General features: G+C 48.6%; 1 pseudogene; it reads left to right on the top strand.

The window, feature by feature from the left end:
* Window positions 1-11,840: 11,840 nt before the first annotated feature.
* LOC144482683 (SWI/SNF-related matrix-associated actin-dependent regulator of chromatin subfamily A member 5-like) lies at window positions 11,841-120,087 on the top strand (annotated as a pseudogene).
* Window positions 120,088-130,248: the final 10,161 nt, after the last annotated feature.

Below are 130,248 nucleotides of genomic sequence, written 5' to 3'. Positions count from 1 at the left end.
CTCCCCTTCCCACCCTCCCCCTTCCCACTCCTCTCCTTCCAACCCTCCCCTTCCCCCCAATCCTCCCTCCCCTTCAACCCCTCGCCCCCTCCCCCCTTCCTCCCCTCCCCCCTTCCTCCCCCTCCCCCCTTCCTCCCCCTCCCCCCTCCCTCTCCATCGCCCCTCCTCCCCCTCTTCCCCCTCCCTCCCCTCCCCCTCACCACCCCCTCCCCTCCCGCTCCCCCCTCCCCCCTCCCATCCCCCCGTTTCCTCCCATTCCCTCTCCCCTTCTCCTCCCTTCTCCTTCCTCCCCCTCCAACCCTCGCCCCTTCCTTCACACCTCCCACCCTTACTGACCCCCTTTTCCCCTTCCCCTCTTCCCCTCCCCCTTCCCCTCCCCTCCCCTTCCCCTCCCCGTTCCCCTTTCCCTCCCTCCTCCCCCTCGCCTCCTCCCCCCTCCTCCCCTACCCCCTCCACCCCTCCCCCTCCTCCCATCCCCCTTCCCCTCCCACTCCCTCTCCCCTTCTCCCCCCTCCTCCCCCCTTCCCCTCCACCCCTCCCCCTTCCTCCACCCCTCCCACCACTTACTGCACCCTTTCCCCTTCCCCTCTTCCCCTCCCCTTCCCCTCCCCCTCCCCTTCCCCCCTCCCTTTCCCCCCTCATCAACACACACCCCTCCCCCCTTCACCCTTCCTCTCCCATGCCCCCATCCATTAACCCCTCCCTCTCCCAACCCATCCCGTCCCGCTCTCCTCCACTTCCCCTCCCCTCCTCCCTCCCCCCCACCCCTTCCACCTCCCAATCCCCCCTTCCACCCCTTCCCCTTCACTCCCTCACCTCCTCCCCTTTCTCCCCGCTCCCCTCCCCACCTCCGCTTCCCTGTCCCCCTCCCCTTCCCTCTCCCCCCTCCCCTTCCCCCTCGCTTTCCCACCTACCCCCTTCCACCGCTGCACCCTTCCCTTCCACTCCCCCTCCCCTTCCAGCCCCTCCAACCCTCCACTTCACCCCCCTGCCCTACCGCCCTCCCGCCTCCCCCTCCCCCTTCACTCTTCCCCCCATTCCTCCCCACTTCGCCCCTTCCTCACCCCCTCCCCCTTCCTCCCCCTTCCCACAACCCCCTCCCCTTCCCTCCCCCTTACCCTGCCCCTTCCAATCCCCCCTCCTGCTCACCTCCTCCCCCCTCCCCCTCCTCCCTCCTCCCCTCCAGCTCTCCCCCCTTCCTCCACTCCTTCCACTGCACCCCTCCCCCCTTCCGTCACTCCTCCCACCCCTTACTCGCCCCCTCACACCCTCCCCCCCTTCCTCCCCCAACCCCTACCCCCTTTCCGCACTCCCTCCCCTCCCCCTACCATCCCTCCCCCTCTCCTTCCTCCTCCCCGCCCTCTTCCCCCCTCCCTCTCTCCTCCTCCCCCTCCTCCCCATGCCCCACTCCCCACCCCTCTCCCTGCCCCTTCCCCCTTCCCCCTCCCGGCCCCTCTCCCCGTTCCCCTCTCCCTCCTCCCATGCCCCCCTCCACAGCCCCCTCCCCTCCCCCTCCCTCCTCCCTGACTTTGCCCCCCTCCCCTTCCCCCTCCACCTTCCCCCCCTTCCCCCCGCTCGGCCCCTCCCCCCGTTCCCTCTCCCTCCTCCCATGCCCCCTCCACTCCCCCCTCCCCTCCCCCACCCTCCTCCCTGACCTTGCCCCCCTCCCCTTCCCCTCCTTCCCCCTTCGCCCCTCCCCATCCCACCTCTCCCCTCCTCTCTCCCCCCTCCACTTCCTCCCTTCCCCCCTCCCTCCCCCCCTACCTCGATCCCTCCCCCGCCCCCTCTCCCCCCTCCCGTTGCCCCCTCCCGCCCCCTCCCCCCTCCCCTTCCTCCCTCCCCCCTCACCCCTCCTCCCCTTCCACCTCCTTCTCCCTCCCCTTCCCCCCGTTCCCCTCCCCTCCTTCCCCCCTCCTCTTCCCCCATTCCTCCCTCCCCCTCGTCCCTCGTCCCCTTCCCCTCCCCACTCCTCCCCCCTCACCCCTCCCTCCCCTTCCCCTCCCCACTCCTCCCCCCTCCCCTCCCTCCCCTCCCCACTCCCCCTCCCCCCTCCCCACTCCCCCTCCCCCTCTCCCCTCCCCCTCCACCTCTCCACTCCCTCTCCCCCTCCCCTCCCCTCCTCCCCCTCCCCTCCCTTCTCCCCTCCCCATTCCCCTCCCCTCTTCCCCTTCCCCCCTCTCCCCTTCCCCCCTGCACCCCCCTCCACCCCTCCCCCCTTCCTCCACCCATCCCACCTCTTCCTCCCCCCCTTCCTCCCCCTTCCCACCTCCCCCTCCTCCTCCCCTGCCCTACCCTTACACACCCCCTTCCCCTCCCCCTCCCCCTTGCATCATCCCCCCTCCTGCCCCTCCCCCCGCCACCACTACCCCCTTCCTCCATTCCTCCCACCCCTTACTCCCCCCACACCCCGTTCGCCCCTTCCTCCCCCCATCCGCCCTCCCCCGTTCCCCTCCCATCCCCCCTCTTTCCTTCCCCCTCCCCATCCCCCCTCTCACCCTCCTCCCTCCCCCTCCCATTCCTCCCTCCCCTTCCCCCCTCCTCTTCCCCTCCCCTTACCCCCTTTCCCCCTCCCCTTACCCCCTCCCAAACCGCCCCTCCCCTCCCCCTCCCCCTCACCTCTTCCCCCCTCCTCCCCCCACCTCTACCCCTCCGGCCTCCTCCCCCTTCCAAGCCCCCCTTCCCCCCCACTTCCTCTCCCCTTCTCCCCCTCCTCCGCCCTCCCCCTCCACCCCTCCCCCCTTTCTCCATCCCTCCCACCCCTCACTGCCCCCCTTTTCCCTTCCCCTCTCCCTTCCCCTTCCCCTCCCCCCTCCCCTTCCCCCTCCCTTTCCCTCATCCCTTCCCCCCTCATCAACCCTCCCCCCTCCCCCCTTCCCCATTCCTCCTCCCATGCCGCCCTCCATTACCCCTTCCCCCTCCCCATCCATCCCGTCCCTCTCTCCTCCCCTTCCCCTCCCCACTCCTCCCCCCTCACCCCTTCCACCTCCCCATCCACCCCTTCCACCCCCTCCCCTTCACTCCCTCCCTCCTCCGCATTCTCCCCCATCCCCTCCCGCGCTCCCCTCCCCCCTCCGCTTCCCTCTCCCCTCGCCTTCCCTCTCCCCCCTCCCCTTCCCCCTCGCCTTCCCCCCTACCCCCTTCCCCCGCTGCCCCTTCCCTTCCACTCCCCTTCCCTTTCCACCCCATACAACCATCCCCTTCACCCCCCCTGCCCTTCCCCCCTCCCCCTTCACCCCTTCCACCCATTCCCCCCCACTTCCCCCCTCCTCACCCCTTCCCCTTCCTCCCCCTTCCCCCCTTCCACATTCCTCCCCACTTCCCCCTTCCTCCTCCCTCCCCCTTCCTCCCCTCTTCCTACTCCCCTCTCCCATCCCCTCCCCCTTACCCTCCCCTTCCCCTCCCCCCTCCTGCTCAGCTCCTCCCCCCTCCCCCTCCTCCCTCCTCCCCCTCCACCTCTCCCCCCTTCCTCCACTCCTTCCCCTGCACCCCTCCCCCCTTCCGTCACTCCTCCCACCCCTTACTCCCCCCTCACACCTCCGCCCTTTCCCCCCTCCCTCCCCTCCCCCCTACCATCCTTCCCCCTCTCCTCCCTCCTCCCCGCCCCCTTGCCTCCTCCCTCCACCCTCCCTCTCTCCTCCACCCCCCTCCTCCCCATGCCCCACTCCCCACCCCTCTCCCTGCCCCTCCCCCCTTCCCCCCTCGCGGCCCTTCCCCCGCTTCCCTCTCCCTCCTCCCATGCCCCCCTCCACTCTCTCCTCCCCTCCCACTCCCTCGTCCCTGACCTTGCCCCCCTCGCCTTACCCCTCCTCCTTCCCCCTTCCCCCGTCCCCCCTCCCCTCCCCCTCCCTCCCCTACCCATCCCCTCCCCACCCCCCGTCCCCTCCACTTCCCCCGTCCACTCTCCCGTCCCGTCCCCTTACCCCCTCCCCCTTCCCCCTCCCCTTCCCCCCCCTCCCTCCCCTTCCCCCTCCCCCTCGCTCCCCTTCCCCCTCCCCCTTCCTCCTCCCATTCCCCATCCCCCTCCCCCTCCCTCCCCTCCCCCTCCCGTACCCCCTCCCTCCCCCACTCCCATTCCCTCCTTCTCCCCCTCCCCTTCCTCCCCACACCACCCTCCCCATCCCCCCTCCCTTCCCCACCCGCCTCCCCCGTTCCTCCCGTTACCCCCTTCATCCCTCCCCTTCGACACCCCCTCCCCCCTTCTCCCCCTCTTCCCTCTTCCCCCTCTTCCCCCCCGCTTCCCCCTTGCTCCTCCTCATGCCCCCCTCCGCTTCCCCCCTCTCCGTCCCCGCTTCCTCCCCCTCCCCCCTCCCCTCCCCCTCCCCCCCTCCCACCCTCCCCTACCCCGGTCCGCTCCTCTCCCCCCATCCCTTCCCCTCCCCCATCCCCTCCACCATGCCCTTCCCTTCCCCCCTCCCCCTTCGCCCCTTCCCACGCCCCCCTCCCCTTCACCCCTCCCATCATCCCTCCCCCCATTCCCCTTCCCCCCTTTCCCCTTCCCCCTCCCTCCCCTTCCACCGCTCCCACCCACCCTCCCCCCATTCCCCTACCGCCCTCCCCCTCCCTCCCCTTCCAACCTCCCCCTCCCTCCACTTCCCCCCTCCCCCACCCCTTCCCCCTCCCTCCCCATTCCCCTTCCCCCCATTCCCCTTCCCCCTCTCCCTTCCTCCCCCTCCCTCCTCCCCTCCCCCCTCCCGTTCCCCACCTGCCTCCCCCCTTCCCCTCCTTCACCCCCGCCACCTCCCACTCCCCTCCCCCCTCCTCCCCCTCCCCCTCCTCCTCCTCCCCCCTCCCACTCCCCATCCCTTCCCGCTCCCACTCCCGTCCCCCTCCCCCCTCCCACTCCCCTCCCTCCCCCTCGTCCTTTCCCTCCCCCCACACCCCCCTCTCCTCCCGCCACACACCCCTCCCCTCCCCTCTCCTGCCCCCACCCCCGGTCCCTCCCCCCCCCACTGTTGCCAGTAACGGCCCAGTGGGCGGGGCTGGCGAGCCCCCCCCAATCCCTCCCCTCCCCAAATCCCCTCCCCTTCCATCCTACCCCTCCCTCCCTCCCCTTACGCCCTCCCCCCACCCCTCCCCCCTGCCCCTTCCCGTCCCCCTAACCCCTCCCCTCCCCCTCTCCCCTCCCCTCACTCCCCCTACCCCCTCTCTCCAACCCAGCCCAATGCATTCTCCTCCTCTCTGCCTCCCCCTACCCCCTCCTCCCTTCCTCCCTCCCCATACCCCCTTCCCCCTCCGCCTCCCCTTCCCTCCTCTCCTCCCCCACTCTCCTCCCCCGACCACCCCCTCTCCGCCCCCCTCCACCACTTCCCCTCCCCCCCTCCCCATCCCCTGCCCACCATCCCCCCTCCACCATCCCCTTCCCCTCCCCCCTCCTTTCCCGCTCCCCCTTCCCCCCTCCTCTCCCCTCCACCCCACCTCCCCCTCCCCTCCCCCTCCCCCCTCCTCTCCCCCTCCCCTTCCCCCTCCCCCTCCCCCCACCACCCCCTCCCCTCCCCCAACGCCTCGCCCTCCCCTCCTCTCCTCCCCCTCTCCTCCCCCTACCGCCCACTCCCCTCCCCCTCCACCACCCTCCACCCGCACCCCTCCCTCCCTCACCCTACCCCTCTCCTCCCTCCCTCACACCCCCTACGCCCTCCCCCCTCCGCCTCCCCTCCCCTCCCCCTCCCCTCCTCTCCCCGTCCCCCCTTCCCCCCTCCTCTCCCCCTCCCCCTCCCCCCAACCCCCCTCCCCTACCCCATCCCCTCCCCTCCCCTCCCTCTCCCTCCCCTCCCCCTCCCCCTCCTCTCCCCCCCCCTCCCACCACCCTCCCCTCCCCATCCCCTCCCCCTCCCCTCCTCTCCTGCCCCCACTCTTCCGCCCCTAATACCCCCTCTCCTCCCCCTCCACCCCCCTCCACCCCCTCCCCCCACCCCCCACCACCACCCTCCACCCCCTCCCCTCCCCCCTCCACCCCTCCACCCACTCCCCTCCACCCCATCCCGTACCCCCTCCCCTCCTCGCCCCCTCACCCCCCTCCCTCTCCCCCTCCGTCCACCCTCCCCTTCCCCCTCCCTCCCCTCCTCCCCCCTCTTCCCCACCCCTCCTCCCCTTCTCCCCTGCTCCCCCCTCCACCCTTCCCCCCTTCCTCCACCCATCCCACCCCTTCCTCCCCCCCTTCCTCCTCCCTTCCCACCTCCCCCCTCCTCCTCCCCTGCCCTCCCCTTACACTGCCCACTTCCCCTCCCCCCCCTCGCATCATCCCCCTCCTGCGCCTCCCCCCCGCCACCACACCCCCTTCCTCCATTCCTCCCACCCCTTACTCCCCCACACCCCGTTCGCCCCTTCCTCCCCCCACCCACCCTCCCCCCTTCCCCCCCCATCCCCCCCTCTCTCCTTCCCCCTCCCCATCCCCCCTCTCCACCTCCTCCCTCCCCCCCTCCCATTCCTCCCTCCCCTTCCCCTTCCCCTTCCCCCTCCCCTTCCCGCCTTTCCCCCTCCCCTTACCCCCTCCCAATCCCCCTCCCCTCCCCATCCCCCTCACCTCCTCCCCCCTCCTCCCCCCCTCCCCTCCTCCACCCCTCCGCCCTCCTCCCCCTTCCCAGCCCCCCTTCCCCCCCACTCCCTCTCCCCTTCTCCCCTCCTCCGCCCTCCCCCTCCAACCCTCCCCCCTTCCTCCACCCCTCCCACCCCTTACTGCCCCCCTTTTCCCTTCCCCTCTCCCGTCCCCTTCCCCTCCCCCCTCACCTTCTCCCCTCCCTTTCCCTCCTCCCTTTCCCCCTCATCAACCCTCCCCACTCCCCCCTTCCCCTTCCTCCTCCCATGCCCCCCTCCATTACCCCTACCCCCTCCCCATCAATCCCGTCCCTCTCTCCTCCCCTTCCCTCCCCCTCCTCCCCCCTCACCCCTTCCACCTCCCCATCCACCCCTTCCAACCCCCACCCCTTCACTCCCTCCCCCCTCCCCTTTCTCCCCCCTCCCCTCCCCCGCTCCCCTCCCCCCTCCGCTTCCCTCTTCCCCCTCCCCTTCCCTCTCCCCCCTCCCCTTCCCCCTCGCCTTCCCCCCTACCCCCTTCCCCCGCTGCCCCTTCCCTTCCACTCCCCTTCCCTTTCCACCCCATACAACCGACCCCTTCACCCCCCCTGCCCTTCCCCCCTCCCCCGTTCACCCCTTCCACCCATTCCCCCCCACTTCCCCCCTTCCTCCTCCCTCCCCTTCCTCCCCTCTTCCTACTCCCCTCTCCCCTCCCCTCCCCCATACCCTCCCCTTCCTCCCCCTTCCCCTTCCCTCCCCCTTCCCCCCTTCCCCATTCCTCCCCACTTCCCCCGTTCCTCCTCCCTCACCCTACCTCCCCTCTTCTTACTCCCCTCTCCCCTCCCCTCCCCCTTACCCTCTCCTTCCCCTCCCCCTCCTGCTCACCTCCTCCCCCCTCCCCCTCCTCCCTCCTCCCCCTCCACCTCTCCCCCCTTCCTCCACTCCTTCCCCTGCACCCCTCCCCCCTTCCGTCACTCCTCCCACCCCTTACTCCCCCCTCACACCCTCCCCCCTTTCCCCCCTCCCTCCCCTCCCCCTACCATCCTTCCCCCTCTCCCCCCTCCTCCCCGCCCCATTGCCCCCTCCCTCCACCCTCCCTCTCTCCTCCGCCCCCCTCCTCCCCATGCCCCACTCCCTACCCCTCTCCCTGCCCCTTCCCCTTCCCCTTCCCCCCTCGCGGCCCCTCCCCCCGCTTCCCTCTCCCTCCTCCCATGCCCCCCTCCACTCTCTCCTCCCCTCCCACTCCCTCCTCCCTGACCTTGCCCCCCTCCCCTTCCCCCCTCCACCTTCCCCCCTTCACCCCTCCCCCCTCGCCTCCCCCCTCCCTCCCCTACCCATCCCCTCCCCACCCCCCGTCCCCTCCCCTTCCCCCGCCCCCTGTCCCGTCCCGTCCCTTAGCCCCTCCCCCCTTCCCCTCCCCTTCCCCCCTCCCACCCCCCCTCCCCCCTTCCCCCTCCCCTTCCCCCCTCCCATCCCCCCTCCCCCATTCCCCTTCCCCCTTCCCCTCCCTCCCCTTCCCCCCTCCCCCACCACCCCTTCCCACTCCCCCTCCCTCCCCTTACCCCCTCCCCCTCCCTCCTCAAATTCCCCTTCCCCCTCCCCCTCCCTCCCCTCCCCCTCCCGTACCCCCCTCCCTCCCCCACTCCCATTCCCTCCTTCTCCCCCTCCCCTTCCTCCCCACACCACCCTCCCCATCCCCCCTCCCCTTCCCCACCCGCCTCCCCCGTTCCTCCCGTTACCCCCTTCCTCCCTCCCCTTCGCCACCCCCTCCCCCCTTCTCCCCCTCTTCCCTCTTCCCCCCTCTTCCCCTCCGCTTCCCCCTCCCTCCTCCTCATGCCCCCCTCCGCTTCCCCCTCTCCGTCCCCGCTTCCTCCCCCTCCCCCCTCCCCCCTCCCCCTCCCCCCTCCCCCCCTCCCCTCCCCCTCCGCCCTCCCACCCTCCCCTCCCCCACTCCCCTCCTCTCCCCCATCCCCTCCCCTCCCCCCATCCCCTCCCCCATCCCCTTCCCTTCCCCCCCCTTCCCCCCCTTCCCACTCCCCCTCCCCTTCCCCCCTCCCATCATCCCTCCCCCCATTCCACTACCCCCCTTCCCCCTTCCCCCTCCCTCCCCTTCCACCCCTCCCACCCACCCTCCCCCCATTCCCCTTCCCCACTCCCCCTCCCTCCCCTTCCACCCTCCCCCTCCCTCCACTTCCCCCCTACCCCCTCCCCTTGCCCCCCTCCTTCCCCCATTCCCCTTCCCCCCCATTCCCCTTCCCCCTCCCCCTTCCTCCCCCTCCCTCCTCCCCTCCCCCCCTCCACTTCCCCACCTGCCTCCCCCCTTCCCGTCCTTCACCCCCACCACCTCCCACTCCCCTCCCCCCTCCTCCCCCTCCCCCCTCCTCCTCCTCCCCCCTCCCACTCCCCTTCCCCTCTCCGCTCCCACTCCCGTTCCCCTCCCCGCTCCCACTCCCCTCCCTCCCCCCTCGTCCTTTCCCTCCCCCCACACCCCCCTCTCCTCCCGCCACACACCCCTCCCCTCCCCTCTCCTGCCCCCACCCCCGGTCTCCCCCCCCCCACTGTTGCCTAGTAACGGCCCAGTGGGCGGGGCTGGCGAGCCCCCCCCACTCCCTCCCCTCCCCAAATCCCCTCCCCTTGCATCCTCCCCCTCCATCCCTCCCCTTACGCCCTCCCCTCACCCCTCCCCCCTGCCCCCTCCCCGTCCCCCTAACCCCTCCCCTCCCCCTCTCCCCTCCCTCCCTCCCCCTACCCCCTCTCTGCAACCCTGCCCAATGCATTCTCCTCCTCGCTGCCTCCCCTACCCCCTCGTCCCTCCCTCCCTCCCCATACCCCCTTCCCCCTCCGCCTCCCCTCCCCTCCTCTCCTCCCCCACTCTCCTCCCCCCGACCACCCCCTCTCCTCCCCCCTCCACCACTTCCCCTCCCCACCCTCCCCCCCCTCCCCCATCCCCTCCCCACCATCCCCCCTCCACCATCCCCTTCCCCCCTCCTTTCCCGCTCCCCCCTTCCCCCCTCCTCCCCCTCCACCCCACCTCCCCCTCCCCTCCCCCATCCCCTCGCCCTCCCCTCCTCTCCTCCCCCCTCTCCTCCCCCCTACCGCCCACTCTCCTCCCCCCTCCAACACCCTCCACCCCCACCCCTCCCTCCCTCTCCCTACCCCCCTCCTCGCTCCCTCACTCCCCCTACGCACTCCCCCCTCCGCCTCCCCTCCCCCTCCCCTCCCCCTCCCCCCTCCTCTACCCCTCCCCCCTTTCCCCCCTCCTCTCCCCCTCCACCCCACCTCCCCCCCTCCCCCTCCCCTCCTCCTACCCCTCCCCCCCAACCCCCCCCCTCCCCTACCCCTCCCCCCCAACCCCACCCTCCCCTACCCCATCCCCTCCCCGTCCCCTCCTCGCCTCCCCTCCCACTGCCCCTCCTCTTCCCCACCCTTCCCACCACCCTCCCCTCCCCATCCCCTCCCCCTCCCCTCCTCTCCTCCCCCCACTCTTCCGCCCCTACCACCCCCTCTCCTTGACTTGCTGTCAAAACCTGTGTGTGAAAAAGCTGCAAGGGTGAGGTACCAAAGGACAGACAGCATCTGTTGGGCAAGTCGCGAGAGAGTCAGTTCATTCACGGGGGAGCAAGATTCTTTTTAACACTAAACACTGACCCATGAACCACAACGGTAAATTTTGGAATACCTCCCAAAGGTAGGGGAGTCAAACTGGAGGGCATAGGTTTAAGCTGAGAGGGAAGAGATAGGAAAGGGTGCAGAGGGACAACTTTTTCACTGAGGGTGGTGTGTGTCTGGAACAAGTTGCCAGAGGTAGTAATAGAGGCGGGTACAATTTTGTTTTTTAAAAAGCATTTAGACAGTTAGATGGGTATGGAGGGATATGGGCCTAACGCGGGCAATTAGGACGAGCGAAGTGGTTTAAAAAAGAGCAGCATGGACAAGTTGGGCTGAAGGGGCTTTTTCAATGCTGTAAACCTCTATGACCTTGTTTAAATTGCTGAGTAAATAACCACGAGCATTGCAGTTGTGTGAACAAGCACTTTGTGTAAGAAAAGTACAATAAGTGAAGGACTCATCAAACCTGGGATACAATTTTAATAAATTTGGACTTACCAAATTGAAATGTTGTATTTGGCCATTATTCAATCTTTAATATTAATCCTGCCTTTCACTGGATTGAATTTACTTTTGTCGACTCTCTCAAAAACATGTTTTCAACATGCATGCGGAGAATGGGTCTGTCGCTAGTGTTAACGGCAGCCCTCAAGGTTCCTTGAGACTGGCTTTGGAGATCAGCTTTTCTTTCCTCAGCGTAACTAAAATCCGAGATTTGCCACGCAGACAACGTTTGAGTGTTAATTTGCAAATATGTTCAATTATATTGTAATTTATTGCTCTCTCCTTGCTTTGCAACACTCTGGGCGGGATTTTCCAGCCCCATCAGTGGCAGGGAAAATCGTGTGCTGGGCTGGAACATCTTGAAGTGGTGGCACAGTGGTTAGCACTGCTGCCTCACAGCAAGAGGTTTAACAACACCAGGTTAAAGTCCAGCAGCTTTATTTGGTAGCAAATGCCTTTCGCTTTCGGAGCGCTGCTCCTTCGTCAGAAGTATCACAGTCCAAAGAAGTGCAGGTTAGGTTGATTGGCCATGCTAAATTAACCCTAGTGTCAGGGCGGGGGGGTTAACAGGATAAATATGTGGAGTTACGGGAATAGGGCCTGGGTGGGATTGTGGTCAGTGCAGACTCGATGGGCCGAATGGCCTCCTTCTGCACTGTCGGGATTCTATTCTATTCTAAGTAATACAGTCCCATAGATCCTGTAGTTAAAATTCTGCATCTGAAAGCCACAAGATTCCGATGGACTGAGTCCGTTCCAGTAATAGGAGATTTCTTCTTCTGGACTACAGAGAGGGAGAGCTGGAGAAAGATCGAGGAGGCCATGAAATAGAATGAAAGGGAGAGAGGGGGTGAGAGACAGACAGAGCGAGCTCCAGACAGAGAGGGATTCTATGGTTTGGAGAATAGGGCCTGGGTGGGATTGTGGTCGGTGCAGACTCAATGGGCCGAATGGCCTCTTCCTGCACTGTAGGGATTCTATGGTTTGGAGAGTTGCCAAGAGCCAATTGCGGTTAGGCCGCTCTCCACCTTTGCTTGTCCTGCCCTTGACGTGCTCACTGCTGGCGGGGCTGGAAAATCCCAACGTCAGTGTTTTATTCAGCTAAATTTGTCTGATTAATGCCTGTGATCAGATCTGTTTCTGCTGAATCCCAATTGTCTTCTAGAAAACTAAATTTCTGGTGTTTGGAAAACTGAAATGTAACCCACTTCTTACTTTATCGGGCAGCTTTCATCAGAGATGTCCTCCTTCCTGGAGAGTTGGATGTCTGTGTGATGTCGTATGAAATGCTCATCAGGGAGAAATCTGTTTTCAAAATATTTAATTGGCGATATCTGGTTATAGATGAAGCCGACAGGATCAAAAATGGGAAACCCAAGGTAAGTGTGTTTTCCCTTCATTTTCTCTGCTCTCTTCCCCATCCCGTCCATTACCACCAGAGTTAATGGCTACCATTGTAGTGAATGCTACATTTTCTGCCTCATCTTCAGGTGAATTGGGGAGAAACGCAGGCTTGATTTGTAGCATGGGGGCATGAGCAGGGGCCGACATGGTAGCTCGGTGGTTAGCACTGCTGCCTCACAGCGCCAGCGACCCAGGTTCGATTCCCAGCTTGGGTCATCGTCTGTGTGGAGTTTACACGTTCTCCCCGTGTTTGCGTGGGTTTCCTCCGGGTGCTCCGGTTTCCTACCATGGTCCAAAAAAATTGCTGATTAGGTGCTTTGGCCGTGCTAAATTCTCGGTGTACCGAAGTGTGGCGACTCGGGGATTTTCAGAGTAACTTCATTGCAGTGTTAATGTAAGACTACTTGTGCCACAAATAAATAAACTTTAAAACTTTGTAAACCATGAGTCACATTCTCGGTTATATATCATGGAGTGAGGTTATTTTTGAGCAAGGTGCAGTTATGTGTGGGACCAGACAGAAAATGAGGCACAGATGTTTGCTGCACACTGTTCCCCTGGAAAGGGGAATGCAAAGACGGGGTAAGACGTAGTGGCAAAGAACAGTAAAAAATAATTCAGTGTGGATGGAAGTGACTGTTCTCTGGTGAATGAGATAACGAAGGACAGGAAGATTGGAACAAAAGTTTGGAGGGAAATCCAGGAATAGAGATTTTGAAATGAAGGAAAATGATACATTTTGAGTACTAATGGTTAATATAATTGTAATTTGCTGCTTTCACTGTTCTTACGCACTTCCATCAAAGCTTTAAGAGCTATATTAAAATGGTTATTTATTGTCACAGATGCAATGCGAATCTTGAGGAAAAGAGCGCTTTATTCTCACAATCCAATGCAGACAAATCATTTTTCAGTTAAAGTTTATTAGAGTCACTAGTAGGCTTACATTAACACTGTAATGGCGCTACTGTGAAAATCCCCTGGTCGCCACACTCTGGCGCCTGTTCGGGTACACTGAGGGAGAATTTAGCACAGCCAATGCACCCAAACCAGCATGTCTTTCGGACTGTGGGAGGAAACCGGAGCACCCGGAGGAAACCCACACAGACATGGGGAGAACATGTAGACTCCACACAGTTACCCAAGCCGGAAATCAAACACTGGTCCCTGTTGCTGTGAGGCAGCAGTGCGAACCGCTGTGCGATCTTCAACCAAATGACTCCAAGGGTTCAGAAACTTCTGGGAAAGTTATTACACCATCAATTATTGAGGCTCGATAGTTAATCTCTGGGTTTTAACACTAGTGGAAGAGTGGAGTGGAAATATTTGAATTGAAAATCAAAGATCAGATCTGCTTATTCAGACCGTAGTGTGCTCTTGTTTTAAAAGCTTTTTAACCAGCTGTCCCTTCCACAACCATTGCTTTTTAACCAGCTGCTCCTTCCACAACCATTGCTTTTTAACCAGCTGCTCCTTCCACGACCATTGCTTTTTAACCAGCTGCTCCTTCCACAACCATTGATTCGATTTGAAGGAAATGCCATTCAATTGTGGACGGCTCTGGAAGTTTCCATATTCCCGTCTTGCAAGTTATCGATAACCGTTTGTAATCTTGATGTACTATTACTACACTTGCTTTTTGCTTCCTAATGCAAAGCATTTGATGCCACTATATCTGAATTCATTGGAGAAATAACAGACACGGATAAACACCTAAAAGATCAGCGAACTTTTAAATGCAGTCTGAATCTACAGTTGGGCCAGTAGTATGATTCAAACTTGTACCCAGTTTGTACAGTCATGTTTTTAAATCTGCTAAATTTACAGCTCTCTGAAATAGTGAGAGAATTCAAAACAACAAATGGATTATTGCTCACGGATTCACCACTTCAGAACAACCTTCACGAACTCTGGGCTCTGCTCAACTTCCTCCTCCTGGATGTCTTCAATTCGTCTGCAGTAAGTAATGAGAAAAGCAGCTTGACAGTGACTGTACCGTTTGTCTAAGGTTCAATTACAGTGTTTCAATCTATTTCTTTTTGGAAGGCATGAGAGAATGCTGCAAAGTTGTGTCTTTTTCATTTTTGAAGCTAGTGTCCGGGGAAGCCGTCCAGCTTGCTGGAGGGTGTTGTGTGACACCATTGTTCCTTGCATTGGGAGCAGCCAGGTAGCTAAATGGCCGCAGTCTGTGTATTAATTTGTCCACCTGCCCACATTTTGTGCGCACTATATTCACCATATGTGTGCCGATGCAGAGTCCAATTGGTGATGTCTGCTCCTCTAACCCTTCAAACTGCTATTGACCATTCCTGATGCTCAGTGTCACATCTGCCTTACACTGCGAAGCGTATTTAACATGCTTGATGTTTCCTTGAGCAAAACTGTCACCTTGTGTCAAAATTCTAAACTTACATTAAAAGCATGTTGGGGTGAGAGCGTACTTTATCCATATCTATCTCAATCCACAAATTAGCTATCAGAAGTATTTTAGTATTCCTTTTTTTGTCAAAGTAAGAAAAGCTATGTTTCTAACTGAATGCTTAACTGACCATTCTTCCTGTGTGGGTGTCCTGTAGCTTGTTACAGAGATGGGAGTAGGTGATCCAAGGGAAAAAATGATTTTTTTCCATGTTAAATTGCTCACCTGCCGACCAGCTGAAACTGATTTGCAATTGTTATGAGCAGCTGTGCATCTGTTTTATGATATCATTTGTGAACAATCTAATTCGGAAGCTACCTTTTTAAATTGCCATTCTTGTTCTTCTCGTGATAAACAATGTAATCATTGAAACCGTTGGATGAGGCGTTGATGGAAGTAACACAATATGCTAAAACGTTTGGGGTTGGCATGACTAGAGCCGCTTGTTGTTCTTTGCAGGACTTTGATTCATGGTTTGACACAAACAACTGCTTCGGGGACCAGAAGCTGGTTGAGCGATTGCACATGGTAAGCTTCTTATCTTATCTGTATTCTGATGCTGGTACGTCATTAAAATGCAAAGTTATTTCGGGCCCATCGCCCTCAGAAATATTATTCAAAAAGTTGTATATTTGTGTGATGAGGTGATGTGCCTTGAGAGTGTTTGGGGCTAATTTGAAGACACAGCAAGGTTTCGTTTCTTCCTTTACTGGGTGTGGATGTCGTTGACTAGACCAGCATTTATTGGCCATCCCAAGTTGCCCTTCAGAAGGTGGTGGTGAGCTGCCTTCTTGAACCACTGCAGTCCCTGAAGTTCTAGGTACATCCACAGTGCTGTTAGGGAAGGAGTTCAAGATTTTTTGACCCAGTGACGGTGAACAAGCAGCGATATGTTTCCAAAGTCAGGATGATGAGAGACTTGGAGGGAACCCTCCAGGTGGTGGTGTCCGCAGGTACCTGCTGCTCTTGTCCTTCTAGGTGGCAGTGGCTGAGAGTTTGGAAGGTGCAACCTCAGGAATCCTGGTTAATTCCTGCAGTGCATCTTGTAGATGGTACACACGGATGTCACTGTTCATCGGTGGTGGAGGGAGTGAATGTTTGTGGAAGGGACAGCAATCAAGTGGGTTGCTTTGTCCTGGATGGTGATGAACTTCATGACTGTTGTTGGAGCTGCACTCACCCAGGCAAATGGAGAGTATCCATCACACCCCTGACTTATGCTTTGTATCTGGTGGAGAAGCTTTGAGGAGTCACCCCGGGTCGGTGGTGACGTTCACGAGGGGTCATAGGTTCAAGGTGAAGGGGGGGAGGTTTAACACAGATATCAGAAGGACATATTTTACACAGAGGGTCGTGGGGGCCTGGAATGGGTTGCCGGGCAAGGTGGTGGAGGCGGACACACTGGGAACGTTTAAGACTTATCTAGACAGCTATATGAACGGAGTGGGAATGGAGGGGTACAAAAGAGTGGTCTAGTTTGGACCAGGGAGCGGCGCGGGCTAATTGTTCTTTGTTTCTCGTTTCAAGGCTTCATTCTATGATCATCTTGCTGGTGCCAGTACAGAGCGAGACTGCGGATAGTTGGGAACCTGTCTCGGGGGCAGGGAATTCATATGGTGTTCGTGGAAGTGGAAATGAATAGGGTTGGGAAGCATTTTCCGATCAGGGCCAGTGTGATCTCCTGGACTCGTTTCGATCGCCTCAGGGGGTCGGAGAGGAATTTCCCAGATTTTTTTTTCCCCATATTGGCCCTGGGGTTTTCACTCTGGGTTTTCGCCTCTCCCTGGAGATCACATGGTCTGGAATGGGGGGGTAGGGGTGAATTAATAGGTTGTGATGAACAAAGCATCATAGCTGTGAGGGACAGCTCGGTGGATAGGATATTAGTATGTAGATAGGCTGGAAAATTGGGCGGGGGTCCTGGATTCAGGATTCAATCCTGGACCGGGGAGCGGCGCGGGGTTGGAGGGCCGAAGGGCCTGCTCCTGTGCTGTATTGTTCTTTGTTCTTTGTTCTTTGAGTAAGGAGGCGAGTTACTCACCGCAGGATTCCTGGCCTTTGACTTGCCCTGGTAGATTTAGAACTGTCAATTTATTGATTAAAAGTGTGATGGCAAACACTGAGGATCTATATTCTACTAAATGTTTATCCTGGCAGTGTTAAATTTTGAGTTACTGCGTGTGAATTACAAATTATGTTGACTTTTATGAAGTGATAAAGAACATAAGAACATAAGAAATAGGAGCAGGAATTGGCCATCTAGCCCCTCGAGCCTGCCCCGCCATTCAATAAGATCATGGCTGATCTGAAGTGGATCATTTCCACTTACCCGCCTGATCCCTCAAACCCCTAATTCCTTTACCGATCAGGAATCCATCTATCCGTGATTTAAACATATTCAACGAGGTAGCCTCCACCACTGCAGTGGGCAGATAATTCCAGAGATTCACCACCCTCTGAGAGAAGAAGTTCCTCCTCAACTCTGCCCTAAACTAACCCCCCTTTATTTTGAGGCTGTGCTATCTAGTTCTTGCTTCCTTTCTAAGTGGAAAGAATCTCTCCACCTCTACCCTATCCAGCCCCTTCATTATCTTATAGGTCTCTATAATATTCCCCCCTCAACCTTCTAAATTCCAACGAGTACAAACCCAATCTGCTCAGTCTCTCCTGATAATCAACACACCTCATCTTTGGTATCAACCTGGTGAACCTTCTCTGCACTCCCTCCAAGGCCAATATATCCTTCCACAATTAAGGGGACCAATACTGCACACAGTATTCCAGTTGCGGCCTCAACAATGCCCTGTACAGATGCAGCAAGACATCTCTGCTTTTATATTCTATCCCCCTTGTGATATAGGCCAACATCCAATTTGCCTTCTTGATCACCTGTTGCACCTGCAGACTGGGTTTTTGCGTCTAATGCACAAGGACCCCCAGGTCCCTTTGCACAGTAGCATGTTGTATTTTTTTTCCATTTAGATAATCATCTAATTTGCTATTATTTCCTCCAAAGTGAATAACCTCGCATTTGTCAACGTTATACTGCATCTGCCAGATCTTCACCCATTCACTCAGCCTGTCCAAATCTCTCTGCAGACCTTCTATGCCCTCCACACGATACACTTTTCCACTTATCTTTGTGTCGTCAGCAAATTTTGTTACCCTACACTCAGTGCCCTCCTCCAGATCGTCTATATAAATGGTAAATAGTTGAGGCTCCAGTACCGATCCTAGCCGCACGCCACTAGCTACCATCCGCCAACCAGAAAAGCACCCATTTATTCCGACTCTCTGCTTCCTGTCGGATAGCCAATCCCCAATCCACGCTCACACCCTACCCCCAACTCGGTGTGACCCAATCTTCTTCAGCAACCTTTTGTGAGGCACCTTATTAGACACCTTTTGGAAATCCAAAAACACCGCATCCACCGGTTCCCCTCCGTCAACCGCACTCTTCACATCTTCATAAAAATCCAACAAGTTCGTCAAGCACGACTTTCCCCTCATGAATCCATGCTGCGTCTGCTTAATCGAACTATTCTTATCCAGATGGCCTGCTATTTCTTCTTTAATGATGGATTCCAGCATTTTCTAGTTGCCACCACTTCATGCAGACATGACTTACCTGCGATCCACTAGAATTAAGTGGTGGCTCTATTCGTGTAACGAAAATGGTTTCTGCCCAGTCCAGCTGCATCCCACTTAGAATGGATTAGAAATGTTAAAGGGCACAAAGCTAAATGAACATTTACCAGTTGTTCTTGCATTCAGTAAATAGTGCTTGAAGGAAACATGGCATTTAAGGTGCTGTAATAGGCAACTTAGAAATTGATGACACGAATAGATAATTATTGCCTTTCACTCGATGTCGACAACTACCACAGGTGTTTTTAATTAGGGTGGACATTTTACCCAGACCTGTATAATTTGAATCACTTCAGATATTACACACTATGGTGAAGGGGGAGAGATTTCTTCAGCTTCATTTACTCTCAATTATTTTTTCTTTCGCCATATATTGAACTCCTCAGTTGACCTTGGTAACAAGGCCCATTCATAATCCCCACGGGCTGTTCCAATTGCTGATCCCGACCTTGATAAGAACATTTCAATTGATGCTGGATCTCTAGTAGAACTGCTTCCTGATCAGGAAGACTTGCTAAATTAAAGTGTTTTTATCACATCTTGGGAGGTGCAGGGTAAGGGAAATAGAATAATTTTTATTTGCGTAAATGTCTATCCCCTATTTGAGAAGCTGAAATGGGTTGGGGGAGAGGAGGAATGGTAGGTTACAATTACTCGGATTTATCTCCTCTTCTGTTCACACTACAAGCTCCATTTCCTAACCATTCACTCCAAACCTCTGTCTGGTTACTGTCTGTCTGAGGCTTCACCAAACTCTTTGCAATTGTGATATCCTAATTGAACCTGAACTACATTTCCAACCCCATATTCTCAATACTACCAATACCAGCACCATAATATCGCCCGCCCTCGTTCAATCCCTTAATTAGCACTAGGTTTTCCTAAACAGCCTCCCAACGTGCACCACGTGGAAGATTCAATTCATCAGAACTGCTGCTGACATGAACCAAGTTCTGTCCACTGCTCCATTTGTGCATCGCTGATGGTCAACCTTCAGCTGTTTAGCCCAAAGCACTGGAATTCTTTCCCTAAATCTCTCTGCCTCTCGAGCTCATCCTTATTGGGCGGCACGGTAGCACAGTGGTTAGCACTGCTGCTTCACAGCTCCAGGGTCCTGGGTTCGATTCCCGGCTCGGGTCACTGTCTGTGTGGAGTTTGCACATTCTCCTCGTGTCTGCGTGGGTTTCCTCTGGGTGCTCCGGTTTCCTCCCACAGTCCAAAGATGTGCGGGTTAGGTTGATTGGCCAGGTTAAAAATTGCCCCTTAGAGTCCTGAGATGCGTGGATTAGTGGGTAAAATATGAGGGGGTAGGGCCTGGGTGGGATTGTGGTCGTTGTAGACTCGATGGGCCGAATGGCCTCCTTCTGCACTGTAGGGTTTCTATGATGATGATTTAAGACACTGCTTTAAAAACTCCTTGGTCACCTCTCAATGGGTTTTTTGGTAGCTCGGTGTCAAATCTGTCTGATAATTGCCCCGTGATGATCCTGTAGACATCTTATTATCATAGAATCCCTACAGTGCAGAAGGAGGCCATTTGGCCCATCAAGTCTGCACCAACCCCACATATTTACCCCGCCAATCCCATTGACACCAAAGGTTTATTTAGCATAGCCAATCAAACTAACCTGCACATCTTTGGAATGTGGGAGGAAACCGGAGCAGACACGGGGAGAATGCACAAACTCCACACAGAGAGTGACCCGAGGCCAGAATTGAACCTCTGTCCCTGGCGCTGTGAGACAGGAGTACCAACCACTGTGCCACCATGCCACCTATGTTAAAGTTGTTGTAGAAATGTACAATTTTGAGGAATGAGGAAAGTGAATTTAAGGTTACTGTATTTGTTTCTCATAAAGGGCTGGATTCCAAGGTCTGATCTGTTATGTTGTTGAATAAAGGTGTTGACAATCTAATCTGAAGTTGTAGGTGTTTACATCAAGTCAACATTCAGCCCACACCTGTAGATGCGCTTCAACCCATGGCTTGTTCAGCTGTTTTTGTTGAACCTGTGCTTCAGTCCACAGAACTGTGCAGTGCAGCTTTTGTAACATTGCATTATATTGCTTGACCTTCTTGGGCATCATCAGTGTGTAAAAAGCATGTATTCTCACCTGAATTAGGTATTGAGACCCTTCCTCCTCCGACATATTAAAGCTGAGGTAGAAAAGAGCCTGCCGCCAAAAAAAGGAATTCAAAATGTATGTCGGCCTGAGCAAAATGCAACGGGAATGGTGAGTGCACAACTTGTGAATCTTAATGTGTTGCATTGTGAAGTATGGCATCATCTTGCAACAACTCATTGAAATTGTCCTGCACTTCAATCAACAATTAGAGCATTTGTAGAACTGAGGGAATAGATTCACCAGTGTAAGCGAGTGTGATTTTACCCAATGCACCAATAATAGGCTGAATCCCAACTGTTGACCATCTTGCTTCCGTCTGATCTGTAAGATTTTTGTGTTTGGAATACTAACTTCCCTCAATCATTCCCATTATTTTGCCCGAAACAGAAGATCATCATTGAATTCAGACTGGACGATTGCCATTCAAGTGTGATTATTACAGTGCTTTCAAACTACTTTGCTCTCATCTTTGGGCTTTCTTCTTTCAAACCCCAATGCAGCCCATTATTGATACCCACCTGATCAGGTACTAGTGAGGTGTCCCCTCCAAACTTATTAACCATGTCTATCTAGTTGGTCAAGGAGAACGCTGCAAAGCCCTTCAAAATGAGACTGCACCCGATGTAACACAATGTCATTGCCTCACGGAGATGCCAGGATCGCTGCCATAAATATAAAATAGTCACTCATGAATCAAACAGGAATTTAGGAGAAGATTAAAAAACGAAAGTGGCAGAGTGGTTAGTGTGGAACTCACTACCACAAGGAGAGTCGTGACATTGATGCATTTTAGGGAAGTTTGTTAAACATAGAATGGAAAAAGAAATCGAAGGTGTGAGGAGACTCTTATCATGAACACTGATCTGGAATTGTTGATCCAGACGGCCTGTTTCTCCGTTACAAATACTTATTCCCAGAGTACTTCATATTGCTCGCATCCAAATGACATGAAAATGAATATTCCCGTCCCTTCAAACCCTGGCCACCTGAATGAATTATACTTTATATCAAAGAACAAAATGTTGAGTGTGTATTAGTCATAAGATGTGGGTTTCTATCTCTGTGAGGCTTAGATGGAGCACCCTGTTCCCTGGTAGGTGAGAGTGGTTGGAATGTGGATCCTAGCCTTTGTCCGAGGCACCTAGAGAACAAAGCATTCATTTTAGTTTCTAATTGCTTTCTGTTGAGCTCCATTAAAAAAATGAATTTATCTCCAAGTTGGTCTGATGAGTTTTAATTCTGGCCTTGCTGACAGGTACACCAGGACATTAATGAAGGATATTGACATCCTGAACTCCTCAGGGAAAATGGACAACATGCATCTATTGAATTGACTGATGCAACTGCGCAAGTGCTGCAACCAACCCTATCTGTTTGACGGAGCTGAACCTGTCCCACCTTACACCACTGACACTCACCTGGTAGTTAACAGTGGCAAAATGGTGGTACTGGACAGCTGCGGAAAGTGAAGGAGCAAGGTCAGCCGCAGGCCTGGTCAAGGCTTTTGTTTCCCTTTCTGTCTTTCAATCTTTCTATAGGAAGGAGACATGGAGTGATTTGATTATTTCGTGGATACTAGAGTAGCTCGGACGGGGTGGGGGGTGGCGAACATAACGCATAAAGCCCAAATTAACGATTGTCAGGCCGTAAAGGGAAATTAATTGAAAATATTCCAAAATGTGTTATAAATTAATATACAACAAACACTGGAATCAGCAATGGTTTTAGTTATAGTAGGACAGGCAAATACGCTTACTGAGATATCCTTGAGGAGATAACCAAACTAAAACACAATGCAAATTAGGTTTTTAGAATATGTTCAACAAATCTGTGATTAGAGAGTAAATATAGTAATAAAGTTCACGCTTTGTGAAATAGATGACATTGTCTCAATGGATTAAGAATTAGCTTAATGTTAAAGTTCCTATTTTGGGAGGATGTAGGTTTGGATTCAGATTCGATTGGAAATTCAAATAGCATGCCAGTCACTCGAACTCGAATCCATGACCAAAGTACATGAGACTCTGGAGACAAGGAGGAATTGAACAAAAACTACTGTGTAGTCCGATCCATATATAAGGAAATCCGGTGGAGTGGAAAATCAAACATCCTGGTGTATAGATTGGCTGTAAACAACCGCCTGCATGGTTATTTGTGCATTTCCGAGTCCGATGTCAGACTTTGTCATGCTCTGTAGCAGTACTGTACCTGTGCTGCAGACTGATCAAAAATAGAACAGGATTTTTAGTAAATGAAAGGGGTTTGTGATGTTTAGCCTTCGTAAGCATGCAAGGATTTCCACGACGATGTCTGCAAAAGAATTTGAAAATGATCACTGATGACACCATGGCAGCATTTGACCTGTGCAGCAAGGTACAGCAGACTGCATGCTGTGATGTTTTGGGTTACAAATCAGCACAGGTTTTAATGAGTTAAAAACTGCTGAAAATACTCAACTAATCTGGTAGCATCAGCGAAGGGTCAACTATGACTCTTCAGAACTCCCCTCTCCACAGATGTTGCCTGACCTGCTGAGTATTTCCAGAACTTTGCTTCCATCTATTTAGCTTTTTTTTCACAAGTTTTAGTGACTGTTTAAAACAATAGTGTGCCTTGCTCTGAAATAGCATCCTGTTTTAGTCATTCTAGCCTGCCACACGCCATCCACTGGGGCTGGGGGCTCCCAAAAACTGGCCGATTTAGCATCAAATATTCTTCATGAGGAGAGTTGGATCACAGGCCTCTGCAATGCTTGATGGGCCCCATCCTCCTTCCGGGGGAATAGTTACAGGAGCCAAATATTCTGAAAATTGGGGGCTAACGTGTTGGGAGAAGGTGAATGGAATAATTACATGATTTTGGATTGCAGCTATTTTATGATTAGGATTTAATTTTTGCTGCCCGAACTGCAGCACCATCTGGAATCCACCTGGAACATAAACCCTTTGAAATCATTCCCATCAATCAAGGCAGCTGGGTCACATGGACAGTTCACATTGTATGAATTATAAAATTGGAGCTGGTTATGTGTGTTCATTTATGCCTCCTGTACTAAAACTAGTTTACGAGATTACTCTACATCCTGCTTGTTCCAACTGAGATTTGGTTTCCATTATCCACATTAGGAGATGTAGGTTTTTGAAGCATTTGTGTATCTGCGCTGTGTTTTTGGCTACCGATCAACCGATCACCTTGATGAATGATCTCCTTTTCCACAGGTTCTCGGGTGTTGATCTTCAGCCAGATGACCAGGGTGCTGGATATTTTGGAAGATTATTGTATGTGGAGAAACTACGAGTATTGTAGACTGGATGGACAGACACCGCATGAGGAGAGACAAGTATGTTTCTTGCCCTGTGCTTTCAAAACTGAGTTTGTTTAAGGAAAGTTCTCACCTCTTAAATTGATCTGAGGCTCTATTATCTAAGTTAGAATTCTAGACTTACGGTTACAAAACTGACTCAAGGTTTTCAAACAAGAAATATGAATATTCAATTTGAATCTAGCATCTATTTGTATTTTTAAATATGAAACTTTCCAACAATTAGTAAAAAGATTGGTCCAATTCTTTGTTCAATCCTGGCTTAACTTTTCTCTCTCATCCCTCCAGGATTCTATTTCTGCTTTCAATAGCCCTGGGAGCTCAAAGTTTATCTTCATGTTAAGCACACGCGCTGGGGGTCTTGGTATAAATCTAGCCACGGCAGATGTAGTAATCCCATACGACTCAGACTGGAACCCTCAGGTAGACCTCCAAGCTATGGTAAGTTACTGAGCGATTAGGTATTTGTGTTCTGAAACCCACGTACTGTTGATTATATAACTAACGTAGCTGGTTTTAACATCCAAGTGCACTGATCAAGTGACACTTGGTATTTTGCTGCCACTGATACCCCGTCAAATCTTCCGTGTGTTGCTCCCATGGTTTCTTTAAAACTCCACTCTACTGAACAGGTGGAAATATTTCAGCAAAGGCCTTCAGTTTGCTTCTCTTTATTTGAATGGAGCGTGCGGTTGTTTTCAGAATTGGCGTGGTATGATTTCAGCTGACTGGGCATCTTGTTTCTCCTCTCCAATTAACTTCCAAATCCAATTGAGAGTTTGGAAATGAAATCCATTTTAAGTTTCAGTCATGCTGAGGTGTCACTGTCAGGAACTGCCTTCCGTGATTCAATTTCACACAAAACAACTGATGCACGGATTTTAATAAGTGCTTCGTGATTGCCTCGTGTACCAAGGGCTTATGAATTCAAATCTCACTCATTTGCGAAGTTTGAATTAAAGTATATAGTGAGCAGCAAAAGGGAGCAGGGCTCCCCAATTGTTCAGCTGGTTCACTAATATGCTTCAGGGAAGAGCATCTGTCAGTACTTGACTCCAATCCACACAAACACAGTGGAGATTCTAATTCCCCTCCAGTGTGAAGTGGCAAGTTTCTCAATTGCTTCATTGATCCACCAGCCAGCTACTGGATTGCAATCAATGCATCTGAGAAATAATTAAATAGGTCCAGGTACTTCCTTTGTTTTCCCCTGCTGCATCAATTGTTGATGTTGACTGAGTGATTAGAGAGGGTTCAAGCATGCAGGAGATAGCCATAGAACCAAAGAAAATTACAGCTGAGAAACAGGCCTTTTGGCCTTTCTTGTCTGTGCCGAACCATTTTTTGCCTAGTCCCACTGACCTGCACTTGGACCATATCCCTCCACACCCCTCTCATCCATGAACCCGTCCAAGTTTTTCTTAAATGTTAAAAGTGACCCCGCATTTACCACTTTATCCGGCAGCTCATTCCACACTCCCACCACTCTCTGCGTGAAGAAGCCCCCCCTAATATACCCTTTAAACTTTTCTCCTTTCACCCTCTGGCTTTTTTCTCCCCGAGCCTCAGCGGAAAAAGTCTGCTTGCATTCATTCGATCGATACCCATCAAAATCTTATACACCTCTATCAAATCTCCCCTCAATCTTCTACGCTCCAGGGAATAAAGTCCCGACATATTCAATCTCACTCTGTAACTCAGCTTCTCAAGTCCCGGCAACATCCTTGTGAACCTTCTCTGCACTCTTTCAAACTTATTTACATCCTTCCTGTAACTAGGTGACCAAAACTGTACACAATACTCCAAATTCGGCCTCACCAATGCCTTATATAACCTTACCATAACACTCCAACTTTTATACTCGATACTCCGATGTAAAAAGGCCAATGGACCAAAGGCACTCTTTACGACCCTATCCACCTATGACGTCACTTTTAGGGAACTCTGTACCTGTATTCCCAGATCCCTCTGTTCAACTGCACTCTTCAGAGTCCTACCATTTACCCTGTACGTTCTTCTTTGGTTTGTCCTTCCAAAGTGCAATATCTCACACTTGTCTGCATTCAATTCCATTTGCCATTTTTCAGCCCATTTTTCTAGTTGGTCCAAATTCCTCTGCAAGCTTTGAAAACCTTCCTCAATGTCCACTACACCTCCAATCTTTGTATCATCAGCAAACTTGCTGATCCAATTTACCACATTATCATACAGATCATTGATATAGATGACAAACAACAATAGACCCAACACCGATCCCTGTGGCACACCATTAGTCACAGTCCTCCACTCATAGAAGCAATCCTCCACAACCACTCTCTGGCTTCTTCCATTGAGCCAGTGTCTAATCCAATTTACTACCTCCTCATGTATACCTAGCGACGGAACCTTCCGAACTAACCTCCCATGAGGGACCTTGTCAAAGGCCTTGCTGAAATCCAGGTAGACAACATCCACCGCCTTCCCTTCATCCACTTTCCTGGTAACCTCCTCGAAAAACTCTAATAGATTGGTCAAACATGATGTACCACGCACAAAGCCATGTTGACTCTCCCTAATAAGTCCCTGTCTATCCAAATATTTGTAGATCCTATCCCTTATCACACCTTCCAATATCTTGCCCACCACCGACGTCAAACTTACTGACCTATAATTGACCGGATTTCTTTTGGAACCTTTTTTAAACAACGGAACCACATGAGCCACCCTCCAATCATCTGGCACCTCCCCCGTGAATACTGACATTTTAAATATGTCTGCCAGGGCCCCTGCAAGTTCAACACTAGCTTCCCTCAAAGTCCGTGGGAATACCCTGTCCGGTTCTGGGGATTTATCAACTCTGATTTGCCTCAAGACAGCGAGCAACTCTTCCCCTTTAATCTGTGAAGGTTCCATGACCGCCCTACCAGTTTGCCCTATTTCCGTAGACTCCATGCCCGTTTCCTCAGTAAATACGGATGCAAAAGAAAAATCCATTTAGTATCTCCTCCATCTCTTTTGGTTCCATCCAGACATCCAGACATCATATCTTTGCTAGCTTATGATCAGTTTGCAGATTTCTAGGAAGTTGATTTATTCCCTATCCCCATGTTCAGGTTTTGATACAGTAAGAAGTTTAACAACACCAGGTTAAAGCGGTCACGGGCATTCGGCCTCTGATATTCGGGTAAGCGTTTTCCAAGATGGCATCACGAGACACGACGGCGCAGAGTCACTGAGCAGAAACTGATAGCCAAGTTCCGCACACATGAGGACGGCCTCAACCGGGATATTGGGTTCATGTCACATTATCTGTAACCCCCACAGCTTGCCTGGACCTGCAGAGTCTCACTGTCTGGAAACAAGACACATCTCTTTAGCCTGTCTTGATGCTCTCTCCACTCACGTTATTTGTATCTTAAAGACTTGATTAGCTGTAAGTATTCGCATTCCAACCATTATTCATGTAGTTTGAGTCTGTGTCTTTATATGCCCTGTTTGTGAACAGAATTCCCACTCACCTGAAGAAGGGGCTTGGAGCTCCGAAAGCTTGTGTGACTTTTGCTACCAAATAAACCTGTTGGACTTCAACCTGGTGTTGTTAAACTTCTTACTGTGTTTACCCCAGTCCAACGCCGGGATGCCCACATCAAGGTTTTGATAATCAGAGTTTTTGTTTGAACTTCTTGGATTTCTTATTATAGAAAGAATGTTTGCTGGAAAATATATGAATGTGCTGTTTTTACAGCTGAATGCAGAGGAATGTTAATTGAAATTGTTTCTTGATTGTGTGGATCAGCCATGTAACTTGAATTGTGTTCTTTTTTAGGATCGCGCCCACAGAATTGGTCAAACAAAAGTAGTCAAGAGTGTTCCGATTTATAACTGACAACGCTGTGGAGGAAACGATAGTGGAACATGCTGAAATGAAACTTAGACTGGACTCTATTGTAATTCAGCAAGGTGGCTGTTGAAGTTGGTTGTTTTTTGGGTGGGAACTGCATGGGGAGAACATTAGAACATAAGAAATAGGAGCAGGAGTAGGCCATCTAGGCCCTCGAGCCTCCCCCGCCATTCAATAAGATCATGGCTGATCTGAAGTGGATCAGTTCCACTTACCCGCCTGATCCCTATAACCGCTAATTCCCTTACCGATCAGGAATCCATCTAACCGTGATTTAAACATATTCAACGAGGTAGCCTCCACCACTTCAGTGGGCAGAGAATTCCAGAAATTCAACACCCTCTGAGAGAAGAAGTTCCTCCTCAACTCTGTCCTAAACTGACCCCCCTTTATTTTGAGGCTGTGCTCTCCAGTTTAGCTTCCTTTCTAAGTGGAAAGAATCTCTCCACCTCTACCCTATCCAGCCCCTTCATTACCTTATAGGTCTCTATAAGATCCCACCTCAGCCTTCTAAATTCCAACGAATACAAACCCAATCTGCTCAGTCTCTCCTCATAATCAACACCCCTCATCTCTGGTATCAAACTGGTGAACCTTCTCTGCACTCCCTCCAAGGCCAATATATCCTTCGGCAAATAAGGGGACCAATACTGCACACAGTATTCTAGCTGCGGCCTCACCAATGCCCTGTACAGATGCAGCAAGACATCTCTGCTTTTATATTCTATCCCCCTTGCGATAAAGGCCAACATCCCAGTTGCCTTCTTGATCACCTGTTGCACCTGCAGACTGGGTTTTTGCGTCTCATGCACAAGGACCCCCAGGTCCCTTTGCACAGTATCATGTTGTAATTTTTTTCCATTTGGATAATAATCCAATTTGCTATTATTTCCTCCAAAGTGAATAACCTTGCATTTGTCCACCTTCAGTCCCGTTCGTCTACCAAGCACTGCCTCCCTGGTAACATTAATTGTATTGAGTACCGCTCCTCCTACCAAGCCTCTATTGTTAATATTCGGTAAACTATTTGTGTCTTCCACCGTGAAGACCGACACAAAAAACTGATTTAAAATTTCAGCCATTTCCTCATTTCCCACTATTAAATCCCCCCTCTCGTCCTCCAAGGGTCCAACGTTCACTCGAGCCACTCTATTCCTTTTTATATATTTGTAAATGCTTTTACTATCATTTGTTATATTTAGAGCTAGACTAGCTTCATAACCTATGTCAAAACTCACAATAAAGGCTTTAAAAAAAAACATTTTGCTGTAAACACAAACAATTCCAAAGCTGAAATTCAGGGTTGAATCCAATTGTTTAATCATCTCCTCTTGGCACAATGACAATGGTGTAGTAAAAGAGACTGAACAAAACCATCACAGTACAATGCATTTAAGGTAAGACAGGAGGAGTCCATTTGGCCTTTCGAGCCTGCTCCGCCATTCATTGTGACCATGGCTGATTGTCCAACTCCATAGCCTGATCCTGCTTTCTCCCCATAACCTTTTTATCCCATTCGTCCCAAGTGCTAGATCGAGTCACCTCTTGAATGCATTCAATGTTTTGGCATCAACTACTTCCCGCGGTAATGAATTCCAAAGGGCTCACCATTCTTTGGGTGAAGAAATGTCTCCTCGTTTCGTCCTAAATGGTCGACCCCGAATGCTCAGACTGTGACCCCTAGTTCTAGACACTCCCACCATCAGGAACATTCTCCTTGCATCCACCCTGTCTAGTCCTGTTAGAATTTTATAAGTCTCTATGAGATCCCCCCTCATTCATCTGACCTCCAGTGAAAACAATCCTAACCTAGTCAATCTCTCCTCATACGTCAGTCCATTTTACCCACTGCACTAAGCTTTGATCTCAGTGAGAAGTCCCACAACACCAGGTTAAAGTCCAACAGGTTTATTTGGTGTCACGAGCTTTCGGAGCGCTGCTCCTTCCTCAGGTGAGTCACCTGATTAAGGAGCATGATAGCCATGATGTGGAGATGCCGGCGTTGGACTGGGGCGGGTCGGGTAAGAAGTCTCACAACGCCAGGTTAATGTTAATCAGGTGATGAAGGAGCAGTGCTCCGAAAGCTGATGATTCCAAATAAAACTGTTGGACTTTAACCTGGTGCTGTGAGACTTCTTACTGGATAGTATAGTGTCATCTCTTAAAGGAATCAGTTGCCGTTTTAGTTGAATTTTGATGTTGCCAAAGTGGCACAAGGTGTGTAGCCCCAGAAAGATCAGTTCTAAAATATAACCTGCCACTGCACGGTGGCACAGTGGTTCGCACTGCTGCCTCACAGCGCCAGAGACCCAGGTTCGATTCCCGGCTTGGGTTACTGTCTGTACAGAGTCTCCCTGTGTCTGTGTGAGTTTCCTCTGGGTGCTCCGGTTTCCTCCCACAGTCTGAAAGATGTGCTGGTTAGGGTGCATTGGCCATGCTAAATTCTCCCTCAGTGTAACTCGAACAAGCGCCGGAGTGTGGCGACCAGGGGATTTTCACAGTAACTTCATTGCAGTGTTAATGTGAGCCTACTGATGATACTAATAAATAAACTTTAAAACTTGACAAAAAGCGAACGCTAACATTTTGCTCAAACTCTGATTAACTATTTTTTAAAACTGCTGATTAATTTTATTTCTTTCGAATGGGAGAACATGGCCAACTCTGAGTAATGCATTTTCTTCCAGTCAGCTGCAACATTCATGCCTCGAGGTTCGATGATTATCATAGAATCTCCACAGTGCAGAAGGAGGCCATTCAGCCCATCGAGTCTGCACTGACAAGAATCCCACCCCAGGCCCTATCCCCACAACCCCATACATTTACCCCGCTAATCCCTCTAACCTACACATCCCTGGACACTTTGGGCAATTTAGCGTGGCCCATCAACCTGACCCCCACATCTTTGGACTGTGGGAGGAAACCGGAGCAGCCGGAGGAAACCCATGCAGACACGGGGAGAACGTGCAAATTTCACACAGACGGCCACCCAAGCCGGGAATCAAACCCGGATCACTGGAGCTGTGAGGCAGCAGTGCTAACCACTGTGTCACCGTGCTGCTCCTATAGATTCAATTCCAAAGTCATACAAAAGGATAATATATAAGCAAGTTTTCTTTTCTTTGAAACTGATATGTACAAGAGGAGGGTTGTTAGTACTTGGGAAATAAGCTGGGCAGTTGTTGCTGTGTCCAGAACTTCCTTTTCAACAGTATAATAAGGCATATGTACAGCAAAGCTCTCTCCAATCTGCCTTCAATTAATATCATCCTTCCATTCTCATCCCATGTTCAGTGGTGTGATTAGTTTCCACTTTCAAAACATCTATTATTGTGGACTTCCGGTGGTGAACCATCGTTGGTTCCCACTGGATAGTGCTGAGCCAGGGGCTGGCCAGGACTACAAGGATGGACATATGTTACTGTTGGATTGTGCTATTGTTGCTGTTGGGTTAGGGTGGGGTTTTTACACCTGTGTATGTTACTGTTGTGGCACATTCCAGTCGGGCTCCGCCTCCTGGGAGAGGTATAAGAATCCCTGCTCTGGCCGGGACCCCTTCAGTCTGGGATAGTGTCCATAAGTTCTGATAGCTTTATTGATAGTAAATAAAAGCCTTCATTTACTGAAGCCTCGAGCCTCATGTCTAAATTGATGGGCATCAATTTTATTTACGATTATTAAACTCTCGACGGGAAAAAAAAATAAAGGAGAGTATGGAGCAAATTCTCAAGCCAGAACGTCTGACGCTAGATCCACGTGCGGTGGGCGCTTCTAACACCTTCGACCACTGGCTGAAGTGTTTCGAAGATTACTTAGCAGCCTCCGCAGCGGTCACTACAGATGATGACAGACTCCGGGTCTTCCAGGTGAGGGTAAGCGACACAGTCTACCTCGCGATCCGTGCGGCCACTAATTACCCTCAAACCCTCAAGCTTCTAAAGAAGCGCTATTCAAAACCATCTAACGAGATACACGCTCGTTACCTCCTAGCCACACGACGACGGCAGTCAGGCGAAACGATGGAGGACTATGCCAATGAGCTCTTACAGCTAGCCAGGGGCTGTGACTGCAAAGCTCTGTCGGCTGAGCAGAGCATTTACGACCTCGCCCGAGATGCGTTTGTGGCTGGGGTCGGATCATCATACATCCGTCTCAAACTGCTGGAAAAGGGTAACCTTAACCTTACCCAGGCCATCGAATTAGCAGAAATGCTCGAGTCGGCTTCAAAGAGCTTAGTCTTATATCCAGAGGACCACGTGGAGACAACGTGGCAGGAGCAGTCGCAAATCCCTCCTCGCCCCTCGGGCTCGAAGTGCTGTGTTATGGCGTGCTCCCATTCGGGCCAGACGACAGCTGCAGCCCCATGCGGCCCGCGGTGCTATTTCTATGGAGGAGCAAAACATCCCCGACAAAAGTGTCCCGCTAAAGCGGTAATCTGCACCGCATGCGGTAAAAAAGGGCATTATGCAAAGGTGTGCCGATCGAAACCCAGGAACGGCAGTGCGGCCTGCGATTCTTCGGAGCTTGAATCATCATCATCATCGTCGAAGTCGTCGCGGGGTTCGTCCACGTGCGAGTCCAGGACGACGCCATTACGGTCGACGGAGTCGGAGGAGTATGACCACCAGGGGTCGCTGAGTTTGGCGCCCTCACCCACGTGCGATTCATGGGGCAGCCATGTTGGTCGACACTGACCACGAACGACCAGCAGGGGTCCTCCGCATCGATTTCAGCTGCCTGCAGTGGCCTTCATGAACCAACGGTGGCGTCAATCATCCTGGACCAGGCCAAGCCTCATAGGCTCGATCGTTCAATGATGGATATCCAGGTAAACAATCATGTGCTTTATTGTCTGTTTGACAGCGGGAGCACTGAGAGCTTTATCCACCCAGACACTGTGAAGAGGTGTGGACTCCAGATTCAAACTGCCAAACAGACAATCTCTGGCATCAAGGTCCCGGTCTGTTGCCGTGCTAGGGAGTTGCGTGGTTACCTTGAAAGTACAAAGCACAGTTTACGAGCGCTTCAAGCTCCTTGTGTTGCCGTATCGTTGCGCGCCAATACTTCGCAGACTAAACTTCATGGTCCACTTGAGGAGTGTAATCCTACAGTACGGTGGGCCACTCCCTTCGCTGGCAGTGGGAGAACAGCAGCAGTCTCCAAATTCCCTGCAACCTCTCGACGTTAAAGATTACCACACCCTCCTTATTTCAGAATCTGGTACCAGGCTGCAAGCCCATCGCTATTAAATGTAGGCGTTACAGCACTGAGGATCGGATCTTCATTAGATCTGAGGTTCAGCGGCTCCTCAAAGAAGGGATCATACAACCTAGTGTTAGTCCGTGGAGAGCACAGGATGTGGTAGTCAAGAGCGGGAACAAACCCCGGATGGTCATTGACTACAGTCAGACCATTAACCGATATACGCAGCTGGATGCGTATCCCCTCCCGCGCATATCTGATATGGTCAATCAGATTGCGCAGGACCGGGTGTTCTCCGCCATAGACCTCAAGTCCGCCTACCATCAACTCCCCATTCGCCCAGAGGACCGACAATACACGTATTTTGAGGCGGATGGTCGCTTGTACCATTTTCTTAGGTGTCACCAATGGGGTCTCGGTCTTCCAGCGTGCTATGGACCGAATGGTGGACCAGAACAGGCTGCGGGCTACCTTCCCGGACCTGGATAATGTCACCGTCTGGGGCCATGATCAGCAGGACCATGACACAAACCTCCAGAACTTCTTACGCACTGCATCTCTCCTGAACTTGACCTACAACAGAGAGAAGTGTGTGTTCCGTACGCGCCGTTTAGCCATCCTGGGATACGTGGTGGAAAACGGGGTCATTGGCCCTGATCCAGACCGTATGCGCCCCCTTGCTGAACTTCCCTTGCCTGCTAGTGCAAAAGCACTGAGAAGATGCCAAGGCTTCTTCTCATATTATGCGCAGTGGGTTCCCAACTACACGGACAAAGCCCGTCCGCTTAGTAAGTCCACGACTTTTCCCCTAACGCCAGAGGCCCAATTGGCCTTCAAGAAATTGAAAGGCGACATCGCGAAAGCTACGATGCACGCGGTAGACGAGTCCATCCCCTTTCAGATGGAAAGCGATGCATCTGATTTCGGCCTGGCCGCCGCACTTAACCAGGCGGGCAAGCCCGTCGCATTTTTTTCCCGCACCATCCAAGGCCCCGAAATTCGGCATTCAGCGGTGGAAAAGGAGGCCCAGGCCATTGTGGAGGCCGTCAGACATGGCGCCATTTCTTGGCGGGAAAACGGTTCACCCTGATCACGCACCAGCGGTCCGTGGCGTTCATGTTTAACAACACGCAGAGGGGCAAGATCAAGAACGACAAGCTCTTGCGGTGGAGAATTGAACTCTCCACCTATAACTACGATATCATGTATCGTCCAGGGAAACTCAATGAGCCCTCAGATGCTCTCTCACATGGAACATGCGCTAGTATTCAGGAGGATCGTTTGAACGCCCTCCATAATGATCTGTGCCATCCTGGGGTCACTCGGCTCTACCACTTTGTAAAAGCGCGCAACCTGCCATACTCGGTGGAGGACGTCAGGTCGGTAACAAGGAGCTGTCGGATTTGCGCGGAATGCAAACCGCACTTTTACCGACCTGACCGGGCACATTTGGTCAAGGCCACTCGTCCCTTCGAGAGACTGAGTGTTGATTTTAAGGGCCCCCTTCCCTCAACAGATCGGAACGTGTACTTTCTAAACATCATCGATGAGTACTCCCGGTTCCCTTTTGTTGTTCCCTGCTCGGATACATCTGCTGCCACGGTGATCAAGGCATTCCGTGATCTTTTTACCATGTTCGGGTACCCCAGCTACATCCATAGCGACAGGGGCTCGTCGTTCATGAGCGATGACTTGAGGCAATTCCTGCTCTCATACGGGATTGCCTCTCGGAGGACCACGAGTTATAACCCTCGGGGTAATGGACAGGTGGAACGAGAGAATGCTACCGTCTGGAAGGCTGTCTTATTGGCGTTGAAATCCAAAGGTCTTCCAGTCTCCCGTTGGCAGGAGGTCCTCCCTGATGCGCTTCACTCTATTCGCTCCCTCTTGTGTACGGCAACCAATGCTACTCCCCACGAGTGGATGTTCTCATTCCCTCGGAAGTCTTCCTCGGGGATATCTTTACCGTCTTGGTTGACGTACCCAGGACCCGTCCTCCTGCGGCGACATGTAAGGGCCCGCAAGCCCGTCCCCTTGGTCGAACAGGTCCATCTCCTCCACGCCAACCATCAGTATGCCTATCTGGCATACCCTGACGGGCGAGAGGACACGGTCTCGATCCGAGATCTGGCGCCAGCAGGGGACGTAGCAACCCCTGTCGCTCCCATACCCCCAGTAACAAACCCATTATCTCTCATTTCTTCCCCGGACACGGGGCGGGCAGCATCGGGACCATTGCTTAACAATTTTACTCCCATGTACAGCTTGCCTGAGCCCAGAAGATGGTCGCCACTGCAGGGCGTGTCAGGATCCCCTGCACCACCGGCACCCCAGGGTCAACCGGCCTCTGAGTCCGTGGAAGAACAGCTGGACGCCGTTTTGGGGAGAACGCCACCGCAAGTGCCTAGTTCGGTGTCACCGCCGGTATTGAGGAGGTCACAACGACGGTGCGGTCCCCCTGACCGTCTGAACTTATAGACTGCTGACATTTTACTCTGGTTTTTGTACCCCGCCGGCCTTTGTTTTCAAAGGAGGGGTGAATGTGGTGAACCATCGTTGGTTCCCACTGGATAGTGCTGAGGACTACAAGGATGTCCATATGTTACTGTTGGATTGTGCTATTGTTGCTGTTAGGGTAGGGTGGGGTTGTTACACCTGTGTATGTTACTGTTGTGGCACATCCCAGTCGGGCTCCGCCTCCTGGGAGAGGTATAAGAGTCCCTGCTCTGGCCGGGACCCCTTCAGTCTGGGATAGTGTACATACGTTCTGAAAGCTTCATTAATAGTAAATAAAAGCCTTCATTTACTGAAGCCTCGAGCCTCGTGTCTAAATTGATGTGCATCACTTCCCTAATAAGATTACAATTTGATGAATGCATTTAGAGACAGTATTCTTGGTGTCATGCCCATTGAAAGTTGATTGGAAACTCAATCAGTTAATTTAGGATTCTCAACGCCCATTAACGGTGATAGATTTTCATCCCATAATCTGGGCTTCAGAAATTAAAGGGCAATGTATTAACAAATGGGACCGCACAATCTCCTTTCCTCTCTAACTCCATCCATTCCCAAACCAGAGCAGTATCTGATGAGATAATGAAACCTTGAGCTGAAATATCAAAGAGCATTTTCAACAACTTACTTCGAGATGATGAAAAATTGAAGGTATAAGTTCAGGACCATGAATATGAGTTCCAGGCTCTCCGATAACAAATTCTATTCCAGGACCATAACTCACAGCGCAGGGAGATGCCATTCGTCCAATTGTATCAATGCTAGCTCTTTGCTAAAGCTAATTCTACTTCCCCTGCATTCTCCATTCAGCCTGCACCTTCCTCTGCTTCACATATTTATCTAATTTTCCTTCAAACAATGCAGCGATCTCTACCTGAACGGTTCTGTGCATCAAAACATTCCAAAAACCTTGAGCATCACGGTGGCGCAGTGGTTAGCGCTGCTGCCTTAAAGCGCAAGGGACCTGGGTTCAATTCCGGCCTCGGGTCACTGTCTGTGTGGAGTTTGCACATTCTCCCCGTGTCTGCATGGGTTTCCTTCGGGCACTTGTCCAAAGATGTGTGGGTTGGGTTGATTGGCTGTGCTAAGTTGTCCCTCAGTGTCAGGGGGATTAGGACTGTAAATACGTGTGGTTACGGGGATGGGCCCTGGGTGGGATTGTTATCGGTGCAGGTTCAATGGGCCAAATGGCCTCCTTCTGCACTGTAGATTCATTGGGCGGAATTTTATCTGCACAGCGTTCGTCCGATCCTGCTCGAGGCCAACAGAGAATGCCGTTCTCCAGTTGCGCCCACCGCCGAATTGGGACGGGCGTGCCGGTGAAACTCCGGCCAATGTATCTGAGTAAAGATATTTTTTCTAACCACCGCCCCCTCTCTCTTTTCACTATAATGCAAACTTTCAATTGAAGACCTCCTTATCAGTCACTCCTCAATCAGAGGAAACAGATCATGCCTACATCAAACATCAGCATAAAAACAATGACTGAAGCAAACATTATTTACCTAACTTCCTTCCTCCTATCACCTGAGCCATTGTCTTTGATCCCAGTTACGCTGAGGCCTAATAAGAGTCACACTGCTGCATCTCTTCCTTGTTTCTATTTTCACTTTCTCTACATCATCATCATGTTCACACCAATTGGAAAATTATCTTCAGTATTATTTGTTATTTATCTCTATACAAAATACAAACAGCCTTCTTTGTCCTCTTTGAAGTGCAAGAGCAAGTCAGTCGCAGAGCTCCCCCGACATTATTCCCAAACAAATTAACTAATAATTGGAACTGAGGAAAGAAAATAACTCAACAAAGATTAGAATCAACTGTTTAAAAGATTAAATTATCAGATAAATAAAGCAAATTGAAGTTAAGAGAAAACTACTGTCAACATCACTTCCATTTTGTGGGATATATTTTAATAGACTTCACATTGGTGATGCCAGCAGAACAAATTGCAACCTTGGATAGATTTGCTTGCCATCAACTTCAGGTAAACAAGTCGGCGAGGTGAAGAATTTAAAGTTCATTAATTAGTGTCACAACTAAGCTGACATTAACACTGCAATGAAGTTACTGTGAAAATCCCCGAGTGGCCACACTCCAGCGCCTGATCGGGTACACTGAGGGAGAATTTAGCATGACCGATGCACCTAACCAGCACGTCTTTCAGACTGTGGAAAGAAACTGTAAGGAAACCCAGGCAGACATTGGGAGAACGCGCAGACTCCGCACAGACAGTCACCCAAGCCGGGAATCAAATCCAAGTCCTTGGCTCTGTGAGGCAGCAGTGCTAACCACTGTGTCGCACCATGCCACCCTAAAGTTATTGGACAGGGTGCATTAATGACGATGTACTGATAACACCTTTTCCTTGCCAGGGATGTGGGTAGCAGTGACAGGGCAGAATTTATGCCCCAGCATTGCGTGTCCCGAGTATTAGGTGTCAACTCCAACGCTTTGGATTCGGGACTGTGTAAGGGCATTGCTTCCTTACTCTGAAGGACATTAGGTTGGGTTTTTACAGCAAAGTGACAACTTTTCATGGTCATTATCTGATGCCAGCACCACACCTGATCGGATAATGCAGAAAATGTCATCGCCACTGACCTCGAGGAGGGCTGCCCGTAGCTCACCGTGGCGTGGATCGGCTCACTGTGGCAGTGCTCCGAAAGCTGGTGATTCCAAATCAACCTGTTGGACTTTAACCTGGTGTTGTGAGACTTCTTACCGAGCAAAGGTATTGGACCTGGATGCAACAGGAGCCATACATACATCAACACTTTGGCCCATATGGGGATCGAACCTGCGGCCTTGGTGTTATTCGTGCCACCCTCTAACCACCTGAGTGAACCGGCCAGAAAGGAGCCAAACGTTTTTAGCTGTTTAGCAGCTAAAGTGTTTGACGACCATTTCACACCTCATTAGACCGTCCTCGGTGGAGTGTCTGCAGTTGTTAATGTCAATGAATAAGCAATTGATGAGGCAATTGAGCAACATTGGATAGAGCTGGGATTTTGACACCTTGTTAAATTTACTGCTCTGTGGAGGAGTTGACTGTTTTCCAGTGTTACACCTGGTTATTGGTACTTCCATTCGACCTTAAAAAGAAATCAATACGAGTATCTGTTTCTGCCCCCACGACATGCCAGGGGTTGCAAAATCTCACAAACTGTCCCGGCTGGAGAAAATTCACACCTCTTTAACCTTTGCTTTACCTTCTCTCCACTCACATTGTCTGCACCTGTAAAGACTTGATTACCTGTTAAGACTCGCATTCCAACCATGATCCTGTAACACAGTTTGTGTCGATATGTGCCCTGTTTGTGAAACAAATCCTGCACTCACCTGATGAAGGGACAGTGCTCCGAAAGCTCGTGCTACAAAATAAACGTGTTGGACTTTAACCTGGTGTTGTTAGACAACTTATGTGCCCACCCCAGTCCAACGCCGGCAACTCCAAATCATCCCTGTCCCTTTTCACATTCAGTGTTACTTTCAGTCCTGTAGCTATTAAGTGCCAGTCCCAATGTGCATGGAGTGCCTGTCAAATGGGAATTCCATTAGGTACCAGTCCCAACATCCATCCCATAGGTGGCACCATATTTCAAATGGGTTTCCAACCTTTTGGCCAAATTTATCTGGCTATTCACGTCCCGCTCCCACTGCCAGTGAGAATGGGGAATTTGACACTCAGCCAAATTCTCCATTCACAGCAGCAGGACTGGAGAATCCGAGCCACGGTGGAGATTGGAGAGTCCAGACCTTTGGCTTTTGCCACATTCTCCGCACAGCCCACCATCAATCCTGCCACAGGCGGCTTGGGAGAATTCCACCCTTGGTTTCAGAAATGGAGAATTCTGCCCCAGGTACTCGCACTGACCCTTGAGGTGCATCACTCAGCATTTCTCCCCACCATGACATATCTCCTCTCACCATTACTCCTTGTTTCCTGGCCTTCAACCAGTTTCTTACCTATTTGCTGGGGGGCCCTTGAATCCTTGCAGTTTTGATTTTAATCATAGAATCCCTAAAGTGCAGAAGAAGGCCATTCGGCCCATCTAATCTGCACCAACTACAATCCCACCCAGGCCCTGTTCCCATAAACCCACATATTTACTGTTAATCCCCTGGCACGAGGAGCAATTTAACACGGCCAATCCACCGAACCCGTACATCTTTGGACTGTGGGAGGCAATCAGAGCACCTGGAGGAAACCCACACAGACACGGGGAGAATGTGCAAACTCCACAGAGACAGTGACCCAAGACTGGAATCAAACCCGAGTCCCTGGCGCTGTGAGGCAGCAGTGGTAACCACTGTGCCACCAAGCCGTCGTAATGACTGGGCTTCTATGTAGAACATTATTCAAAGAAATTCCGCATCATAGGGCCTCCCATATTTTACTGGGGTTGTTCCTTCCTCAGAGGCACTGAGGATCCTGGACCTTACGTTCTGGAATTCCCTCCCTAAGCTATTCCTGGAGAAGCCAGATTTTTTCCCCCTTCAGTCAGATTGAGCCATTGCACACTACATAAGGTGGGTGCACTGGTAAATGCTCTGCATCAGTGACAAATTTGGAGAATGTGAGGCATTGCTTTGCAACTTCTGAAATACAACATTGTTAATGTTTTCCAGGCATTTTCCAGCTTCCATTATCAGCATGAAACCTCGTGAGATACCTGTGCTCTCAAACAAGATCCTCAAAACCCTCCTGTTCCTCTACCTTTACACTCACCTGATGAAGGAACAGCACTCCGAAAGCGCATGATTCCAAATACACCTGTTGGTCTTCAACCTGGTGGTGTGAGACATCTTACTGTATCTTTACACTGACCAAGCACACCCTCCGCTGGCCTTTACTGACATAACAGCTACATAATGCTGTCGCAATCCCAATGCTTGTTACAATGAGCTGCATTTACATAGCATCCATAACATAGTAAAACATATTAAAATGCTTCACAGGAGGGTTACCAAGGAAGATTTGACAGAGTCACCTCGTAGGACAGATGACTATAATCTTGATCAAATAAATATGTTTTTGTGGAGTGACTTGAAGGAGACAGTTGGAGAGGCAGAGAAGTTGAAGGAGAGAATTCCAGGCCTTACACCACTCAGATTTTTTGGTTGGGGATGGGAGTCTCTTTGGAAAGAAAAAGATTTGGACACCATTGTTGCATTTAAAGGGACCATCCTCGTGAAAAAAGAGTCTCTTGCAAATATGGTTTCATGGACTGATCCAAAGGAGACGCATCAGGGCCCAGGATTTCTCTCCCAGATCCTGACCTTACGGCCGAGGTGGCCAAAGGGGATCAGAACGCTGCCCCTTCATCAGCTAAGTCTCACCTGATGAAGGGGCAGCGCTGCCAAAGCTCAGTTACACCAAATCAACCTGTTGGACTTTAACCTGGTGTTGTGAGACTACTGACTGCGCCCAGTCCAGTCCAATGCCGGCATGTCCATATCAGAGCCAAAGGTATGGCAGAGAAATCAAAATCAGGAAAGCATGAAAGATACGGCACAGAAATATCAAAGGGTTGTCGAGAATGAGGAGGTCACACAGATTGTGAGGGCTGAGACAATGGAGGAATTTGAACATTTCAAATTCAGGTCTGGTTGAATGTTGGCCAGTGGTGACAGACTTGGTGTGAACTATGATGATGTGAGAAGGATTGCAGCACTTTCTTTGGAATGTTGTATCAGTGTTTTGGACCTCAGGTTTGCTGCTTCTGGCCTTCCGTATCTGTTGTCATTGGGGATTTTGTTGAAAGGCCTGGGACTGCGATTAAACAGAAACCTCACAGGAATCAAGGACTCCGGAATACTATGGATGGCACTCACCACTTGCCTACAGGAGTGGCTGAACTGTTCCACTGAAGTGGGTGGCACAGTGGTTTACACTGCTGCCCGGGTTTGATTCCGGCCTCGGGTGGCAGTCTGTGTGGAGTTTGCACGTTCTCCCATGGTCTGCCTGAGTTTCCTCCAGGTGCTTTGATTTCCTCCCACAGTCTAAAGATGTGCGGGTTAGATGGATTGGCCGTGCTAGATTGCCCCTTGGTGTCAGGGGGACTAGAAGGGTAAATACATGGGAACAAGGCCTGGCTGGGATTGTTGTTGGTTAAAGCTCAATTGGCCGATTGGCCTCCTTCTGCACTGTAGGGATTCTATGATTGTATCGAGTTAAAGAGGACTAATGTTCAGTTTTATGTGCAAAAAATGAGATGTGTCCCAAGATCTGTAGGTTAGGGGGATTCGCAAGGTAAATGCTTGGGGCAACGGGGATAGGGCAGATTCTGGGTCTGGGTAACATGCTCGTTTGGAGAGTCGGTTCAGACTCGATGGACCAAATGACCTCCTCCTGCACTGTAGGGATTGTATGCTGAGCAAAGTTGCCAATTGATAGCAAAAGGAAGAATCTTCTGGCTTTATCCTTGCCCAGTTCATGAGTGGAAGTATCCCAGTTTGTCATGAATGGCACCAGATGATCTGTCACCCAGATCCACATCAAGGCAGGTGAGAGACCACCTACAGTGGGAAAGGCTGAGGTCGGGAAAAAGTAAGGGAGAAAGGTAAAGAAGGGGAATGACAAAATGGAATGGATAGAGAGAAAGATACATTTGAACAGCAAAGGTGACCAAGGAATTAATAGAGAAAGGGAAACAATAATAGAAGATAGAGATGATGAAAAAAAGACAGATGTGTAGACAACCAGGGACAAGCAGAAAGAGGGAGCAAGTCAGATCCACAGGAAAATACACAAACAGAAGTCGAGAGAAAGAGCGAAGGACCGTGCAAAAGGCAAATGGACCAAATGACATTAAACTTCTTACGAAATGTGAGACAGAGTTCGGAAGAAAGAAAATATAATTAAAATGGAGGGAGTGAATTGTAAAACAAAATATTTGATTTGATTTGATTTATTATTGTCACATGTATTAACATGCAGTGAAAAGTATTGTTTCTTGCGCGCTATAGAGACAAAACATACTGTGATAGAGAAGGAAAGGAGAGAGTGCAGAATGTAGTGTTACAGTCACAGCTAAGGTGTGGCCAAACCTATGAGAAATTGCATTAGGGCGTTGTTAGAGAGTTTTAAAGAGTGAGAATGAAGTTTTAGAAGCATAGAACAAGAGTAAAAGATAAAATTAGAAGCTGGGCACAGCTCGCCTCGCTCCGAAGAGAACAAGCATGGACTTGAGAAAAGAAGGAATTAAACAACAACTGCATTTATATAACATCTTTAATGGAGCTGAAACAGGTGAAACAAAAACAAAGTCACAATTTCCCAATTCATGTGTTTTGGTGAAAATGAGGCAGTCGGCAAGGAGTTTGTGTGAGTCTGAGGGAGACCATGGCTCTGCATCACTGGAATACCAACTGTGTGCAACCTAACCAAGGGACAGAGATGGATATCACGATTGCACCAGGCATTTAGAACAGATATTAATAATAACCTCATCACCTGTGTGCAGAACAGCTTTGAACAACAGAGATAAATATTACCCACATGACAATCTATGGCTGCATTACAAAATCCTGTACAATATGACTTTCGTTGGTATGTTTTTGAATGCAAGAGTGAATATGTCACACCTCCTCCCTACCCCAAAATTTCCCTATCTAATGATGTAGATGATAGCATTGCCCACTTCTGATAAAGTGGCCCACATCATCCATTTCAAAGTGTCCCTTTTTCCAGAGTAGATGAATATGTCTGTGACAAATGCTTTGTGCACTTTTGGCATTCACCTCTGCTTCTCAATGAAGTCATGATGTGGAGATGCCGGCGTTGGATGGGGTAAACACAGTAAGAAGTTTAACAACACCAGGTTAAAGTCCAACAGGTTTATTTGGTAGCAAAAGCCACACAAGCTTTCGGAGCTCCACGCCAGGTGAGTGGGAATTCTGTTCACAAACAATGAGGTTGCATACCAGTCACGCAGCGAGTATTCCAGGGATGGGAAGTGACAATCTCCCTTATACATACACAAGGTCCTTTTGTTGATCATTTTTTGGTGAATAAAACTATACATTTTCCATTCCTTCTTCTGTACACTCCCCATCGCGCGGTGAACCATGCTGCTGGCAAAAGCAATAAGATTTGTAGCACCAACAATCTCCATTAGAAAATTAACTAATAGTGTTAATGTGAGCCTACTTGTGGCACGAACAAATAAACTTTTTTTTAAAGAATTTCACTGCTCTCTGATGAAGTTCTTACAGTCTTTGTTTTTAATTCAGCAGTCAATCAATTATTCTGATTCATCAGCCTTTTAAAGAAGTTTTTCATGATACTTAACAGAGACTTCTGATACTGGAAGTTCATCAAGTTAACAAGCAGAGACGACAGCATGTCATAATATTTGGTGTTCTCCAGACAAGGTCTTTGCTAATCAGCTTTTATTTCAGTTGCGCACATAAATCAAGCTTGTGATGCCTTTGTATTCACTGGAGTTTCGACCTCTTGTGAATTGTAATAATTTCCGCAGCTAAGTTACTCGTTCAGTGCGTGCAAACCGCAAGTTGACCAAAACCAAGCACAAATTTCGTTCCATGTGTTTCATTTTTCAGATCAGGTTAAAAGAAGGCAGAAAGAGAGACTTCTGCTGTTCCCAGTTGATAAAACCATAAGCACAGGCATTATGGAAACCAGGATTGTCCCATTGTATTTGCCACATGTGGAAATTACCAACTGACTCAAGAACAGCTTCTTCCCTGCTGCCATCAGACTTTTGAATGGCCCTCCCTCGCATCACACTGATCTTTCTCAACACCCGAGCTATGACTGTAACACTACATACTTCTCCTTTCCTTTTCTATGTACAGTGTGCTTTGTCTGTATAGCGTGCAAGATGCAATACTTTTCACTGTACACTAATATATGTGACAATAATAAATCAAATCAAAATCAAATCAAATAAATTCCCCCTCCGACAGTTCCTATCAACTCCAAAGTTCCAACAACAAAAGAAACTGGTCATTTGTGATTTCAGAAAAAAGGGCTGCCCACAATTTTACAATGTGGATGTTTTCCTTTAATTTCTTTGATCCTTTTTTTAAAATGAATTTTCCTTTCTTTACATGCCTTCACTAAAATACTGGGTGGAACTTAATGCGTTTTCCCGTGGTAAGTTTGGAGCTGGTGGGGAAGGCATTTAAACAGGTGGGAGAGTGATTGATGCGGACCCTGTCACTTTCCTGTCTCATGAAGGATGTGGAAGCGCTGGAAAGAGTGCAGAGGAGATTTACCAGGATGCTGCCTGGTTTGGAGGGTAGGTCTTATGAGGAAAGGTTGAGGGAGCTAGGGCTGTTTTCTCTGGAGCGGAGGAGGCTGAAGGGAGACTAAATAGAGGTTTATAAAATGATGAGGGGGATAGATAGAGTGAACCTTCAAAGACTATTTCCTCGGGTGGATGGAGCTATTACAAGGGGGCATAATTATAGGGTTCGTGGTGGGAGATACAGGAAGGATATCAGAGGTAGGTTATTTACCCATAGAGTAGTTGGGGTGTGGAATGGACTGCCTGCAGTGATAGTGGAGCATTTAGGAACATTTAAGCGGTTGTTGGATAGGCGCATGGAGCACACCAGGATGATAGGGAGTGGGATAGCTTGATCTTGGTTTCAGATAAAGCTCGGCACAACATCGTGGGCCGAAGGGCCTGTTCTGTGCTGTACTGTTCTATGTTCTATGTTCTATGAATGGCCTTTGAGATTTGTAAATTTTCGCGATTTCACCATTTCACCAATGCCCTCCCTGTACAGATGCAGCAAGACATCTCTGCTTTTATATTCTATCCCCCCTTGCGATATCGGCCAACATCCCATTTGCCTTCTTGATCACCTGTTGCACCTGCAGACTGGGTTTTTGCGTCTCATGCACAAGGACCGCCAGGTCCCTCTGCACAGCAGCATGTTGTAATTTCTTTGCATTTAGATAATAATCCAATTTGCTATTGTTTCCTCCAAAGTGAATAACCTCGCATTTGTTAACGTTATACTCCATCTGCCAGATCCTCGCCCAGTGAAACACAGTGATACACACTGACACACACACACAGTGTACACACTCACCCACATACTCAATGACACAGTGACACACACACACACACACAGTGTATACACTGACCCACATACTCAATAACACACACTGACACACACACAGTGACACACACTGACCCACACACACACAAAGTGGCACACACTGACACACACACACAGTGATACAAACTGACCCACACACACACACACATGGTGACACACTGTGAAACGCAGACACACAGTGATACACACTGACCCACACACACAAAATGATAGACACTGATGCAAAGACACACACAGCGATATGCACTGACACACAGTGATACACACTGGCACCCACACACACAGTGATACACACTGACACACACACACAGTGATACACAGACACACACACACAGTGATACACACTGACACACACACACACAGTGATACACACTGGCCCACACACACATAGTGATACACACTGACCCACACACACACAGTGACACACACGGACACACACACACACACACACACACACACACAGTGATACACACTGACCCTCTCACACTCAGTTATACACACTGTTTCTCACACACACATTGATAAACACTGGCACACACACACAGTGACACACACTGACCCACACGCACAGTGATACACACTGACACACACACACACACACACAGTGATACACACTGGCCCACACACACACAGTGATACACACTGTCTCTCACACACACATTGATAAACACTGGCAAACACACACAGTGACACACACTGGCCCAAACACACACAGTGACACACACTGACACACACACACACAAACACAGTGACACACACTGACACGCACATTGACACTGATACACTCACAAAGTGATACACACTGACCCACACACACACAGTGACACACACTGACCCACACACACACACAGTTACCCAGACTGACACACACACAGTGACACACACAGTGATACACACTGACACACACACAGTGACACACACATGGACACTGACCCTCACACACACTGATATACACACACTGACACACACATGGACACTGACCCTCACACACACACTGACACACACTTGGACACTGACCCTCACACGCACTGATACCCACACACACACGCAGTGACGCACACTGACACACACACAGTGACACACACTGACACGCACATTGACACTGACACACACACAAAGTGATACACACTGACCCACACAGACACAGTGACCCACACTGACACACTCACACTGACACACACAGTGATACACACTGACACACATACAGCGACACACACAGTGACACACACATGGACACAGACCCTAATACACACTGACAAACACACACACAGTGACACACACTGACACACACACACTGACACACACTGATGACCAGAATGGTTGACGCGGGAAGGGCCGTGTATTGCGTCTATATGGACTTTAGTAAAGCGTTTGACAAAGTCCCTCATGGGAGGCTGGTGAAAAATGTTGGCTCTCATGGGATAAAGGGGGAGGTGGCTAGATAGGTGGAGAACTGGCTTGGTCACAGAAGACAGAGGGTGGTAGTGGAAGGGTCTTTTTCCGGCTGGAGGTCTGTGACTAGTGGTGTTCCGCAGGGCTCGGTATTGGGACCTCTGCTGTTTGTGATTTATGTAAACGATCTGGAAGAAGGTGTAACTGGGGTGATCAGTAAGTTTGCGGGCGACACAAAATTGGCAGGACTTGCAGATAGTGAAGAGCATTGTCAGAAGCTACAGAAGGATATAGATAGGCTAGAAGTTTGGGCAAAGTAATGGCAGATGGAGTTCAATCCTGATGAATGCGAAGTGATGCATTTTGGTAGAAATCATGTAGGGAGGATCTGGACGATAAATGGCAGAACCATAAAGGATGTAGATACGCAGAGCGACCTGGGTGTGCAAGTCCACAGATCCTTGAAGGTGACGGCACAGGTGGAGAAGGTGGTGAAGAAGACATATGGCATGCTTGCTATTATAGGACGAGGCATAGAGTATAAAAGTTGGGGTCTGATGTTGCAGATGTATAGAACGTTAGTTGGCCGCATTTGGAATACTGCGTCCAGTTCTGGTCGCCACACTACCAGAAGGACGTGGAGGCTTTGGAGAGAGTACAGAGGAGGTTTACCAGGATGTTGCCTGGTATGGAGAGGCTTAGTCATGAGGAGAGATTGGGTAAACTGGGGTTGTTCTCCCTGGAAAGACGGAGGATGAGGGGAGACTTAATAGAGGTGTATAAAATTATGAAAGGCATAGATAGGGTGAACGGTGGGAAGCTTTACCCCAGGTCGGTGGTGATGTTCACGAGGGGCCATAGGTTCAAGGTGAAGGGGGGAGGCTTAACACAAATATCAGAAGGACATATTTTACACAGAGGGTGGTAGGGGCCTGGAATGCGCTGCCGGGCAAGGTGGTGGAGGCGGACACACGGGGAACGTTTAAGACTTACCTAGATAGCCATATGAACGGAGTGGGAATCGAGGGATACAAAAGAATGGTCTAGTTTGGACCAGGGAGCGGCACGGGCTTCGAGGGCCTAAGGGCCTGTTCCTGTGCTGTATTGTTCTTTGTTCTTTGTTTGTTTTTGTCGACACACACATGGACACCGAACCTCACACACACAGTGAAACACACATGGACACTGACCCTCACACACACAGTGACACACACATGGACAATGACCCTCACACACTGACGCCAGCTTCCTGATTGGTTGAAGTGTCTGTCACTCCCGGATTTTCTCTGGGGGTGGGCCGTTAGCTGCTGGTGTTCTGATTGGCTGACACGGCTGTCAGTCAGAAATCTCAGCCTCTGATTGGCTCATCAACTGTCAGTCAAATTGCGGAGACCAGTCATTGGTGGACTCGGCTCTCAGGAAGTGAGCGGCAATTCTGATTGGCTGATTGGGGCAGTAGTCGATATGGGGTCCGATTGGCTGAGGCGGTCAATTAGCAATCCAATCTCTGATTGGCTGAGGCGGTCAGTTAGCAATCCAGTCTCTGATTGGCTGAGGCGGTCAGTTAGCAATCCAGTCTCTGATTGGCCGAGGCGGTCAAATAGCAATCCAGTCTCTGATTGGCTGAGGCGGTCAGTTAGCAATCCAGTCTCTGATTGGCTGAGGCGGTCAGTTAGCAGTCCAGTCTCTGATTGGCTGAGACGGTGATTTAGTGATCCCGCTCTGTGATTGGCTGTCAGTCAGTTTTGTTTCTTCATTAATTGAAGAATTGATGTGAGCGGATATTTCACCGCGATCCTGATCTGCTCCCTGAACTTGGATTGAGTCACCGCGTAAATAAATGTGTTTGTGCAACAATTTACATTCCGCAGCATCGCTCCGACTTGTTGAAGTGTGTATTCAGGAAGAGTGATGTAAATTAATCCTTTCACTTTCAAATAGATAAAATATATAACAGTCACGGTCCAGAGGAGAATGAAAGCTCCGGAAATGCTGAAGAGTAAAATCATTGACTTCCTTCTGCTCTCCATCTCGGGGTCTCTGCAATTCTCTCCCTGACTCTGAGCCCTCAGTCCCTTCCGGACTCGACTAATCACCAAAATGTGTCTGACTGTCAGAGCGTTAATCACCAGGATTAAACCGAATGGGAGCAATGGGGTTAAAACCTGATCAAACCAGGAAAATCCAACACAGGCAGCATCAGTGAAAAAGCTTGTCTTTGTCTGACAGCCCCACTGGACATTGTCTGTTATACACACAGGTTCCAGTGTAAAGTACCAGGGGATGTTTCTCACAGAGAGCAGGATGCCGGTTGTTCCCAGAACCACAGCCGCAGTTTTCCCGGTGCAATATTTAGTTTTCAGTTTCTGGCAACAAATGGCCACAAATCGATCAAAGGAGAAAGTGATGGTGAACCAGACTGAACAGTCTCTGGCTGCAGTCAGCAGGGCACAGCGAAGACGACACACAGAGGTGAGGGACAGGAAACTCAGCGGGAAATAATAAAATTTTATCCTGCCGAGAATGGGGAGAATGATGATGAAGAGCAGATCCGCCCCTGCCATGGCCACCAGGTAGCGAGTGGTGCAGGTGGAGAGGCCACACTTTCCCCGACTCAGGATCACAATTCCCAGTAAATTAACTGTCAGTGAAAAAGGGACAAGAGGCGGGAAATGAGTGAGTGAAAATTCTCCATGTGTGAACCCACAGTAAGGAGAGGATTTCAGTATCAATCCAATGGGGTTCCCGGGCTGGCGGTGTTGTTGCAGGAGTTGTGTTAGAGATTAACATTGCAGATTGGAAAGTAGCCAATGTAACACCGCTGGGTAAGTAGGGACTGGGGGACAGGAAGCTGTGAATTACACATCTCTCACTTTGATGGAGCAAACCTGCAAATTCTCATCATTCAAATATTTCACAGAGATTGCATTTCTCATCTGATCTGTTTTCCAGGATTAGTTCAGACTGGACGGGTTTCCCAATTAGACCCAAAGTGGACAGAGATAGAATCTGCAATCCCTTCCTGCACCCAATTATCAGAGCCCACCCCGGATTGAACACGTCTCTGGACTGGACAGCTGGTGGAGTTGGAAGTCAATTCAGGATTTTTCTAGTTAACTTCCCCTGTCCAAATTTCCTCTTCATTCTGACTCTCCCCCGCAGCTTTTCTGCTTCTAATTTACAGATTATATCTTCTGTCTGTCTCTTTTTTCCTTTCTTCTCTCCCTTTCTCTTTGCCTTCTCCTTTGCTTCCCTATCTATCTCTTCCTAAATTCTTCTTCTCTACGACCACCTTTATTCCCCTCTATCTGGGTTTCTCTCTTATCCAGTGCGTTTCCATTCTTCATTCACATTACAACTTTACCCCATATCTTCCTATCGCTCTCCAATTGTTCTCTCTCTCCTCCTGTTTCTCCCCATATCTCTCTATCTCACCCCAGTATTGCTCTCTCCATCTCGCTTTCTCCCCATTCCTGTTCACCTCCCTCCAGAATCTCTCCCTCTCCCTTTCCAAATTTCTTTGTGGGGGTTTTAAGCACAGCATGATCCCATGGGCAGCACAGTGACCATATCCAGAGAGGACAAAGTGAGCGGGGCAGTGGGTGGGTGGGAGACATGTCATTCCCCCAGCCTGGTGTTTGGTGTAATCCTCCACCAAGCTCCATGTGAATTCTGAGTTTGGATACATATCCCCCAGGGACAGAAAGAGATAAACTCCCCTCTTTAAACTTGTGTGTGGGGACTTTTGTTGGGTGCAGTGGTGGAAGGGGCTCACAGCAGGTGTGAGGATGGAGGCAGGGGAAGGGCTGTGTCTCATTTGATTAGTTTCACAGTGCAACTGCTTTGGGATCTTGCTGTGCATGCACTGTCCTGGGCCCTTTCCCTGCCTTGAAACAATGGTCAGCCTCTTTTAAAATAGCTCACTGACTGCAAAGAAGGCTCCAAGGCCTTGAATATAAAAAAGCTTAAACTTGAACAATGGGACTGAGGGAGTTCATGAAGACTTTCTGCAGAGGAGTGAGGGGACATTCAGCCAATATCACATTGCTGCCTGTGGGATCTTACTGTGCGACCAATATTGCAGCCTCAGTTTGTACATTAAAACAAGAAGCACACACACACAGAAAACTGTTATCATAAACACTGAACTGAATTTTGAAACTGCCTCTGTGCTTTGGATCTTCCTGTGCACAAGTTGCATCAGAAATCTCGAAATTAACAGCAGTGAGGTCAGATTAACAATTCATCTCATCAGTGTAAATAATTCTTGATGGCCTAGAATTAAAGTTCTTTAACTTGAGGCGGGTGTAATTGTGGAATAAAAAATATGTCTGTGGCGGAGAGATAAATGTGAGGGTGAAATGAAATGCAAAGGGTTCTATTTGAATACAGTTTGCTGTGGTGGCGATTGTCGAACCTCTCGCTCTATGTCTGGTGTTGGGAAGCTGAGTTTGTGAAGTGTATTCCCTTTAAAAGCTGGTTTTGTGTCCCTTTAAAGTTGGACTTGTGTCAATGCTTGGAGGCTTCAAATGAAAGTGCAGACAGGGTACACAGACTGCAACATTTGTAGCCAAGACCAAGCATCAAGGTCGCCATGGTAACAGGCATTGCAGGTTTTTGAATTTTGAGTTCAGCCCATCAGTTCAAAGAAGGCACTCAGCTATTAGGGAGCTATCAAATGTTAATTTATTGTTGTTGACAAGATCAGATCAATCCTGGTGCAGGAAAATCCATTGGTCATCACTGTTATTAAAATAGGAGATCAACTGCCTGCCTGCAGTTCAACTGAAGGGCTGCCACCTCTCAAAGCCTAGAGAGGGAAAGAGCAGCTCTCTCCAGCTTTGAATATCACTTAATAGACCTCTCCCTCTATCGATCTGAATCAGAAATAACTTGCAGGCAGCGGAATAGGATGACATAGAACATAGAACATAGAACAGTACAGCACAGAACAGACCCTTCGGCCCTCGATGTTGTGCCGAGCTTTATCTGAAACCAAAATCAAGCTCTCCCACTCCCGATCATTCTGGTGTGCTCCATGTGCCTATCCAATAATCGCTTGAAAGTTCCAAGTGTCCGACTACACTATCACAGCAGGTAGTCCATTCCACACCCCAACCACTCTCTGAGTAATACATCTACCTCCGACATCCCTCCTATATCTCCCATTATGAACCTTATAGTTAAGCCCCATAGTAACAGTTACATCCAGCCGAGGAAATAGTCTCTGAACGTTCACTCTATCTAACCCGCTCATCATCTTATAAACCTCAATTAAGTCGCCCCTCATCCTCCTCCGCTCCAAAGAGAAAAGCCCCAGCACCATCAACCTCTCCTCATAAGACCTACTCTCCAAACCAGGCAGCATCCTGGTAAATCTCCTCTGCACTCCCTCCAATGCTTCCACACCCTTCCCATAGTGAGGCGACCAGAACTGCACACAATATTCCAAATATGGTCTCACAAAGGTCCTGTATAGTTGCAGCATAACTCCATGGCTCTTAAACCCAAACCCCCTGTTAATAAACGCTAACACACGACAGGCCTTCTTCACGGCTCTAACCACTTGAGTGGCAACCTTTAGAGATCAGTGGATATGAAGTTCAAGATCTCTCTATTCCTCCAGATTCCTCAGAACCCTACCGTTGACCCTGTAATCCGCATTCAAATTTGTCCTACCAAAATGAATCACCTTGCACCTATCCGGGTGAAACTCCATCTGCCATTTTTTGGCCCAGCTTTGTATCCTATCAATGTCTCTTTGCAGCCTACAACAGCCCTCCACATCCTCCACTAATCCAGCAATCTTGGTGTCATCAGCAAATTTACTGACCCACCCTTCAGCCCCCTCCTCCAAGTCATTGATAAAAATCACAAATAGCAGAGGACCCAGCACTGATCTCTGCGGCACTCCGCTAGTAACCTGCCTCCAATCCGAAAATTTTCCATCCACCACCACCCTCTGTCTTCTATGAGATCGCCAGTTACTTATCCATTCGACCAAATTTCCTTCCATCCCACACCTCAACGATCGCCAAAGGTTTTCCAAAGCCACAAAATCTGGTTGGATGCATTTTTGCGAGTGACTAAATATTGTTCTTTTTTTCCTGTTAATGAATGTCCTTGTGTGTATTTGAACAGCATTCCAGTAGAATCTTACTTTAATCACAATTCTACTTAGAAACATAGAAACATAGAACACGACAGCACAAACAGGCCCTTCGGCCCCACAAGTTGTGCCGAACATATCCTGACCTTTTAGGCATTCCCATTACCCTCCATCCTATTAAGTCCCATGTACTCATCCAGGAGTCTCTTGAAAGACCGTATTGAGTTTGCCTCCACCACCACTGACGCAACCGATTCCACTCGCCCACCACCCTCTGTGTGAAAAACTTCCCCCTAACATTTCCCCTGTACCTACCCCCCAGCAGCGTAAAACTGTGTCCTCTCGCAGCAGCCATTTCCACCCTGGGAAAAAGTCTCTGCGAGTCCACCCGATCTATGCCTCTCAACATCTTATATACCTATATTTGGTCCCGTCTCATCCGACGTCTCTCCATGGAGAAAAGACCGAGCTCCCTCAGCCTATTCTCATAAAGCATGCCACTCAATCCAGGCAACATCCTTGTAAATCGCCTCTGCACCCTTTCAATCTTTTCCACATCCTTCCTGTAATGAGGCGACCAGAACTGAGCACAGTACTCCAAGTGGGGTCTGACGAGGGCCTTATACAGCTGCATCATTATCCCCAGACTCCTAAACTCAATCCCTCGATTGATAAAGGCCAGCACACCATACGCCTTCTTAACCACCTCCTCCACCTGCGGGGCCGATTTTAGAGTCCTATGGACCCAGACCCCAAGGTACTTCTGATCCTCCACCGTACCAAGAGTCTTTCCCTTTATATTGTACTCCTTCATCCCATACGACCTGCCAAAATGGACCACTACGCATTTATCTGGGTTGAGGTCAATCTGCCACTTGTCCGCCCATTCTTGCATCCTATCTATGTCCCTCTGTAACTTCTGACATCCCTCCAGACTATCCACAACCCCACCAACCTTCGTGTCTTACCAACCCATCCCTCCATTTCCTCATCCAGGTCATTTATGAAAATGACAAACAGCAAGGGTCCCAGAACAGATCCCTGGGAGATCCCTGGGGCACACCACTGGTGACCGATCTCCAATTAGAAAAAGACCCATCTAGACACACTCGCTGCCTCCTTTGGGCAAGCCAGCTCTGGATCCACAGGGCAGCAGCCCCTTGGATCCCATGCCCTCTCACTTTTTCTAGAAGCCTTGCATGGGGGACCTGATCAAACGCCTTGCTAAAATCCATATAAACCACATCTACCGCTTTCCCTTCGTCATTGTGTTTAGTCACATTTTCAAAGAACTCCACCAGGCTCGTAAGGCACGATTTGCCTTTGACAAAGCCATGCTGAGTATTCTTGAGCATGCTAAACCTCTCGAAATGCTCATAAATCTTGTCCCTCAGCATCTTCTCCATCAGCTTACCTACCACTGAGGTTAAACTCACCGGTCGGTAATTTCCTGGGCTATCCCTATTCCCCTTCTTGAAAATAGGAACCACATCTGCAATCCTCCAATCCTCCGGCACTCCTCCCGTCTCCATCGATGACGCAAAGATCATCGCCAGAGGCTCTGCAATCTCTTCCCTCGCCTCCCACAGTAACCTGGGGTACATCCCATGCGGACCCGGCGACTTATCTATCTTGATGCCATTCAACGATTCCAGCACAAACTCTTTCTTAAAGTCAACATACTCAATCTTTTCAGTCCACCGCACGCCCGCAGTCCTTCCACCCATTTCCTTCTCATCAGTGAAAACCGAGGCAAAATACTCATTCAGCACCTCTGCCATTTTTAATGTTTCCATACTGATTTTCCCGCCTTCACCTTTTATAGGCCCTATTCCTTCACATCTCATCCTTTTACTCTTCACATCTTTATAGAACGCCTTGGGGTTTTCCTTAATTCTACTTGCCAAGGCCTTCTCGTGATCCCTTTTGGCTCTCCTAATTTCCTTCTTTAGTCCCTTCCTACAAGCCGTATACTCATCGAGATCCCTATCTTCGCCAAGCTCTCTGAACCTTTTGTACGCTTTCCTTTTCTTCTCGACCAGGTCTCGCACAGCTTTTGTGCACCACGGTTCCTTTAACCTACTAACTCCTCCCTGTCTGCTCGGAACATTTTCCTGTAGAACCCTGGACAGACATTCCTTGAAAAATTGCCACCTCTCTTCAGGAGTTTTCCCCGAGAACACCTCCTTCCAATTTACTCCTCTAATTTGCTACCTTCTGTCTGCATCTTTCCCCTTACTCAATATAAACGCCTTTCTAGCTTGATTGATCCTCTCTTTTTCCAATGTAAGCATAAAGGAGATAGAGTTATGATCGCTATCCCCAAGATGCTCTCCCACTGAGAGATCTAACACCTCGCCAGCCTCATTGGTCAGTCTCAGATCAAGTACAAAGAACAAAGAACAATAGAGCACAGGAACAGGCCCTTCGGTCCTCCAAGCCCGTGCTGCTCCCTGGTCCAAACTAGACCATTCTTTTGTATCCCTCCATTTCCACTCCGTTCATCTGGCTATCTAGATAAGTCTTAAACGTTCCCAGTGTGTCCGCCTCCACCACCTTGCCTGGCCGCGCATTCCAGGCCCTCACCACCCTCTGTGTAAAATATGTCCTTCTGATATCTGTGTTAAACCTCCACCCCATCACCTTGAACCTATGGCCCCTCGTGAATGTCACCACCGACTTGGGGAAAAGCTTACCACCGTTCACCCAATCTATGGCTTTCATAAATTTATACACCTCTATTAAGTCTCCCCTCATCCTCCGTCTTTCCAGGGAGAACAACCCCAGTTTACCCAATCTCTCCTCATAACTAAGCCCCTCCATACCAGGCAACATCATGGTAAACCTCCTCTGTACTCTCTCCAAAGCCTACACGTCCTTCTGGTAGTGTGGCGACCAGAACTGGACGCAGTATTCCAAATGCGGCCGAACCAAAGTTCTATACATCTGCAACATCAGACCACAACTTTTATACTCCATGCCCCGTCCTATAAAGGCAAGCATGCCATATGCCTCCTTCACCACCTTCTCCACCTGTGACGTCACCTTCAAGGATCTGTGGACTTGCACACCCAGGTCCCTCTGCGTATCTACACCCTTTATGGTTCTGCCATTTATCGTATAGCTCCTCCCTACATTATTTCTGCCAAAATGCATCACTTCGCATTGATCAGGATTGAACTCCTCTGCCATTTCTTTGCCGAAATTTCCAGCCTATCCATATCGTTCTGTAGCCTCTGACAATGCTCCTCACTATCTGCAAGTTCTGCCAATTTTGTGTCGTCCGCAAACTTACTGATCCCCCCAGTTACACCTTCTTCCAGATCGTTTATATAAATCACAAACAGCAGAGGTCCCAATACTGAGCCCTGCGGAACACCACGAGTCACAGGCCTCCAGCCGGAAAAAGACCCTTCCACTACCACCCTCTGTCTTCTGTGACCAAGCCATTTCTCCACCCATCTAGCCACCTCCCCCTTTATCACATGAGATCCAACATTTTGCACCAGCCTCCCATGAGGGAATTTATCAAACGCCTCTCCCCTTGTAGGCTTGTCCACATTCTGTGTCACGAAACCCTCCTGAACATGCCGAACGAACTCCTCCCCATCCAATCCCCTTACCCTAGGGATATTCTAGTCTATGTTTGTGAAATTAAAGTCTCCCATCACAACAACTCTGATATTATTGCAACTCTCCAGGATATGTTTCCCTATCTGCTCCTCCACCTCCCTGTCACTACTGGGCGGCCTATAGAAAACTCCCAGCAAAGTGATCGACCCCTTGACTCTCTGAACTTCTCCCCACAGAGATTCTGTGGACAATGTCTCCACAGCATACACCCTCTCTACAGCTGTGACACTGTCCCTGATCAGCAGTGCCACTCCAACCCCTCTCTTGCCTCCCTCCATGTCCTTCCTGAAACATCTGAATTCCGGCACCTGGCGTATCCAGTCCTGTCCCTGAGACATCCAAGTCTCTGTGATGGCCACCACATTACACTTCCAGGCATCAATCCACGCTCTGAGCTCATCCCCTTTATTCACGATACTCCTGGCATTAAAGTAAACTCATCTCAATCATTTGGTCTGAGCTCTCCCCTTCTCTCCCCTTCTCTATCCCCCGTCCATCCTCCCTCTTGCACCGTCTATAACCCTTCTCTGTTTGCGAGCTAACTTCCTCGCTCCCAGTCACCTCGCCTCGATCCCCTCCCCCCAACCTATCTCGTTTAAACTCTCCCCAGGAGCCTTCGCCTTCTTTAACTAAAGTTCCCTGTTGGTTAAATAATTAAATTGTTCATTGTTCACATAAAGTGAGTGTCAGATATTTCTGTTAGTTAACCACAAAATGTTAATGAAGAACAGTTCACACCTTCCCACACACCTTTCACACATTACAAAGCAAGGTGTTCCTCTTTGGGGAATTCGGCGTGGCTTGTTAAAAGGGCATCAAACTCTATCTCATGACACTGTCTCTCTATCTGTGTCTCTGTATCTCCATTCTGTGGCTTGTGTGGGAGGGAGTGAAAGAGTTGGAGGACAGGCTGAGGAAGGGCTAATGTTACAGAGTGAGAGAGAAACGGGAGGATCAGGTTAAACAGGGGGAGAGATAGCTGAACATTGTGGAGTTCGGATGGAGGGAAAATGGCACAGGATTTGGGGGCAGAGGGTTTCCTGTGTGCAGTAACTGCTGATGTCCCTGTCACATCTTTCCAGAAGGTGTGATGTTCAAACACTCCAATCCTGAGACAGTCTGTTTTGAAATGTATCCTGAGGAAATGAACAGCTTCTTCCCAGTTGAGGTTTTAGCCACTTACTGACTAGGTTGGGTGGTGTGGAAACATTGCTGCCCATGGATCGTGATGTGCATCAATGTCCTGCAGCATATACAGAACTGCAAATGGTAACCACACAACTTAAAAGGCAAATTAGCTCAGTGACGATAAAGCACATGGGAGGGTGGAGGGGATAAAAATCAACCCCCTGGCCTTGATAAAGACTTCTTCTCAATCCCTGTGTCCTGTTTGTGTTTTTAGACAGGGTGGTGGGGTTTGGAGGATTATTAATTTTTGGGCGGAATGGGTAGGGAAGGTGGTTGAATATCTCGGCCTCTGTCATTACAACCTTTCCTCTCTCTGTCCATCCATTCGCTTCAATGTTGCATCTTGTAATTAATGTAAAATCAAATCCCATCGTGATTTGCGGTTGTTTTGTTGTTGTGGGGTGTATGAGGGGAGTGCGGACGGGACAGAGGGTGGGGAACAGTGTTTCTCTTTTCCTCTCGTCCCTTCCATCCGTGTGTGGGGAGCTTTGGGGCTGGAAAGGTCAGTTATGTTTCCCGGGGGTGGGGAGAATCCTGTTTTTTGTCCCCAAGGGTTAATGCATCCTCTGTGACTAGGCCTCAATTCAAGGCCTAATCTCAGGGCCCTCAGGATGCCTTTTCCATTCGCTTCATTCCGAAATGTTTGTGTGTTTAATTGGATGATATCACTGGTTAAATAAACCTGCAGCAGGCAATTTAATTCATTTCACTCAGGATGTAATTCTCGGTTTTCCAACTCTCTCACCCAACGTTCTCATTAGATTTTATTACAGTGAGGGAGAGAGGTGGAAAATAGGGAGGGTGCAAAACAGAGAGAGAGAAAGAAGCCCGAGAGGCAAGGAGAGGTGAGAAGTTAAATTGCCGCTATGGGGGTGTTGGAGGGGAATGTGTTTATGGGGTCCTCTTCTCCACCATTCATTTTAATCGTGGCTAATTATCAAATGTAATTACTTGATTTCCCCCTTCCCCCCCCCCCCAATTCCATGATCACTTTAGCCCCGAGAGCTTTATATAATTTCTCCTTGAAATCACAAAACGCCTGTGAATTCCACACATTCACCACCCTCTGACTGAAGAAATTTCTCCTCACCTCAGTTCTAAAAAGATTTGCCCCTTATCCTCAAAGTATGACAGCCAGTTCAGGGCCCCCCACCATCGGTAAGATTCTTTCTGAATCGACCCTGCCTAATCTTGTTAGAATGTTGGGCGGCATGGGCGGCATGGTAGCACAGTGGTTGCCACTGCTGCTTCACAGCTCCAGGGTCCTGGGTTCGATTCCCGGCTTGGGTCACTGTGTGGAGTTCGCACATTCTCCTCGTGTCTGCGTGGGTTTCCTCCGGGTGCTCCGGTTTCCTCCCACAGTCCAAAGATGTGCGCGTTTCAGCAAGGCATTTGACAAGGTCCCTCAAGAGAGTTTAGTTAGGAAGGTTCAGTCGCTAGGTATACATGGGGAGGTAGTAAATTGGATAAGACACTGGCTCAATGGAAGAAGCCAGAGAGTGGTTGTGGAGGATTGCTTCTCTGAGTGGAGGCCTGTGACTAGTGGTGTGCCGCAGGGATCGGTGTTGGGTCCATTGTTGTTTGTCATCTATATCAATGATGTGGATGATGATGTGGTGAATTGGATCAGTAAGTTTGCTGATGATACAAAGATTGGAGGTGTAGTGGACAGTGAGGAAGGTTTTCAAAGCTTGCAGAGGGATTTGGACCAACTAGAAAAATGGGCTGAAAAATGGCAAATGGAATTTAACGCAGACAAGTGTGAGATATTGCACTTTGGAAGGACAAACCAAAGAAGAACGTACAGGGTAAATGGTAGGACTCTGAAGAGTGCAGTTGAACAGAGGGATCTGGGAATACAGGTACAGAATTCCCTAAAAGTTACGTCACAGGTGGATAGGGTCGTAAAGAGTGCCTTTGGTACATTGGCCTTTATAAATCGTTGTATCGAGTATAAAAGTTGTAGTGTTATGGTAAGCTTTATGAGGCATTGGTGAGGCCGAATTTGGAGTATTGTGTACAGTTTTGGTCACCTAGTTACAGGAAGGAAGTAAATAAGATTGAAAGAGTGCAGAGAAGGTTCACAAGGATGTTGCCGGGACTTGAGAAGCTGAGTTACAGAGAGAGATTGAATAGTTTGGGACTTTATTCCCTGAAGCGGAGAAGATTGAGGGGAGATTTGATAGAGATGTATAAGATTTTGATGGGTATAGATAGAGTGAATGCAAGCAGGCTTTTTCCGCTGAGGCTCGGGGAGAAAAAAGCCAGAGGGCATGGGTTAAGGGTGAAAAGAGAAAAGTTTAAAGGGAATATTAGGGGGGGCTTCTTCATGCAGAGAGTGGTGGGAGTGTGGAATGAGCTGCCGGATAAAGTGGTAAATGCTTTTAACATTGAAGAAACACTTGGACGGGTTCATGGATGAGAGGGGTGTGGATGGATATGGTTCAAGTGCAGGTCAGTGGGACAAGGCATAAAATGGTTCGGCACAGACATGAAGGGCCAAAAGGCCTGTTTCTGAGCGGTAATTTTCTCTGGTTCTATGGTTCTAGTTTGATTGGCCCTGCTAAAATTGCCCCTTAATGAGATGCGTAGGTTAGAGGGATTGGTGGGTAAAATATGTAGGAATATGGGGGTAGGACATGGGTGGGATTGTGGTCGGTGCAGACACGATGGGCCGAATGGCCTATTTCTGTACTGTCGGGCTTCTATGAATTCTATGAATGTTATAAGTTTCTATGAGATCCCCTCATTATTCTGAACTACAGTGAATATAATCCATCCGACTTAGCCTCTCCTCATATGACAGACCTGTTATCCCAGGAATCAGCCTGGAAAACCGTTACTGGACATCTTCTATCGTAAGGACATCCTTCCCCTGGTAAGGACATCAAAACTGTCGAAAGAAAACTCCAGGAGAGGCCTCTCCAATACTTTTTTCAACTGCAGCAAGTAATCCTTATCCCGATAAAGAAAACCTCTCGCTATGAAAACCATCAGTCCATTTGGCTTCATTACTGCCTGCTGGACCTGTGACTGTGAATAGCGTTCGATAAGTTCCCCCATGCAAGGCTTCTCAAAAAAGAGAGAGGGCATAGGATCCAAGGGGCTGCTGCCCGGTGGATCCAGAACTGGCTTGCCAAAGGAGGCAGAGAGAGGGTCCAGATGGGTCTTTTTCTAAATGGAGGTCGGTCACCAGTGGTGTGCGCTCGGGATGTGTTCTGGGACCCTTGCTGTTTGTCATTTTCATAAATGACCTGGATGAGGAAGCGGAGGGATGGGTTGGTAAGTTTGCCGACGACACGAACGTTGGTGTGGTTGTGGATAGTCTGGAGGGATGTCAGAAGTTACAGAGGGACATAGATAGGTTGCAAGACTGGGCGGACAAGTGGCAGATGGACGTCAACCCAGATAAATGCCTTGTGGTCCATTTTGGGAGGACAAATGGGACAACGGAGTACAATATAAAGGGAAAGACTCTTAGTACTGTCGAGGATCAGAAGGACCTTGGGGTCCGGGTCCATAGGACTCTAAAATAAGCCCCGCAGGTGGAGGAGGTGGTTAAGAAGGCGTCTGGTGTGCTGGCCTTTATCAATCGAGGGACTGAGTTTAGGAGTCCGGGGAATAATGATGCAGCGATATAAGACCCTCGTCAGACCCCACTTGGAGTACTGTGCTCAGTTCTGGTCGCCTCACTATAGGAAGGATGTGAAAAAGATTGAAAGGGTGCAGAGGACATTTACAAGGATGTTGCCTGGATTGAGTGGCATGCCTTATGAGGATAGGCTGAGGGAGCTCGGTCTTTTCTCCATGGAGAGACGAAGGATGAGAGGAGACCTATTAGAGGTGTACAAGATGTTGAGAGGCATAGATCGTGTGGGCTCTCAGAGGCTTTTTCCCAGGGTGGAAATGTCTGCTACAAGAGGACACAGGTTTAAGGTGATAGGGGTAGGTACAGGGGATATGTTCGGGGTAAGTTTTTCGCTCAGAGGGTGGTGGGCGAGTGGAATCGACTACCGTCAGTGGTGGTGGAGGCGAACTCAATCGGATCTGTTAAGAGACTCCTGGATGAGTACCTGGAGCTTAATAGGATGGAGGGTTATAGGTAGGTCGAGAAGGTAGGGATGTGTTCGGCACAACTTGTGGGCCGAAGGGCCTGTTTGTGTTGTAGTTTTTCTATGTTTCTATGTTTACCTGCCTAGCTCCGTGCAGTGAATGATGCATGATGACACCAAGGCTTTGATGAGTATCCACCACACAATTTACACCCATTCAAGTGTTAACTTGTGTTCCTAATATTCCAGCCAAAGTGGACATCCTCACAGTGATCCACATTAAACTGGTTCCCCTCGGTCAACTCTACTAGTTCCACCCTCAAACAATTCCAAGATATTCCAATCATGATTTCCCTTGAGTAATTCCATGCTGCCCTTGTCTGATTATGGCACTGCCTTCCAAATGCCGAGTTACCAAATCCTTCAAATTTGACTCTTGCAACTTCCCCAGCACCGACGTGAGGCTCACAGGTCTATAGTTCACTGTTTTCTCTCTCCAGTCCTGTCTGAATACCGGGCTTGCATTCGCTACCCTCCAATCTGTAGGAACCAGCCCAGAGTCCAATAAAATTTGAAAATAACCACCATTGGACCTCTTATTCCCAGGAAGACTTCCTTAAGTACTCTGGGATGAAGATTATCAGGACCTGGAGAGTTATCCACCTTCAATCCCATCATTTTCCCCAAAACCATTTCTATACAAATTCAAATTTCCTTCAGCTTCTCTCTAAAACTTGTTATTTTCTGAAGATCGAAGCAATCTTCAATTTAATTCCTCAGCTATTACTTTGTCCCCGTTAGAGTATCTCCCATTTCTGACTGCAAAGGTCCTAGTTTGTCAAACTGTTTCTCTTTACATACCGATAGATATTTTTTGAAGTCAGTTGTCATGTGCCACGGTAGATTACTTTCATACCCTATTTTTCGTTCCTTAATCAATCCCTTGCTCCTCGCAAAAGGATGGATTTGTAAACAGTGATTGTGTTACTGAGGGTGAATCTGTGATGATGTGTTTTAGCTTTTCACCAAATTACATCTACAATTGTGTTTTAAGTCTGGCTGCTCCCATATTGCATTGTGATTGTGAGGTTAGGGCCGGTCAATGACAGTAGTGGGAACGTATGTATGGAGTCAGTAAAGATAGGCGAGGTGATGAATGAATACTTTTCTTCAGTGTTCAACAAGGAGAGTGGCCATGTTTTTGAGGAAGAGAAGGTGTTACAGGCTAATAAGCTGGAGGAAATAGATGTTCGGAGGGAGGCTGTCTTGGCAGTTTTGAATAAACTGAAGGTCGATAAGTCCTGGGCCTGATGAAATGTATCCTAGGATTCTTTGGGAGGCAAGGGATGAGATTGCAGAGCCTTGGCGTTTGATCTTTGGGTCCTCGCTATCCACGGGGATGGTGCCAGAGGACTGGAGAATGGCGAATGTTGTTCCTCTGTTAAAGAAAGTGAATAGAAACGACCCTGCTATTTATAGACCGGTTAGTCTTACTTCGGTGGTTGGTAAATTGATGGAAAAGGTCCTTAGAGATGTGATTTACGACCATTGAGAAAGATGCGAATTAATCCGGGATAGTCAGCACGGATTCGTGAAGGGCAAGTCGTGCCTCACAAATTTGATAGAATTTTTTGAGGAGGTAACTAAGTGTGTTGATGAAGGTAGGGCAGTTGATGTCATATACATGGATTTTAGTCAGGCATTTGATAAGGTCCCCCATGGTCGGCTTATGCTGAAAGTGAGGAGGTGTGGGATAGAGGGAAAGTTGGCCGATTGGATAGGTAACTGGCTGTCTGATCGACGACAGAGGGTGTTGTTCGATGGAAAATTTTCGGATTGGAGGCAGGTTGCTAGCGGAGTGCCGCACGGATCAGTGCTTGGTCCTCTGCTCTTTGTGATTTTTATTAATGACTTGGAGGAGTGGGCTGAAGGGTGGATCAGTAAATTTGCTGATGACACCAAGATTGGTGGAGTAATGGATGAGGTGGAGGGCTGTTGTAGGCTGCAAAGAGACATAGATAGGATGCAAAGCTGGGCTGAAAAATGGGAAATGGAGTTTAACCCTGATGAATGTGAGGTGATTCATTTTGGTAGGTCTAATTTAAATGTGGATTACAGGGTCAAAAGTAGGGTTCTGAAGACTGTGGAGGAACAGAGATATCTTGGGGTCCATATCCACTGATCTCTAAAGGTTGCCACTCAAGTGGATAGAGCTGTGAAGAAGGCCTATAGTGTCTTAGCTTTTATTAACAGGGGGTTGGAGTTTAAGAGCCGTGGGGTTATGCTGCAACTGTACAGGACATTGGTGAGACCACATTTGGAATATTGTGTGCAGTTCTGGCACCTCACAATAAGAAGGATGTGGAAGCGTTGGAAAGAGTACAGAGGAGATTTACCAGGATGCTGCCTGGTTTGGAGGGTAGGTCTTATGAGGAAAGTTTGAGGGAGCTAGGGCTGTTCTCTCTGGAGCGGAGGAGGCTGACGGGAGACTTAATAGAAGTTTATAAAATGATGAAGGGTCTCGATAGAGTGAACGTTCAAAGACTATTTCCTCGGGTGGATGGACCTATCACAAGAGGGCATAACTATAGGGTTCGTGGTGGGAGATATAGGAAGAATATCAGAGGTAGGTTCTTTACGCAGAGAGTGGTTGGGGTGTACAATGGACTGCCTGCAGTGATAGTGGAGTCAGACACTTTAGGAACATTTAAGCGGTTATTGGAAAAGCACATGGGGGCACACCAGGATGATAGGGAGTGGGATAGTTGATCTTGGTTTCAGATAAAGCTCGGCACAACATCGTGGGCCGAAGGGCCTGTTCTGTGCTGTACTGTCCTATGTTCTATGTTCTATCTTGCTGTGCAGGATGACCAGCAGCATTTCTAAAATGACACAGGAACATTTTATTTTCCTCAGAAACCCTTTAACCCTCCTGCTGCTGACCTTAATCTACACACCTTGGATAGTGACCCCTCTGCTCAGGGGAAGAAGTTTCTTCTCAACTATCCTATCTTTGTCCCTCATAATTTTGAACACCTCAATGATGTCCACGTTCCGCCTTCACTGTTCTGTGGAAAGCAACCCCAGCCTAACCAGCCTGTATTCTCTGCAGAAACACAGCTGCCTAGGTAACATCCTGGTGAATCGCTTTTGCGTTCCTTGCAGAGCAATCACATCCTCCGTCTAGTGAGGCTACCAGAACTCCTCACAGTCCTCGAGCCGAAGACAAATGAGTGTTTCATACATCTCCATCATGACCTCCCTGCTCCTATCTTCGATACATCAGCTAAAAAATAAAATTGTCAGATCTGCCTTCTTAAGCAGCTGATCATCAGAAGTTACCCACTGGAACGGATAACAATAGGTTTATGTTCTTTCTTGAGTTTAAACAGAAATTAAATTTTAAAAAATCCAAAGAGCAGTTGTCCAGTCACAACCTCAACATAAAAAAATAATTGAACTAAATTCAAAAGAGTGAAACAAATATGCAAGTAAAACAGGCTAGATACCTTCAGTAAGTTAACAGACTTCAGTAAACTCAGAGCAAGAGGAGTTAGAGGACCAGCAACAGAATGACTAGAAGCTGGTTACAAAGACACAACACAGGCAGTGGGAGTTAAAGGGATTTACTCTGATTGCTGGATGTTGGGAAGTGGTTTTCCACAAAGATCAGCGCTGGGATCACTTTCCTTCACCACTTACATCAACAAAATAGAATAGGGAAGCAAAATTATAGTTTCAAAATTTACCAACCAATCCCAACTGAGAATGAGAATCAGCAGAGTGGAAGAATACAACTCAGCACAATAACATATTAATAATAAATTATAAACTTACAAATTGGGTATTGGAATTGGAAATTAATTTCACCACAGCTCAGTGTCAGGTTCTTCATTCTGATCAGAACAATATGTTTCCCAATCACTCTGTTGAAATCAAGTATCTGAATGTTTTCGAGGAGTTCAGGGCTTCAGGTGATCAGATTCACAAATCGCTTTCAGAAGCAACACAGTTTAGACAGAACCACAACAACCCAGAAAAAAAACCATTGGAGTTCATTTATGGATCAATGGAAATGTGAACAATTCACAAAATGTTTGACAATCCCTGAATCCTGCACGGTTTGTAATTGGTTTGTTTAAATATCAGGAAGTCGCTGAAACCTCTTTCTTTTCAATACAAAGCCGAGGTATGGAGAAATTTCACATCATACACTGACCACCAAACAAAGCCAAACTCTTCCTGTTTTCAACATATTCCAAAGATAAAAGACTGAGGCAGTTCCACGGAATGGACATCTCACTCACCAAATTAAAATAGGATATATTTAAATCTGAAACAACTTATTTCATTTCAATTATTTTCCTGAACACAATAAAATTCTACATGGGCAGACAGTGCCAGATATTAATGGAGACTTCGATCAGATATTCCACTCAGATGAAAGAACCACAATCAGTACAATTTTACACTGACAATTATACCCTGCAATACTTGTTCATTGTTGTCAGGTATTCCACTCTGGTTAGTGACCAACATACAAATTTCCATTATATTCTTACTCCCACTGAACATTATTTCAGAGAGATCACCTTCACTGAGGTCCAATCTTACAACAGATAAGACTGAGTAGTTCAATCCTCAATACATTAACTTCATTGAGTAGTGAGCCCGTGAATAACATACAGAGGCTCATTGTCAGTTGATGAAAAGGATTAAAACCACAGAGATATTTCAAGCCATTTGATTTAAATAAATTACATCGTTGACCTGGTGTCTTTATAACAGTGACCACGAGATCAGCACGGAGCATTTTCACTCAAAGTTTAAAATCAGAGAGCCGCTCACGCGCAGATTTACACAACTTCAATGGTTAGAGTCACTCACCGGGAACACCAATAATGGCGATGATTGGGTAGAATATTTTCTCAGCTATTCGAATTGGAATATTTTCTGAAAGCTGTCAACTGGATACTGCATCTTCAGTGTGAGGTGATGTGCCTCATCGAGCTGCTGGCAGTCTCCCTGTCTTAAACTCTGAGGTGCTATGTTCCCAAACCCTTAAATTTATACAATGTAAAGGTACCTTAGGGACGTTATGGCAGCAACCTGGTTTGAAGTTTTTTTAAAAAAAAATACATGAACAAATAGATTCCGACATTGAGTTCAGTGATGGAAAATATTTATTTTTAGTCTTGACTTATTTCTTTCCAAACACTGGATTCTGTTGATCGCATTTATCAACTAATAACAAGTGGAAAGATGCTGTCCACTCAAACACCATCAGTCCCACCTCTCGATCTCAGATAGTTTCAGTGATATCTGTTACTGGACTGTGACATTTCAGTAATTCAGTTTCAATTGTTACCGTGTCTCTCCGTGTGATCTTTAACTGTGGACATTCTGCGATGTGATTTAAGTGGGTTTGAGTTGAGCATAATATGCAAAATTCTGTTGATCAATAATTTTAAACTATTTCGTCTGCAAAGAAATTTGTTTTTTTATCCCGAAATCTACTGCAGCTCCACAAAGTGAGAAAATATTCAGAAACAATGGGACATCTCAGAAAGTTGAGGCCCTGCAGCAGATACAATCGCATCACCTCTTAGAGCAGTAAAATAACAGATTTAACTGTGACCAGCAATGCACAGGCTCCAAATGACACTGGACCCACATCTGATACAGTGTTCAGAAACGTGCTCAGATGTGGCAGGAGAGAGATGAGCAGGAGAGAGAGGGACTACTTGTGGGATGGGCTGAATCTAGAAAGGGTGCGAGGCTGGGAAAATGAATGGATAAGAGTAAGAGAGGAAGACTCTGAGCGAGTGAAAGTGATAAAGAGGAATTTAGAATGATAGATGGGGCGGGAGTGAGGGCGTGATGATGGGGAAGCAGTCATTGTGAGAGGAATGGTGTTCATATCAGGAACTTTGCTTAGAGAGAAGTTAGCTCCGCTGGCTATGAGGAGAGGTTGAATAAACCATGATTGTTTTCACTGGAAAAACGAAGGCTGATGGGAGACCGGATAGAGGTCTACAAAATTGTGAGAGGCACAGACAGGGTGGATAGTCACACGTTTTTTTCCAAGGGTGGAAGTTTTAATTACAAGGGGGCAGTGCTTCCAATTGCAGGAGGAAATATTAAAGCAGATGTGCGGGGGATGTTTTGCACACAGACAGTGTCGGTGCCTGGAATGCGTGCCAGAGGAGCTGGTGGAATCAGGCACATTAGCAACTTTTAAGAGGCATCTGGATTGATGCATTAATAGGAGGTAAGAGGGATAGAGACAGGGTAAGCGCAGCAGATGTTATTTTAAAATAGGGCATCATGATCGGCACAGGTTTGGAGGGTCAAATAATCATAAAAACCCTACAGCACAGAAAGAGGCCATTCGGCCCATCGAGTCTGCACTGACCATAAACGCACCCAAGCCCTACCCCCATACCCCTCCATATTTACCCGCTGATCCCTCTCACCTACGCATCTCAGGACAAAAAGGGCAATTTTAGCAGGGCCAATCAACCTAACCCACTCATCATTGGATTATGGGAGGAAACCAGAGCACCCGGATGAAATCCACGCAGAAACTTTGAGAATGTGCAAACTCCACACAGGCAGTGATCCAAGCCAGGAATCGAACCCAGGTCCTTAAAGGTGGCAGCACAGGTGGAGAGGGTGGTGAAAAAGTCGTATGGCATGCTTGCCTTTATTGGACGGGGCATAGAATATAAAAGTTGGCATATGATGTTGCAGCAGTATAGAACATTGGACAACAACTGACCCATCTAAAGTACTCGAACTGTAGCTTTTCCAGTCAATATTTGCAAAGTTAAAGTCCCTATAACAACTTCCCTGTTACTTTCGCTCCGATCTAGAATCATGTTTGCAATCCTTTCCTCTACATGTCTGGAACTTTTCGGTGGCCTATCAAAAACTCCCAACAGGGTGACCTCTCCTTTCCTGTTTCTCACCTCAGCACAAACTACCTCAGTAGACGAGTCCTCATCAAATGTCCTTTCTGCCACTGTAATACTGTCCTTGACTAACAATGCCACACCTCCACCTCTTTTACGACCTACCTGCTCTTACTGAAACAGCTAATCCCCGGAACCTTCAACAACCATTCCTGACTCTGCTCTGTCCATGTCTCGGAGATGGTCACAACATCGAAGTCCCAGGTACCAACCCATGCTGCAAGTTCACCCACCTTATTGCGGATGCTCCTGGCATTGAAGTATAAACACTTCAAACCATCTTTCTGCCTGCCAGTTCACTCTGACGCTGAAACCTTATGCACGACCTTACGACTCTCAAACTCCTGTACATTGGATCTATAATTTAGGTTCCCACCCCCCTGCTGGATTAGTTTGAACCCTCCCAAAGAGCATGAGCAAATCCCCCCCCTCCCCAGGTTATTGGTACCCCTCTGGTTCAAGTGTAGACCATCCCATTTGTAGATGTCCCACCTACCCCAGAATGAGCCCCAATGGTCCAGGTATCTGAATCCCTCCCTCCTGCACCATCCCTGTAGTCACGTGTTCAACTGCTCTCTCTCCCTATTCCTCTCCTCGCTAGCACGTGGCACGGGTAACAAACCAAAGAGAACAACTCTGTTTCTTCTAGGCCTAAGCTTCCATCCTTACTCCCTGAATTTCTGCATTACAGCGCCATCCCTTTTCCTACCTATGTCTTTGGTGTCTGTGTGGACCACGACGTGGGGCTGGTCCCCCTCCCCCTTAAGGAACCCGAAAACACGATCCGAGACATCATGGACCCCGGCACCTGGGAGGCAACTCACCAAAAGCGAATCCCTCTCGTTCCCACATAATCTCCTATCTGTCCCCCTAACTATGGAGTCCCCAATACCTAATACGCTACTCCTCTCCCCCCCTTCCCTTCTGAGCAACACGGACAGCCTCTGTGCCCTTGTGGCTTACCCCTGCTAATTCTTCCCCCCAAACAGGCGGAACATTGCACTGCCTGCACTGACATCCCTGCTACTTCCTTTACGGAGAAACGAGAGAGAGAAAAAAGAAGCTTACCGAGTCTTTTTTGGATAGAGGAGGGGGAGGGTGGGGGACTCTACACGTGTAGAGTCTCGGGTTAACTCCGCGTTCAAATTTATTCCGTCAAAAAAAACCTTCCCAGGCCTCCCCGCGGCCTACTTCCGGTTTCCTGTTTATTCCGCTAAAGTAAGGTAAAAAAAATCACTCTTACCCTCAGCCACTTCTGACATGAATCGCTTGCTCCGGTGGAACAATGATGGGCGATGGAGGGAGAGCAGGGGCAATGGAGAGAGAGCAGGGATGATGGAGGGAGACCAGGGGTGAGGGAGAGAGAGCAGGGGCGAGGGAGAGGGAGCAGGGGCAATGGAGGGAGAGCAGGGTGAGGGAGGGAGAACAGGGGCGAGGGAGGGAGAGCAGGGGCGAGGGAGAGGGAGCAGGGGTGAAGGAGGGAGGGCCGATATGATGGAGGGAGAGATGGTGCTAGGGAGGGAGGAAAGACGGGTTAAAGAAGCGAGAGTAGTGGAGGGAGGGAACGATGGTCTGAGGGATTGATGAACGGTGGGAGGAAACTGTGACATCAGCAGAGATGGGATGAAGGAGGGAGAGACAGAGCGAATGAGGGAGACAAGGTGCGGTTGAGGGTGGTCGAAAAGTTTCAATGAGGGAGAAACGGTAGAGGAAGGGAGACACAAGGTGAGGGAGTCACAAACTGGGTCAGGGATGGACAGACAGTGTGAGGTGGAGAATGAAAGGGTGAGGGATAGAGGCACAGGGGGAGGGACGAGAGACAGGATGAGGGAGGGAAAGACAGGGCGAAGGAGGGAAAGACGAGATGAGGGAGGGGCAGATCGTGAAATGTGGAGTGAAGGATGGAGGGACAGAGTGAAGGAGGGACAGACGGGGTGAGGGAGGGAGAGATAGTGAGATGTGGAGTGAAGGATGGAGGGACGGGGTGAAGGAGGGACAGACGGGGTAAGGGAGGGAGAGATAGTGAGATGTGGAGTGAAGAATGGAGGGACGGGGTGAAGGAGGGACAGACGGGGTGAGGGAGGAGAGATAGTGAGATGTGGAGTGAAGGATGGAGGGACGGGGTGAAGGAGGGACAGACGGGGTGAGGGAGGGAGAGATAGTGAGATGTGGAGTGAAGAATGGAGGGACGGGGTGAAGGAGGGACAGACGGGGTGAGGGAGGGAGAGATAGTGAAATGTGGAGTGAAGGATGGGGATACGGGGGTGAGGGAGGGACAGACGGGGTGAGGGAGGGAGAGATAGTGATATGTGGAGTGAAGGATGGAGGGACGGGGTGCGGGAGGGACAGTCTGGGTGAGGGAGGGAGAGATAGTGAGATATGGAGTGAAGGATGGAGGGACGGGGTGAGGGAGGGACAGACGGGGTGAGGGAGGGAGAGATAGTGAGATGTGGAGTGAAGATGGGGAGCCGGGGTGAGGGAGGAAGAGATAGTGGGATGTGGAGTGATGGAAGGAGGAACGCGGTGAGGGAGGGAGAGACGGGGTGAGGGAGGGAGAGATAGTGAGGTGTGGAGTGAAGAATGGGGAGACGGGTTGAGGGAGGGAGAGATAGTGAGATGTGGAGTGAAGGATGGAGGGACGGGTTGAAGGAGGGAGAGACAGGGTGAGGGAGCGTGAGATAGTGAGATGTGGGGTGAAGGATCGAGGGACGGGGTGAGCGAGGGACAGACGGAGTGAGGGAGGGAGAGATAGTGAGATGTGGAGTGAAGGATGGAGGGACGGGGTGAAATAGGATGTCTGGTGATTACTGAGGATGAAGAGTTGTGAGGAATGGAGAAATACAGCGAGGGAGTGAAAATTGGGGCGTGGGATTGACAGATGCACCGAGTTTATAGAACGCGGCGGAGGGTGTGGAGAGGTTAAAAGAACGCAACCGGGGAGAATATGCTGGTCAGTTTTAGTTGAATAGAAAGTAATTAAGTGTTAAGATACTTGAGGATAGTTTGGAAGACAGACAGATTCAGTATGCAATCCCCAGTGAGATCAGGAACACATTCCCATTCTCTCTCCACTCCCAGTGTTTTGGGGACTTGCTGCAAGTATATTAGCGGCTTGTGTGGTGCTCAGGTTTTATTGAAATGTTTTTCTTTTGAAACATGAGCAACAGGGGAAAGAAGAGTGTGTGAGGGAGAGATTTTGAGAGAGTGGGTGAGATTGTTGCTGCATTTCACCAGACTGCCTGTATCCTCCTGACAGCGGCTAATCTCTTCATTTTCATTTTCTCCGTTCCATGCGGTCGTCATTGAGTAATTTGAGTAAACACTGAGTCAGTTTGGATCATTTATGCTGCAGTGCTTATAGTATTTAATCAGATAACTGTCATCAAACAGGCACAATGTTTTTTCTGTGTCTGACATTGCGGAGTGGACAGAGAATGGGGATTTGAACATGTTAGTGTGTTTACTCCCAAAATTAGGAATTGACACTTGGTCTGTTGTTGTCGGCGGCAAGTCCCAAAAATAAGGGGCAGCAGAGTTAGGAATGAGCTGAGGAGGAACCTCTTCACCCAAAGGTTGTGAATCTCTGGAATTCCCTGCCCAGTGAAGCAGTTTAGGCCCCGTCATTGAATGCTTTTAAGGCAAGGATAGATAGATTTTTCAACAGTAAAGAAATTAAGGGTTATGATGAGCGGGCGGGTCCCAGAGAAGAACAGCCATAATCTGATTGAATGGTGGAGCAGGCTCGAGGAGCCAGATGGCCTACTCCTGCTCCCGGTTCTTATGTCCATACGTTTTTTTGTTTACTCCCGGCATCAATTTTATTCATAACACTGGGCATCGTATTACACAGACCGGCTGTTCACTAAGCGTGCATGTGCGCGTGCATGTGTGTGTGTGTGTGTGTGTGTGTGTGCGTGCGCACGTGCAAAATGTTCTGTGTGTCTGTTAGTGTGTGCATGTGGGTGCATGGTTTTCTGTTTTTCAGTCAGCATATGTGTGAAAGATCATGTGTGTGCGTTTTATGTGTTAGTGTGTGTGTCAGCGAATATGTGAGAATGTATATTCGTGTGAGCATGTACACACGCGCACAAATGTTTTTACATGTGATGAAGGTTGTCAGAAAATACAACAAGATATTGATAAGCTGGAAAATTGGGCGGAGAAATGGCAGATGGAACTTAATCCAGATAAATGCGAGGTGATGCATTTTGGGCGATCAAATTCAGGTGGGAGCTGTACACAAAATGGCAGAACCATCAGGAGCACAGACACACAGAGAGATCTGGGAGTACAGGTAAACAGATTTTTAAAAGGGGCAGCACAGGTGGTAAAGGTTGTGAAGAAAGCACATGGAATGCTTGCTTTCAGCAGACAGGGCAACGAGTATACAATTTGGCAAATTATGTTACAGTTGTATAAAACATTGGTTTGGTCACATATTGAATGGTGTGTCCAATTCTGGTCACCGCACTACCAGAAGGATGTGGAGGCTTTGGAGAGGGCACAGAACAGGTTTTCCAGGATGTTGCCTGGTATTTGCTATGAGGGGAGATTGAGTACACTGGGATTGTTCTCTCTTGAATGGCGCAGGCTGAGGGGCCACCGACTAGAAGTTTATAAAATGATGAGGGGTATAGATAAGGTGAACAGTTGGAAGCTATTTCCCAGGACAGAAATGACAATTTCAAGGGGGCACAAGTTCAAGATAAGGGGGAAAATGTTCATTTAGGGTCTGCAGGGGAAGCTCTTTACACAGAGGATGGTGGAGGCCTTGAACGCACTGCCAAGTGAGGCAGTTACTTCAGCCACATTTAAGACTTATCTTGATAGGCATATGAACAAGCGGGGAATAGAGGGATATCAGTGGTTGGTCTAGATAGGTAAACATGATCGGCGCAGGCTTGGAGGGCCGGCCTGTTCCTGCGTGTAGTGTTCTTTGTTGATAGAACATAGAACATTACAGCGCAGTACAGGCCCTCCGGCCTTCGATGTTGCGCCGACCAGTGAAGCCAATCTAAAACCTCTCTAATCTACACTACTCCAATATCATCCATATGTTTATCCAATAACCATTTCAATGCTCTTCATGTTGACGAGTCCACTACTGCTTCAGGCAGGGCATTCCACGCCCTTACTACTCTCTGAGTAAAGAAACTACCACTGACATCTGTCCTATATCTCGCACCCCTCAATTTAATGGTATGTCCCCTCGTGTAGGCCAAAACCATCCGAGGAATAAGTCTCTCACTATCCACCCTATCTAATCCTCTGATCACCTTGTATGCATCTATTAAGTCACCTCTTAACCTTCTTCTCTCTAACGAAAAGAACTTCCAGTCCCTCAGTCTTTCCTCATACGATTTTCCCACCAAATCAGGCAACATCCTGGTAAATCTCCTCTGCACCCTTTCCAATGCCTCCACATTTTCCTATAATGTGGCGACCAGAACTGTACGCAATACTCCAAGTGCAGCCGCACCAGAGTTTTGTACAGTTGCAGCATGACCTCATGGCTCCGGAACTCAATCCCTCTACCAATAAAAGCTAACACACCGTAAGCCTGGGTGTCAACTTTCCGGGATCTATGTACATGGACACCCAGATCCCTCTGCTCATCCACACTAACAATATCTTACCATTAGGCCAGTAGTCGGTATTCCTGTCACTCCTCCCAAAGTGAATCACCTCACATTTCTCTGCATTAAACTCCATTTGCCACCTCTCAGCCCAGCTCTGCATCTTATCCATGTCCCTCTGTAACCTGCCACTTCCCTACACACTGTTTACAACTCCACCGACTTTAGTGTCATCCGCATATTTACTAATCCATCCTTTTACGCCCTCGTCCAGGTAATGTATAAAAATGACAAACAGCAGTGGTCCCAATACAGATCCTTGCAGTACACCACTAGGTACTGAACTCCAGGATGAACATTTCCCATCAACCACCACCCTCTGTTTTCTTACAGCTAGCCAATTCCTGATCCAAACCACTAAAGCACCCGCAATGCCATGCATCTGTATTTCCTGGAATATCTTACCATGGGGAACCTTATCAAACGCTTTGCTGAAATCCATATACACCACATCAACCGCTTTACCCTCATCCACCTCTTTGGTCACCTTCTCAAAGAACTCAATGAGGCTTCTGAGGCACGACCTACCCTTCACAAAACCGTGCTGACTATCCCTAATCAAATTATTCCTTTCTGGATGATTATAAATCCTATCTCTTATAACCCTTTCCAAAACTTTACCCACAACAGAAGTAAGGCTCAGCGGTCTATAATTACCAGGGTTGTCCCTACTCCCCTTCTTGAACAAGGGGACAACATTTGCTATCCTCCAGTCTTCTGGCACTGTTCCTGTAGACAATGACGACACAAAGATCAACGCCAAAGGCTCTGCAATCTCCTCTCTCGCCTCCCAGAGAATCCTACGATAAATCCTATCCGGCCCAGTGGACTTATCTATTTTTACACTTTCCAGAATTCCTAACACCTCCTCCTTATGAACCTCAATTCCGTCCAGTCCAACAGCCCGCATCTCAGTACTTCCCTCGACAACACTGTCCCTCTTGTGTGTATGTTTGTGTGTTTCCTTTTGTGTGTGTGTATGTGGGTGTGTGTGTGTGTGTGTGTGTGTGTGTGTGTGTCTGTGTGTGTGTGTGTGAGAGAGAGAGAGAGAGGGAGAGAGAGAGAGAGAGAGAGAGAGAGAGATTCTCAGTGAAATTGTGTATGTGACAGTGTGTGAGTGAGCCTGTCCGTGAGGGTATGTATGAGGGAGTTGGTGAGGGTGATTTTAACATAGAAATTTAGAAACTAAAAGCAAGAAGAGGAAATTCTGCCCTTTCGAATGTCCCGCCACACTTTATGATCAAGGCTGATCATCAAATACCATACGCTGACCCCGACTTTCCCACATATCCCTTGATCCCTTTCGCCCCAAGAGCTATATCTACTTTATTGCTGAAATCACACAGTGTTTTGGCCTCAACTACATTCTGTGGGAGTGAATTCCACACATTCATCACCCTCTGGGTGAAGAAATTACTCCTCACCTCAGTTCTAAAAGGTTTACCTCTTATCCTCAAACTATGACCCCTAGTTCTGAACGCCCCCACCATCGGGAACATTCTTTCTGAATCGACCCTGTCTAACCCTGTTAGAAATTGATCATTGATGTGAGATCTACTCTCACCCTTTGAAACTCCAATTGTGTCGAAATGTGTGATTATGTGTCAGAGTTTGTTAATGTGAGACTGCATGCGTGAGTTTGTATGAATGCTTATCTGTCTGTGAGAGTGAGAGTGTAAGATTTACGACTCCGTGTGTGATTGTCTGTGTGAGATAGTGTGAGGGAATGTGTTTGTGAGAGGGTGGGTGTGTGTGTGTGTATGAGTGTCTGTGAGAGAGTGAGAGTGGAAGACTTACTGAATCAGTGTGTGATTGTCTGTATGAGAAAGTGTGAATGTTTTTGAGACGGTGTATGTGTATGAGTATCTGTCTGTGAGTCAGAGTGTAAGTAGGATTTACTGACACAGTGTGTAATTGTCTGTGTGTGATAGTGTGAGAGAATGTGTTTGTGAAACGGTGTGTGCCAGTGTGATTTTTGTCTGTGTGTGGAGAGCGGGAGCTCTGCATGTGAGGGAGTGGCAATGTGATTGAGACAGAGACGGACAAATTGACCAAGTGTCTAATGGAGACAGACACACAGAGAGACGCAGGGAAAGATTCGCCAATTTGAAAATGATTGTGGATTTACAATGGGCCACAGGAAGTTTGAGAATTCATGGCCAATTACATCATGGAGTGACATTGTGGAAAACTGGCACTGCGAACACAGAAGCACACACACATAAACTTGGACACACACACACACACACACACACACACACACATGGTGGCAGAGAAACAGACAGTGACTGCTTAACATTTAGATTTCTAACAATAAACGCCCTTTTTAAACTATCACTGGAAAGTGAGGTTAACCCAGCAAAACACACAGCCGAGGCAGCATTAAGCACAAGATGGAGACTCGAAGATACGGCAGGGCTGACAGCAAATTGCGCACTGCGATCAGAATCCTGAGAGAAAGAGTAATAGATATACGATGTCTTCAACAAGCCTGCAGATGGAGTGCAGTATAGATAAGCATGGTTGCTGCCAGATGGGTCTGTCCACTCCATGCGTTCAAAGTAAGGTCCACCGATGTCCAGCCGGCGTTCTATTCTGACCACTGCCTCCTACTGGACGACTGTCACCGAGAGAAAACACAGAAAGTGGGCAAGGCATACATTGAAGGCGAATGTAAAACTGTTGACCCCGGAGAACCTTGAGGAACTCAAAAGGGATTACAAAGGTTGGAGAATGGTGAAACGATTATTTGATTTGATTTACTATTGACACATGTATTGGGATAAAGTGAAAAGTCTTGTTTCTTGCGCACTATACAGAAAAAGCATACCATTCACAGAGAACATAGAGGAGAAGGAAACGAGATAGTGCAGAATGTAGTGTTACAGTCATAGCGAGGGTGTAGAGAATGATCAACTTAATGCCAAATAGGTCCATTCAAACGTCTGACAGCAACAGGCAAGACGCTGTGCTTGAGTCGGTTGGTACGTGACCTCTGACCTTTGTATCTCTTTCCCGACGGAAGAAAGTGGAAGAGGGAATGTCCGGCGTGCATAGGGTCCTTAATCATGCTGGCTGCTTTTCCCGAGGCAGCGGGAAGCGTAGACGGAGCCAATGAATGGGAGGCTGGTTTGAGTGATGGACTGGGTTTTGTTCATGACCATTTGTAGTTTATTGCGGTCCTGGGCAGAGCAGCAGCCATACCAAGTTGTGATTCAACCAGAAAGAATTCTTTCGACTGTGCATCTGTTGAAGTTGGTCAGATTCGTAGCTAACAGGCCAAATTTCCTTAATTGAGTCTCCATCACTTTGTTGGAAAGCTATTAAGGGGAACACCAGGGGTTTCTTCATCCTGAATGGAGTTCAGAAGGCGAGAGAGAGATGAGGGGAATGTCCCGACTCGGAATAGACATCTGCTCTGACTGCGGTCGATGGGGGTAGGTGCAAAGGAGGATTGCCAGCAGTTGAAGAAACCACGAGATCACCCGGATAACTTTTTACCCGGGCCCGAAGGTAATGGTTCTCTTGCCAACCCTCTGACTTTGTTACTGTGGGGAGAGGTTGGCCCATTGTCCAGATCAGTGACAGGGAACTCAGTGCTCCCTTACAGAAAGAGACAGGAAGAGCACCTCACTTGACTGGAGTTAACACAGGCCTAGATCACATCAACTGCTTCACCAACGGAGTCGAGACACCACTTCCTGTATTGAATGTTCCTGAATACCGGCAAGTTACCTTTTTAATCATTTCCCTGGCGCTGTCTCTTCCCTTGCTGTTCACAGTGTGTTTTGTCTCTGCCTGGCAGTGATACTTCACTGGGAATGTTCCAGTGACCTGAACACTTGAGGCTAACACTGGTGCACTACTGAGGCCGCACTGTCCGAGGTTCAGTGCAGAGGGATTGCTGCACGGTCGGAGGATCAGTCTTGAGGGAGTGCCACACCGTCAGAGGGTCAGAACTGAGAGAGTACTGTACTGTCAGAGGATCAGTACTGAGGGACTCCTGCACTGTCAAAGGGTCAATACTGAGGGAGTGCCACACTGTCAGACGGTCAGGACTGAGAGAGCGCCGCACTGTCAGAAGGATAGTACTGAGGGAGTGCCGCACTGTCAGAGGGTCAGTGCTGAGGAAGTACTGCACAGTCAGAGGGTCAGTACTGAAGGAGTGCTGCAGTGTCAGAGGGTCAGGGCTGACGAAGTTCCGCACTGTCAGAGGGTCAGTACTGAGGGAGTGCCGCACTGTCAGCGGGTCAGTGCTGAGGGAGTGCTGCACTGTCAGAGGGTCAGATTGAGGGAGTGCCGCACTGCAGAGGGTCAGTGCTGAAGGAGTGCTGCACTGTCAGAGGGTCAGTGCTGAGGGAGTGCTGCACTGTCAGAGGGTCAGATTGAGGGAGTGACGCACTGCAGAGGGTCAGTGCTGAGGGAGTGCTGCACTGTCAGAGGGGCAGTACTCAGGGACTGCTGCACTGCCAGAGGATCAGTGCTGAGGGAGTGCCGCACTGTCAGAGTGTCCGTACTGAGGGAGTGCCGTGCTGTCAGAGGGTCAGTGCTGAAGGAGTTCCGCACTGTCAGAGTTTCAGTGCTGAAGGAGTGCTGCACTGTCAGAAAGTCAGTGCTGAGGGAGTGCTGCACTGTCAGAGGGTCAGTGCTGAGGGAGTGCTGCACTGTCAGAGGGTCAGATTGAGGGAGTGCGGCACTGCCAGAGGGTCAGTGCTGAGGGAGTGCTGCACTGTCTGAGGGTCAGTACTGAGGGAGTGCCGCACTGTCAGAGGGTCACTGCTGAGGGAGTGCTGCACTGTCAGAGGGTCAGATTGAGGGAGTGCTGCACTGTCAGAGGGTCAGATTGAGGGAGTGCGGCACTGCCAGAGGGTCAGTGCTGAGGGAGTGCTGCACTGTCAGAGGGTCAGTACTGAGGGAGTGCTGCACTGTCAGAGGGTCAGTGCTGAGGGAGTGCTGTACTGTCAGAGGGTCAGTACTGAGGGAGTGCTGCACTGTCAGAGGGTGAGTACTGAAGTAATTCCGCACTGTCAGAGTGTCAGTACTGAGGGAGTGCCGCACTGTCAGAGGGTCAGTGCTGAGGGAGTTTGGCACTGTCAGAGTGTCAGTACTGAGGGATTGCTGCACTGTCAAAGGGTCAGTGCTGAGGGAGTGCTGCACTGTCAGAGTGTCAGTACTGAGGGAGTGCCGCACTGTTAGAGTGTCAGTGCTGAAGGAAAAGCTTCAGGGTTTTCCTTGATCCTACCTGCCAAAGGCTTCTCATGTTCCCTCCTGGGTCTTCTTAACTCTATCTTTAGGTCCTTCCTGAAAAACTTGTAACCCTCAAGCGCCCTACCTGAGCCTTCACGTCTCATCTTCACTTAAGTCTCCTTCTTCCTCTTCACAAGAGATTCAACTTCTTCAGTAAACCACGGTTCCCTCACTCGACCACTTACTCCCTGCCTGACAGGTACACACATATCAAGGACACCGAGTAGCTGTTCCTTGAACAAGCTCCACATTTCAATTGTGCCCATCCCCTGCAGTTTCCTTCCCCAACCTATGCATCCGAAATCCCGCCTAATCGCATCATAATGTCCTTTCCCTCAGCTATAACTCTTGCCCTTCGGTATAAACCTATTCCTTTCCATCGCTAAAGTAAACGTAACGGAATTGTGGTCACTATCACCAAAGTGCTGCGCTACCTCCAAAACTGTGTCAGGAGGTCTTCCAGCACACATTGGACAAAAACTGACCCCTCTAAAGTACTCGAACTATAGCTTTTCCAGTCAATATTTGCAAAGTTAAAGTCCCCCATAACAACTACCCTGTTACTTTCACTGCTGTCGAGAATCATCCTTGCAATCCTTTCCTCTCCATCTCTGGAACTTTTAGGAGGCCTATAGAAAAATAACAACAGGGTGACCTCTCCTTTCCTGTTTCTAACCTCAGCCCATAGTACCTCAGTAGATGCGTTCTCATCAAATGTCCTTCCCGCCAGCGTGATACTGTCCTTGACTAACAATGCCACACCTCCACTTATTTTGCCACCTTCCCTGCTCTTACTGAAACATCTAAACCCCGGAACCTGCAACAACCATTCCTGTCCCTGCTCTATCCATGTCTCCGAGATGGCCACAACATCGAAGTCCCAGGTACCAACCCATGCTGCAAGCTCACCCACCTTATTCTCTTTTTCTCTTACTGTCTCTCTGCATCTCCCTCATTCACCTTCTCTCTACACTCTTCCTCTGGGTCTCCTCCCCCCTCTCAGTCTCACTCTCCTTCTCCCTCTCCATCTCTGTCCCCTTTTTCTTATTTCTCTTTCTTTCTCTCTCTCTCTCTACCTCGCTCTGTCTTTTGCTCTTGCTGTGTCCATTGTACTCATTCAGTTTCACTGTTTCAAATTCACTGACGCTATCTGTCTCTATATCTGTTTCTCTCTGCCTCCCTTTCTGTCTCCATTTCCGTCTGAGTCTCCCTCTCTCTTTACGTTCTCCCATCTGTCTCCCTCTGTCTCCCTTTCTCATTTCCTGTCCATCTCCCTCCCCATTTCTCCCAAAATCTATCCCTGTTTTTCTCGCTCTGTGAGAGTCCCTATCTGTCTCTGTCCTTTCTCTCTGTCTCTGTCTCTCTCTCTCTCTCGCTCTCTCTTTTTCTTTCACTGTATCTGTTAGAATCTCTTTCAAAATCTGTCACACTCCATGTCTTTCTGCCCTTCCCTCTCTGTGTCAATCTTTGACTCTCTGTCACTCTCACTGTTGCTCTCACTGCCCTCTCTCTCTCTGTCTATCACTCTTTCTGTCTCTGTGAGGCTGTTTGGTGATTTACAGTTTGAATGTCCAATAGGAAGAATCAGGGGTCTTGTAGTTGCAGTTTCCTCCCAGGGTTTAATGAACAAAGAACAAAGAACAGTACAGCACAGGAAACAGGCCCTTCGGCCCTCCAAACCTCTGCTGCTCATTGGTCAAACTCGACCATTCGTTTGTATCCCTCCATTCCCAGACTGCTCATGTGACTATCCAGGTAAGTCTTAAACTATGCCAGCGTGTCTGCCTGCACCACCCTACTTCGCAGCACATTACAGGCCCCCACCACCCTCTGTGTAAAAAAAGTCTCTCTGATATCTGAGTTATAACTCACCCCTCTCACCTTGAGCCCGTGACTCTTCGTGATGATCACCTCCGACCTGGGAAAAAGCTTCCCACTGTTCACCCTATCTATACCCTTCATAATTTGGTACACCTCTATTAGATCTCCCCTCATTCTCCGTCTTTCCAGGGAGAATAGCCCTGTTTCCCCAATCTCCTCATAGCTAAGACCCTCCATACCAGGCAACATACTGGTAAATCTTTTCTGCACTCTCTCTAAAGCCTCCACGTCCTTCCGGCAAAGTGCGGCGACCAGAACTGGTCAAATGTGGTCTAACCAGCGTTCTATACAACTGCAACATCAGACTCCAGCTTTTGTTCTCTATACCCCGTCCTATAAAGGCAAGCATACCATATTCCTTCTTCACCACCTTCTCTGCCTGTGCTGCCACCTTTGTGGACTTGCACACCGAGGTCCCTCTTGGATTGGATTTGTGGACTTGCATTCCTCGGTCCCTCTGTGTTTCTGTACACTTGATGGCTCTGCCATTTATTGTATAACTCCGTCCTCCGTTAGTTCTTCCAAAATGCATCACTTCGCACTTATCTGGATTAAATTCTACCTGCCATTTCTCCGCCCAATTTTCCAGCCGATCTATATCCTGCTGTATTGTCCGACAATGTTCATCGCGATCCGCAAGTCCAGCCATCTTTGTGTCATCCGCAAACTTGCTCATTATACCAGTTACACCTTCTTCCATATCATTTATATGTCTCACAAATAGCAGAGGTCCCAATACAGAGCCCTGCGCAACACCACAGGTCACAGACCTCCAGCCGGAAAAAGACCCTTTGACTGCTACCCTCTGTATCCTGCGGCCAAGCAAGTTCTCTACCCATTGAGCCACCTCCCCTTGAATCCCATGAGACTTACCTTCTTAACCAACCTGCCATGAGGGACTTTGTCAAATGCCTTACTGAAATCCATACAGACGACATCCACGGCCTTTCCTTTGTCAACCGTTTTTGTCACTTCCTCAAAAAACTTCACCAAATTTGTAAGGCACGACCTCCCTCTTACAAAACCATGTTGTCTGTCACTAATGAGATTGTTCCGTTCTAAATGTGCATAGACCCTGAATCTAAGAATCCCCTCCAACAACTTCCCTACCACGGACGTCAAGCTAACTGACCTATAATTACCCGGGTTACCCCGGAACCCTTCTTAAATACCGGTACCACATTCGCTATCCCCCAATCCTCAGGGACCTCACCTGTGTCCAATTAAGAGACAAATATTTCCATCAGAGGCCTAGCAATTACGTCTCTTGTCTCCCTGAACAGTCTCGGATAGATGCCATCAGGCCCTGGGGATTTGTCAGTTTTAATGTTACCTAAAAAACCTAATACTTCGTTCTTTGCAATGGAGAATGTCTCTAACGGGTCAACACCTCCCTCTGAGACACTCCCAGTCGACAAGTCCCTCTCCTTTGTGAATACCGATGCAAAGTATTACTTTAGGATCTCTCCTATTCCCTTGGGTTCGAAGCATAATTACCCTCCTTTGTCCCTGAGTGGTCCGACGTTTTCCCTAACAACTCTTTTGTTCCTAACATATGAATAAAATGCCTTAGGATTCTCCCTAATCCTGTCTGCCAAGAACCTTTCGTGACCTCTTTTTGCCTTTCTAACTCCCCGTTTGAGTTTTTTCCTACTCTCTCTATATCCCTCCCGAGCTCCATCTGATTCAACAATGAGTTGAAGAATTGCAATAAGGGGATATTTCAGCAGATTTTTCAGCTGCTGTCTGAAGTGACTCTGTGTCACAGCATAAATGGCAGTGTTTGTACAGCAACTTGTGAGTTGCAGCAGGAGACCCAATTCCAGAACGAAAATATCTAAATGTTCCGAATAGCCGAAATTAGACATCCAAAGCCATATTGAAAATACCATTAATGTTGACCATAAGAGGATGAAATTGGCTGAGATAACAAACAGTAAAATGATGGATCTCCTGCGACTCTCCATCTCTGGTTCGCTCGGATTCTCCCCATTGCTGTGAGTCCGGCGTCTCCTGCATTGAGTAGCAGAATCAGGACGAATGGGACACACGGGGTTAGAATGTGGTGGAAGAACTCGATTGTCGTCCAGACCGCAGAGAACAGAACATGTATTCACAAATCCAGGGGAAGTTCCACAGTGCATATATATTTGATAACACAAAATACCAGAAAATGTTATTTAAACAGCTCAGCATCGTCACTGTTGCCAGAACCACGGCCGTCGATTTCTCACTGCAATATTTAATTTTCAGCTTGGGGCAGCAAATGGCCAGAAATCATTCAAAGGTGAAAGTGACGGTGAACCAGACAGAATAGTCAGTGGCCGCATAAACCAAGACGGCGTGGATGTTACACACGGGGACCCAGCGCAGGAAATAAATCTGTTTCCAATAAACAATGGGAATGTGTCGCAATATCAGGTCGAGGATAATGACCAGCAAATCCCCAATTGCCATGGCCACCAGGTAACGAGTCACACATTTGGACAGACCACAGTGTCTGCTCGTCAGTGTTACAATTGTGATTATGTTCACTGTCAGGAAGGGAAATAAAGACTAAAATGAAATGTGATTCAAAGGAAGCAATTACCATTTGGACTGAGAATGGGTTAAAAATTTTAACACACACACAGAGAAGAATTAAATCTATTTTTTTAAAAATCTGGCGCATCTTTTGCAGTGTGAGAGGAAAGGGGAGCATCCGGAGGAAACCCACACAGACACGGGAAGAAGGTCCATACTCCACACAGACAGTGACCCAAGCTTGGAATTGAACCCAGGTCCCTGCTACTGTGAGTCAGCAGTGATAACCATTGTGTCACCGTGCTGCTCCATGGTAGCGACACAATGTTTACACTTCAGTGAGCATTTTCCGGGGACTCCACAACATTGACCTTCACTCAGTTACAGGTTAATAGCCCCTCTATCTTGTGGGGGATTTGGAGGGTAAGAAGGAAGAGGGTGTGAACCCTGACAGAAAATGCAGACTGGAGTCCTGTAGGTGGTGATCTGTTGTCCCTCAGACAGCTCACTGACAACCCCTGCAGCAGAGCTGGTACCAAACAGTGCTGGTTTCACCCTTTCTTCTGGCCAATAGTAACAGTTGGCAGAGGGAGATCCTGATGCCACAACAGTTCCGACTCTATTATACTTACACAGGACTGCACCCTGGAGAGGAGACTATAGCATTGTGGCCACCAGTAGCCACCAGTAGCACAGACGTTTGTTTGGACCTGCATCGCATTAAGATGTTCTTTTTCTGCACCCTAGCTATGACTGCAACATTACAGCTCCACTCTCTCCTCCTCTATGTACGGTATGCTTTGTCTGTATCGCATTCAATGAGCAATAGTTTTCACTGTATACTAATACATGTCATGATGTGGAGATGCCGGCGTTGGACTGGGGTAAACACAGTAAGGAGTCTATCAACACCAGGTTAAAGTCCAACGGGTTTATTTGGTAGCAAACGCCACTAGCTTTCGGAGCGCTGCTCCTTCGTCAGGTGAGTGGGAGATCCACAGGGATCGATGCTGGGTCCCTTGCTGATTGAAGTGTACATTGATGGTCCAGACATGAATGTGTGAGGTATGATCAGTAAGTTCACAGATGATACAAAAATTGGTGGTGTGGTAAATATTGAGGAGGAAAGCCTTAGATTACAGGAATCATATAACCTACAGTGCAGAAGGAGGCTATTCGGCCCATCGAGTCGGCACTGACCACAATCCCACCCAGGCCCTTTTCCCAAAACCCCATTAATTTACCCTAGCGAATATCCATGACACTAAGGTCTATATAGCCTGTCCAATCCACCTTACCCATACGTCTTTGAATGTGGGAGGAAACTGGAGCACCCGGAGGAAACCCATGCAGACACGGGGAAAATGTGCAAACTCCACACAGACAGTGACCCAAGCCAGGAATCGAACACGCGTCCTTGACGCTGCAGAGCAGCAGCGCTAACCACTGTGCCACCGTGCCCAGGAAACGGACAGGCTGGTCAAATGGGAAAATGACATTTAAACCTGGAAAATGTGAGGCGATGCATTTGGGACGACGATCAGGGCAAGGAAATGCACAATGTCCGGTCGAGTGTGAGGAAGAGCAGAGGACTAGAATGAAGTTGGGGGTGCATATATGCAGATCCTGAAGCCGGCAAGACAGGTAGATGAGGTGGTGAGGACGACGTGTAGGATACTTGCCTTTAGCAGTTGCAGCATAGAATATAAGAGCTCGGAGATTACGATGGAAGTTTATAAAATGCTGGTCAGACCAGAGCAAGAGAACTGTGTGCAGCTCTGTTCATCACACAACAGGCCGGATGTAATAGCAAAGGAGACGATGGAGAGGAGATTCACCAAGAAGCTGCCTGGGCTGGAGAGTTTCAGCAATGAAGAGAGGCTGTTTTTTTAACTTAGAGGGGTGGAGGGGGAGTGGGTGTAGTGGGTGGTGGTGGGGATTGGTTTCATGTGGGCGGTGGGGGGGGGGGGGGCGGGATCTGAATGATATGTACAAAATTATGCTGCACACAGATAGGAAGAAACATTTTCCCTTCAGTAGAGGTGTCAATAACCAGAGGGGCGAGGATTTAAGGTAAAGGACAGGTTTTTGTGTCGATTTGAGGAAAGATGTTTCCATCCACAGGGTGCTGGGATCTGCAGCTCACGGTCTGAAAGCGTGGTAGCAGCAGGAACAACCACAAGAGGCATTTAGGTCATCAATTCAAACGCCAGAGCAGACAAGGCTGTGGATCGAGTGCTGGAAAATGGGATTTCATTGGATAGGTGTTTGATGACCAGTTCAGACATAAGGAGCCGAAGGGCCTCATATTGTGCTGTTAAATCTCATAGAAACATAGAAAACTACAGCACAAAACAGGCCCTTCGACCCCACAAGTTGTGCCGAACATATCCCTACCTTTTAGGCCTACCTATAACCCTCCATCCTATTAAGTCCAATGTACTCATCCAGGAGTTTCTTAATAGAAAACCTCGATGGCTGTTAGACCACCCTCAGCAATGGCGCCATCACTTGCAGCTCTTACAGCGCTGGCTGGGATACCGACCATGTACCAAACCTATGGGGTTGTAAATGCACAATTGAAGCCAGCAGTGAGCTGCCTGGTCTGAGAGAGACATCTGTCAGCTCTCTGCTGCTGCAGCTCGTTTCAACACAGCAGCTGCCCCCAGATAGTCCGGGGGCCACAGCACTTTGTATGGAGACCCCGACCGGATATAATCCCACACCCGCCACCTGGACCTATCACCCACCCCCCCCCCTTCCCCCACACCACTTGCAAGAAGAGATGCAACGAGGCCCCTTCACTAACCCACTGTGAATGCAGAGAGGCAGCGAAACCCCCTCCCTACACCACTGTGCATGCAGAGAGACAGCGAGAACCCCTCCCTACGCCACTGTGCATGCAGAGAGGGATTGATACCCCCTCCTACCCCACTGTGCATGCAGAGAGGCAGCGAGAACCCCCCCCCCCCCCCTCGCTAACCCGCTGTGAATGCAAAGAGGCAGCGAGACCAGCTTACCTAACCCACTCTGCACGCAGAGAGGCAGCGAGGCACCCCTCCCTACCTTCAGCTCCTGCCCCTTCAGCTCCCGCCCCTGCAGGTCCAGCCCCTGCAGATCGCGCTCCTGCACGCCATGGCCCGTAGGCCCCGCTACCTTCAGGCCCTCCTCCTGTAGACCCTGCCACCTCATGCCCCACTACCTGGCACTGCCCGGTGGGTATTGCCCAAGGGGAACATACCATTGCCCTCGACCTTGCTCAGTGTCCTCAATGGCCTTCAGAAAACCGGCTAGGTCAACACGACTCGTCCTCATACATGTGGGCCAGCTCTTTTCCTCAATGGGCAGGGAGTAGCTTCAGTTCACTGCCTGTATGCAGTCTGCATCTTCTCCCCGTGGCTGCGTGGGTTTCCTCCGCGTGCTCCGGTTACCTTCCACACTGCAAAATGTGCAGGTTAGGCAGATTGGCCATGCTGAATTGCCCCTTAGTGTCAGGGGACTAGTTCGTGTAAATGCATGGGGTTATGGGGATAGGGCCTGGGTGGGATTGTGGTCGGTGCAAACTCAATGGGCCCAATGGTCTCCTTCTGCACTATGGAATGGATGATTCTATGAATGTTGTTCAAATATTTGCTCCCCAAATTAAGATCAAATTCGCAAAACAATCTGCATTTAATTTAATCGACAACTTTGATTCTCCACCTTGCAATTATAACACCTCCGTAAAAATCAATGAATGATGATCTGGTAGCTTAAAGGGATTTGTATTTATAAATGAACAATATTTCATCTCCAAACTCCATGACCTGGGGCTCGGCTCCTCCCTCTGCAACTGGATCGTAGACTTCCTCACCTACTCACAACAATCAGTAATGATAGGCAACAACACCTCCTCCACGATCATCCTCAGCACCGGTGCCCACACGGCTGTGTCCTCAGCCCCTTATACCCCTTCTAACTGACGACTTTGTGGCCAAATTCCCCTCCAACTGGATTTTCAGGTTTGCTGATGACGGGACAGAGACAGGAATGAGACAAGGAATCTGGTGAAATGGTCCGATGACAATAATATTTTCCTCAACGTCAGTCAAATGAAGGAGATAGTCATCGACTTCAGGAAGCGCATTGGAGGACATGCCCCTGTCTACATCAATGGGAATGAAGTGGAAATGGTCAAAAGCTTCACGTTTCCAGTTGTCCAGATCACCAACAACCTACCCTGGTCCCTCCATGCCGACGCTTTAGTTAAGAAAGACCCAACTCCTTCACTTTCTCGGGAGGCTAAGGAAATTTGCCATGTCTGCTACGGCTCTCACTAGACCATTATTTTGTAACCCTCTATTCCCACTCCGTTCATATGGCTATCGAGATAAGTCTTAAACGTTCCCAGTGTGTCTGCCTCCACCACCTTGCCCGGCAGCGCATTCCAGGCCCCCTCCACCCTCTGTGTAAAATACGTCTTTCTGATATCCGTGTTAAACCTCCCCCCCCCCCCGCCCCTCTCACCTTGAACATATGACCCCTCGTGAACGTCACCACTGATCTGGAAAAAAGCTTCCCACCGTTCACCCTATCTATGCCTTTCATAATTTGATACACCTCTATTAGGTCACCCCTCATCCTCCGTCTTTCCAGTGAGAACAACCCCAGTTTACCCAATTTCTCCTCATAACTAAGCCCTTCCATACCAGGAAACATCCTGGTAAATCTCATCTGCACTCTCTCTAAAGCCTCCACGCCCTTTCGGTAGTGTGGCGAACAGAACTGGACGCAATATTCCAAATGCGGCCGAACCAACGTTCTATACATCTGCAACATCAGACCCCAACTTTTATACTCTATGCCCCGTCCTATAAAGGCAAGCATGTCATATGCCTTATTCACTACCTTCTCCACCTGTGACGTCACCTTCAAGTATCTGTGGACTTCCACACCCAGGTCCCTCTGCGTATCTACACCCTTTATGGTTCTGCCATTTATCGCATAGCTCCCGCCTACGTTAGTTCTACCAAAATGCATCACTTCGCATTTATCTGGATTGAACTCCATCTGCCATTTCTTTGCCCAAATTTCCAGCCTATCTATATCCTTCTGTCGCCTGTGACAATGTTCCTCACTATCTGCAAGACCAGCCACTTTCGTGTCGTCCGCAAAATTACTGATCACCCCAGTTACACCTTCTTCCAGATCGTTTATATAAATCAAGAACAGCAGAGGTCCCAATACAGAGCCCTGCAGAACACCACAAGTCACACGCATCCAGCCGGAAAAAGACCCTTCCACTACCACCCTCTGTCTTCTGTGACCAAGCCAGTTCTCCACCCATCCAGCCACCTCCCCCTTTATCCCAATATGAACGATATGCTTTGGTGTACAGTGCGCAAGAAACAATAATTTCCACTTTATACTAATACATGTGACAAAAATAATTCAAATCAAAGTCCGAAAGACTTGCTGTTTAGATGCGTTGGCCATTGCTAAATTCTCCCTCAGTGTCCCCGGACATGTGCCACAGTGTGACGATAAGGGTATTTTCACAGTAACTTCATTGCAGTGTTAATGTAAGCCTACTGTGACACTCATAAATTGACCTTAAACTTTTAATCAAAAAAGGTACAGTAAAGGGATTTGTATTTATACATTAATAATATTTTTGTCTTTATTCCGTTTGGTAAAACGAGCATATACAATGAAGGGAATATAATTCAAAGCTATTACCATATCCATACGCATAACCTGTGAACAAATACACTTGTGTTCATGTTATCTGTCCAGGTGGAATTAAATAACATTCATTGCATTTTACAAAGCTTCTTTAAATTTATGATCCATAAACGGGCGCATCCCTTACAACACATGCAACTTTCTATTCAAAATTGTTTGATTTCAGAATACTTATCATTTTGCTCTAACACTTGGAAAGAAAGAAATGTCAGGACGCGGGAAACCTGAACCCTTTTATTTATGTTCATGTGACATCCTTTGAGTGTGAACGACATTGGAAATGGCAGACAATGCGACCCAATCTATTGATGCTAGTTCTTTGTAATAACTATCTCATTAATCTTCTCCCCCTTTTCTTTCGCAGAACGCTGAATATATTCCCTTTTAAATGTTACTTCCTCTTATATTTTTTTGAATATTGATCTATGATTCGATTTCAGCAACTTCAGCCAAGTCCAGCATTTTACTTTCCTCCCACAGTCCGAAAGACGTGCTGGTTAGGGTGCATTGGCCATGCTAAATTCTCCCTTAGTGGACCCGAACAGGCGTCGGAGTGTGGCGACTGGGGGATTTTCACAGTAACTTCATTGTAATGTTAATTTCAGCCTCCTTGTGACATTAATAAATAAACTTGATCACTTTAAATGTCCTGAATGATTCTATTCATGAGTCGGTTGGTACGTGAACTCAGACTTTTATGTATTTTTCCCGACATAAGAAGGATGAAGAAAGAATGTCCGGGATGTGTGGGGTCCTTGATTTTGCTGGCTGCTTTGTCAAGGAAGCAGGAAGTTTAGAGAAAGTCAATGGATGCAAGACTGGTTTGTGTGATTGACTGGACTTCATTCATGACCCTTTGTAGTTTCTTGCGGTCTGTGGCAGAGCAGGAGCCATACCAAGTACTGGAGTTTTAATTTTAATGCTGAATTAATCAGATAATCATAGAATCACTGCAGTGCATGAGGAGGTCATTCAGCCCATTGAACCTGTACCGACAACAATCCCATCCAGGCTCCAACTCCAAATTCCCCCGTATTTGTCCTGCTGGATCCTTGACACTGAGGGTTCATTTAGCATGGCCAGTTCTTCGAACCTGGACGTCCCTGGACACTAAGGCGCAATTTAACAGGGCTAATCCTTCTAACCCGCACATCTTTGGACACTAAGGGGCACTTTAACAGGGCTAATTCTGCTAACGTGCACATCTTTGGACACTAAGGGGCAATTTGGCACAGGCCGTCCACCAAACCTGCACATCTTTGGACACTAAGGGACAATTTAACGGGGCTAATCCTTCTAACCTGCACATCCCTGGACACTAAGGGGATATTTAACATAGGCAATCCACCTAACCTGCATATCTTTGGACACTAAGGGACAATTTAGCATGGCCAACCCACCGAACACGCACATCTTTGGAGTGTGGGAGGAAATCAGAGCACCCAGAGAAAACCCACACAGGCGCAGTGAGAACAGACAGACTCCACACAGAGAGTTGCCCGAGGCTGTTATCGAACCTCGGTCCCTGGAACTGTGAGGCAGAAGTGCTAACCACTGTGTTCCCGTTCCGCACACGCTACTTGTGTTACTAATAAATAAACTTTAAACTGATGTGTAATTGAACCTTTCCTGGATATTTCTCGGATTCATTCACAAGCAGTGAATCAGGGTCGGATTACAAAGATTTTCAAACATTAATTTCGAACTGCACGCCACTGGATCTGAAGCCTCGATCTAAAAGAATCAACAAGTTGTTCTGCGTCTATCGATGATTATGACAAGAAAATAAATATTTGCCACCATTCAATTGTGTGCCTTCTGCTGTGAATGACACAGATTTGTTTTAAAATTATTTGAAAATAATCACTTGGAAATCATCATTTGTCTCAATAGCTGATTTATTCAGGGCATCACATCCTTATTACTATCAGTCTGGGCATTTTATAGATAGATCATAGATCCCTAAAGTGCAGAAGGAGGCAGTTCAGTCCATCGAGCCTCCACCAACGGCAACCACACCCAGGCCCTATCCCCGCGACCCCACATATTTACCCTGAATTCCCTTGAATGAACGTTCACGAACGTAGCCAACTCCATCACACAAACCAGCCATCCATCCATTGACTCTGTCTACACTTCCCACTGCCTCGGAAAAGAAACCAGCAGCATCCAGGTCCCCACGTACCCCGGGCATACTCTCTTCCACCTTTTTCCATCAGGAAAAAGATAAACAGTCTGAGAACACGCATCAACCGACTCAAGAACAATGTCTTCCCTGCTGCCATCAGACTTTTAATGGACCTACCTCATATTAAATTGATCTTTCTCTCCACCCTAGCTATGACTGTAACACCATGTTCTGCATCCTCTCCTTGTAACATTCACAAAGAATGGTCTTCTGTTTAAAATTCTGCTTCTTTGTATTTACATGATTCAAAATAATAAAATATCGAATTATAAACATAATTATAACAGCTAATCCCAATTGCCCGCATTTTGCCCATATCCCTCTGTACCCATCTTACCCATGTAACTGTCTAAATGCTTTTTAAAAGACAAAATTGTGCCCACCTCTGCTATTCCCTCTGGCAACTTGTTCCAGACACTCATTACCCTCTGTGTGAAAAAATTGCTCCTCTGGATCCTTTTGTATCTCTCCCCTCTAACCTTAAACCTATGTCTCTAGTTTTAGACTCCCCTACCTTTGGGAAAAGATGTTGACGATCTAGCTGATAAAAGTCTCAGGGGGCGATTCTCCCAACAAAACTCTAAGTGCTGAATTGGCTGGAAAACTGGTGTAAATCACGCTATTTTTTTCAGTGGGAGTTCAGACTCGAACCTCCCACAGTCTGTGGAACGCAGAGGCCACAATTGTGAAAATCTTTAAAAGATCGCGGGCTGGGGCCCATTCAGGCCGGAGTCTGACAGTTCCTGAACTCTGTGCATGTGCAGCGGCCCCGATCTGTCAGCCTGCAGTTTGTCAGACAGCTTTATCGCTGGCCAGCCCATTACCGATGAGCCGCGTCTGTGTGATTCCCCGCACTGGTGATGAGCCAGGTCTGTGTGATTCCCCCACTTGCCGATGAGCTGGGTCTGTGTGATTCCCTCCATTGGCGATGAGCTGTGTCTGTGTGATTTCCCCATTGGCGATGGGCTGGGTCTGTGTGATTCCCCCATTTGCCGATGAGACGGATTTGTATGATTCCCCCCATTGGCGATGAGCTGGAACTGTGTGATTTCCCCCCATTGTGATGAGCTGGGTCTGTGTGATTCCCCCCATTGGCGATGAGCTGTGTCTGTGTGATTCCCCCACTCGGCATGAGCTGCGTCTGTTTGATTCCCCCATTGGTGATGGGCTGGTTCTGTGTGATTCCTCCCAGTGGTGATGAGCTGTGTCTGTGTTTTTCCCTCCTTCTGTGATGAGCTGGGTATGTGCAATTTCCCCATTGGCGATCAGCTGTGTTGTGTGATTCCCCCATTGGTGATGAGTTGGGTCTGTGTGATTCCACCCATTGGTGATGAGCTGGGTGTTTAATTTAAACGTTTTCTTGTATTTAATTAATTATTATTCTCTATTTCTTCTCCCCGGGAATTTAACTTTTGATGACGGAAATGTGACTCGGGAACCTTGGACCAGTGCTTTTCTCCAGTGGAGGATGATGAACTGAGGCCTGTTCCACAGGCCACACTCACGTGTGTTGTTATCTCTTTATTGCCCCAAACGAGGTGGGGGTTGGATTTTGAAGACCGGTGGTTAAAATAGCTAAGCTTTGCGTTTCGTCACAAATATGTTAACTCTTTGGTGGGTGACAAAGATAAAATGAATTCTGTACAATGAAACGGTCTGTCAGTTTGTTTATATCCAAAATAACAGGAGTGTGAGACAGAGCAATGAGCCTAATTATTCAATAGAATGCACAGAGGTCTTTTCAATTCAGTTTTCGAACTTCAGAATTTTGTCACGCTAATCCCTCGGGGGAGTGGGGGTGGATTTCACTGTTTCTGCCGCCTCTCGCTCTCTCTGTCACTCTCTCTCTCTGTGTTTCTCTCTCTCTCTCTGTCTCTCTCTCTCTCTCGCTCTGGCTCTCACTCACTCTCACTCGGTCTGACCATTGCTCTCTCTCTCTCGCTCTCGCTTCTCTCTCGCTTGCTCTCTCTCTCTCTCTCTCTCTCTCTCTCGCTCTCTCTCTCTCTCTCTCTCTCGCTCTCTCTGCCTCTCTTTGTCTGCCTCTCTGTCTCTCTGTGTGTCTCTCTCACTCTATCTGCCTCTCTCTCTCTCTCTGTCTCTCTCATTCTGTGTGTATCAGTGTCCGTGTTATCTCTATGCGGTGATGGATTATGTTTTTAAAAGGAATAAAGCAGATGTCTGCAGATGCTGGAATCTGAAACCAAAAGAGGACACGCTAGAAAATCTCAGTCGGTCTGGCAGCATCTGCAGGAGAGAAAAGAGCTGACATTTCAAGTCCAGATGACCGTTTGTTGAAGCTCAAAGCTCAAAGCTTTGACTTAGGGTCATCTGGAATTGAAACGTCACCTCTTTTCTCTCCTTACAGATGCTGCCATGTTTTGAAAAGGGTTCGGCTCAGCTTCAAGAGGGAGTTTAACACCTCAGAGGACTGGAGGGAAATCTCCAGATTTGGGACAATGCACACACACACACACACACACACACACACACACAGATAGATTATACACAAAAGATGCACACACACAGACAGATACACACTGATACATACACAGATACACACTGATGCACACACACGTAGGGAAACACTGATATACACACTGATAGACACTGATAGACACACAAACACTGATACGCACTGATAGACACACAGACTGATACACACTGATAGACACACAATCTCTGATAAACACTATTAGACACACACAGATACACACTCATAGACACACAGATAGACACTCTCACATACTGCTACACACACACACATACACACTGATACGCACAGACACACACTGATACAGACACAGATACACACACTGACCCACACACACAGTGATGCACACTGACACACACATAGACCCTGACGCACACACACAGACATTGACAGACACAGACACACACATAGACACTGAAAGACACACACACACACATAGATACTGGCAGACAGATATACACCGACATTGACAGAAACACAAACACTCTGACAGGCACACACACAGAGACACTGACAAACACACACACAGACTCTGACAGACACACACACAGACAGACAGTGGCACACACACACACAATCTCTGAGACACACACACACAGACACTGACAGACCTACACACGCTGACTCTGACAAACACACACAGACTCTGGCAGACACACACACATAGACACTGACAGACACACACTCGTAGACATTGACAGACACGCACACACACAGACACTGACAGACACACACGCACAGAGACTGACAGACACAAACACATAGACACTGACAGACACACCCACCCACCCACACACACACACACACATACACTGACAGACACACACATAGACTCTGACAGACACCCAGACACACACTGACAGATACACACACACAAACTCTGACAGACACACACACAGAACTGACAGACGCACACATAGACTCTGACAGACACACACACAGAGATTCTGACAGACACACACACACAGACACTGACAGACAGACACACAGACACTGACAGACACACACACACAAACACTGACAGACACACACAAACAGACAGTGACAGACACACACACAGACTCTGGCAGACACACACACACACACTGACAGACACACACACACACACTGACACACACACACAGACACTGACAGACACACACGCAGACACTGACAGGCACACACAGGACACACACGCACAGACACTAACACACAGACACTGACAGACACACATAGATAGAGACACACACACAGACACACAGACATAGATACTGACAGACACACACAAACACTGACAGACACACACACACACACACACACAGATACTGACACACAGACACTGACAGATACACACACAAACACTGACAGACACACACGTAGACTCTGACAGACACACACACACACTGACACAACACACACACACACACACACAGACACTGACAGACAACACATACACAGACACTCGAGGTCCCACACACACTCCCACACACTCACACTCTGTCTCACACACACACACTCCCACACACTCACACTCTGTCTCTCACACACACACACTCCCACACACTCACACTCTGTCTCACACACCACACAGACACTGACAGACGCACACACACAGCCTCTGACAGACAGACACAGACGCTGACAGACACACACGCAGACACTGACAGGCATACACACTGACAGACTCACATAGATACAGACACACACACAGACACACACACAGAGACACTGACAGACACACACACAGAGACTCTGATACAAACACACACCAGCTTCCTGAATGGTTGATGCGTCTGTCGCTCAGCGAATGGAGCTCCCGGATTTGTTCTGGGGGCGGACCGTTATCTGACGGTGTTCTGATTGGCTGACACGACTTTCAGTAAGAAGGTCGAGCCTCTGATTGGCTCATCCGCTGTCAAACTGCGGAGACGAGTCATTGGTCGACTTGGCTGTCAGGAAGCGAGCGGCAAATCTGATTGGCTGATTCATGCAAACGGTCTGGCCTTTGATTGGCTGAGGTTGTCAGTTAGCAATCTTGTCTCTGATTGGGTGAGGATCAGTTCGCACTCCAGTCTCTGAGTGGCCGGGGGTCAGTAAGCAATCCAGTTTCTGATTGGCTGAGGCGGCACGTTAGCAATCCAGGTTCTGATTGGCTGAGGTGGTCAGTGAGCAATCCTGTATCTGATTGGCTGAGGCGGTCAGTTAGCAATCCAGTTTCTGATTGGCTGAGGTGGTGATTTAGTGATCCCGCTCTGTGATTGTCTGAGGCGATGATTTAGTGATCCCGCTCTGTGATTGGCTGTCAGTCAGTTTTGTTTCTTCATTAATTGAATAATTGATGTGAGCGGATATTTCACCGCGATTTTGATCTGCTCCCTGAACTTGGATTGAACCACCGCGTAAATAAATGTGTTTGTGCAGCAATTTAAATCCTGCAGCATCAGTCCGACTTGTTGTAATGTAAGTTCAGGATTAGTGACGGAAAGTAATCCTTTCGCTTTCAAATAGATGAAATATATTACAGACACGGCCCAGAGGAGAATGAAAGTTCTGGATAAGCTGAAGAGTAAAATCATTGACTTCCTTCTGCTCTCCATCTCGGGGTCTCTGCAATTCTCTCCCTTACTCTGAGCCCTCAGTCCCTTTCGGACTCGACTGCTCACCAAAATGTGTCTGACCGTCAGAGCGTTAATCACCAGGATTAAACCGAATGGGAGCATTGGGGTTAAAATCCTATCAAACCAGGAAAATCCAACCCACCCAGGATCAGTCCAATAGTTATCCTTTGTCTGACAATACCACTGGACATTGTCGATTATCATTGCAGGTACATAAGAAAAGTACAAGGGGATGTTTTTCACAGGGAGTAGGATGCCGGTTGTTGCCAGAACTACAGCCGCAGTTTTCCCAGTGCAATATTTGGTTTTCAGTTTTTGGCAGCCAATGGCCACAAGTCGATCAAAGGAGAAAGTGACGGTGAACCAGACAGAACAGTCTCTGGCTGCAGGCAGCAGGACACCTTGAACACGACACACAGAGGTGAGGGACAGGAAATTCAGGGGGAAATAATAACCATTTATCATGGTTAGAATGGGGTTAATGATGATGAAGAGCAGCTCCGCCGCTGCCATGGCCACCAGATAGCGAGTGGTGCAGGTGGAGAGGCCACACTTTCCCCGACTCAGGATCACAATTCCCAGTAAATTAACTGTCAGTGAAAAAGGACAACAGCCTGGAAATTAGTGAGTAAACATTCTCCATGTGTGAACCGACAGTAAGGAGAGGATTTCAGCATCAATCCAATGGGGTTCCCGGGGTGGCGGTGTTGTTTGGAGGAGTTGTGTTAGAGATTAACATTGCAGATTGGAAAATAGCCAATGTAACACCGCTTGTTAAGTAGGGACTGGGGGACAGGAAGCTGTGAATTACACATCTCTCACTTTGATGGATCAAATCTGCAAATTCTGATCATCCAGATATTTGGGAGAGATTGGATTTCTCATCTGATCCGTTTTACAGGATGAGTTCAGACTGGACGCGTTTCCCAATTAGACCCAAAGTGGACAGAGATAGAATCTGCAATCGCTTCCTGCATCCAATTATCAGAGCCCACCCCGGATTGAACACATCTCTGGACTGGACAGCTGATGGAGTTGGAAGTCAATTCAGGATTTTTATATTTAACTTCCCCTCTCCAAATTTCCTCCGCATTCTCACTCTCCTCCGCAGCTTTTCTGCTTCTAATTTACAGATGATATCCTCTGTCCGTCATTTTTTTCCATTCTGCTCTCCCTCTCTCTATGACTTCTCCATTGCTTCCCTATCTATCTCTTCCGAAACTCTTCTTCTCTCCGACCAGCTTTATTCCCCTCTATCTGGATTTCTTTCTTATCCAGTGCGTTTCCATTCTTCATTCACATTACAACTTTACCCCATATCTCCATATCGCTCTCCAATTGTTCTCTCTCTTCTCCTGTTTCTCCCCATATCTCTCTATCTCACCCCAGTATTGCTCTCTCCATCTCGCTTTCTCCCCATTTCTGTTCACCTCCCTCCAGAATCTCTCCCTCTCCCTTTCCAGCATTCTTTGTGGGCGTTTAGGCACAGCATGATCTCATGGCAGCACTGTGACCATATCCAGAGAGGACAAAGTCGGGGGGGTGGGGGAGGGGGGGGGACATTTCATTCCCTCAGGCTTGGGCTTGGTGTATTCCTCCACCCACGCCATGTGAAATGTGAGTTTGGATCCATATCCCCTCAGTGACAGAAAGAGATAAGCTCCCCTCTTTAAACTGGGAACAAGCTGTGTCCATTCCTATGGTATAATATTTAAAATGAGCCACCCAGTCGTTATTAATGAATCAATTAATTGATGTATTGATCTATTGATTGATTTCTGTAAATAAGGAATCTCAGGGCTCTGACTGAGGCTATTCTCCAGAGACGGGAAACTGGGCACTGTCTCCTAACTGGAGACCCCCAAATAAGGTGGTTCTTCCCACCCCCTCACAGCAATATGATTTGTGGTTATTGGCAGTGTGGCTCAGAAATATTGCATCGCTCCTTTCAACAGAGAGCACATGAGAGAAGGGAACGAAGCCGAGATATGGACAGAAATAGGAAGTTAGAAGGAGGGATGGAGTAAGAGGTGGTGAGTGTGGTTGCAAAGACCTGGCCCTAGATAATAACATCCATCTTTACAATGAGTGAGAGCGATAGTGGCAGGAGGAGAAAAGAGAAGCAGTGGGAGAAACAGAGACAGAGGGAGGCCCGAGGGGACTGGAAGGTCAATGCAGAGGTGGTGATGGAGGGAGAACATTTGAGAAAGAGAGACAGGATGTGAGAGTCTCCAGTGTGTGGTCACTAGCTGCAGCTCTACTCAATCCCAGTCAGATAGTTTGGGAGTTTGGGAATCACCAGCCGCTTCCCAAACAGAAAGAGGGAGTTGATCGACTTATAGAGACTGAGAGGGGACAGGGGGTGGGCAGGATGGAGCAGGGCTGGCATTTTAATTCAGTTTTAGAAGATTCTCTCTGTGGAACTCTTTCTCCATTTCAAGATTTCTGTCTGATTGAAAGAAATGGAGGGAAGGAAAGAGTGAGAGAGAATGATGAGAACCAAGAGAGAGATGTATAGAATAATAGAATCATATCATGCAGAAGAGACCCATCGAGTCTGTACTGACACAAGAGAAATACTTGAAACCCCACCTAACCCCATCTGTCAGCACTTGCCCCATCGCCCTGAATGTTATGATGTGGTAAGTGCTCATCTAGATACCTTTTAAAGGATGTGAGGCAACCCACCTCCACCACCCTCCCAGGTAGCGCATTCCAGATCCTCACCACCCTCTGGGGAAAAACATATTTCCTCACACCCCCCACCCCGCCAAACCTCCTTACCCCCACCATCAATCCATTTACCAGCACCTGGTCCATAGCCTTGAATATTGTGACGAGCGAAGTTCTCATTCAAGGATATTTTAAAGCATGTGAGGCAACCCACCTCCAGCACCCTCCCAGGCAGCGCATTCCAGACCGTCACCACCCTTTGGGTAAAAAAAATATTTTCTCACATCCCCCCGAAACCTCTTTGCCCCCACCGTGAACATATGTCCCTTCATGACTGACCCTTCAGATATGGGGAACAGTTACTCCTCATCTACTCTGTCCATGGCCCTCATAATCTTCTACACCTTGATCAGGTCACCACTCAGTCTTCTCTGCTAAAACGTTAATAACCCAAACCTACGCAACCTCTTTTCATAACGTAGATCTTCCATCCAAGGCAGCATCTTGGTGAATCTCCTCTGCACCCCCATCCAGCGCAATCACATCCTTCCTACAGTGTGGTGACCAGAACTGCACACAGTACTCCAGCTGTGGCCTCACGCCAGTTCGATACAATTCCAACATTACTTCCCTGCTTTTGTAATCTGTGCCTCGATTGATAAAGGCAAGTGTCCCAAATGCCATTTTCACCACACTTCTGCTTTCAAAGATGTTTGGTCAAATATGCCAAGCTCACATTCTGCCATAGATATTCCTAGAGTCCGAACATTGAGTGAGTGTTTCCTTGTCAAATTACTCCTTCCAAAGCTCACACTTTTCAGGGTTACATTCCATTAAACAGTGGAAAAGACACTGCACACTGCTAACTGCACCTTGTGCGATCTTGCTGCAGAACTTGTCTTCAAAGGTTGTCTCGCTGTTAAGAGAGAGTTTCATCTTTCCAGGGAAGTGAAGGGAATTCTCCAGACTTGGGACGATGCACACGCACAGAGTGGTAGGTGTGTGGGGCTTTTGTTGGGTGCGGTGGGGGAAGGGGCTCTCAGCAGGTGTGCAGATGGAGGCAGAGGAATGTATGTGTCTCATTCGATTAGTTTCACAGTGCAGCTGCTGTGGGATCCTGCTGTGCATGCATTGTCCTGGGCCCTTTGCCTGCCTTGTAACAATTATCATCCTCTTTGAAATTAGTTCATGAACTGCAAAAAAGGTTCAAAGGCCTTCAACATAAAAAAGCTTAAACTTGAGAAATGAGACTGAGTGAGTTCATGAACACTTTCTGCAGGGACTGAGGGGGCATTTAGCCAATATCGAATTGCTGCCTGTGGGATCTTACTCTGCGGCCAATATTCCAGCTTCAGTTTGCACATTAAAACAAGAAGCACACACACACACACACACACAGAAAACAATTATCACGAACTTTGAATTGAATTTTGAAACCGCCTCTGTGCTTTGGATCTTCCTGTGCACAAGTTACATCAGACATCTCTAAATTAACAGCAATGAGGTAATCACATCACTATAAATAATTATTGAAGGCCTGGAATGAAAATTCTTTAACTTGAGGCAGAGAGATAAATGTGAGGGTGAAATGAAATGCACAGGGTTCTATTTGAATACAGTTTGCTGTGGTGGTGATTGTCGGAGCTCTCGCTCTATGTCTGGTGTTGCGAAGCTGAGCTTGTGAAGTGTGGTCCCTCTAAAAGCTGATTTTGTGTCCCTTTAAAGTTGGACTTGTGTCATTGCTTGGAGGCTTGAAATGCAGGTACAGACAGAGTACACAGACTGCAACATTTGTCGCCACGACCAAGCATCGAGGTTGCCTTAGTAACAGGTTTGCAGGCTTTTGAATTTTGAGTTAAGCCTATCAGGTCAAATAAGACATTCAGCTATCAGGGAGCTTTCAAATGTGAATTTATTGTTGTGAACAAGATCAGATCAATCCTGGTGCAGGAACATTCAGAGGTCATCCCAGATTAAGAAACAGGAGATCAACTGCCTGCCTGCAGTTCAACTGAAGGGCTGCCGCCTATCAAAGCCTAGAGAGGGAAAGAGCAGCTCTCTCCTGCTTTGAATATCACTTAATAGACCTCTCCATCTATCGATCTGAATCAGAAATTACTTGCAGGCAGCGGAATAGAAAGACGAACGCCAAATGTTTTCCAAAGTCACAAAGCCTAGTTGCATACATTTTTGCAAGTGACTAAATTATGTTCTTTTTTTCTGTTAATGAATGTCCTTGTATTTATTTGAACACCATTCCATGTAGAATCTTACTTTAATCACAATGTTACTTCTTTAACGAAAGTTCCCTGTTAGTTAAATAAATAAATTGTTAATTGTTCACTTAAAGTGAGTTTCAGATATTTCTGTTAGTTAACCACGAAATGTTAATGAAGATCAGTTCACACCTTCCCACACACCTATCAAACATCACAAAGCAACGTCTTCCTCTTTGGGGAATTCGGCGTGGCTTGTTAAAAGAGCATCAACCTCTGTCACATGACACTGTCTCTCCTCTGTCTCTCTTTATCTCCATTTTGTGGCTTGTGAGAGAGACGAAGTGAGAGAGTGGGCAGAGAGTGGGCTGAGGAAGGGCTGATGTTACAGAATATGGGACTGAGAGAGAAAAGGGAGGATCAGATTGAACAGGGGGAGTGATAGCTGAACATTGTGGAGTTGGGGTGGAGAGAAACTGGCACGGGATTTGGGGGCAGAGGTTTTCCTGTGTGCAGTCACTGCTGATCTCCCTGTGACATCTTTCCAGATGTTCAAACACTTCAGTCCTGAGGCAGTCTGGTTTGAAATGTATCCTGCTAGGTTGGGCGGTGAGGAAACATTGCTGCCCATGACCTGCAGCACATACAGAACTGCAAATGGTAACTACACAACTTAAAAGGCAAATTTGGGAGAGGGGATGAGATGAAAATCAAACCCGTGGTCTTGCGAAAGACGTGTCCTCAATCCTTGTGTCCTGTTTGTGTTTTTAGACAGGGTGGTGCGATTTGGAGGATTTAATAATTTTTGGGTGGAGTGGTTAGGGAAGGGGGTTCAATATCTCGGCCTCTGTCACTACCACTTTCCCTCTCTCTCCGTCCGTTTGCTTCAATGTTGCATCTTGTAATTAATATAAAATAAAATCCCATTGTGATTTGCTGTTTTTTTGTTGATGTGGGGTGTGTGGACGGGACAGATGGTGGGGAACAGAGGTTCCCTTTCCCCCTCTCGCCCTTTCCATGCGTGTGTGGGATGTTCTGGGGCTGGAAAGGACAGTTCGGTTTCACTGGGGTGGGGATAATCCTGATCTTTGTCCCCAAGGTTTATTCTATCCTCTGGGACGAGGCCTCAATGAAAGGGCAATTCTCAGGGGCCTCAGGATACCTTTTCCATGCGTTTCATCCGAATAGTTACTGTGTTTAATTTTATGACAGCATTCGTTCAATAAAACTGTAGCCGCCAAGTCAATTCATTTCACTGAGGATGCAATTGTTAGTTTTCCAACTCTCTCACCCTACGTTCTCGGTCGATTCTGTTATCAGTGAGGGAGAGAGAGAGAGAGAAAGAGGAGGGTGTAAGAGAGAGAGAGAGAGAGAGAGAAACCCGAGAGGAAGGGAAAAGTGAGACGATAAATTGTTGCGGGGGGGGGGGAGAGGGGGGGGGGGCGAGTGGGCGGGGGGAGAGGGGACGTGTTTCGGGAATCCTCCACTGTTTCATTCCAGGCGAGCCCCCCAGTCATTGAAACATAGAAAATGAATCATGAGTAGAAGCCTGCGCCACCATTCATTTTTATTGTGGCTGATCATCAAATTTAATATCTTGATTCACCCTGACCCCAAATCCTTTTATCCCTTTAGCCCCTCGAGCTATATCTAATTTATTTTTGAAATCACAGAACTGTGAATTCCACAGATTCACCACCCTCTGACTGAAGAAATTTCTCCTCCCCTCATTTCTAAAAAGGTTTTCCCTTCTCATCAAACTAAGAGAGCTAGTTGTGGACTCCCCCACCATTGGTAACTTTCTTTCTGAATCGACCCGTTCGAATCCAGTTTGAATTTTATAAGTTTCTATGAGATTCCCTCTCTCTATTCTGAATGCATTTGCCGTAACAACATTCGGTGGTAGTGAATTCCACACATTCACCACCCTCTGACTGAATACATTTCTCCTCACCTCAGCTCCAAAAGGTTTGTCCCTAATTCTAAAACTATGACCCCGAGTTCTCGACTCCCCCACCATTGGTAACATTCTTTCTGAATCGACCCTGCCTCATTCTGTTAGAATTTAATACATTTCTATGAAGTCCCCCCTCACTCTACAAATTTCCATTGAATATAATCCGAACCAATCTAATCTCTCCTCATATGACAGAACTGCCATCCCAGGAATCAGCCTGGTAAACCGTCGCTGTACTTCCTCTATAGCAGGGACATCCTTCCTCAGATAAGGACACCAAAACTGTACAAGCGTCTCCAGGTGTGGCCTCTCCAATGCTCTATAAATTGCAGCAAATCATTCCTATCCCTAAATAGGAATAATCTCGCTCTGAAAGCTTACAGACCATTTAGCTCCACCGCTGCCTGCTGCACCTTCCTGGTTCCCTGCAGTGAATGATGTACGAGGAGACCAAGTTTTTGATGAGAATCCACCTCCTTCAATTTACACCCATTCAATAATAACTTGTCTTCCTAATAGTCCTACCAGAGTCGATATCCTCACAGTGATCCACATTAAACTGCATCTGCCATGCGTATCACCACACCCTCAGACTGTCCAAATCACGCTGAATATTCTCTGCACCCGTTATGGGATCTCCCATTTCAGACTGCAAAGGCCCTAGTTCGTCAATCTGTTTCTCTTTACATACCGATAGATATTTTTTGAAGTCAGTTGTCATGTTCCATGGTAGATTACTTTCATACTCTATTTTTCTTTCCTTAATCAATCCCTTGCTCCTCCCAAGAGGCTGGATTGTTAAACAGTGATTGTGTTACTGAGGGTGAATCTGTGATGATGTGTTTTAGCTTTTCACCAATTAACACCTACAATTGTGTTTTAAATCTGGCTGCTCGCACATTGCAGTGTGATTGTGGGATCTTGCTGTGCAGGATGACCAGCAGCATTTCTGAAATGACACAGGTTCATTTTATTTTCCTCAGAAACCCTCCAACCCTCATGCTGCTGACCTTAATCTACACACCTTGGGCATTGACCCATCTGCTAAGGAGAAAACGTTCCTTCTTAACTATCCTATCCATGTCCATCATAATTTTGTACACTTCAATGACGTCCATTCTCCGCGTTCACTGTTCTAAGGAAAGCAACCCCAGCCCAACCAGCCTGTCTTCACTGCAGAAAACCTGCTGCCCAGGCAACATCCTGGTGAATCTCCTTTGCGTTCCTTCCAGAGCAATCACATCCTCCGTCTAGTGAGGCCACCAGAACTCCTCACAGTCCTCGAGCTGAAGACTAATGAGTGTTTCATACATCTCCATCATGACCTCCCTGCTCCTTTCTTCTATACATCAGCTAATAAAAAAAATGTCATGTCTGCCTTCTTAAGCAGCTGATCATTCGAAGGTACCCACTGGAATGGAAAACAACAGAAGGTTTAAGTTTTTTCTTGAGTTTGTACAGGAATTAAATTTTAAAAATTCAAAGAACAGTTGTCCAGACACAACTTCAACATAAAAAAATAAATGAACTAACTTGAAATGAGTAAAAAAAATGACAAGTAACACAGGCTGTGATAAAGAGCATTCAGCACATATTCCAAAATTAAGGTCATTCTTGACAGATTTCATTGAATAATTTGAGCAATTATCATGAATGATATGGTCGATGTCCGACAAATGGCGTTTCTCGATGCCTTCAGTAATTAAGGCTGAACAGACTCATGAGTTATCTCATTGCAAGTGGAGTTAGAGGACAAGCAGCAGAATGACTCGGAGCTGGTTACAAAGACACAACGCAGGGAGTAGGAGTTAAAGGGATTTTCTCTGATTGCTGGATGTTGGGAAGTGGTTTTCCACAAGGATCAGCGCTGGAATCACTTTCCTTCACCACTTACATCAACAATATGGAATAGGGAAGAAAAATTATAATTTCAAAATTTACAAACCAATCCAAACTCAGAACGAGAATGATCAGAGTGGAAGAATACACCTAAATACAATAACACATTAATAATAAATTATAAACTTTCAAATTGGGTAATGGAATTGAAAATTAACTTCACCACAGCTCAGTGTCAGGTTCTTCATTCTGATCAGAACAATATGTTTCCCAATCACTTTGTAGAAATCAAGTATCTGAATGTTTTCGAGGAGTTCAGGGCTTCAGGTGATCAGATTCACAAATCGCTTTCTGAAGCAACACAGTTTAGACAGAACCACAACAACTCAGAAAAAACCCATTGGAGTTCATTTATAGATTAATGGAAATGTGAACAAATCACAAAATGTTTGACAATCACTGAATACTGCACGGTTTGTAATTGGTTTGTTTCAATATCAGGAAGTCGCTGAAACCTCATTCTTTTCAATACAAAGCCGAGGTATGGAGAAATTTCACATCATCCACTGACCACCAAACTAAGCCAAACTCTTCCTGTTTTCAACATATTCCAAAGATAAAAGACTGAGGCAGCTCCACAGAATGGACATCTCACTCACCAAATTAAAATAGGATATATTTAAAATTGAAACAACTTATTTCATTGCAATTCTTTTCCTAAACACAATACAATTCTACATGGACAGACAGTGCCAGATATTAATGGAGACTTCGATCAGATATTCCACTCAGGTGAACGAACCACAATCAGTACAATTTTACACTGACAAATATACCCTGCAATACTTGTTCACTGGTGTCAGGTATTCCACTCTGGTTAGTGACCCACACTCAAATTTCCATTATATTCTTACTCCCACTGAACATTATTTCAGAGAGATCACCTTCACTGAGGTCCAATCTTACAATAGATAAGATTGAGTAGTTCACTCCTCAATACATTAACTTCATTGAGTAGTGAGCCCGTGAATAACATACAGAGGCTCATTATCAGTTGATGAAAAGGACTAAAACCACAGAGATATTTCAAGCCATTTGATTTAAGTAAATTACATCGTTGACCTGGTGTCTTTAGAACAGTGACCACGAGATCAGCATGGAGCATTTTCAGTCAGAGTTTAGAATCAGAGAGCAGTTCACACACAGATTTACACAACCTCAATGGTTAGAGTCACTCACCGGGAACACCAATAATGGCAATTATTTGGTAGAGTATTTTCTGAAAGCTGTCAACTGGATAATGCATCTTCAATGTGAGGTGATGTGCCTCATCGAGCTGCTGGCAGTCTCCCTGTCTTAAACTCTGAGGTGATATGTTCCCAAACCCTTTAATTTATACACTGTAAAGTTACCTTAGGGACATTTTGGCAGAATCTTGGTTTGAAGCTTTTTTTTAAATATAAGAACAAACAGATTACAACATTGAGTTCAGTGATGGAAAATATTTATTTTTAGTCTTGACTTAGTTCTTTCCAAACACTGGATTCTGTTGATCGTATTTATCAACTAATAACAAGTGGAAAGATGCTGTCCACTTAAACACGATCAGTCCCACCTCAAGATCTCAGATAGTTTCAGTGATATCTGTTCCTGGACTGTGACATTTCAGTAATTCAGTTTCAATTGTTACCGTGTCTCTCCGTGTGATCTTTAACTGTGGACATTCTGTGATGTGATTTAAGTGGGTTGGAGCTTTGCATAAAATGCAAAATTCTGTTGATCAATAATTTGGAACTATTTAGTCTGCAAAGAAATTTGTTTTTTACCCCAAAATCTAATGCCGCTCCTCAAACTGGGAGAATATTCAGAAACAATGGGACATCTCAGAAAAGTCAGGCACTGCAGCAGATACAATCACATCACCTCTTAGAGCAGTAAAATAACAGATTTAACTGTGACCAGCAATGCACAGGCTCCAAATGACACTGGACCCACATCTGATACACTGTTCAGAAACGTGCCCAGATGTGGAAGGAGAGAGATGAGCACGAGAGAGAGGGACGGCTTGTGGGATGGGCTGAATCGAGAAAGGGTGCGAGGCTGGGAAAATGAATGGATAAGAGTGAGAGAGGAAGACTCTGAGCGAGTGAAAGTGATAAAGAGGAAGACAGAAGGATAGATGGGGCGGAAGTGACGGCGTGATGATGGGGGAAGCCGTTATTGTGAGAGGAAAGGTGTTTATAACAGGAACTTAACTTAGAGAGAAGTCAGCTCCGCTGGCTATGAGGAGAGGTTGAATAAACCATGATTGTTTTCATTGGAAAGACGGAGGCCGAGGGGAGACCTGATAGAGGTCTGCAAAAAAGGTTCAGTAACAAGGGGGCAGTGGTTCCAAATGCAGGAGGAAATATTAAAGGAGATGTGAGGGGGATGTTTCTCACACAGAGAGTGTGTTTGCCTGGAATGCTCTGCCAGAGGAGCTGGTGGAATCAGGCACATTCGCAATTTTTAAGATGCATCTGGATTGATACATTAATAGGAGGTAAGAGGGATCGATACAGAGTAAGCGCAGCAGATGTTATTTTAAAAAAGGGCATCATGATCAGCTCAGGTTTGGAGGGTCATAGAATCATAGAAACCCTACAGCACAGAAAGAGGCCATTCGGCCCATCGAGTCGGCACTGACCACAATCCCACCCATGCGCTAACCCCATGCCCCTACATATTTACCCACTAATCCCTCTAACCTTAGCATCTCAGGAGTCTAAGGGCAATTTTAGCATGGCCAATCAACCTAACCCGCACATCTTTGGACTGTGGGAGGAAACCGAAGCTCCCGGAGGAAACCCTTGCAGACACGAGGATAATGTGCCAACTCCACACAGACAGTGATCCAAGCCGGGAATCGAACCCACATCCTTAAAGGTGGCAGCACAGGTGGAGAGGGTGGAGAAGAAGTCATATGGCCTGCTTGCCTTTATTGGACGGGGCATAGAATATAAAAGTTGGGGTCTGATGTTGCAGCTGAATAGAACGATGGTTAGGCCACATTTGGAATTCTGCGTCCAGTTCTGGTCGCCACACTACCAGAAGGGCGTGGAGGCTTTGGAGGGAGTGCTGAGATGGTTTACCAGGATGTTGCCTGGTATAGAGGGTCTTAGCTATGAAGAGAGATTGGGTAAACTGGGGTTGTTCTCCCTGGACAGACGTAGGATGAGGAGCGACCTAATTGAGGTATATAAAATTATGAAGGGCATAGATTGAGTGAACAGTGGGAAGCTTTTTCTCAGGTCGGAGGTGACGAACACAAGGGGTAACGGGTTCAAGGTGAGGGGCGCAACGTTCAACACAGATGTCAGGGGGACGTATTTTACACAGAGGGTGGTGGGGGCCTGGAATGCACTGGCAAGCACGGTGATTGAGGCGGATACGCTGGGATCATTTAAGACGTATCTAGATCATCACATGAACAGACTGGGAATAGAGAGATACAAAAGAATGGTCTCCTGGGCACATGAGCGGCGCAGTCTTGGAGGGCCGAAGGGCCTGTTCCTGTGCTGCATTGTTCTTTGTTCTTTGTTCTGTATTACCCAGTACAAAATCCAATGTGACCTCGCCTCTTGTTGGCCTATCTACATTCTTTGTCAGGAAACCCTCCTGCCCACATTGGACAAAACCTTACCCATCGGCATGGTAGCACAGTGGGGGGTGGCACGGTAGCACAGTGGTTAGCATTGTTGCTTCACAGCTCCAGGGACCTGGTTTCGATTGCCGGCTTGGGTCACTGTCTGTGTGGAGTTTGCACATTCTCCTCGTGTCTGCGTGGGTTTCCTCCGGGTGCTCCGGTTTCCTCCCACAGTCCAAAGATGCGCGGGTTAGGTTGATTGGCCATGCTAAAATTGTCCTTAGTGTCCTGAAATGCGTAGTTTAGAGGGATTGGTGGGTAAATATGTAGGAATATGGGCGTAGGGCCTATGTGTGATTGTGGTCGGTGCAGACTCGATGGGCCAATTGGCCTCTATCTGGACTGTAGGGTTTCTTTCTTTCAATCTAAAGTTCTCGAGCTACAGCTTTTCCAGTCAATATTTGCAAAGATAACGTCCCCCAAAACAACTACCCTGTTACTGTCGCTCCTATCCATAATCATCTTGGCAATCATTTCCTCAACATCTCTGGAACTTTTCGGAGGCCTATCGAAAGCTCCCAACAGGGTGGCCTCTCCTTTCCTGTTTCGAACCTCAGCCCATTCTACCTCAGTAGACGAGTCCTCATCAAACGTCCTTTCTGCCAATGTAATACTGTCCTTGACTAACAATGCCACACCTCCCCCTCTTTTACCACCTTCCGTGCACTTACTGAAACAACTAAACCCCGGAACCTGCAACAACCATTCCTGTCCCTGCTCTGTCCATGTCTCCGAGATGGCCACAACATCGAAGTCCCACGTACCAACCCATGCTGCAAGTTCACCCACCTGATTCCGGAAGCTCCTGGCATTGAAGTATAGACACTTCAAACCACCTTCCTGCCTGCCAGTACACTCCTGCGACGCTGAAACCTGATCCATGACCTCACTATCATAGAAATCATAGAAACCCTACAGTGCAGAAGGAGGCCATTCGGCCCATCGAGTCTGCACCGACCACAATCCCACCCAGGCCCTACCCCCACATATTTACCCGCTAATCCCTCTAACCTACACATCCCAGGACTCTACAGGGGAAATTTTTAACCTGGCCAATCAACCTAACCCGCACATCTTTGGACTGTGGGAGGAATCCGGAGCTGTGAAGCAGCAGTGCTAACCACTGTGCTACCGTGCCGCCGTACTCTCAACCTCCTGTACACTGGAGCAAGAATTCAGGTTCCCAACCCCCTGCCGAATTAGTTTCAACCCTCCCGACGAGCATTAGCAAATTCCGCCCCCCCCCTCCCCCAGGATATTGGTACCCCTCTGGTGGAGGTGTAGACGATCCCGTTTTTAGAGGTCCCACCTACCCCAGAATGAGCCCCAATTGTCCAGGTATCTGAATCCCTCCCTCCTGTACCATCCCTGTAATCACGTGTTCAACTGCTCTCTCTCTCCCTATTCCTCTCTCACTTTCACGTGGCACGGGTAACAAACCAGAGATAACAACTCTGTTTCTTCTAGCCCGAAGCTTCCATCCTAACTCCCTGAATATCTGCCTTACTTCCCCGTCCCTTTTCCTACCTACGTCTTGAGTGCCTATGTTAAGCACAACTTGGGGCTGGTCCCCCTCCCCCTTAAGGATCCCGAAAACACGATCCGAGACATCATGGACTGTGGCACCTGGGAGGCAACACACCAACCGCGAGTCCCTCTCGTTACCACAGAATCTCCTATCCGTCCCCCTAACTGTGGAGTCCCCAATAACTAATGCTCTACTCCTCTCCCCCCTTCCCTTCTCAGCAACAAGGGCAGACTCTGAACCAGAGACCCGTACCTTATGGCTTACCGCAGTGACGTCATCCCCCCAACAGTTTCCAAAACGGAATACTTGTTATACAGAGGAACAGGGGATCCAGAGGATCGCTGCTCTGACGGCTTCTTACCTCTTCCAGCCGTCATCCACGTATCATAATTCATAGGACTAGCTACTTCCCTGTAGTTTCTATCTATAGCTGCCTCTGCCTCCCAAATAATCCTGAGTTCATCCTGTTCCAACTCCAGATCCCTAACACGGTCTTCAATGAGCTGGAATTGGGTGCACTTCCTGCAGGTGTACCGGGACGATGGAGGGAGAGCAGGGGTGATAGAGGGGGAGCAGGGGTGTGGGAGGGTGAGCAGGGGTGAGGGTGGGATAGCAGGGGCGTGGGAGGGAGAGCAGGGGTGAGGGAGGGAGAGCAGGAACCAGGGAGGGAGAGCAGTGGTGAGGGAGGGAGAGCAGGGGTGATGGAGGGAGAGCAGGGGCGAGGGAGGCAGAGCAGGGGGGAGGGAGGGAGAGCAAGGACGAGAGAGGTATATTAGGGGCGATGGGGGGAGAGAGGGAGCGAGGGAGGGAGAGCAGGGGCGACTGAGGGAGAGCAGGGGCGATGGACGGAGAGCAGGGTGAGGAAGGGAGAGCAGGGTGAGGGAGGGAGAGCAGGGGCGAGGGAGAGGGATCAGGGGTGAAGGAGGTAGGAACAAGGCGATCGAAACGAGGAGATGGAGGGGGAGATGGTGCTAGGGATGGAGTAAAGCCGGGTAGAACAAGCGAGAGTAGTGGAGGGATTGAACGGTGGTCTGAAGGATTGATGGACGGCTCGAGGAGCCTTTGACATCTGCAGAGATTGAATGAAGGAGGGAGCGACAGAGCGAATGAGGGAGACAAGGTGCGATTGAGGGAGGTAGAAATGTTTCAATGAGGGAGAAACAGTAGAGGGAGGGAGAGAAGAGGTGAGGGATGGACAGACTGTGTGAGGTGGAGAATGAAAGGGTGAGGGATAGAGGGAAAAGGGGAGGGACACGAGACAGGACGAGTGAGGGAATGACAGGGCGAAGGAGGGAAAGACGAGATGAGGGAGGTAGAGATAGTGAGATATGGAGTGAAGGATGAAGGGACGGTGTGAGGGAGGGACAGACGGGGTGAGGGCGGGAGAGATAGTGAAATGTGGAGTGAAGGATGGAGGGACGGGGTGAAGGAGGGAAAGAAGGGGTGAGGGAGGGAGAGAGAGTGAGATGTGGAGTGAAGGATGGAGGGACGGGGTGAGGGAGGGAGAGACAGTGAGATGTGGAGTGAAGGATGGAGGGACGGGGTGAAGGAGGGACAGATGGGGTGAGGGAGAGAGAGATAGTGAGATGTGTGGTGAGGGATGGGGAGACGGGATGAAGGAGGGTCAGACGGGGTGAGGGAGGGAGAGATAGTTAGATGTCGAATGAAGGATGGAGGGTCGGGGTGAAGGAAGAGCAGGACGGGGTGAGGGAGGGAGGACGAAGTGAGGATGTGGAGTGAAGGATGGAGGGACGGGGTGAGGAGGTTTGGTGAGCATGAAGAGTTGTGAGGAATGGAGAAATGCAGCGAGGGAGTGAGGAAGAGGGGCGTGGGATTGGTACAGATGGCGCCGGGGGGGGGGGAGGGGGGGGGTTGAGTTTATTGAACGCCGGGGGGGAGGCGGGGGGAGGGATAATATGCTGGTCAGTTTTAATTGAATTGAAAGTAATTAAGTGTTAAGATACTTGAGGATAGTTTGGAAAACAGACAGAATCAATGTGCAATCCCCAGTGAGATCAGGAACACATCCCTATTCTCTCTCCACTCCCTGTGTTGTCGGGACGTGCTGCAAGTATTTTAGGGGCTTGTGTGGTGCTCAGGTTTTATTGAATTTTTTTTTTCTTTTGAAACATGAACAACAGGGGAAAGAAGATTGTGTGAGGGAGAGATTTTGAGAGAGTGAGTGAGAGATTGAGAGAGTGGGTGAGATTTTGAGAGAGTGAGTGAGAGATTGAGAGAGTGGGTGAGATTGTTGCTCCATTTCACCAGACTGACTCTATCCTCCTGACAGCGGCTAATCTCTGCATTTTCTCCCTTCCATGCGGCCGTCATCAGGAAACACTCAGTCAGTTTGGATCATTTATGTTGCAGTGTTTATAATAGTTAATCAGATAACTGTCATCAAACAGGCACAATGTTGTTTCTGGGTCTCACAGTGTGGAGTGGACAGAGAATGGGGATTTGAACATGTCCGTGTGTTACCTCCTAAAATTAGGAATTAACACTTGGTCTGTTGTTGTAGGGCGAATGTCCCCAAAATAAGGGGAAGCAGATTTAAGCCAGCGTTGAGGAGCACCTTCTTCACACAAAGGGTGAGCGGGCGGGTAAGTGGAGCTGAGTCCACAAAAAGGTCAGCCATGATCTTATTGAATGGTGGAGCAGGCTCGAGGGTCCAGAGGTCCGACTCCTGCTCCCAGTTCTTATATTCTTTCGCTTTTTTGTTTACTCCAGCCATTAATTTTATTCATAACACTGGGCACCTTATTACAGAGACCGACTGTTCACTGAGGTCATCCTAGTGCTTGAAATTAGTGAGCACGTTAATAATCATGGGAGAGCTAAGCGTGTGTGTGCGTGTGTGTGTGTGTGTGTGTGTGTGTGTGTGTCAGCGACCATATGAGAATGTGTATTCGTGTGAGAATGTATACATGCACACAAATGTGTTTACATGTGATGAAGTTTGTCAGAATATACAACAAGATATTGATAGGCTGGAAAATTGGGGGGAGAAATGACAGATGGAATTTAATCGAGACAAATGCGAGGTGATGCATTTTGGTCGATCTAATTCAGGTGGGAGCTGTAAAATAAATGGCAGTACCGTCAGGAGCACAGACACACAAAGAGATCTGGGAGTACAGGTCAACAGATTTATAAAAATGGCAGCATAGGAGGAGAAGGTGGTGTTGAAAGCATATGCAATGCTTGTCTTCATCAGACAGGGCAACGAGTATAACATTTGGCAAATTATGTTTCAGTTGTACAAAACATTGGTTTGGCCACATTTGCAATAGTGTGTCCAATTCTGGTCACCGCACTACCAGAATGATGTGGAGGCTTTGGAAAGGGTAGGAAAGTTTACCAGGATGTTGCCTGGTATTAGCTATGAGGGGAGATTGAATACACTGGGATTGTTCTCCCTGGAAAGGCAGAGGCTGAGGGGCCACCGGATCGAAGTTTAGAAAATGATGAGAGGTATAGATAAGGTGAAGAGTTAGAAGCTTTTTCCCAGGACAGAAATGACAATTACAAGGTGACACAAGTTCAAGATAAGGGGGGAAGCTTTTTACACAGAGGGTGGTGGGGGCCTTGAACGCACTGCCAAGTGAGGCAGTTACTTCAGCCACATTTAAGACTTATCTTGACAGTCACATGAACAAACAGGGAATAGAGGGATATAAGCGGTTGGTCGAGACAGGTAAACATGATCGGCGCAGGCTTGGAGGGCCGGCCTGTTCCTGTGTGTGCTGTTCTTTGTTGATAGAACAAAGAACATAGAACATTACAGTGCAGTATAGGCCCTTCGGCCTTCGATGTTGCGCCGACCAGTGAAACCAATCTAAAGCCCCTCTAATTTGCATTATTCCAATATCATCCATATGTTTATCCAATAACCATTTGAAAGCTCTTCATGTTGGCGAGTCCACTACTGCTGCAGACAGGACATTCCACGCCCTTACTACTCTCTTAGTAAAGAACCTACCTCTGACATCTGTCCAATGTCTATCACCCCTCAATTTAAAGCTATGTCCCATCGTGCTAGCCATCACCATCCGAGGAAAAAGGCGCTCACTATCCACCCTATCTAATCCTCTGATCATCTTGTATGCCTCTATTAAGTCACCTCTTAACCTTCTTCTCTCCAACGAAAACAACCTCAAGTCCCTCAGCCTTTCCACATACGATCTTCCCACCATACCAGACAACATCCTAGTAAATCACCTCTGCACCCTTTCCAACGCTTCAAAATCTTTCCTATAATGCGGCGACCAGAACTGTACGCAATACTCCAAGTGCGGCCGCACCAGCGTTTTGTACAGTTGCAGCATGACCTCATCGCTCCGAAACTCAATCCCTCTACCAATAAAAGCTAACACACCGTACGCCTTCTTAACAGCCCTATCAACCTGGGTGCCAACTTTCAGGGATCTGTGCACATGGACACCCAGGTCTCTCTGGTCATCCACACTACCAAGTATCTTACCATTCGACCAGTACTCTGTATTCCTCTAACTCCTTCGAAAGTGAATCACCTCACACTTTTCCGCATTAAACTCCATTTGCCACCTCTCAGCTCAGCTCTGCAGCTCATCCATGTCTCTCTGTAACCTGCCACTTCCCTCCGCACTGTCTACAACTCCTCCGACTTTAGTGTCATCCGCAAATTTACTAATCCATCCTTCTACGCCCTCGTTCAGGTCATTTATAAAAATGACAAACAGCAGTGGCCCCAAAACAGATCCATGCAGTACACCACTCGTTACTGAACTCCAGGATCAACATTTCCCATCAACCACCAACCTCTATTTTCTTACAGCTAGCCAATTCCTGGTCCAAAACACTAAATCACCCTTAATGCCATGCGTCCGTATTTTCTGCAATACCTTACCATGGGGAACCTTATCAAACGCATTGCTGAAATCCATATGCAACACATCAACCGCTTTACCCTCATCCACCTCTTTGGTCACCTTCTCAAAGAACTCAGTAAGGTTTGTGAGGCACAACCTACCCTTCACAAAAGCGTGCTGACGATCCCTAATCGAATTATTCCTTTCTCGATGATTATAAATCCTATCTCTTATAATCCTTTCCAAAACTTTACCCACAACAGAAGTAAGGCTCAGCAGTCTATAATTACCAGGCTTGTCCCTACTCCCCTTCTTGAACAAGGGGACAACATTTGCTATCCTCCAGTCTTCTGGCACTGTTCCTGTCGACAATGACGACACAAAGAACAAAGCCAAAGGCTCTGCAATCTCCTCTCTAGCCTCCCAGACAATCCGGTGATAAATGCCATCCGACCCAGGGGACTTATCCATTTTTACACTTTCCAGAATTGCTAACACCTCCTCCTTATAGAACCATAGAACCATAGAAAATTACAGCTCAGAAACAGGCCTTTTGGCCCTTCCTGTCTGTGCCGAACCATTTTTTGCCTAGTTCCACTGACCTGCACTTGGACCATATCCCTCCACAGCCCTCTCATCCATGAACTTGTCCAAGTTTTTCTTAAATGTTTTTCTTAAAATACCACTTCATGCGGCAGCTCATTCCACACTCCCACCACTCTCTGCGCGAAGAAGCGCCCCCCCCCCCGCCCCCGACCTAATATTCCCTTTAAACTTTTCTACTTTCACCCTTAACCCATGCCCTCTGTTCTTTTCTCTCCCCGAGCCTCAGCGGAAAAAGCCTGCTTGCATTCACTTCATCTATACCCATCAAAATCGTATACACCTCTATCAAATCTCCCCTCAATCTTCTACGCTCCAGGAAATAAAGTCCCAACCTATTCAATCTCTCTCTGTCACTCAACTTCTCAAGTCCCGGCAACATCCTTGGGAACCTTCTCTGCACTCTTTCAACAATATTTATATCCTTCCTGTAACTAGGTGACCAAAACTGAACACAATACTCCAAATTCGGCCTCACCAATGCCTTATATAACCTTACCATAACACTCCAATTTTTATACTCGATACTCCGATTTATAAAGACCAATGTACCAAAGGCAATCTTTACCACCCTATCCACCTGTGACGTCACGTTTAGGGAATTCTGTACATGTATTCCCAGATCCCTTTGTTCAACTGCACTCTTCAGAGTCCTACCATTTACCTTGTACGTTCTACTTTGGTTTGTCCTTCCAATGTGCAATATCTCACACTTGTCTGCGTTAAATTCCATTTGCCATTTTTTAGCCCATTTTTCTAGTTGTTCCAAATCCCTCTGCAAGCTTTGAAAACCTTCCTCACTGTCCACTACACCTCCAGTCTTTGTATCATCAGCAAACTTGCTGATCCAATTTACCACATTATCATCCAGATCATTGATATAGATGACAAACAACAATGGACCGAACACCGATCCCTGCGGCACACCACAAGTCACAGGCCTCCACTCAGAGAAGCAATCCTCCACAACCACTCTCTGGCTTCTTCCATTGAGCCAGTGTCTAATGCAATTTACTACCTCCCCATGTATACCCAGCGACTGAAACTTCCCAACTAACCTCCCATGAGGGACCTTGTCCAAGGCCTTGCTGAAATCCAGGTGGACTACATCCACCGCCTTCCCTTCATCCACTTTCCTGGTAACCTCCTCGAAAAACTCTAATAGATTGGTCAAACATGAGATACCACGCACAAAGCCTGTCGATCAAAATATTTGTAGACCCGATCCCTTATCACGCCTTCCAATAACTTGCCCACCACGGACGTCATACTTACTGACCTATAATTTCTCGAATTTCTTTTGGAACCTTTTTTGAACAACAGAACAACATGAGCCAGTCTCCAATCATCCGGCACCTCCCCGGTGAATACTGACATTTTAAATGTGTCTGCCAGGGCCCCTGCAAGTTCACCACTAGCTTCCCTCAAGGTCCGTGGGAATACCCTGCCCGGTCCTGGGGATTTATCCACTCTGATTTGCCTCAAGACAGCGAGCACCTCCTCCCCTTTAATCAGTAAGGTTTCCATGACCTCCCTACCTGTTTGCCCTATTTCTGTAGCATCTCTGCCCGTTTCCTCAATAAATACGGATGCAAAAAACCCATTTAATATCTCCCCCATCTCTTTTGGTTCCATATACAGTCTACCACTCTGATCATCAAGAGGACCAATTTTATCCCTCACCAACCTTTTGCTCCTAACATAGCTATAGAACCTCAATCCCGTCCAGTCCAACAGCCTGGATGTCAGTACTTCTCTCGACAAAACTTTTTCCGTCTTGTGTGTATGTTTCTGTGTTTCCTTTTGTGCGTGTGTGTTTGTGCGTCTGTGTTTGTGTGTGTGTGTGTGTGTGTGAGAGAGAGAGAGAGAGAGAGAGAGAAAGAGATTCTCAGTGCGATTGTGAATGTGAGCGTGTGTGAGTGAGCCTGTGAATGAGGGTATGTGTGAGGGAGTTGGTGAAGGTGATTTTAACATAGAAATTTAGAAACTAAAAGCAGGAAGAGGAAATCCTGCCCTTTTGAATGTCCCGCCAGACTTTATGATCATGACTGATCATCAAATACTATACGCTGACCCCGTCTTTCCCACATATCCCTTCATCCCTTTAGCCCCAAGAGCTATATCTACTTTATTGCTGAAATCACACAATGTTCTGGTCTCAGCTACATTCTGTGGGAGTGAATTCCACACATTCATCAACCTCTGGTGAATAAATTTCTCCTCAACTCAGTTCTAAAAAGGTTTACGCCTTATCCTCAAACTATAACCCCTCGTTCTGAACGCCCCCACCATCGGGAACATTCTTTCTGAATCTACCAGGTTGAACACAGTTAGAAATTTATCATTGATATGAGATCTACTTTCACCCTTGTAAACTCCAATTGTGTTGTGATGTGGGATTATGTGTCAGGGTTTGTTAGTGTGAGACTGCATGTGTGAGTTTGTATGAATACTTCTCTGTCTGTGAGAGTGTGTGATTGTCTGTGTGAGATAGTGTGAATCTGTTTGTAAGAGGGTGTGTGTGTGAGTGTCTGTGAGAGTGAGAGTGTAAGATGTACTGACTCAGTGTGTGATTGTCTGTGTGAGATAGTGTGAGGGAATGTGTTTGTGGGATGTTGTGTGTGTGTGTGAGTATCTGCCTGTGTGCGTGAGAGTGTAAGATTTACTGACTCAATGTGTGATTGTCCGTGTGAGATAGTGCGAATATGTTTGTGAGAGGTTGTGTGTGTGTGTGTGTATGAGAATCTGTCTGTGAGAATGAGAGTGTAAGATTTACTGACTCAGTGTGTGATTGTCTGTGTGAGATAGTGTGAATGTGTCTGAGAGGGTATGTGTGTCTGTGTGTGTGTGAGTGTGTGTGTGTGTATGAGTGTCTGTGAGAGGGAGAGTGTAAGATGCACTGACACAGTGTCTGATTGTCTGTGTGAGATAGTGTGAGAGAATGTTATTGTGAGATGGTGTGTGTGTGTGTATGAGTGTCTGTGAGTGTGACAGTGTACGATTTACTGACACAGCGTGTGACTGTCTGTGTGAGATAGTGTGAGGGAATGTGTTTGTGAGACGGTGTGTGTCAGTGTGATATTGTCTGTGTGTGAGAGAGCGGGAGCTCTGCATGTGAGAGAGTGGCAATATGAGAGAGACAGAGACGGACAAATTGACCAAGTATCTAATGGAGACAGACACACAGAGAGACGGAGGGAAAGATTCGCCAATTTGAAAATGATTGTGGATTTACAGTGGGCCATTGGAAGTTTGAGAATTCATGGCCAATTATATCATGGAGTGACATTCTGGAAAATTGGCACTGCGAACACAGAAGCACACACACATAAACTTGGACAGACACACAGACACAGACACAGACACACACATAGAAAACACACAGACAGCCACACACACATGGCGGCAGAGAAACAGAAAGTGACTGATTAACATTTTGATTTCTAACAAATAAAAGCCCTGTTTAAACTATCACTGGAGAGTGGGGTTAACCCAGCAAATTCACACAGGCGGGGCAGGATTAAGCACAAGATGGAGACTCGAAGATACGACAGGGCTGACTGCAAACTGCGCACTGTGATCAGATTCCTGAGAGAAAGGGTAAAATATATACGCTGTCTTCAACAAGCCTGCAGATGGAGTGCAGTATAGATAATCATGGTTGCTGCCAGATGGGTCTGTCCACTACAGGATAGCCCTCCTGTCCCATGCGTTCACAGGAAGGTTCACCGATGTCAAGCGGGAGTTCTATTCTGACCACTGCCTCCTACTGGACGACTGTCACCTACAGAAAACACAGAAAGTGGGTGAGGCGGACATTGAAGCTGAATGTAGAACTGTTGACCCTGGAGAACCTTGAGGGAATGTCCGGCGTGCGGAGGGTCCTTAATGATGCTGGCTGCTTTTCCCGAGGCAGCGGGAAGTGTAGACGGAACCAATAAATGGGAGGCTGGTTTGAGTAATGGACTGGGTTTTGTTCATGACCGTTTGTAATTTCTTGCGGTCCTGGGCAGAGCAGGAGCCATACCAAGCTGTGATACAATCAGAAAGAATGTTTTCTATGGTGCATCTGTAGAAGTTGGTCAGAGTCGTAGCTAACAGGCCAAATTTCCTTAATCGAGTCTCCGTCGCTTTGTTGGAAAGCTATTAAGGGGAACACCAGGAGTTTCTTCATCCTGAATGGAGTTCAGAAGGCGAGAGAGAGATGAGGGGAATGTCCCGACTCCGAAAAGCCATCTGCTCTTGCTGCGGTCGATGGGGGTAGGTAGCAAGGAGGATTGCCAGGAGTTGAAGAAACCAGGAGATCATCCGGATAATTTTTTACCCGGGCCCGAAGGTAATGGTTCTCTTTCCAAACCTCTGACTTTGTTACTGTGAGGAGAGGTTTGCCCATTGTCCACATCAGTGACAGGGAACTCAGTGCTACCTAACAGAAAGAGACGGGGAGAGCCCCTCGCTTGACTGGAGTTAACACGTGGATTACATCAACTGCTTCACCAACAGAGTCGAGAAACCAATTCCTGTATTGAATGTTCCTGAATACCGGCAAGTTACCTTTTTAATCATTTTCCTGGCTCTGTCTCTTCCCTTGCTCTTCACAGTGCGTTTTGTCTCTGCCCGGCAGTGATAATTCATTGGAAATGTTCCAGAGACCTGCAGATATGACGCTAACATTGGTGCACTACTGAGGCCGTACTGTCAGAGGATCAGTCTTGAGGGAATGCCGCACTGTCAGAGGGTCAGTACTGATGGAGTGCCGCTCTGTCAGAGATTCAGTACCGAGGGAGTGCCACACTGTCAGAGGATCAGCACTGATGGAGTGCTGCACTGTCAGAGGGTTAGCACTGAGGGAGTGCTGCACTGTCAGAGGGACAGTGCTGAAGGAGGGCCGCACTGTCAGAGGGTCAGTACGGAGGAAGTGCCGCACTGTCAGAGGGTCAGTACTGAGAGTGCACCACACTGTCAGAAGGTTAGTATTGAGGGAGTGCTGCACTGTCAGAGGGTCAGTGCTGAGGGAGTGCTGCACTGTCAGAGGGTCAGTACTGAGGGAATGCCGCACTGTCAGAGGGTCAGTGCTAAAGAAGTATTGCAAAGTCAGAGGTTCAGTGCTGAAGGACTTCCGCACTGTCAGAGGGCCAGTATTGAGGGAGTGCCACACTGTCAGAGGGTCAATGCTGAAGGAGTCCTGCACTGTCAGAGGGTCAGATTGAGGGAGTGCCCACTGGCAGAGGGTCAGTGCTGAGGGACTTCCGCACTGTCAGAGGGTCAGTACTGAGGGAGTGCCACACTGTCAGAGGGTCAATGCTGAAGAGGTCCTGCACTGTCAGAGGGTCAGATTGAGGGAGTGCCCACTGGCAGAGGGTCAGTGCTGAGGGAGTGCTGCACTGTCAGAGGGTCAGTACTGAGGGAGTGCTGCACTGTCAGAGGGTCAGTACTGAGGGAGTGCTGCACTGTCAGAGGGTCAGTACTGAGGGAGTGCCGCACTATCAGAGGGTCAGTATTATGAGTGCACTGCACTGTAAGAAGGTTAGTACTGAGGGAGTGCCGCACTGTCAGAGGGTCAGTGCTGAGGAAGTATTGCAACGTCAGGGGGTCAGTGCTGGAGGAGTTCCGCACTGTCAGACGGTCAGTACTTAGAGAGTGCTGCACTATCAGAGGGTCAGTGCTGAAGGAGTGCCGCACTGTCAGAGTGTGAGATTGAGGGAGTGCCGCACTGTCAGAGGGTCAGTGCTGCAAGAGTGCCGCACTGTCAGAGGGTCAGTGCTGAGGGAATGCTGCACTGTCAGAGGATCAGTGCTGAAGGAGTTCCGCACTGTCAGAGGGTCAGTACGGAGGGAGTGCCGCTCTGTCAGAGAGTCAGTACTGAGAGTGCACCACACTGTCAGAAGGTTATTATTGAGGGAGTGCCGCACTGTCAGAGGGTCAGTGCTGAGGGAGTGCTGCACTGTCAGAGGGTCAGTGCTGAGGAAGTGCTGCACTGTCAGAGGGTCAGTACTGAGGGAATGCCGCACTGTCAGAGGGTCAGTGAGAAAGAAGTATTGCAAAGTCAGAGGTTCAGTGCTGAAGGACTTCCGCACTGTCAGAGGGCCAGTATTGAGGGAGTGCCACACTGTCAGAGGGTCAATGCTGAAGGAGTCCTGCTCTGTCAGATGGTCAGATTGAGGGAGTGCCCACTGGCAGAGGGTCAGTGCTGAGGGACTTCCGCACTGTCAGAGGGTCAATGCTGAAGGAGTCCTGCACTGTCAGAGGGTCAGATTGAGGGGGTGCCCACTGGCAGAGGGTCAGTGCTGAGGGAGTGCTGCACTGTCAGAGGGTCAGTACTGAGGGAGTGCTGCACTGTCAGAGGGTCAGTACTGAGGGAGTGCCGCACTATCAGAGGGTCAGTATTTTGAGTGCACTGCACTGTAAGAAGGTTAGTACTGAAGGAGTGCCGCACTGTCAGAGGGTCAGTGCTGAGGAAGTTTTGCAAAGTCAGGGGGTCAGTGCTGAAGGAGTTCCGCACTGTCAGACGGTCAGTACTTAGAGAGTGCTGCACTATCAGAGGGTCAGTGCTGAAGGAGTGCCGCACTGTCAGAGTGTGAGATTGAGGGAGTGCCGCACTGTCAGAGGGTCAGTGCTGCAAGAGTGCCGCACTGTCAGAGGGTCAGTACTGAGGGAGCGCTGCACTGTCAGAGGATCAGTGCTGAGGGAGTGCTGCACTGTCAGAGGATCAGTGCTGAAGGACTTCCGCACTGTCAGAGGGTCAGTGCTGTGGGAGTGCCGCACTGTCAGAGGGTCAGATTGAGGGAGTGCCGCACAGTCAGAGGGTCAGTGCTGCGGGAGTGCTGCACTGTCAGAGGGTCAGTGCTGTGGGAGTGCCGCACTGTCAGAGGGTCAGATTGAGGGAGTGCCGCACAGTCAGAGGGTCAGTGCTGCGGGAGTGCTGCACTGTCAGAGGGTCAGTACTGAGGGATTGCTACACTGTCAGAGGGTCAGTGCAGAGGGAGTGCCGCACTGTCAGAGGGCCAGTACTGAGGGAGTGCTGCACTGTCAGAGGGTCAGTACTGAGGGAGTGCTGCACTTTCAGAGAGCCAGTGTTGATGGAGTTCCGCACTGTCTGAGGGCCAGTACTGAGGGAGTGCTGCACTGTCAGAGTATCAGTGCTGAGGGAGTGCTGCACTGACAGTGGGTCAGTACTGAGGGATTGCTGCACTGTCAGAGGGTCAGTATTGAGGGAGCGCCGCACTGTCAGAGGGTCAGTGCTGAGGGAGTGCTGCACTGTCAGAGGGTCCGTACTGAGGGAGTGCCGCGCTGTCCGAGGGTCAGTGCTGAAGAAATTTCGCAGTGTCAGAGTGTCAGTGCTGAGGGAGTGCCGCACTGTCAGAGGGTCCATACTGAGGGAGTGCCGCGCTGTCAGAGGGTCAGTGCTGAAGATGTTTCGCACTGTCAGAGTGTCAGTGCTGAAGGAGTGCTGCACTGTCAGAGGGTCGGTGCTGAGGGAGTGCTGCACTGTCAGAGGGTCAGTTCTGAGCTGGTGCTGCACGTCAGAGGGTCAGTACATTAGATAGTTAAACCGACCCCTTCAGTCCCCTCGTTGGCACATGGTACATCTGAATCTGAATTTTACTCTACACCCTCATCTCCACCAATGAAATATTCGTGTCCTGTGAATACATTGCACCCCAAAATGGTTTAGTTATAATAAATACAAACAAAATACTGGATGATAACGTTTGTTATGAATTGGTACCAGTTGTCGTAGATTTCACTAAAAGTCATTTCCAAGATTGGCGTCCCTCTCAACTTAGTGAATTATATTTTCAGTTAACACAGAGGTTGTGAAATCAAGTAGTAAAAAAGGAGGTGCAAGAATGGTTTGGTGATTTCAAAGGTCGCTAGAGCAGGATCTTAATTAATATTTCAGCAACTGTTTATAGTGCAGCAACGTCCACGGTTATTGCTGTTGATTTGGCAAATCTAGAACTTAAAATTCAAACATGAACCCAGCAGGTTAAGCCAGTAATGGCAGAGGAAAATAACAATAATCAGAATGCTGCTTCAGGATCATTGTTCCGATAACTTGCTGATCAATATGTGGTGACTGCATTAGAAAGACATGCTAAAATCATTCATCAAATTATTAAAGACAAGGTTATGAATGATGGGAAACAGCAGAATAGAACCTTGTGTAGTGTCTGTGGGAGTTGGATGATAGAACAATTTAGAGAGAATTCAGAACAAGGTAATTAGGGAAGATTCCTCCCTGGATTAGTAATGTACAATTAGATTACCTAAATTGTGGACAAAGACATCCTAATGCATCCTGATGTCAGTTTGGATGATTGACCAAGGTTTGGTTTGATTATAATTGTGGTGGAGTTTTCCATAAGGCTTTAGGATTAATAGTGCGGATTCCAATGGATGCAGTTGGATGGAAAGTATCAGAGGTTAAGAACGTTGGTATCATTATGGATGGTATATGGATCGAATATGGAAGTTCTACCTTATGTTGTAGAAGAGAGGGGAATTTTGTGGGGACTACTTCAAGCGAATGCCAACAATCAGGAAGTATAAATGTTTGTCCAGATCTCAATATATTCAAACGAACAAGCTTCTTGTGGGTTTCAAGTTGATGAAAATCTAAATTGTATTATGGAAGTTAGGCATCTAGATAGAGACATCACGAAAGGCAGCTTCTAAAGGAAATGGTGGATATTGCAGGACCATTCCCATTGAACCATTATCAGTTTGGATATTTATAATATCACCCACACTCCACGTAAACCAGCAAGAACAGGGCAGATTGAATTGGCTCAAATACACCATAGACAAGGGTGGATAATTACTAATGGATGAACTTCAGGGCACTTTAGGTGAAGATTTTGAGCAGTATAACAGTGAACAATCTAACACTGCTATCAGCCAAACAGTTGATCATTTGGAGCACAGTGCAGCATGTTTAGCTGCTGCTTATCACATTTACATTGAATTGAAACAAACTGCTGAGAGGATTGATGAGAATATAAAGGACGAGGGTTGGTGGGATGGTTGCTCGAACCAGAGTTCACATTTTCAAATCCATCCCGGGGTTCTTTTGATATTTTCTCTATTTAATTTCTGACCCTCATTCACAAACTCCGCCTTCCCGCCACTGGGGAATGCCAGGATGGACAGCCGGAAACGGCAGTGCACCTGCGTTCAGTGGGAAGCGGGCCGCGCGCTCGAGGGGTGGAGCCCACGCAGGCGCACCTGAAGCTGCGGCTGCTGTTTCCCCGCTCGCCTATTGGTCAAAGTGCGATGACGTTCTGTGGGCGGAGAGTGACCTCAGGTCTCCCGCCAGCCGCGCGCAGAAAGCGTTTCACGGTCGGGCCACGTGAAGGCGGGTTGATTCTCACGTCACTGAGTGGGCGGGACCGAATTGTATCCTCACTTTCCATTGGTGCATTCTGCTGTCCGTCAGGTGAAGACAGCCAATAGGGAGTCGCTCCAGCAGAATGATTGACTGCCAGTCTGGGTCCACCCACCCGGGCAGATTGTGATAAAGCAGCAACTTGCTGTGGATTCACTGCCATTGTGGACATTCCCAGGCAGCAAGAGGCGGCAAGGGCGGCGCCTTCCGTCTCAAAGAGCAGCATTCACACCATCCCGCTTTCTCTTCCATTTGGGCAGCACCAAAACAGCTTCTTGTTATTTATTTCATTGGCAGCTCCCCCGGGTGCTCTTGATGCTCCTGTTCCAGCACCTTTCCTCTTAATGATGGGGGAAGTGAGGCTCTCAGAGCCCAGAACAAACATCCAGCAACACCCACAGCTCCCAGATTCCCCCAACCCCAATAACAGAGCCCTCTATCTCAATTCGGAGTGTGCCTTATATCAGTTTGGATTGTCCATTATCCTGATTTAGTGAACCCCCATCCCAATTTGGAGCATCACCGAATCCCGAATAAGAGAGCCTTCTATCTCGATTCAGAGTGCCCCCTATTTAGATTTGGAGCAGAGACTATTTCAGTTCTGAATGCTTGTATCTCAACTAGAAGTGACTTATATCCATTTGGAGTGCTACGGTCCATTAGGAATGACTGCTGTCAATAAGGAGTGATGTCTGCTAATTCATATCAATGAGGTGTATCCCACTCAATTTGGAGTGGCCTCCACCTCGATTTGGAGTGGCCCATATCTAGATTTGGAATGCCTGTGTCGATTTGGGGCACGCGCTATCTTGAATAAGAGATCATTTCCTGTCAATTAGGAGTGCCCCTTATTTAGATTTGGAGCAGCGACTATTGCAGTGACGAGTGCCACATCTCAATTGGGTGTGCCCCGCCTCAATTCGGAGCGCCCCCTGTCAATTAGGAGTGCCCCCGGTCAATTAGAGTGCCCCCTGTCAATTTGGAGTGCCCCCTGTCAATTAGAGTGCCCCCGGTCAATTAGGAGTGCCCCCTGTCAATTAGGAGCGCCCCCTGTCAATTAGGAGTGCCTCCTGTCAATTAGGAGCGCCCCCTGTCAATTAGGAGTGCCCCCTGCCAATTAGAGTGTCCTTGTCAATTAGGAGTCACCCTTGTCAATTAAGACTGCCCCCTGTCAATTAGGAGAGTCCCTGTCAAGTAGGAGTGACCCTATCTCAATTTGGAGTATCCCCCGTCAATTAGGAATGTCCCCTGTCAATTAGGATTGCCTCCTGTCAATTAGAAGTGCCCCCTTTCAAGTAGGAGCACCCCCTGACACTAGGAATGTCCCCCGTCAATTAGGAGTGTCCCTTGTCAATTAGGAGCGCCTCCTGTCAATTAGGAGAGCCTCCTGTCAATTAGGAGCGCCTCCTGTCAATTAGGAGTGCCCCAGTCAATTAGGATCAACCCCTGTCCAGTGGAGCGCCCCCAACAATAAGTAGTGCCAGCGTCATTTAGGAGTCCCCCTTTCAATTTGGAGTACCCCCTGTCAATTAGGAGTGCCCTCTGTCAATTTGCAACGCCCCTGTCTATTAGTAGTGCCCTTGTCAATGAGGATTGCCCCTTGTCAATTCGGAGCACCCTCTGTCAATTAGGAGCCCCCCCTGTCAATTAGGAGCGCCCCCATCAATTAGTAGCTCCCGGGTCAATTAGGAGTACCCCCTGTCAGTTAGGAGTGCCCCCTGTCAGTTAGGAGTGGCCCCTGCCATTTAGGAGTGCCTCCTGTCATTTAGGAGTTCCCCCCTGCCAATTAGGAATGCACCTGTCAATTAGGAGTGCCCCCTGCCAATTAGGAATGCACTTGTCACTTAGCAGTGCCCCCTGTCAATTGGGAGTGCACCCACGTGCTTTAAGAAAAATACAATTTTTCCTCCCACTTCACCCCGCGCCCGGCCCACTTCTGGTTTTCTGGTTAAATTTACTCACAAGGAAACCCCGCGAAAAAGTAAGTATTAAAAGTTGATCTCTTACCCTTTCTAGTCGAGCTTCTCACCACCTTGCTCCGGTTGAAACACTGAGCGAGCTACCCCCACGTCAGGAGCTTTTATTTAAGAAAATACAATTCTTCCTCCCACGTCACCCCGCATCCGGTATACCTCCGGTTTTCCGGTTAAAGTTACGAACAAGGAAACCCCGCGAAAAAGTATGGATTAGAAGTGGATCTCTTAGCCTTTTGAGTCCAGCCTCAACTCGCTCCTCACCACTTTGCTCCGGTTGAAAATTAGGTGCACCCTCTGTCAATTAAGAGTGCCTCCTGTCAATTGGTAGAGCCTCCTGTCAATTGGTAGGGCCTCCTACCTCAATTAGCAGTGCCCCTGTCAATTAGGAGTGCCCCCTGTCAATTGGGGTTGCCCCCATCTCAACTAGGTGTGCCCCCTGTCAATTAGAAATGCCCCCGTCAATTTGGAGCGTCCCCCGTCAATTAGCAGTGTCCCCTGTCAATTGTGATTGCCCACTGTCAATTGGAAAAGCCTCCTATCTAAATTAGTAGTGCCCCCTGTCAATTAGCAGTTCCCTCTATCTCATTTAAGAATGTCCCTGTCAATTAGGTTTGCCCCCTATCAGTTAGGAGCGTCTCCCATTAATTAGTAATGCTCACTGTCACTTGGGAGTGCCCCTGTCAATTATGAATGCCCCCTGTCAATTAGGAGTGTCCCCAGTCAATTTGCCTCCTATGTCAACTTGGGGTGCCCCATGCCAATTAGGAGTGCCCCATATCTCAATTAGGTGTGCCCCCTGTCAATTTGGAATTCCCTTGTCAATTAGGAGTGCCCTTGTCAATTAGGAGGACCCCTGTGAATTCGGAGCATCCTGTATCCATTGGGAGTGCGCCCGGTCAATTAGGAGGGCTCCCGTCAATTAGTAGTGCCCGGGCCAACTGGGAGTGCCCCCTTTCCGGGTGCCTCCTGTCAATTAGGAGTGCCCCCTGTCAGTTAGGAGTGCCCCGCTGTGAGTAAGGAGTGCCCCCTGTCATTTAGGAGTGCCCCCTGTCAATTTGGAGTGCCCCCTATTATTTGCGACTGCCCCTGTCAATTAGTCTTCCCCCCTCTCAATTAGTAGTACCCACTGTCAATTAGGAATGCACCCTGTCAAGTAGGAATGTCCCTCTGCAGCAGGAGTGCCCCCTTTCTCAATTATCAGTGCCCCCGTCAATTAAGAGTGCCCGTGTCAATTAGAAATACCCCTGTCTATGAGAACTTCCTTCTGTCAATTAGGAGTGCCCATGTCAATTATGAGTGCCCCCATCAATTTCGAGTGTCCCCTATCAATAAGGACTGCCCCAGTCATATAGGAGCGCCCCCATTCTGAATTAGCAGTGCCCTCTGGTAATTTGGAATGCCCTTGTCAATTAGGACTGACCCCTATCTCAATTAGCATTCCTCCCCTCCTGTCAATTCGGAGTACCCCTGTCAATTAGACGTGTGCACTATCTCAATTGCCTGTGTTGGTTGTCAATTAGGGGTGCCCCTGACAAGTAGGAGTGCCCCCTGTCGATTAGGATTGCCTGTATCAATTAGGAGTGCACCCTATAATCAACTAGGAATGCCCTTGTCAATTAGGAGTGCCTCCTGTCAATTTGGAGCGCCCCCTATCAGATAGGAGTGCCCCCTATCAATTTGGAGCGCTCCTTGCCAATTAGAAGTGCCCCCTATCTCAAGTAGTAGTGCCCCTGTCAATTAGGAGCAACCCCTGTGGAATAGCAGTGCGTGCGTTAATTGGGACTGCCCACTGTCAAATCGGTGTGAGTCTGTCAATTGGGAGTGACTCCTGCCAATTGCGAACACCCCCTGTCAATTTCGAACGCCCCCTGTCAATTAGCAGTGCAGCCTGACCAAATAGGAGAGCCTCCTGTCAATTAGGAGTGCCCCCATCAATTTGGAGCGTGCCCTGTCAATAAGGAGTGCCCCTGTGATGCAGAGGTGCCCCCTGTCTCAATGAGCAGTGCCCACATGTCATCTAGGAGTGCCCCTGTCAATTCGGAGTGCCCCCTATCTCAAGTAGCATCCCACCCCCCACCCCCCTCAATAAGGAGTACCTCTATCAAGGAGGAGTGCCCCTATCTAAATTAGGAGTGCCCCTGTCAAGTAGGAGTGCCCCCTGTAAAGTAGGTGTGCCCCCGTCAATTCGAAGTGCCTCCTATCTCAATTAAGAGTGCCCCGCCTAAATTAGGAGTGCCCCCATCTCAGTTAGCAGTGCCCCTGTCAATTAGGAGTGCCCCTGTCAATTAGGAGTGTTCCCTGTCAATTAGGAGCGCCCCTGTCGATTAGGATTGCCACTGTCAATTCGGAGTGCCCACTTTCTCAATTAGGGATTCCCGTGTCAATTACGAATGCCCCGTGTCAATTCGCAGTGCCCTCCATCAATTAGGAGTGACCCCTATCAATTGGAAGTGCCCCATGCCAGTTAGCAGTGCACCCTGTCAAATAGGAAAGCCCCTTTTCAATTAGGAGTGCCCCTTTTCAATTAGGAGTGCGCCCTATCTCAGTTACCAATGTCCCTGTCCATTAGGAACTCCAGGATGAATATTTCCCATCAGCCACAACCCTTTGTTTTCTTACAGCTAGACAATTCCTGTTCCAAACCACTAAATCAACC

Source organism: Mustelus asterias, unplaced genomic scaffold (genome assembly GCF_964213995.1).
Source record: "Mustelus asterias unplaced genomic scaffold, sMusAst1.hap1.1 HAP1_SCAFFOLD_36, whole genome shotgun sequence".
NCBI classification, from domain to species: Eukaryota; Metazoa; Chordata; class Chondrichthyes; order Carcharhiniformes; family Triakidae; genus Mustelus; species Mustelus asterias.
The sequence above is the reverse complement of the archived record's forward strand: the minus strand, read 5'-3'. Positions and strand labels throughout refer to the sequence as shown.